The sequence below is a fragment of the Lissotriton helveticus genome, chromosome 9 (genome assembly GCF_964261635.1).
Source record: "Lissotriton helveticus chromosome 9, aLisHel1.1, whole genome shotgun sequence".
Classification (NCBI taxonomy): domain Eukaryota; kingdom Metazoa; phylum Chordata; class Amphibia; order Caudata; family Salamandridae; genus Lissotriton; species Lissotriton helveticus.
Window position 1 is genome coordinate 1054731053 of NC_136070.1, and position 144179 is coordinate 1054875231.

The following is a 144179-nucleotide window of genomic DNA, read 5'->3' on the forward strand; positions in this document are numbered from 1 at the left end:
GTCACCTACTTTGTGGACTTGCAGTTTCCAAGGAACCCTTTGCGGGTCCTCCTTGTGAACCGCTTAAAGCCCCACTTGGAGAGATCCAAAGTGGGCATGCTCCTAGTAACATATGCTAGGATGGAAGAGGAGACTGAGCCTCTTCCTGACCTCCTGTGTGTGAAGGAGCATGATGGATCAGTGGACGGTGTAAACCTCTCCCTTGCCCTGACTCCTGAACAGCAGAGAGACTGTCACCAACTGTTGGGACGGTTGGCTTCTCTGTTCTCCCTTACCCCTGGTGTCACTCAGTGGTGAATCCATGATGTTGACACTTGGGACAGTCGTTCTGTAAAACACTAAATTTACAGAGTGATAGACAGGGTCAAGGCTTGCATCAAGGAGGTCTCCAAGATGTTAGCGCTAGGGGTGATTGAGCCCTCAAACAGCCCTTGGGCCAGCCCAGTGGTCTTGGTCCAAAAGTCTGCCGCATCCGGTGCAACACCAGAACTCCGGTTCTGTGTTGACTACCTAGGGCTCAATTTGGTCACCAGGACTGATGCACACCCCATCCCCAATGCTGATGAGCTCATTGATCGTTTGAAAGATGCCCAGTACCTCAGTACGTTTGACTTAATGTCTGGGTACTGTCAGATTGCCTTAATTGATGGGGTAAAGGAGAGGCCAGCATTCTCAATGTCAGAGGGGCACTACTAATTTTGGATGATGCCCTTTGGGCTGGAGAATGCCCCTGCCACCTTTCAGAAGTTGGTCAACCAGGTGTTGGCTGGGCTGGAGGATTTCAGTGCCGCCTACCTGGATGACATTGAAGTGGTCAGTGCTACTTGGGAGGAGCATCGGCTCCACCTCTGGGAAGTGTTGAAGGCTCTTCAGAGGGCAGACCTCACGATCAAGGCAAGTAAGTGCCAGATCGGGCAGGGTCTGTGGTGTACTTCGGACACCAGGTAGAAATCGGCCAGGTGGGGCCCCCTACAGCCCAAGATTGATACCATTCTGGCTTGGGAACCCCCCAAGACCCAGACAGAGGTGAGAGCCTTTTTAGGACTCACAGGGTATTACTGGAGATTTGTATTACTTGAGGTTACCCTCTATATAACACACCCCTCCCCACTTCCCTCTCCATCCCTAGCAAGTCAATTGCAGATTTTGCTCCAATCTCTCCATACCCTTACATCTGATCAGCCCTCGTTCCCACCCTCTCGCCACACTTCGAATCTCACCGTCCCTCCTCCTACAGCTCACAACAATATCCCATCACGTCCATTCCCTTCTCCCACCTTTCCAGTGATTACCATACTGAAAAACTGCCATACTACGAACCAGATCACGTCTCGGACTAGGACCCGACACAAGCAATAACCCTTGCTCACTTGACTCAGTTCAGGCTGTGAACATGATAACTCTGACACCTAGACTCAATGAGATATTACTATCTCTACAACAAGTCAAAGAGGACATCTAAACTCTTCATGACCTGATTCTGCAACAACCCAAGCCACAAGCGAAACCCACTCATCAGCCACGCACTATATCACCGTCTCAGAAGCTCCCTGAGATGGAAAGCTGTACCTTATCCCAATATCTCATCCCGTCCGAAACAGAAGAAAAAACCCGCTATCATCAAAAGATCTAACTTCCCATCTCCATTCTTATGAGCTCCCAACTCCTCCCACTAATTTTGCGTACACGGATAACACACAGATATTGTCCTTAATCCAATCCATCTATTCCAATGCCTCTAGAGTTGCAAGACACATTCCTAGAGGTATTGTTGCAAACAACCTCAAGAGAGTACCCATCCTATATGACCCCAACACTACTCCTACCAAGCCCCGGCTAAAATATATCCTCCTAAACTGTAGGTCTGCCGCACGTCATGCCGCCGATATAGCTGACCTCATTCTAACCAATTAACCTGACCTCATAATTTTAATTGAAACTTGGCTAAATTAACATCCACGCCCATCCTAGTTATACTAGTTCCCCCAAACTATTACATCACTAGACTATATAGAACTGATAGACCAGGTGGAAGTATTGCCTGCATACATCGGAACAACCTCTCTGTGAACAGCTCCAACTCCCCGGCCCTCTTTCCCTGTGAATACCTATGTTTAGACATCACTAACAGTAACAATCCAATATGCTCACTACATTCATTTTAGCATCCTCCAGGAAACAACCTTACCTTAATTAAACATATAATGGAGAACCTAGCCTCAAATGTCAGACAAAAGAACGTTCGGATCTTCCTGGGGGACCCAGAGGTCAATATCCTCAAAGCTTTCCTATCCAACCTTAACTTGCCCCAAAATTGTGACAGCCCCGCGCATGAAAAAGGCTCAACCCTCGATCTAGTAATTTTCAAAGCGGACTCCACCAAATTGGAATCGATCCTCCCCTGTGACTGGTCTGACCATCACATCATCACTTTCCACATCAATGAAGCAGTTAAACTACTCTCTGTCCAACCCACAAGAACATAAACCTGAAAGAGGAATCTAAATATTGTCAATTCTGTCTCACTCACTACCACTAGTCCTATCTTCATGCCCCCACTGGATGGATTAAATGATGTACATGATGTGACCAATCACTACTTCCATTCTATGAACATGGTACAAGACAATCTAGCTCCCCTACATCTAAAAAGAGTCACCTCAAAAGACTCAAACCCCTGGTATTATGGTGGACTAAATGAAGACAGAAGATCACTAAGAAGGCAATGGGGAGCAGCACCATCCTTTCACCAACTCAAATTACTAAGTAGCATAGAAACTCCTGTTACAGAAAGATTAGCCGATCAAAAGCTGACTTTATCTGTAAACAATTAGACCATGTCAAGAATCATCCCAAAAGCTTATTCGAAATAATCGAATCTCAATCTAAGGGTATCTCTCCCCCCCCCCCCCCCCCCCAAGTTAATTCAGAAACACTCCCCAATTGCAAGGAATTTGCTTCCTTTTTCACAACAAAGACAGAAAACATAAATGCAGACCTACTTAACGATCTATTACCCCATTCCGAGCCACACATGAATTCTTCACAGACCACTCCAGTGACCCTGCTTAGTTGTTGTGCAAAACTGGACCTCAAGAACAATGCCTCCTGAACCTCCTTCAACTTCTACAGCGAAGAAACTATCCTCAAAACGCTCACGGCCTTGAATCCCTCCAATCACTTCACAAACCCTCTCCCAGCAACCTACTTAAAAGACTTCATTCCAATGTTAGTGTCTCTATGGACTAGGATTATAAACACCTCTCTTCTGCAAGGAACCATCCCAGACATCCTCAAAGCTGGTCTGGTATCCCCCATCTTAAAGAAGCCATCGGCAGACCCGCCAGACCTGAATAACTATCGCCCCATTACCAACATCCCTATCCTGGCCAAACCATTCGAAAAATGTGTTCACACGCAGCTTAGCAACCACATAGACCACTTCAACCTGCTCAATCAATTCCAATCAGGTTTTCAAACACAGTACAGTATCAAATCAGCCATTACCCACATAATAGATGATGCATTACAAATATTGGAACAAAACAAAACCTGTTTGCTAATTCTGCTTGACCTATCCTCGGCCTTCGACACCGTCAAACACGACAATTTACTAGACCTCTTAAAACATAGAATGGGACTATCTGGAATGGTTCTAAGCTGGTTCACTTCCTTCCTTCAAAACAGAACACAAAGATTCAAGATCAAACAATCATTATCCAAGCCCACCCCAGTCACTTTAGGAGTACCGCAGGGATCTTCCCTTTCCAAAACACTCTTCAATTTGTTTATGGAACCACTCACTGAGCTTCTCAACTCCGCAAATATCCAATATCACATGTACGCAGACGACACACAACTCTCCATTAAGGTCCACTCTCTTGAGGACTTCAAGTCCCTTAATTCAACGCTCCAAAAAACACAGACCTTGCTAGCAAAAAAACACTTAAAACTAGACACCCTTGAAACAGAATTCCTCTTAATCACTCCCTCCAGCCAAACAACCATCATCCGCGAGTGGATGAAGCCCCTAACAGCACTACACTAGACGGTCAACCTCTCATTATCGAAATCACTAGGAATAACTCTGGATCATAAGCTAAATATGCAGCATCACATCAGTGCTGCAACTAAAGGAGCACATTTTCAGACGAACACCCTGAGAAGACTGAAACCCTTCATACCCGCAAAGGACTTTAAACAGGCAGTCCAGACTCACGAAATCCTCAGAGTGGACTATGGAGTGTCACTCTCTGTGGCCTTCCCAGATCAACGACAGTCCCTCTAAGAGCCTCAATCAACGCAGCCGCTAGACTTATCACAGGCTCCAAAAGAAACTGTCACATCTCCCCTGACCTTCTTGCCCTCAATTGGCTACCTTTTGAGGCCAGAATCCATTTGAAAATCGCCTGTATGACACACAAGGCATTGCATCACAAAACTCCAAGATAACTAGCGGAGAAATTGGTACTATCGGGTGGTAACAGAACCACTAGGAGTTCTGATAATCTTCTACTGAAACCACAACATTTTTCCAATAAGAAAACATACAACCATACCTTCTCATGAATGCCCCCCACGATTTGGAACACCTTGGCCCCAGAAACGAGACTGAACCCGTCCGCAGAATTTTTTTAAAAAGAAGTGAAATCCATTCTCTCATTTTAACTATTTTTTACAGTCTTGTAGATATGTGCTTTACCACTTCTGTATTAAATGTAAATGTGGGATACTTGTAAAGCGCACTGTTACTCTACCCGAGTGTCCTGGTGCTGTAGACCGCTGGGGAACCCGTCCTGGTTTTCCCTGTGAGATGGTCCCTTTCTGGGCATCTCCAGGGTGAAACCAGGCATCCCCGGCGTCTGTGGGGGGCCGTTGTAGAGATGAGGCAAGCTTAATGCCCAGAGTTACCGAGTGTGTCCCCTGGTTAGAGTAGGCACTGAGGCGAGAATTATCGAGTACGTTGACATAACATAACTCATATTATATTTATGTATATGTCCATCACCTATATTTGCCCTGTAAAGTGCTCTGATTCCCTTGAGGGTCTTGTTCGGGCTATACAAAACCTTCAAAATAAATAAATAAATTGTTGCCCCCTTGACAGAGCTAACTTCCAGGATGCAGTCCAGGAAGGTGAACTGGACTGACGCCTGCCAGAAGGCTTTTGATGCCCTGAAATCTGCCATGTGCACAGCACCCGTGCTTAAGGCGCCCAACTTCTCAGAAAAGTTCACTGCACAGACAGATGCTTCAGAGCATGGTATGGGAGCTGTACTCTCACAGCTAAATGAGGAGGGCCTAGACCAACCCATAGCCTTCATTAGTAGGAGGTTACTCCCAGGGAAACAGAGGTGGAGTGCGATTGAGCGCTAGGCATTTGCTGTGGTCTGGGCGCTGAAGAAGCTGAGGCCCTGTCGTTAGGGACTCACTTCTGGGTTCAGACAGACCACAGGCCCCTCAGATCGTTGATTCAGATGAGGAGTGAGAATCCAAAGCTGTTTAGGTGGTCCATTTCCCTACAGGGGATGGACTTTACGGCGGAACACCGCCCTGGTACAGAACACTCCAATGCTGATGGTCTGAACAGATTATTCCGCCTTTGTGAAGAGAACTCCCAAGAGGGTGGGTGGTTCTCCCCACATTTCAGCTGGAGGGTACATGTGTTAGACCTGCCACCATTTGCATAGATCTCTTCTGCATTTTTTACCTTTGCCGCCAGTGTTTTGGCTGTGTGGTGGACTTCGATTTGCTGGTCTAGATGCCTTGGGCACTTTACCACTGCTGTTCAGTGCCAAAGTGCAAGTGCTCCCTTTGTAAATTGTTGTGATGGATTAGTGATTCCATAATTGGCATATTTGATTTACTAGTCAGACCCTAGTACAGTGCACTATGTGTGCCCAGGGCATGTAAATAAAATGCTGCTAGTGGGCTGCGGCAATGATTGTGCCACCCACAGAAGTGGCCTGTAAAATGTAACTCTGCCCTGCCATTGCAGAACCTGGTGCAGCCTGGGACTGCCATGTCGACTTGGCAAGTGCACACACTTGCCAGTCCCTAAACCTTTCCTTTTCTACATATTAGTCATACCTAATGTAGGCTCAAGGTACCCCTGTGGGCAGGGCGCAGTGTATGTGAAAGGTAGGACATGCCCTTGTGTGTGGCATGACCTGATAGTGAATTACTGCCAATTTAAGTTTTCACCATTGCAAGGCTACCTATTCCCATAGGACAGAGTGGGGAGTTTGTTTATAACCTCTTATAAACATAACTGGCCCTGGGAACAAGGTAGGAAAATAAAGTTTAGTATACCTGAACTCAGAAAATTAAAAGGCATCTTTTAGTGAGGGTTATTTTTATATTCTGTGTTTGAAAGTGCCACTTATAGAAAGTAGATATTTTCTTGCCTAACCATCCAGTGTGCCTCTGCTAGGTTTGTGCATTGCATGTATGGCTTTTGGATGACAGGGACTGGAGAGGGGCAGTGGCTCCACAGGTCTGATGAGCCGGCACCGAAGTGTTGGTCCCATCAAGAAAGGTATTGTGCCTGAGTCTGTTGACTCTTTAGTGGGCCCGTATCAACGCGGTCGGCTGAAATGATTAGACTCTGTCGTATCCAGTATCGCAGTAGCCCCAGGAGAGCTACTGAGTGAGAAGAACTGTGTTTTATTGATGTTCCCGCATTTTAAAGGTTATGTTGCAAAAGTACTATTTTTCAAGAGTATTCCAAGTTGGATTTTTATCGTATTTGGTCTTGTTGGTTTAGATAAAGATTAACTATTTTTCTAAACTAGTGTAGTGTCCATTTGTAGTGTTTTCATTGTATTACTGTATGTGTTCACAAATGCTTTACACACTGCCTCTGAGATGAGCCTGTCTGCTCGTGCCAAGCTACCAAGGGGGTGAGCAGGGGTATTTTAGAAGTGTATCCCCCTTACCCTGACTAGAAGCAAGGGTCCCTATTTGGGCAAAGGTACCCACCTCTGCCAACTAGATACCCCCATTTCTAACGCCACTCCTTAAGGTAAGGTAAATCTTCAATTTGCGCCCTCAGCAACTGCAACCAGGAGATGTGGAAATACAATATAAAAAATTCCAGACAAAAGCTCATACAAAATGATGATATCTACTAGCCTACTTTGGAACTTCCAGCAGAAGTCCTTCAAAATAATGCATGTGGAACACGGTAAAAGTTTCATTCACAATACACACTTTTTAGGTAAAACAACAATTGATGTCTCACACACACACACACACACACACTGTGGTCTGCAGAAACTGGAGAGACTTGCAGCGGGTATCTGATTGTGGAGGGGAATACGCAGGGGCAGGAGCAGGAGAAACAGAACATCAGAAACTGCATCTATTTCTAATAAAATGGTGTATGACACAAAAAAAGCTAAACTATATTCTAAATACACTTCTTGACCATATACTTTTGCTGTTTCAAGTGCAAAATCATTAGTTCTTCAGTTTCAACCATATGCACCCTCAAAATAGTTGATTTGTTCAATTAATTTACTGCTTAAAATTGCACATAAGAAAATACTTTAACCATGCTATATTATAAATAAATGTGAGAGAGGGGGCTAAAGAGAGATGAGGTGCACCATTGTAGGATGGTAGTGAGGGAATCCATTAAGAAGGAGGTCTTCTGGGGACACCAACAAAGACTGTTGTGCTAGGCACCACCAACGCTAAAGCCGGATCTGTCTCTGTACCTTTTTCTGTTGCCAACATCCTCATACAGAAGTGGACATTTGCATTTCTACCTGTCAACAGGATTTCTCATGTTATTTGATTTGAAAGATCATGACTGACAGCAAAAGCATTCTACCAAGGTTCAGGAGTCTTCCCAAGCCGGGGCTGTGAACCAGACAGTGTGAGACTCTTTAATTTCACGTATTTTGGGTGTTTTCCATGTCGTGCTTTATGCACTAAAATCAACATTTTAAACCAACCTCTCTAGTTTGCAGACAGCTAATGTAGCGCTGTTGTGTACTTGACGTCATCCATCAAGCGTGTACAGAATACTTTTGAGCTTGAAGCTTGATCATAAGACCTTCGCCAAAACCTCTTTTCAGGGCATTGCAATCATCCTGTTTTGCTAAGGTTAGTGGACTTCTTCCCTGTGCTTAGTGTATAATTTTTCAGTTCTGTAAGTAAGAAGAACCCTGTTGGGATAGCCTCATTATTGACACATTTAGGCATGTGCATTTCTGCAAACCAGAATCTTCTAGTAAGTCGGCACAGGAGGGTGCCAACCTATGATAACAGGAGATCAGCATGCTGTAAGTGGGTGGCTCATGGGGGTTTCGAAAGGGTGTTAGATCAGTATGCTGGAAGTGAGTGGGGTACCAGAAAATGAAAGGCATGTTTTGGAGAATCAGGGTGCTAAAGGAGGAGCAGGGAAATCAAGGTGGGTTATCATGTTGCTGCAAGGGTTTGAAGGGCATCGAAGTGGTGAAGGAGATGACATCTATCATGATGGTGAAGGTACTGGGCCATCGGAGAGCTGAACATAGCTAGGGCATCTAGGATAAGAGGGACATAATGTACACCTTGGAAAGCAAGCCAAAGGAGGCAGCGAGTTGAGGAAAATTGGTTTAGGCAAACTGATGCTAAGGAGCATTTTCTAAGAGTTCTGAAGGGAGTGGACTCACAGAAGGGACCTGAAGGTGGGTGCAAATACATGAGGCTTCTGGCGAGGTAGAGACGACAATAAATAGGGATGGAAATAATCCCTGTGCTGAAGGGGATGAAAGCAGGTGTCATTGTGCTTAAAGACAATCATGGGTGTAAGAGTGTAGAACAGCATCATATGTGCCTTTCATCCATCATAAGTGCTCCATACATGTGTCCCGCAAGTCACGTGGGTGTGTGGATGCATGTGGGTGTGATTGCTATTTGTGCATAATCATCTCTGGGAACTGACTGAATTACCCCCCGCATTGATCTTTTTTACAAGCCAAGACCAGGATTTGGCTGAATTACTTTGTAAGCATGTGGGGCCTCATTTATGGGGCCCCTTGCGCCATAGGAACATCACTTTTTGTGATGTTCCGTGATGCAGAAACCTGCGTGATATTTATCAGGCAGCACTAAGCCATTTTTTTGGGCTTAATGCTGCCTGATAAATATCAGTCCCTTTAACGCAGTGTCCTGCGTTAAAGGGGCGTGCAATGGGTGTTCCTGTGGGCGTTTCCAGCAACATCCATGCCCTTTTGACACTGCCCCAGGTTTACGAGAAATTGTAAATCTGAGGCAGGGCCAAAAGCTTACACCTACCCAGAGGAGGGGTAAGAGAGGCGCAACGGGGAGAAATATCTTTATTTCTCCTCGGTTTTCCTTTTTCTATGTGTGCTGCATTCTGCAGCACACATAGAAAGAGGAAAAGCCGCATGTGATTATTTTTGTACAGGGAGGTTTCCCTTCCTGTACAAAAAAAAAATCATCCCCACAACGCAGGCATCCTAACACCCTTGTGCAAAGGTGCCTACGTTGGTGCAAGCAGCAGATTGTGCTCCGGCGCAGGGGAAAATGACAGAAATGCGCCGTATCTTATAGATACGGCGCATTCCTGCCTTTTTCTTTTGCCGTAGAGAAGCGCAGCAGGAAGGCCTGCTGCGCTTCCCTACGGCAAAACCTCATAAATGAGGCCTGTGGTCTTTCTCGCCATTACTCTGCTTTATGTTCTGCGGCAAACAAGCTGTAAGTCTCCACGTCCATCTCTTTCCCCAGCTTTAAATCCACTTATTGGCATAAGGTTAAATTTGTTTTGGTCGTATTGGTTTTCATTTGTAGGGGTGGTTCATAAAATATTGACCCAATAACATCTGACATCTTCTCTTTATTAAACAACTTCAATTAATCTATCCATATTCAAAACACTGGAGTAAATGCATGCGATCGCAAGAACATAAACTTAACAACCTTAACACAACTAATCCTACTAGGAAACCGAAGCATATATTGCTAACCTATTACCTAGATACCTCTAACCTTTGGCTCTGGAGTACCATCGGTGATAGGAGTTGACGCTTCTAGGAGAACGACGAGGGACGCACCTTGAGGCAAGTGTGACTACAGGGGTCCCTCTTACCCTCATCCCATGGGGCAATAAGGACCCTTACTTGGGGTGTCAAGAAACCCCAACTTTAGGTAGAGGATGACACAGGTCACCCTACATAGTGGTAGCATCTAAACCAGAAGGATAGGAGCCCTAAATCCTTCGTCCTGATGAATGCCACGGACTCTTTGGGCCAATATGGCAGGACCATGTTGACGACAATGGTGGTGATGGGGTACTAGTTCCCCATTTCCCCACATTGATTTTTAATATCAAGTAAACACCTAATAAATACATGTATTGTGTTTACATTGGTTTTTAAGATATCACTTGTTCACGGGCCCCCACTTAGATTATCCAAGTGCCTCCCTGTCTCCAGGTGTAGGCTCACTCTGTACCAAATGCAGATTCTCGAAAGTGAGGACGGCCAATGATGAAGCATGACACCTGGTGGTGTGTGAGGACAGTCCTTCACATTTTTTGAGATGCCCAGCACCCCACTAATTAGTGCTGAGTGCTTGTCAGTTTTTGTGAAATCAGAAATGTTTGCAGGGTATCTTCTTTTTTTGTGTGTGTGTACCTTGCTACTTGCCACAAAGCACTTCAGTGCCTTATCTGGGTTCGTAAGTACTATATAATTACACTTTATAGATACAAATACTTTCTCTCTGAGGTATTTCCAAAATGTGACTGAATTATTCGAGTAGAAACCCTATTTTCTCAATAGCTATTTTTACCGAATTATGCAGTCTGCTTGCTCATCTATGGCCGAAAGTATGGCTGCCATCTGTGCAAGCCAATGGCCTGTAAGCGTTTTGCAGCCTCCCACCTGTCAACGTAGATACTCTCCTGCAGGAGCAAATGGCTGCTTCTCTTCCAGACGTGCATCTTAATGGCGCTTGACATGGAGCGCTCTGTATTACTGTTACCCACACATACAGTTTTTTGTTTATCTTCTGTTGCCTTAAATGCTCCTTGGAAGCTACATTTTATACTAAAATTTCGAATCAATTATGCTTCTTGTTCCCTGCAATGCTCCCGCCATTATCATTTAATCTAATCAAACTAGCAATGCTTTATGAGCTGTAAAAGCCTCCATAGCATTTAAAATCTACTTGCTTAAAATGGCTTTCGACTGAATCCTTGCAGAAACAATGCAAACTGTAATGATCTCATTAGCCTAATCTAGTTTACACGATGTTTTTGCAAATTATGTTCATATGGCACTCCAGCAGGTTTGGTTAAAAAAAAGTAACTTTAAAAACCCTCCATAATTACTTTTCCGTAGCCGAAGGGGCATGCATACATACACAATCACGCATTGTATGATCAGTGCCCGCCAAAACAGCAGGATTACCTTGGAAAATTAAATATACATGTCTTTGTTAAGAAGAGCCATAAATGTTAGTCGAAATAAACGTGACCTTCGCCAGTCAGTAATTGTTCTAGTAACATTGATGGCTTCATCTCCACTACTGGTGATTGTTATTATATTTACTGCTGTTGGAGTTTTTGCACGTGTGGCAGTTTAAGAGTAAATTAGACAATATTGCCCTCCTCGTATCCAATATGGAGGTATCAATGTGGGCATCTGGTAAGAAAACCAATCACCCTGGCACTGCTGGGCTATAGAAAATGAATGTGCTCTATCTCCTACAAGCTGATTTTACCAACCTATGTGGAATGCAGTAGGAAGAAACGCATGATGTTGGTTGGTCTGCTAACCAGCTCAGGAAAAGGAGATTTTAGAGAAACACGCATTGTGATTTGTTCTCTAAACTGTCAGTCAGGGCGTGGATCAGCACAGTACAGGAATGGCTGACAAACAATGGGGTGGGGGGTAGTGAGGGGGAAATGTTAATACCCTCCACTTTGAACCAAAGCTTTGAAGGCACAAAGTAAGCAAAGCAAGTGTGCCCATACCTCACAAGAAGAGCATCCTTGTCTCTTCCATCCAAACATCTATCCATTCATATTTCACCCTCCCATCCATCTGTTATCTACCATTTCACCTTTACATCCTGTCATCCATACATCCACACGTCCCTGGTTCCCCTTTACTCTGACATCCTTTCACCTGTCCATCCACCTATCAACTCACTCATCCTTTTACCCACTCATCCATCTACCCACTCATCCAGCCGTTCTATCTTGGAATGCTACCTTTCTTTCACCCTTCCTTCCATTCAATATTTCGTCCTTCTGTCCTCTTTTCTCTATCCATCTTCAGTTATTCCTTACTCCCACTTGCTCTCATTTTGGCAGGTATTCCTTTTTTAGCAATAATAATGAGATTCTGTCTGCTGAGATGCAGACAGAAGAGACCCATAAAGAACCCCACCCCCGCTATGGTTGGTTCACAGCACTCCTGTTGACAAACCAGAACTTGAACAATTATTTATTTCACCAAGAATTAGCTCCATAATGCTTCACAGTGTAAACTTAGAAAGTTCCTCTCCGAATACCTCCAAATAATAAATGATGCATCAGATAATATCCACATCAGTTCCACCTGGGCCTACCAATACAAGTTGGAAAAAACAAGACAGGCGGAGGGGTTCCGCTTGAACTTGCTGCATGAATTAAAACAAATCCCATCTCTACACAGGCTTCCTTGCACAGTCCAGGTGTCATGCAGTGCCCAACCTACCAGCCTCCTCTTCATACTGACAGCGATCAAGACTTCACCCCATGTTTAGTTTTCCTATTTACATTTTCACTTATATACCATCTCTACAGGGAAAGAGCTTTGGCGGGATTAACAACTTTAATTAGCAGTAATCTCTTTGGGCAATTTGGATAAAAATGAAGACTTAAAAAAAATATTCGGTCTTTAAAAACCTGTGTTGAATCATTTTAAACTATATTGTTGTTAAATGTGTACACTTCTTTACCAACAAAATTAGGTTAGCGATGGAGAACTAACCTGGTTGCTAGTATAACGCCCACAAATATGCGGCCTGACCCAGGAAGATTCTCCGACTATAAATGTTAGTTTAACCTCTCACTTGGTGAGGGCCTTTTAGACAAAAAGCATGACGTGAAGATGATCTCTTGTTAGCACTTCCTCTGATTACCTTGTACTGGTCGTACTAACCACTAATGGATTGGTTATTTATACCATCAGTCATTTCTACAAGGGGCCTGGACCATTAAAGGCCAGTTCTTGAAAGTCGATGGCCGTTTTCACTCTCTAGGTTTTTTGAGGTGTAGGGCAGATAGCACAGAAGGGACAAAGAGAAAGAGAGAAAGAGATAAAAGAGAAGAGCGAGAGAGAGAGAGAAGATGGAAAAAAGAGACGGGAAGGGAGGGGGAGTTGGTTTAAACATTTTTGTCAGGGCTTCCTTTGGTTCTCAGACCAGCCCTTACACTCATAGACCTTTATATGAAGGATGGAAAGATATGGGCATTTGGTACAACTGCATTCAGTACTGCTATAGTTTCCTGTGACATGGTTAATTCTTCCTGGAGTAAAACCCTTATAATTTATATTTTAAAAACGGCAAACTCTTGGACACTCCGTACTTTCAAACATCTTTCTTTCTCAGTGGCGAAAACCTTCAATTGTGAGTACAAATTCTACAAAATCTGCTCATACTGTTATGCACTTGTGAGAACTGGTGCTCTCATTCAAGAAGTGTGCTCCACTTGCAATCGTAGGTTCCCCCAGACAGAGCTGTTGTGGCTAATGGGCCATGTGGGGTACACATGTGGTTGAGAGGTACTTGACCTGAGAAATTGAAAGCAGCATGTAAACACCCCCAAAAGTAAAGACTGCATGCTGCTGATGAAAGCCAAATAGCTTGAAACGTATGTTCAATGATGTCTAACACTGGCTGTGTAAGAAATTGGGGGTACCGGTTCCAGGGGGAGAGGGAGTGGCAGGTGAAACCCTACTCAAGCAGAAACCGCAATCCTTTTCAGGGCGAAATCACAAGCATTGTAAATGCTAATTTATAACTATAACGTCCCTGAAACCTGTGGATTTTTCAGTGAAAAAAAATATATATATTACCTACTGGCGATAGCCAGTAGGTATATATAGTTAGGATTGTTTTCCATAGGGAAATCGCAACATTCTATTGGGAATAACTTTGGCGCCGGTTGAGGAATCTTCCTGAAATTTTCCTTAACTTTGCCTCGCTGGGCCCCGCCCCTCCCTGAAAGTTTAGGCGGGATTCGTCAAGTGGGGGGCGAGTTTTCCCCATGTTAATTTCGATAGTGCGGTTGGACTCACTTTTAGCCCGAACGGCTGAATGGTTTTCCACCAAACTTGGCAAAATTGTAGGGACTGGTAGCCCGATGTGCCTTTGCTATGTCTCAAGATATGTGCTCCAGTGGTTTTTACGAAAATTAACTTTGAAAAAATATATATTGGGCTACATTGGGCTATATATATGTTAGAGCCCAAATGTAGCCCAATGTAGCCCAATGTAGCCCAATGTAGCCCAAAGATGGCCACCAGAGACAAAAAAAACAAATGTAGCCCAAATATCAGCCAGATGTAGCCCAACTATAGCCCAATGACAGAATGTCCCAGAGTGTTCTAAAGAACAACTAGAGCGCTAACAGTCTTACTTATGACAAAAGTATGGCACACCTGAAGTCATCTTGATTGGAATAAAGTGGTAACACTTGATACATTTAATTTGAAAAGGAACAAAATGAGGGGTTTCATTTTGCCATAGAAATTTTATATTACCTACTGGCGATAGCCAGTAGGTATATATAGTTAGGATTGTTTTCCATAGGGAAATCGCAACATTCTATTGGGATTAACTTGGGCGCCGGTTGAGGAATCTTCTTGAAATTTTCCTTAACTTTGCCTCGCGGAGCTCCGCTCCTTCCCTGAAAGTTTGGGCAGGATTCGTCAAGCGGGGGCCGAGATAAAAGGGGGGTCCCAAAACGTGTTTTCCCCATGTTAATTTCCATAGGGCGGTTGGACTCACTTTTAGCCCGAACGGCTGAATGGTTTTCCACCAAACTTGGCAAAATTGTAGGGACTGGTAGCCCGATGTGCCTTTGCTATGTCTCAAGATATGTGCTCCAGTGGTTTTTACGAAAATTAACTTTGAAAAAATATATATTGGGCTACATTGGGCTATATATATGTTAGAGCCCAAATGTAGCCCAATGTAGCCCAATGTAGCCCAATGTAGCCCAAAGATGGCAACCAGAGACAAAAAAAACAAATGTAGCCCAAATATCAGCCAGATGTAGCCCAACTACAGCCCAATGACAGAATGTCCCAGAGTGTTCTAAAGAACAACTAGAGCGCTAACAGTCTTACTTATGACAAAAGTATGGCACACCTGAAGTCATCTTGATTGGAATAAAGTGGTAACACTTGATACATTTAATTTGAAAAGGAACAAAATGAGGGGTTTCATTTTGCCATAGAAATTTTATATTACCTACTGGCGATAGCCAGTAGGTATATATAGTTAGGATTGTTTTCCATAGGGAAATCGCAACATTCTATTGGGATTAACTTGGGCGCCGGTTAAGGAATCTTCTTGAAATTGTCCTTAACTTTGCCTCGCGGCGCTCCGCTCCTTCCCTGAAAGTTTGGGCAGGATTCGTCAAGCGGGGGCCGAGATAAAAGGGGTCCCAAAACGTGTTTTCCCCATGTTAATTTCCATAGGGCGGTTGGACTCACTTTTAGCCCGAACGGCTGAATGGTTTTCCACCAAACGTGGCAAAATTGTAGGGACTGGTAGACCGATGTGCCTTTGCTATGCCTCAAGATATGTGCTCCAGTGGTTTTTACGAAAATTAACTTTGAAAAAATATATATTGGGCTACATTGGGCTATATATATGTTAGAGCCCAAATGTAGCCCAATGTAGCCCAATGTAGCCCAAAGATGGCAACCAGAGACAAAAAAAACAAATGTAGCCCAAATATCAGCCAGATGTAGCCCAACTACAGCCCAATGGCAGAATGTCCCAGAGTGTTCTAAAGAACAACTAGAGCGCTAACAGTCTTACTTATGACAAAAGTATGGCACACCTGAAGTCATCTTGATTGGAATAAAGTGGTAACACTTGATACATTTAATTTGAAAAGGAACAAAATGAGGGGTTTCATTTTGCCATAGAAATTTTATATTACCTACTGGCGATAGCCAGTAGGTATATATAGTTAGGATTGTTTTCCATAGGGAAATCGCAACATTCTATTGGGAATAACTTGGGCGCCGGTTGAGGAATCTTCTTGAAATTTTCCCTAACTTTGCCTCGCGGCGCTCCGCTCCTTCCCTGAAAGTTTGGGCCGGATTCATCAAGCGGGGGCCGAGATAAAAGGGGGGTCCCAAAACGTGTTTTCCCCATGTTAATTTCCATAGGGCGGTTGGACTCACTTTTAGCCCGAACGGCTGAATGGTTTTCCACCAAACTTGGCCAAATTGTAGGGACTGGTAGCCCGATGTGCCTTTGCTATGTCTCAAGATATGTGCTCCAGTGGTTTTTACGAAAATTAACTTTGAAAAAATATATATTGGGCTACATTGGGCTATATATATGTTAGAGCCTAAATGTAGCCCAATGTAGCCCAATGTAGCCCAAAGATGGCCACCAGAGACAAAAAAAAACAAATGTAGCCCAAATATCAGCCAGATGTAGCCCAACTATAGCCCAATGACAGAATGTCCCAGAGTGCTCTAAAGAACAACTAGAGCGCTAACAGTCTTACTTATGACAAAAGTATGGCACACCTGAAGTCATCTTGATTGGAATAAAGTGGTAACACTTGATACATTTAATTTGAAAAGGAACAAAATGAGGGGTTTCATTTTGCCATAGAAATTTTATATTACCTACTGGCGATAGCCAGTAGGTATATATAGTTAGGATTGTTTTCCATAGGGAAATCGCAACATTCTATTGGGAATAACTTGGGCGCCGGTTGAGGAATCTTCTTGAAATTTTCCCTAACTTTGCCTCGCGGCGCTCCGCTCCTTCCCTGAAAGGTTGGGCAGGATTCGTCAAGCGGGGGCCGAGATAAAAGGGGGGTCCCAAAACGTGTTTTCCCCATGTTAATTTCCATAGGGCGGTTGGACTCACTTTTAGCCCGATCGGCTGAATGGTTTTCCATCAAACTTGGCCAAATTGTAGGGACTGGTAGCCCGATGTGCCTTTGCTATGTCTCAAGATATGTGCTCCAGTGGTTTTTACGAAAATTAACTTTGAAAAAATATATATTGGGCTACATTGGGCTATATATATGTTAGAGCCTAAATGTAGCCCAATGTAGCCCAATGTAGCCCAAAGATGGCCACCAGAGACAAAAAAAAACAAATGTAGCCCAAATATCAGTCAGATGTAGCCCAACTATAGCCCAATGACAGAATGTCCCAGAGTGCTCTAAAGAACAACTAGAGCGCTAACAGTCTTACTTATGACAAAAGTATGGCACACCTGAAGTCATCTTGATTGGAATAAAGTGTTAACACTTAAAACATTTAATTTGCAAAGGAACAAAATGAGGGGGTTCATTTTGCCATAGAAATTATGATTAGTGCTGAAGAAAGAAAAATTAGGGCACATTTTGAGTGACTTCTCAAATCCTCTTATATTTCATTAAAAAAATTCTGATATGCAGTCTCCCAAGATGGCCACCAGAGACAAAAGAGCCCAAATGTTATAGTTAGCTGGAAATTGTACTCGCATAAAACCATTGAAATTCCCACGTTATAGTTAGTTGGACTCACTATAACTTGCACGTCTGCAATGCACTGCTGATGACGTCACATATTACATCACTCATGCATATATTTAAATATTTAAACATTACTCGCTAATATATGTATTCACTAAGATTCACTTAATAAGACAGTTAACCAATCAATTTTTTTTTTAAAACACTGAAAAAACCACAGGTTTCAGGCCTTATATAGTTAGGAATTAGCATTTAAAAAACCTTTGAAATTCACTGAAAAAACCATAGGTTTCAGGCCTTATATAGTTAGGAATTAGCATTTAAAAAACCTTTGAAATTCACTGAAAAAACCATAGGTTTCAGGACTTATATAGTTAGGAATCAACATTTAAAAAACCCTCGAAATTCACTGAAAAAACCATAGGTTCCAGGCCTTATATAGTTAGGAATTAGCATTTAAAAAAACCTTTGAAATTCACTGAAAAAACCATAGGTTTCAGGAGTTATATAGTTAGGAATTAGTTTTTAAAAAACCTTTGAAATTCACTCAAAAACTATAAGTTTTAGTGGTGTTATAGTTAGCTGGACATTTTACTCATACAAAACCAATGAAATTGCTCCTATATAGTTAGTTGTACTAACTATATTTCGCGCACCCGCAATCCACTGCTGATGATGTTACATATTAGATCATTCATGACATGGTCAGTGACATCACTGATGACATCTCAAATGACATCACTGATGACATCATCCACGTGAAAATCACATACACCTTTTCATACACTATTATAATTTTTCATCACTGTTTGGAAAATACAGCGTATCATATTTAAATCCATTGTCACAGCAATACAAGTATCTAAAAATCCACTCAGTGATTCATAGATGTATACACACATCTAATCACTTACCTATGGATTCACTCATACATGCTGTCAATGAACAATAGAACACTATCAAAAATACTCATACATCTATATCGACATTAAACAACAGCACGCATCCTATTCACATATGAAGTCATCCTACTCACTTATGCAAACAATGGATCATACTTACATATTTACTTAGCAAAACACTTATACAAACACCACTTCTTCTATTCATTTAGATAGTAAGTCATACTTAGTGAATTATAAAATCATTATTACAAGTATACAGTTATCCATACAGTCACTCACACAATCATTGTGTCTTATGTATACTTATTTATATACAACTGACACATACACTGCCTTTTATTTTTCTAGTTTGTTGGACCTGTACCTTTGAGAACTATATTTGCTCATCACCACACCCATAAAGAGATTCCCTCACCCAAACTGTTAGAACATGTAGTTTTAACTTCATATATCTACTGAATCAACTATTCACACATCTTTGGACAGTCACACCCCCCCACCGAACCACACACACTTTCACACTCCCATACAAATACTCAGTTAACTAATCAATAACTAATATAGACTTTCACATAGCTAGTAACCAACTGTAGAATCAGTTTACACAACAACTGACAAAGTGATACAGATATTCACACAGTTTAGTCACTATCCACTATATTTAGTGAAACATTATAAATTGGTCAAGTAAACAGTCAATTACACTGCTACTAAATCCTCCATCCAAATATTTATTTATATATATCCACTCATTCTTCAATGTAAATTGCTATATATATAATGCATATTTAAATAATGAAGCAAACCACATTCACTGGATGATGTCATCAGTGATGTCATTTGAGATGTCATCAGGGATGTCACTGACCATGTCATGAATGATCTAATATGTGACATCATCAGCAGTGGATTGCGGGTGCGCGAAATATAGTTAGTACAACTAACTATATAGGAGCAATTTCATTGGTTTTGTATGAGTAAAATGTCCAGCTAACTATAACACCACTAAAACGTATAGTTTTTGAGTGAATTTCAAAGGTTTTTTAAAAACTAATTCCTAACTATATAACTCCTGAAACCTATGGTTTTTTCAGTGAATATATATATATATATATATATATATATATATATATATGTATATATATATATATTTATATATATATATATATATTCACTGAAAAAAAACATAGGTTTCACACCAGTTATAGTTAGGAATTAGCATTTAAAAAACCTATTAAATTCACTGAAAAAACCATAGGTTTGACACAAGTTATAGTTAGCTGGAAATTTTACTGACATAAAACCATTGAAATTCCCACGTTATAGTTAGTTGGACTCACTATAACTTGCGCGCCTGCAATGCACTGCTGATGACGTCACATATTACATCACTCATGACATGGTCAGTGACATCACTCATGACATCACTGATGACACCATCCAGTGAATGTGTGTCTTTCTGAAAAATAAATATGTTTTATATATGTATATGTAAAGGTCGATGGAAGAATAAATGTTTAACCCCTTCGACGCTCATGACGAGCTGGGCTCGTCATGAGGTAGCCTCCTGCTACGCTGATGACGAGCCCAGCTCGTCATGATACATGCGATACCGCAAATCTCAGCGTACGGGCGGAATTCCGCCCGCACGCATGCGGTTAAATAAGTGTCTAAATGGATGGTTTTTTTTTACAAAATTGATTGGTTAACTGGCTTATTAAGTGTATCTTAGTGAATACATATATTAGCGGGTAATGTTTAAATATTTAAATATATGTATCAGTGTTTCACTTTGTGTATAAGTGGCTGCATGGGTTGGTGAGTAGCAACATGTGTGTGTATATGGGTTATTAGATGTTTTTTTTAGTATCAGTATGAGTGTCTGTATGGTTTGGTGGGGGTATTACTTAGCACATAGATGCATCAATGACTAACTCACTGTTTGTATGTGTTTTGAAGACAGCATATGTGCAGGACTGTATGGGTGGATGAGTGTGTATATGTGTGTGTTAGTGAGTGAATGACTGTCTCACTAGTGTCTTTATCAGTAACTACATATGTTTTAATCTAGTATACGTGAGTATTGATGTATATAAGTGAGTATATGTGAGAGTGAGAGATTGTAAGAGTTTCTGTTTAAATAAGTATGTGTTTATATAAGTGATTGTTTAAGAGAGGAAGTATGTGTAAGTTTCCTTAGAAGTAAGGTGGTAGTGTGTGTATAGCTGTATATGCAAATAAATGGATGTTCAATAGTTTATTTGCATGTGTGAGTATGTGTGTGAGTAACTTTTGGATGACTGTCGGTGTGTAACAGGATGTATAGGTGTATCACTACATATGATGAGTGAGTATATATAAGAGTGACTATATAGAACTGTTGGTGAATGAGTGGATGTGTATATAGATGGTGGAATTACTGAATTGGTTGTTGTAACTGGTATGAGTATCTCCATTTTTATGAAAATTTTAGTTTCTATTTTTGAATATGTGTTTCAAGGGTTACATTACACTGAAAGGAGGTCTGTCACTCTGTCACAAGGATGGTGTCATCAGTGATGTCATGAGTGATGTCACTGACCATGTCATGAGTGATGTAATATGTGACGTCATCAGCAGTGCATTGCAGGCGCGCAAGTTATAGTGAGTACAACTAACTATAACGTGGGAATTTCAATGGTTTTATGTCAGTAAAATTTCCAGCTAACTATAACTGGTGTCAAACCTATGGTTTTTTCAGTGAATTTAATAGGTTTTTTAAATGCTAATTCCTAACTATAACTGGTGTGAAACCTATGGTTTTTTCAGTGAATTTCATAGGTTTTGTAAATGCTAATTCCTAACTATATATAGGGTCTCAAACCTATGTTTTTTTCAGTGAATTTCAAAGGTTTTTTAATAGCAAATTTCTATAGCTATGAAATATAATATTTTTTATAATGAATCCTATATTGTATATTTATGTAATACTAATTTTTTTTATGTATATTGTTCATGTGAGCGCATGTGAGCGCACCGGTAAGTGCAGTCTTGCGGCGTGCCCCGGTGCCCCGGTGCGCGTACCGGTGAGCGTCCCGTTAGCGCTATTGCCGCGAACGAAAACATCATCATGACGTATCGCGTAGCCGCGTCTTATGACGCACGGCGTAAGCGCACCCGGAAGCGCCCGAGCGCATACGATCGCGCTACGTAAGCGCCCCCGGGCGCGCCCCGGGGCACGTAGCGTAAGCGCGTCGGGTCATGTGACCTGAAAATAACACTTTTCATTGGTTCAGAACAGTTTTTTTCCCAAATGATGAAAGCCCCCACCTTTTTTCCTCAATCTCACTTTGTACTTTGACTGAGGAAGACCTGTTTGCAGACCTGTTTGTAGTAAGTGAGAAATGGCTACAGTAGCAGCAGCAGCAGGAGCATCTCAACCACCACCACCACCACCACCACAAGGACCACCACAACACCACAGTGGTGGTAAAGAAGAAGAGGAGGAGGAGAGGCAGTTCCTGCCTGAAGATAATACCCCCTATAAACCCAAGGAGCACTTTGTGTGGGAGTTTTTTAAAATCCCAAGGGGACAAAAGAAAGTAAATGCTCCAAAAGTCACATGTCTCATCTGTGGCACTGTACTTTCCAGGGGGAACCCTGCAAAAAAGTATTCATTTGGCAACAATACAATGATTCGTCATATGCAACGTAAGCACCCAAACAACTATGCTGCGGCAGAGGTCAGAGAACTGACAAGAAACCCTCCCCAATCTTCTCCCAGCACCTCCAAAAGTAAACAACCCACTCCATCGGGTCCAGAGACAAGGGAGATGGTCCCAAATATTCAACCCCAGTTTGGAGATTATAAAATACTTTGTAAATTTTGCGGGACTACAATTTGCTATGGAGAGCAAAGTATCAAACTGATCAACCGTGCTGGAGACAACCACAACTGCAAAAAGAAACCTTAATGTTTTCCTGATTTTTTTTGCTCCAGTTGAGCCGTTTACAATTCCCTGTTTTTTGTTTGTCCCCATAAACATTACAAAAAAATATAAAATTGTTCATAAAAGCCAGAAAAATAAAAAAAATAAAAAAACAATAAAAAAATATAAAACAACAAAAAGAATAAAAAAACAGTTCTTTTTAGAACTACCTCCAATTTATAAAAAAATGCTACATTTTTTAAAAACTCTGTCATTCTTTTTTCCCCATGGTACGCTCCCCGGTACGCTCCCCGGTACGCTCCCCGGTACGCTCCCCGGTGCGCGTACCAGGCGCTCCCCCCGCAAAAATCGAAAAAAAATATATATTTTTTTGCCCCGCGGGGCCCTTTTATGGCCCCCACATCAAACCTAGGGGGTCAGGGGGGTCTACCCTGCCCCCTTTTGGTCATTTCCCCCTTTGTTTTTGCCACCTCTTGTGTCTAGATCCTACAGAGACACAAGATGGCGGCCGCTCCAGACTGTTTGGAATGTTGACAGACACCCGAGAGCCAATCAGCTTTCCGCTCGTGAACTCGTGTAGCGCGCTGGAGCGCGCCCCGGTGCGCGTACCGTGGCGCGCTTATAGATATATATATTTTGTTGAACCTAAATTACTCAAAATCCACTGGAGCACAAATCTTGAGACATAGCAAAGGCACATCGGGCTACCAGTCCCTACAATTTTGCCAAGTTTGATGGAAATCCATTCAGCCGTTCGGGCTAAAAGTGAGTCCAACCGCCCTATGGAAATTAACATGGGGAAAACATGTTTTGGGACTGCCCTTTTATCTCGGCCCCCGCTTAACGAATCCACCCCAAACTTTTAGGGAAGGAGCGGTGCGGAGCTGGCCATTTTCTTGGAGAAATTCAGCCAATTCCGTCCATCAGCGCCAAAGTTATTCCCAATAGAATGTTGCGGATTTCCTATGGAAAACGATCCTAACTATAACTACCTACTGGCAACCGCCAGTAGGTAATATATATATATATATATATATATATATATATATATATATATATATATATATATATTACCTACTGGCGGTCGCCAGTAGGTATATATAGTTAGGATTTTTTCTCTATGGGTTTTTTGAAAATTCTATGTCTAATAACTTTGGCGTTTGTGGACGGAATTGGCTGAAATTTTCAGGAAAATGGCACATTTTGTTTCTGAGCAGCCCTTGAAAATTTGGGGGGGGTTTGTCAAGGGGGGGCCGAGAAAGAAGGGGGGTCCCAAAACGTGTTTTTAACATTGAGTTTTCCATAGGGCGGTTGGCCTCACTTTTAGCCCGAACGGCTGAATGGATTTGCACGAAACTTGGCAAAATTGTAGGGACTGGTAGCCCGATGTGCCTTTTGTAGGTCTCAATATATGTGCTCCAGTGGATTTTGAGAAATTAACGTTTAAAAAAAGATATATATCTGTAACAGCGGACCTGGCAGCGTCCCAGGACGTGTACTTTACGCGCAACGGAGCTTTGTGAAGCGAAGCTGATTGGTTCTCCGGCGTCTGTCAACATTCCAAACAGTCCGTAGCGGCCGCCATCTTGTCTCTCGGTAGGATCGAGAGACAAGAGGAGGCCAAAGCGAAGGGGCAAATGACCATAAGGGGGCATAGTACATTGTCGCTCACCCCCTAGGTTTGATGTGGAGGTTTTAAAAGGGCCCCGCGGGGCAAAAAAAAATAAAAATAATAATAATCGAACAGCTGAATGGATTTGCACGAAACTTGGCAAAATTGTAGGGACTGGTAGCCCGGTGTGCCTTTGCTAGATCTCAATATATGTGCTCCAGTGGATTTTGAGAAATTAACGTTCAAAAAAAGATATATATCTGTAACAGCGCACCGCTTCGCGTACTTTTCGCGTTACGGAGCTTTGCGAAGCGAAGCTGATTGGCTCTCCGGTGTCTGTAAACATTCCAAACAGTCCGTAGCGGCCGCCATCTTGTCTCTCGGTAGGATCGAACAGCTGAATGGATTTGCACGAAACTTGGCAAAATTGTAGGGACTGGTAGCCCGATGTGCCTTTGCTAGGTCTCAATATATGTGCTTCAGTGCATTTTGAGAAATTAACGTTCAGAAACAAGATATATATCTGTAACAGCGCTCCGCTTCGCGGAGATAAAATTATATGTGTATTACCTAGCTGTTGCTAACAAAAGTTAGCGACGGCTAGTAGAATATAGCGACCATCTTGGGCCCCACTTTGCATGTGAGTGATATTTATCACTAATGACATGCAAAGTGGGCATGCCAAGATGTTAGCGACTGGAAACAGTCGCTAACATCGCTATCTCCTATTATCAACTTTTGGAAATATTCGAGATAAGCGCGAATATCTCCAAAAGCTACCACCTGCCCTGAGCAGTTCTTAGCCATGTTATCCAATGGGAGGTGGATAACATGGCTAAGAGCATTAGCTCGGTAATGCATGAATATCGCTGAGTTTTCAGCGATATTAATGCATTGCGGTCGTTTTTTATCGTATTTCCGATAAACCTTGATAATAGCAAGGTTTATCTGCGATAATTTCTGACGGTAAAAAAATCGTTGCTAAGCATCGTTAGGGATAAATATCGCTTAACTTTGGTAATATGCCCCAACGTCTGTTAACGTTCGATTCGAAGGAAATCAGGAAGTGTTGAAAAACATTGTCTGCGCCATCTTGTCTTTTTTCAAATGCCACACTTTTGTCGTGCACGGCAGCCATTTTAGATGCCTTGACCAGACCCACTCTGTGCACGCTGTCGATCCTTAGCATGGCTCCCCACCCTCGCAAGCATCTCCCCCAGGCAGTGGTCACCCCCGCTCTCTGTCTTATGCATGGGTAATAAACCTCCCCCCATCTGCGCTGCTCTTCCCTGAGAATCACACCCTGTGCCCGCCCGACACCTCCCTTTCGCCCTATTCACTACCGCACCCTCTGACACTCCTTTTCCTCTGTGTCCGATTGTCCAGGCTGGTCCTAGGGTATCAGCTAGCCCTGCAGATGTAGTTTATGGCCACAGCTGTAAAGAATCACCCCTCTTCAAAGGAGTTATAGTAGATCAAGGCCCACACTCGATGAGATCCGTCACAGCAGAAGCGTTGCTATTATCTGAAAACCATCCTGTATTGTGATTGGGGAGGGGACCGAGCCTGAAGCGGAAGATTCCAGGGATGACTCTTTGTACATCAAAGTTTTTACAATTATGTGTCACATTAAAAATATATAGCACTCCGACAAAGTAGTAAGATTATAAAACTTTAATAATTTATAAATATATACAAGAAAACAAAAATAGTAATAACATATAAACATTTTTAGGGAAAAACAACGAAGTAGCGGTCGGCTGTGCGAATAGTCCCAACGCAGCAGAACGTCCAGATTTCCGGCGTGGGGCGTCGCGGGGGGTGGGTCATCAGTAGCAAACTGTTGTGCGAATAGTTCCAAGGCAGCAGAACGCGCTGAAATCTAGATGACACGAAAGTGATGTCTAGTAAGTTGCCACCCAGCAAATAACGGCATGGGGCATCGCGGGGGGTGGGTCATCAGTAGCAAACTGTTGCGCGAATAGTTCCAAGGCAGCAGAACGATGGCACCAAGGTGATGTCCAGTAAGTTGCCGCACTGGTTTTGGTATCCTACAATGCTGCTCCGAATAACGGCGCGGGGCGCCCCGGGGGAGGCGGCGTGAACGGGCCTCTCCAGGTGGAGTGTCATCTGTTGTAGTGGGGCGCCCCTTTACCGTTTCAGTTGCCATTCCGTCCGTTTTTGGTCCACTGTGTCAAAAGCCGCAATTCAGCTGAGTTGCGCCCACTCTTGCGGTGCAGCGATAGGCGGCTGTCACAGGACTCTCAAAATGGCGGCAGGCTGTTTCCTTTTTGGGCCTGGTCCACTGAAATGGCCCTGGGACACCTTGGAAATCGGACGCTTGTCTGCTAGGTCTTGGACTCCATTCTCGAAAGCGTCCCCTCCGCCTTGAGAATTCATCAAAAGTTTTGGGGGCTCCGACTCCTGCAGGCTTCTGGTGGGGAGCGGCTGCCATGATTGCTCGCGGAATGACCACGACGGAGCTACGAGATGGTGGTGCTCTCATGCTGACGCCAGCTTCAGTCTGAAACATCCAGAAACAAGGTGGGGCTTTCATCGTTTGGGAAAAAAAAAAAGTTTTCATCCAATGAAAAGTGTTGTTTTTAGGTCACATGATCAAGCCTTCCATCATTAGGAAACCAAAAGTAAAATGAACCAATGAAAAGTTTTATAAACAAGTCACATGACCTGTTATGCGGCATAGGGTGTAAAATGCGGAGAAAATACGTTGGCACGTGAGGCGGCGTCAGTAGCGGACCGATGTGCGAATAGGCCGAAGGCAACACAACGCGCCAAGATCCGGATGGCACCGAGGTGGTGTCCAGCAAGTTGCAGCACTGGTGTGGCCATCCTACAATGCTGAAAGTCGGCGTGGGGCGCCCCGTTGGCACGTGAGGCGGCGTCAGTAGCGGACCGATGTGCGAATAGGCCGAAGGCAACACAATGCGCCAAGATCCGGATGGCACCGAGGTGGTGTCCAGCAAGTTGCAGCACTGGTGTGGCCATCCTACAATGCTGAAAGTCGGCGTGGGGCGCCCCGTTGGCACGTGAGGCGGCGTCAGTAGCGGACCGATGTGTGAATAGGCCGAAGGCAACACAACGCGCCAAGATCCGGATGGCACCGAGGTGGTGTCCAGCAAGTTGCAGCACTGGTGTGGCCATCCTACAATGCTGAAAGTCGGCGTGGGGCGCCCCGTTGGCACGTGAGGCGGCGTCAGTAGCGGACCGATGTGCGAATAGGCCGAAGGCAACACAATGCGCCAAGATCCGGATGACACCAAGGTGGTGTCCAGCAAGTTGCAGCACTGGTGTGGCCATCCTACAATGCTGAAAGTCGGCGTGGGGCGCCCCGTTGGCCTGTGAGTTTGCGTCAGTAGCGGACCGATGTGCGAATAGGCCGAAGGCAGCACAACGCGCCAAGATCCGGATGGCACCGAGGTGGTGTCTAGTAAGTTGCCGCACTGGTGTGGCCATCCAACAATGCTGAAAGTCGGCGTGGGGCGCCCCGTTGGCCTGTGAGTTTGCGTCAGTAGCGGACCGATGTGCGAATAGGCCGAAGGCAGCACAACGCGCCAAGATCCGGATGGCACCGAGGTGGTGTCTAGTAAGTTGCCGCACTGGTGTGGCCATCCAACAATGCTGAAAGTCGGCGTGGGGCGCCCCGTTGGCCTGTGAGTTTGCGTCAGTAGCGGACCGATGTGCGAATAGGCCGAAGGCAGCACAACGCGCCAAGATCCGGATGGCACCGAGGTGGTGTCTAGTAAGTTGCCGCACTGGTGTGGCCATCCTACAATGCTGAAAGTCGGCGTGGGGCGCCCCGTTGGACTGTGAGATGGCGTCAGTAGCGGACCGATGTGTGAATGGGGCCGAAGGCAGCGCAACAATATTTTCGGAATAGAAGACACCACTAGGCGCTGAGATTCCAAGATCCGGATGGCACCGAGGTGGTGTGTAGCAAGTTGCCGCACTGGTGTGGCCATCCTACAATGCTGAAAGTCGGCGTGGGGCGCCCCGTTGGCCTGTGAGTTTGCGTCAGTAGCGGACCGATGTGCGAATAGGCCGAAGGCAGCACAGCGCGCCAAGATCCGGATGGCACCGAGGTGGTGTCTAGTAAGTTGTCGCACTTCTGTGGCCATCCTACAATGTTGAAAGTCGGCGTGGGGCGCCCCGTTGGCCTGTGAGATGGCGTCAGTAGCGGACCGATGTGCGAATGGGGCCAAAGGCAGCGCAACAATATTTTCTGATTTGAAGACACCACAAGGCGCTGAGATGCCAAGATCCGGATGGCACCGAGGTGGTGTCTAGGAAGTTGTGGCACTGGTGTGGCCATCGTACAATGGTAAAAGTCGGCGTGGGGCGCCCTGTTGGCCTGTGAGATGGTGTCAGTAGCGGACTGATGTGTGAATGGGGCCAAAGGCAGCGCAACAATATTTTCTACAATATTTTCGGAGTAGAAGACACCACAAGGCGCTGAGATGCTAAGATCCGGATGGCACCGAGGTGATGTCTAAGTTGCGGACCGATGTGCGAATGGGGCCAAAGGTAGCGTAACAAGATTTTCTGTATGGAAGATACCACTAGGCGTTGAGATGCCAAGATTCGGATGGCACCGAGGTGATGTCTAGCAAGTTGTGCCACTGGTGTGGCCATCGTACAATGGTAAAAGTCGGCGTGGGGCGCCCTATTGGCCTGTGAGATGGTGTCAGTAGCAGACTGATGTGCGAATGGGGCCAAAGGCAGCGCAACAATATTTTCTGACTGACACCACAAGGCGCTGAGATGCCAAGATCCGGATGGCACCGAGGTGATGTCTAAGTTGCGGACTGATGTGCGAATGGGGCCAAAGGCAGCGTAACAATATTTTCTGTATGGAAGATACCACTAGGCGTTGAGATGCCAAGATTCGGATGGCACCGAGGTGATGTCTAGCAAGTTGGTGTGGTCATCCTACAATGCTGAAACTCGGCGTGGGTCACCCCATTAGCCTGTGAGATGGCGTCAGTAGCGGACCGATGTGCGAATAGGCCGAAGGCAGCACAACGCGCCAAGATCCGGATGTCACCGTGGTGGTTTCATAGTTGAGAGGCACTTCATCTGCAGTGGGGCGCCGAGATCCGGATGGCACCGAGGTGATGTCTAGCAAGTTGCTGTACTGGTATGGTCATCCTACAATGCTGAAATGTAGTGGGGCGCCCATTTACCGTTTCAGTTGCCATTCAGCTGAGTTTCGGCTGCTCTTGATGCTACAGCGACAGGCGGCTGCAAGAGGACTCTCAAAATGGCGGCCTGTTCTTTGGATTTGGGCCTGGTCCACTAAAATGGCCCTGGGACACCTTAGAACTTGGACGCTCGATTTTTTTTTCCTTTCCTGTACATGCAAAAAAAGGTAAATGCCCGGTACGTTACACGCTTCATCTGCCACGATGAACTCTCCAGAGGAACCGAAAAAAAATATAGTTGTGGTAACTATACCATGCATCGTCATATGGAGAGGTGGCACCAATTAATTATAGTGCTGCATAAAAGAGAGATTTGGAGGAGAACCCCTGACCTGCTAGTACATTCATCAAAGAAGTGGCACTGAGAGCTTCAGAGGCAAGGGAAACGGTCCCAAATATTTAGAAGAACTTTGGAAAGATTAAAATGACATGTTTAGATTGTGGTAAATTAATTTCATGTGGACAGATGAGTGTTACTCTAATAAATACAGCATATGAACATCATCATAGTCGATGGTTGGTAGAGACATTTTGACTATATCCTGGACCTGCCCGTCCTCGCCCAAAATGGCGCCGGAATAAATGGGACTCGTAACTCCTTGTTGTGTACTGGTTGCAGAACCTTGAAATCACGAGATACGTATGCAGTTTTGAAGCACATGGCGGGCGGGGACGAGAATTGATTGAATATTTCGACATCCCTATTGATATTAAGTTCTGATGTGTTATTGATTACTGTACTGTTGAAAGTTCGAATTAACGTCACCCATGGTACTTGCCCGCAAATGTATATCTAGATAATTTTATTGTAACTGGCCCTGTCGTATTTTAATTATAAAATGTACGTCCACCGATTCCGTAACTGTTAGACACCTTAGTTCTTGCAACCTAATGGCCCGCCCGTTACGTTCCTCTACAGTGTAAATGTCTATTCATCATATACGATTACAGTTTGCTCCGTGGCAGGCCCACGTGGTTATAGGCTCGTATTTGTATAATGACATTTTCACAATAAAGGTTTTTAAAAGAAAACATGGTAGTAGTATATACATTGGTAAAGTTTTTAATAATAGTCACTGTTTTAGAATCATTAAAAGGCAAGTGAAATAAAGCAGACCATTTACATGAAGGGTAAAAGGTATAATACGAAGGAACGCAGTAAAGATAAATGGTCAAGGGCTGTTGTGTTTTCTATTCCTGCAACATAAAGTGATCGATAAGAATCTCATATTCAGGCGTATCGGCGACTAAGACAGCAGGTCGACCCTCTTTTGCTCAACGGCTCCGTCATGGGACGAAGAAACGCTCTTTTTCTCGAAAAAAGAATATATTTTACTTGCAGGACAGTTGTAAAATTTCCGGGAAAGTACATTAGCCTGGAACATTATAACATATATTTAAGAAAAAATAATGTTCGGAAGTAATTAAAAGCGTAATTTTTAGGTGATATGACCAAGGCTTTCATCATTAGAATAAGAAAAGTAAAATGAACCAATGAAAAGTTTTATTAACAAGTCACATGACTTGTTATGCTTACGTTACGCGCTGCGCGCCCCGGATGACTTCCGGATGCGCTAACGCGGCGCGTCATATGACGCATTACGCGACAACGCAGGTCCAGAATATAGTCAAAATGTCTCCACCAACCAGCGGTCGAAACACAACCCCTTTCAGCAGGCTAAATAGTTCTGTTAAATGACAACAGAAGGGACAGGCAACAAGAACCATCAGTCAAAGAGGGGAGGGCTAGTTCTTCTCTACCGGGTTACATTGGGGCGCTACCGGAACTGATCGAATTGGTAGTCTACAGTGTTTCTGGATGTTTCAGACTGAAGCTGGGGTTAGCATGAGAGCAGCACCATTTCGTAGCTCCGTCGTGGCCATTCCGCAACCAATCATGGCAGCCGCTCTTTATCGTTATTTTGGGCGGGGTGGGTGGCGGAGCCGAGCTGTTTTGCAGCCATCATTGTGTGGAGTTCAGTTCATCTCACTAGTTTTGTATTTGTCATGAGGGGTTGTTCCTAATGTTTCTATTTTAGCGAGGTCAAAAAGAGATCCCATTAGTGGCCTACTGATTTTGCTCGATTCCTTTTCTTTTTTTTTACACGATTTTTCGTTATCTGCAAAGACTAAACAGAGTATTGCGACTCTGTGTTTGTTTGTAAATAGAGAATGAACCAAAGAGAACTAATTCTAAAACAGTAAATACTTGGATAACAATCAATCAAATGGAGAGAGAAGCAGGCACGACGGATTACAACGGGGGCAAAGGCCTGCGTTAACTACCTTTCACTATCTGCAAAGAGAGAGTACTCCTAATAGAAATGAGGGGGGGGGCACCATTCAAAGCAGATCAGTGTGCATAAACACGAAAATGTTTTCACTTACCACGTACTTGACATTCGACAGCTTATGATATTTGCTATTAAAAAAACATTGAAATTCACTGAAAAAACCATAGGTTAAAGACCATATATAGTTAGGAATTAGCATTTACAAAACCTTGAAAATTCACTGAAAAAACCATAGGTTATAGACCATATATAGTTAGGAATTAGCATTTAAAAAACCTTATTTTACTCACACAAAACCATTGAAATTCCATATATAGTTAGTTGCACTAACTATATATCGCGCACCCGCAATCCACTGCTGATCATGTCACATATTACATCATTCATGACATGGTCAGTGACATCACTGATGACATCACTGATGACATCTCAAATGACATCACTGATGACATCACTGATGACATCTCATTTGACATCATTCTTGTGCTAATACGATAAACCTCTTCAGACTCTAATATAACCTTAGATACACTCAGTGTATACAGACACTCACACACTGCCACTCATCCATGGAGTTACTCACACACCCAGTCAGTCATGCAAAGAAACAATCTCACCTCCATTTCTTCAACTATACAGTTAAACACACCTTACTTATTGAAACATATACTAACACATATTTACTCTCTTATACAATCCCTGATACAAGTTCACAATGATCGATACAACCACTCACTCATTCAGTGGCTCTCATGCACAGTTATTTATATATGCCAACTCTCACATGTACTGTGTTTAACATATGTACTTACTATGACATGTAGCATTGAGATATCCATTCACTCATCAATACACTCATGCACACAGTCAACTGCCCATGTAGCTGTTTCCACATGCAGTCTTGAACTCATACACCTAGTGAATAAACTGCTCACACATCTATGCATAGAGTCACACACCTTCCAGCCACCCCCACACAAACTCAATCTGCCATAGAAATACTTGGGCAACCAATTAATAACACATATAGCCTCTCGTATAGCTAATGATCAACACATGCAGCAGTTTACAGAACAACAGACATAATGATGCACAAATTAAGACAGTTTAGTCACTAACCCATGCACTCAGTGAGACACATTTAATCACTCACTCATACATTCAGTCATGCACCTACTAAATCCTTTGTCCAGACACTTATACATCTACTCATTCTTCAATATGTAAAACATATTTAAACTTTACAGAAACACACAGTCACTGGATGACGTCATCAGTGATGTCATCAGTGATGTCATTTGAGATGTCATCAGTGATGTCATCAGTGATGTCACTGACCATGTCATGAATGATGTAATATGTGACATGATCAGCAGTGGATTGCGGGTGCGCGATATATAGTTAGTGCAACTAACTATATATGGAATTTCAATGGTTTTGTGTGAGTAAAATAAGGTTTTTTAAATGCTAATTCCTAACTATATATGGTCTATAACCTATGGTTTTTTCAGTGAATATATATATATATATATATATATATGTGTGTGTGTGTGTGTGTATGAGTGTATATATATATATATATTTATTTATTCACTGAGAAAAATAAGGATTACAGTAACGTTATAGTTAGGCTCAGGTTTCACTCATATGAAACCAGTGAACTTCAGCTATTGTAGGTAGTTAAGTTAACCATAAATCACACCCCCACAATGCCTTGCTTATGACCTCACATATTACATCACTCATGACATGGTTAGTGACATCATTGATGACATCACTAATGACGTGACTGATGACATCTCAAATGACAGCACTGATGAAATCATGCAGTGACTGAGTGTTTTGAAAGGTTTATGAGTGTTAAATATATATACCAAGGTATATTCATGAATCAGTGGGTGTATGAATGTATGTGCGGATGATTCAGTGGGTGCTTAACTGACTGTATAAGGGAGTGATTATGAGTCTTTGTGAATATATGGGTGAGTGACTGGCTGTGTGACTGTCTATCAGTATCTCAGTTAGTGTCTTAGTGGCTGTAAGGGTGTGTGAGTTGGTATGTGAGTGGCGGTATGAGTGAGTGATTGGTTGTCTGAGTACCTGTATGGGTGTCTTAGTGTCTGTATGGGTGGGTGAAAGGGTGTGTTACTGCCTGCATGGATGAGCCGGTGGGTGAGTCAGTGGCTGTATGGATTAGTGAATGCATATGTGTGTGTAGCTGTATGGGTGAGTAAGTGTATGTGTGATTGATGGTATCAGTGAGTGAGTGTGTGTGTAGCTCTATGGATGACTGACCCAGTGTGTGAGTGGCTGTATGGGTGTATGATTGGATATTTCAGTGGCTGTATTAGTGAGTAAGTGGCTGTATGAGTGGCTGTATTAATCAGTGCATGGATGTGTAAGTACTGGTATGGGTCTGTGAATGGGTTTGTGAATGGTTGTGTGGAATGGATGTATGAAAGGTTCTATGGGGGTGTGCATTGGCGTGTTAATGATTCAGTGGATGATGTCATCAGTGATATCTTTTGAGATGTCATCAGTGATGTCACTGACCATGTCATGAGTGATGTAATATGTGTGGTCATAAGCAAAGCATTGCGGGGCTGCAAGTTATTGATAGATCAGCTGACTATAACTGTTGAATTTCACTGGTTTCGTATGAATGAAATTTGAGCCTAACTATAACGTCCCTGTAACCTTTGATTTTGAGTGAATTTCTAAGGCATTTTAAATTCTATTTCCTAACTATATCATCCATATAACCTTTGGTTTCTTCAGTGAATTTCTAAGGTCTTTTAAATGCGTATTCCTAACTATAACATCCCTGTAACCTTTGGTCTCATGGTGATCTACCCCCACAAAGTTGGTCCATCCTGTCCCGTCAAGCTAGTAAAGGGGCAAGATCTTCCTGGAGGGTAAGTTTGACCTTTTCAAGGATATCTCCTATTAAAATAGCAGCCTATGGCGGATAGATGGCGTCCCCACTTTCTCTGCCAATACTTGTAGAGTCTGTATCATCAGGTGTACAATAAGAGCTGGTCACTTCTCCTGTGCATTTCCTGCCTTTGGCCAGGTCCCCTGGACCATGCTTGCTCTTAAAAACAATGGTGGATTTTACTCCTCCCCCCCTTCGGTCATGGCAGTCATTAAATAGATCCCAAAGTAAATCACTGTCTCCTTGTTGATTTGGGCTACTTTGATCCCATTAGCAAGCTGGTGAAAGGGCAAGATGAAATAGGTAATAAACTCATCGGGGGACAATGTGGATCAGAAGATAAAGAGAGCCATCTGTTAATTCAGTTCCAGTAGCCACTACCCCTATGACTCTCTGCAGCATTCTATTGCTTGAAGTGGGCTGTAGGGAAGGTGCTAAGGTATGTGCCTTCCCTTCACAGATCCACTTACCCATGATTGATTATGCAGTACCAGACCTAAGTCACTAGTGGGAGGCCGAAAGTCAGACAAGATAAATGTCAATGGAAAAAAAATCATGTAGATATTACTCCACTCACCCCTGAGAGGCCATGATCGAATATGGACCAGCAAAAAGTTGGGACGAAAGAGCTGGGGCCCAACTCAGCCTTGGCCAGCCGCGGACGGGTGCAGACAGGCCCGCCCTTGGCCTGGTGCTTCGGCTGGGCACGGCACACACGTATCCTGCGCCCCAGTATATAGCAGGCACACTTGTTGCACAAAGCGGATGGTGACATCAGTGGCCCCTCCTCCTTGAATGTGATGGCGGCTGGGAAAGCGAGTCCCGCAGCAGCCGCAATCCTGATTTTGGTCCCGCACTGCAGGAGATGGCAGGTGCAGTTGTAGCATGTCATGGGTGATGACGTCAGTGACTTTTCCTGTCTTGGTGTCAGGACCGTGGTGGTGAGTGCTTGTATGTGTGGATGTGACAAGAAAGTGAGTAAGCATTTTCAGGCATCAGTTAAATATCCAAACTGGAAAAGGCAACATGCTTTGAGCAGAAGACTGTTAACCAGAGTAATCAAGAAATTACAAATGGCGGCTGAGACAGTCAAAGGATCGGATATCACAGTCCTGGGTCAGCGCTCTAGTGTTTCCCAGTGCCCGAGAGCCAGGGCATTCAAATGCGCTTGTTTAAGCAAGAAACAGCGCACTTCAACTGTAGCGTGAGACGCGCCGCGTCTTACATTCTAATTGGCTTCTGAGGAAGATTTAGTGAGGCGCTTAGAGAGTGTCTTAATTCGGAATCCGGCAGAGCAATATTTTTTGTTTCCTCGAGTACCAGTGTAAGCGGTTGAGGCTAAATGAATGCGCAACGAGGACTGTAACATCCTTAGCGCTTATGCGCTGTTGAAAGAGTTACATGGCTGTCTCCCAGCAAACACATAACAACTTTTCTTTTCCTATCTTCTGAAGTTTATTTTGACAAGAGAGTTAACTCATATCCTGTGTTAAGGTTCCTCACAAGAAAGAGTCCGCAATATAAGAAGAAGACATTATTTTGGGTAAGCCTGCATTAGTGAATTCCAGCAGGAAGATAAGGTACAGTTAATTTGAATTTCACAAGGACTTAGTTATTATTTTGTGGACTCTGTAGCAAGAAGCTAGAAAACTATTCTTTGGTGTTTCAAGAATTTCACAAGATATTCGTGCAAGATCTATATCTCTACAAAGACGGAAATTGTGTATTAAAATAGCAAACTGCATAAGAGATATTCCAAGAGACTTAAATAGAGAATATCTCTTCAACAAAGAGAGAAGCAAAAGCATTTGGACAATGGGTAGGAATGTGTCATGTTTTGTAATAAGCATATAGAAGGAATTTGGTAGTATGTTTGTTGCTTGACTCTGTTTCTTCCCAATGCAGATGCATTAAATCTAGTCCCGTACAGTAAAGCTGAGGCGCAGGAGGTGACCAGTGAACATATCTTCCAAGGCAGTTTCTCTTTCTTTTCACTTCCCCTTTCCCCCCCTGCTGTTGCCGTCACCAAGGTTTGTCTTGCTGGTGGGGGTACTAGTGGAGGGGCGTTGGGACCATTGTCGACTCCTGTGGAAGTTGTTTGGTCTTCTGATACATGGCGGCAGGGACAGCGGTACACCGCAGTGGCAGGAATCCCAGTTTTGGTCCCTGTAGTCGTGTCTAAAGGACCGAAGGGAACTAACATGAGGAAAACTTGTTTTGAGAACCCCCCTTTTTCTTGGCCCCGCTTGACGAATCACTCTAAAACTTTCTATACCTCAGCTGAAGTAATGAACACATTTGTTTGGAAAATTTCATGAAGATTCATCACCCAACACCAAAGCTATAGGTCACTGAAAATCACTTTTTCGATAGAAGCAAGGTCCAAACTATAACTACCTACTGGTGACCACCAGTTGGTAATATATATATACATATGCATATATACATATATACATATGGTGCAAAGTTTCATGGTGATTGGTCAAGGGGATGCAAAGATAAAATGAGGGTCCCAAACTGCATTTTTTCACCAATGCCTTTTCCCTTACTCTTTTGAATTGGATGTAGCACGGGACTGCAAAATACTTTGAGGCAAGATGGCGGCCGCCTGAGACTGCTGTGCACACGGAGCCAAGAGAGTCAGAGAAAACCAACCTAAGATGCTGTATTAAGAAACTTGAATGAGAAATGAACACGGAGACATGCGAGGAAGAGCTAAAAACGGCTAGGAGATATTTACATCTACTTGGAACCGTCATCGGACTGGCCGTACTGCGATACTTTGGCAGAACAATCTCCAAGACCGACGGAAACCAGCAGAGGAAGTCTTAGCTATCGGTTGAAATCGGGGGTGAAGCGGAGTGTGCCAGGTGCTCTGGAACCGCTGAATCTGTCGTGATGGGTCCCAAGACGGCTACGGCAGCTGCCAAGGCTAGTTTGGCCAGGCTGGCACTACAGGGGATGTCGGAATCGGGAGATGCCGGAGTGGAGAAGTCTGCAGCTCCGGTAGCACTGGGGTCGCCCACACAGACTCCTAAACACAGAAGAGGCGGGGCTGTGAAGAAGGGACGCCCAGCCAGCCCTACTGTGGCTGATCTGCTGTGAGGGTCAGCCGGGAAAACAGCTCCGGGCCAGGAAGGGAAGAGCAATGTAGGTCCCAAAGTGAGCACGAACGCCGCGAGTGCTGTGGTTGCATGTGAGGTCCCGAGTGTTCTCCAGGCTACACCAGTGGCACGGAGCGAGGCAGAGGATTCTCCTAATATGGAGATATGTGGTCAGGACAGGGGACCCACTGATTATGAAGGTATGCCCGGTTCTCCACCTCTGCATGTGACTTTGAGTTCGACGGGTGCTGGGGGAGTAGAAAACTTGTTGAGACTCGGTCTGGACGAAAACATAATGATGGAGAACTCCACTAGTATCAATAACTCAGCTGACCCACTGGGTATGATTGTGGGAGCAGGGGGGCATAACATCTGCTCCACCTCAGCTACAATTGTCTATAATAGATCTTGCTATAGCTCGCCAATCCCAGTCAGCCCTTAAAGCTAGCAAAACCAACATTGGTAATACGGAGCTTGAGAAAGAACCTAGTGACTTTTTTTCCCTATCTGACGGGGGTGAGTGGTCAGATGACCTGTCATCTACTAAGGATGAGAGCTGCAGTGATCAGAGAGAGGATGTGGGCTCTAAATTAAAAACTATTCTAAAGAAAAAGAAAAAAGACAGGGGGGAAGGATCTGGCCTGGGACTATACCCCCACAAATCATCTCACTAATCCTTTAACCCTTGACCCTCCAAGTTCAGATCACCCTGGATCAACCCTCCCAATGCTAGAGGCTATTTTCCAGGCCATCTCAATGCACTGGGAAGAGATGCGCCAGGATGGGCGCAAGGCCCAAGCTGCCATGCGGAAGATGCAAGGGATTTTCCGAAACCTAACCAAGACATGTAGTGCATTTGGGGAGCGGCTGACTGATTTGGAGTCTAGGATTGTCTCTAATGAATCTGAGCTGGCCTCGAACCAAACGCAAGTGGATTCCCATGAGGCACAACTAGTCGATGTCAAATGGAAGCTAGAGGAATTCGAGAATCGTCAGCGGAGGAACAATCTACGGGTGTTGGGAGTTCCCAAAGGGGTCGAGGAAGGAGATGTTCGCTCATATGTGGTAGACTTGTTTCAAGACTCCTTGCCAGAACTCACTGAGTGGAATTGGGCTTTGGAAGTGCAATGTGCTCACTGTGTACCCTTTTTTCAGAAACAGCCTGCAAGGCTGGGGCTTTTCCCTGTGCCATTTTGGTGTATTTTGGTAATTTCCTAATACGCCAAGCGATCTCTTACTTTGTTCGCCCAGATTTTTGTCACTCCACCGTCAAAAGGCGGTGAAGGTTGCACCAGCTTATTAAGCCATTCCAAGATAAAAATGCCCAAGCTTATCTAAATTATCCAGCTCGGCTTAAAGTGATCTGTGGGGCAAACCAAATTCTTCTTGTCCGAAATAAAGGCTAGAGAATATCTGGATGGTCTGTCTGGCTAGGATTAGACTTAGATAGATGTGCTAAGTAAGCTGAAGGATATACTCATCACAAGGGGAAATTAAACCAAATATGAACGGACAAGGTAGCACTAGATATTCCGATGTTTTTTTTTTTTTACTTTTTGTGTTTTGGGTATAATTGGTATATTTGAAATGTAGCTAAAATACTATGAAATTAAATGCATGTTTGAAGAACAACCGCATGAGGTGGGATTCTATGAGCAGCATCTACTAAGTACTAGTGGAAGGTCTCAGCATTAGGGCTCTGGCCACGTGTCGCACATTCATCATGAACAGACTCTAGATTGAGTCTGTACGCCTCATGAGGGGAGGTGGTGGTGCTGGGGTGGTGAGAAGGGGAAGGGGGTGGGGAGTGTGGGGGGTAAAAAGCAAGATAAAAAAAGCATTTTCGGAATTAGTAACGAAATGAAGAAGCAGTCAAAAGAGATCAATGAAAGACAGAAGGAAAGCCATAACGTGGAGGAACATGAGGGCATCAGGGTGTTAATAAAAGGATTCCTGGAACTTGGAAATAATTTTCAATGGGGAAGATAACTATATGTTCATGGAACGTGGTGGGATTTAATGATAGGGCTAAGAGGGTTCGCTGTGCTGCAATTATCAGGTTAAATACTGTGGACGTAGTCTGTTTACAGGAGACACATATTCCCTGGGGGAAAAGAGAATTACTAAGGGTCGGTGGTTATATTACTCTTGCCTATACAACTCAGACTTCTAATATTCGTGGGATAGCCATCCTAGCTAAAACATCATTAGGACTAGCCAAACGCAAGGCAGTGGACGCTCTGGGGAGGTGGGTCATAGTAGAACTTACAACAGGAGTTACAGTATGCTCGGTTTACGGGTCAAACCAAGATGACCCTCAAATCTTTGAAGACCTAGAAATAGAGCTTGGCGTTTGGCCAAACTCCCTGATTTTCTGCGGAGATCTAAATATTTCTTTAGATATAGAGACTGGGAAACAAAGGCTGGACGGATATTCTGGTCAGAAGCCTAGATTTTACAGGGCTCTAAATTACCTTAAAAATAACCATGGTCTGGTGGATATCTGGGATTTAAAAAATCCAACAAACCCTGGCTACATGTAACTCTCCTGCCTGCACAATAAATGTGTCAGGATTGATTACTTCTTTGGAACAAGAGATTTGCTAGTACGGGCTGAGATCATGAAACTCCCTAAATGAATATCTGATCACAATCCTCTGATTTTAAAAATTGAATTAACTAATTTTTAAAGACGGACGTTTGATAGAAAGTTGCTAGTGAATAAAGATTATATTGAATTTATTAAGGATTGGGCACAAAAATATTTTGATATGAATCACTTCGCTTAGAGGGGAAGCCATTAGCTATACGGCCAGAGCTAAGAAGGAGCGGGAAAATAAGAATCAGCAAACATCATGGGAGTTGGCCAGAGCTGAAGAAGAACATGTTCTGGCAGTAATACAGGGACAAGATGGGGTCCACATTCAACATCGAACAATTGCTTTAAAAGCAGAATTGAATAATTGGCTAATGCAGAGATCAGCAGAAGAATTTCAATCACATCGGAATAGCTCATATGAAAATGGTGAGCTGGTAGGTAAGAGATTAGCCCTACACACTCGGCAGAAGATTTTTCTTAATGCAATACCCTCTATTAAAATAGATGGACAAGAATATACAGATCCGCAAGATATTATTAAAGGGTTTCAACGGTATTATCACATTTTGTACCAAGATGATATCAAGAAAGACACAACTGAAGTTAGGCAAGCCCTAGCAGAATTGACTGCAGGCATCGAACTTGGAGAGGGTTTGGATCGATTAATAAGAGATGAACTAGAAGAAGAAATTACTTTAGAGGAAGTTCATCTAGCCCTGTTAGGAACAGCTTTGGGGAAAGCTGCAGGACCCGACAAAATCCCGCTAGAGATTTATAAAATCTTAGGAACAATAATAATACCTCTCTTTCTAGACTTGTTTAAGGGAGTGCAATATAGTGGAATCCCCCCATAGTCTTGGAAAGAGACCAACATAATAATATTTCCTAAAAAAGGTAAGCTCGTTAACAATCCATCTTCGTAACAACCGATCTCCTTGATTAATTCAGACTCTAAATTATACTCCAAAATCTTGGCCAACTGGCTTGGGAGGGTCATTGAACATCTGGTCTCCCCCTGGAAACATGGTTTTATCCCGGGCAAAAGAAACAACTGACCATACCCGCAGAGTTATCTCTCTTTTTGATATCATGTCTGGGACGGGGGGCCAGATGGCTATGAGCCTCCTCAATGCTGAGAAACCTTTTGATCGGGTGTCCTAGAAGTTTTTATGGGGGATACTCAAAATAAATACATTTGGGCCCCAATTTATAAAAGCAATTAAAGCCATGTACTGTCAACCAAGGGCCCGATTGCAACTTATGGGCAAGGAGTCTCATATTATTAATATATCAAGAGGGACGAGGCAGGGTTGTCCTTGCTCCCTGATTTTATTTGCTCTATATATCAACCCTTTGGTGGTTAAACTCCTATAGAGTCGGAATATTAAGCCAATTGTTACTGGTGGTTATGAGACCAAATTACTGGCTTATGCCGATGATGTGGCAGTATTAACCCCAAACCCAGCTGAGGCAATTATAGAAATAAAATCACTGAGAGCTATGGGCTGTTTTCTGGGTATGCTTTGAATAAGGGGAAAACTATTGTCCTATGCACAGATAATATTAATTACAATGACCCAAAGAAAGCAAACACAGCTACCTATTTGGGGGTCTGTATAAGTGCTAAAATAGAGGAAATTAATAAAGGCAATTTCAAACCCTCGATTAAAACTATAGGAAATGATCTAAGGAGAGTCAATGGTTTACACTTGTCCATTATTGGGAGGGGAAATTTCTTTAAAATGACCATGCTTCCAAAGCTATTCTACTTGTTTTGGACTGTACCGCTGGCTGTAGAAGATAGTATTTTGAAAACATTGGAATCAACTTTACATGACAATATGGGAAAGTTAGGAGAGCAATGAAATACTTAGCTCTACCACTAGACAGGGGCGGCTTAGCAATCCCTATTATCACCCTATATTATTGGGCGGCTCTTCTCTACCAAATGGCTACTCTGTTTATCATAGATAATGATACTGGAATAGAGCAAGGTTCAAAAATACCCACTATATACGAACTCTCTATCGGGAAGAAAACTCCAGGGCTCTTACTGAAACAATTGGAGCCAAGCTATTATAAAAAGTTTAAATTTAAAGTGATCCATAGTGCATGGAAAGTTTGGAAGCAGGTCTCCAGATTTATGGTAATTCTGATAATTAATAGATATACTCCCCTGTGGCGTTCATCACTATTATCATCCAAGGTCAACGATGTCAACGATAAGATGAGAAAGAAATGGGAAAGTATGGGTGTAAGAACAATTGGGGATTTCTGTGGGGGAGAGCAATATTTTTACTACAGAGGGTTTTTGATATCCTGAATAACCATTATTTTAAATTTGTTCAGATCAAAAACACCCTCACCTTAAATACTCCTAAGATCAAGCTTTATAAGATTCCACTTTTAGATACTATAATTAGGAAATCCACTAGAATTTGGAACTTGTATAGCCTACTCCTTGATAAGATCCCAGATGATTTGGAAAAAAGGGATAATCTTGGTCATTGAAGCTTGCAAATCCCAATGTTGACATTTATATGAGCCTCTCTTTAACAGCTAAAATACTTTTATCCTCAAACCTAAAAGCTCAATTGTATAAAACTATTGGGGGGACGCGGATTTTCGGGACAACGCCGTGAGGGCAATGGCCAGTTCCACTTACCTGTCCTGGGCAGCAGACCATCTACAGACCATCTACAGACCGGCAGTGTTTCCCCTTCTGTGCCATGAGGGCAACGGCGGCAGCTCCCTCCACGCCGGACCGGGCGACAGCGGGAACCTACACCTCCCAGCTGCCCCGGGGTCCGGCGCTCCAGCAGTGATGTCAGCTTGGCGCCCGGAGGCGCTACAAAGCGCAAGGAGCCCCAAGAGTGCTTGGGGGACGCGGATTATTGGGACAATGCCGTGAGGGCAACGGCCAGTTCCACTTACCTTTCCTGGGCAGCAGACCATCTACAGACCATCTACAGACCGGCAGTGACTCCCCTTCTGTGCCGTGAGGGCAACGGCGGCAGCTCCCTCCACGCCGGACCAGGCGACAGCGGGAAACTACACCTCCCAGCTGCCGCAGTGACGTCAGCTTGGCGCCCGGAGGCGCTACAAAGCGCAAGGAGCCCCGAGAGTGCTTGGGGGAAACGGATAATCGGGACAACGCCGTGATGGCAACGGCCAGTTCCACTTACCTGTCCTGGGCAGCAGACTATCTACAGACCATCTACAGACCGGCAGTGACTCCCTTCTGTGCCGTGAGGGCAACGGCGGCAGCTCCCTCCACGCCGGACCGGCGACAGCGGGAAACTACACCTCCCAGCTGCCCCGGGGTCCGGTGCTCCAGCAGTGACGTCAGCTTGGCGCCCGGAGGCGCTACAAAGCGCAAGGAGCCCCGAGAGTGCTTGGGGGACGCGGATTATCGGGACAACGCCATGAGGGCAACAGCCTGTTCCACTTACCTGTCCTGGGCAGCAGACCATCTACAGACCTCAGTGACTCCCCTTCTGTGCCGTGAGGGCAACGGCGGCAGTTCCCTGAACGCCAGACCAGGCGACAGCAGGAAACTACACCTCCCAGCTGCCCCGGGGTCCGGCGCTCCAGCAGTGACGTTAGCTTGGCGCCCGGAGGCGCTACAAAGCGCAAGGAGCCCCTCCCACCCGCGGGACGCGCCGGGCTGAGCCCGGGCAGAGGGCAGGCCATCTGTGGCCATCCGGGGCCAGAAGAGGCCGGGCAGGGCCTATCCTCCTTCACCTGTGATGGGTAAGAGAAAGCAACAGATGTGCGGGGTACAGGAGGGGAAAAAAGCTAAAGTCCCCAGGAGAACTGATTCTATAATATCCTATTTGACTTCTGCTGTTGGGATTCTCAGTAAAGAAATAGCTAATGCCGAATTCGAACTTGGATTGGGTTCCGCTGATAGTGATTGAGATAAAAATGTTTCAGTACAGACTCCTGGACCACCATTGGAGCCAAACATTGTTATCGTTAAACCACCGTCAGTTCCTGCTTCCAATCCTACCCCCCCCTGTTGCTGAGGTTGTACCGAAGGAGCATAGGATACACATTTGCAAACGCAAGCGCATAAGAGTAGGCGGGTTAAGAAACCCCACAAAAGACTATTTAAAAGCACTACATCTGTACGCCCAGACACTATTAGCAGGCACCTTGTGGCTCAAGTGGTGGAGGAATTGTTTACTGCAAGGTTGGAGCCTGCCTTAATTGCTATTGGCAAATATATCGTAGACACACTAAATAAGTGTGTAGTGGGTTTGCTAAAAAAATGTGAAAATATTGATCAATTTATCACTCAGCAGAGAACTAATAATTGTAGCCCCATCCAGACAAAGGTTTCCCAAGGAGTTACTCTGAGGGCGGCAAATCCACAAAAGGCCTCACATGTTCCAAGGGTAGCCAAGGGAGTTACTCTTAATCATACAGTATGTGGCCAATCTGGCTCGGCAAATAATGTAAAAGAAGGAATTACACATCGTGGAGCAAATAACATTAAGACCATAGTTCCGCCTCACGCAAGACAGGGGAACACGCATGGTCCTATCTTGGACTTACCACCAGCAGCGGCACCATTCGTAGCTGTCTTCATAGGGGTCCCCCCAGTGGAGGAAGACGCTTACGAATCAACACATAACCTTATGAGGATAGCTGGGCGTTGGTGTGCAGAGCACAGTAGTGGGGGCTTAGATGTCTCTAAAGCCATAATTATGGCAAGAAGAGTTGCATGGATTGGGCGTCGCCCGAAACACATTACTGGGGATTGCGTGGTGGTGAATTTTAATTCACGCTCAGTAGCGGATAGATTATTCTGGGACGCCTCAGATTTAGATAATACAGGCATAAGACCGGTCCCTCTAGGTTATTTTTACCCGCCATCTAGGCCTTCCCTATAGTCCCCCGAAAGTAATCCCCTCGTGGACTCTCAATACGGTTACCCCCACACAGACCCACCAGAAGTAATTCCTATATCCGGCACAGGGAAGTGCGAGGGACGATACAAAGGTCGAATATAGTTCCCCCAGCCCTATTGGTTGCTGGTTCTCCCCCGCCTCAGGTAGATATGGATATAGGGCTCTCAAATCGTTTTTCCCCACTGTCACAACTGGATCAAAATGATTGACATAAAGTGTCGATGCAATGCCAGGGGGATAAGGGGAGGGTGTTAAATCCATGGCATCCGGCAAATTCCTTAGCTGGAACGTGGCGGGGGTCAGATCTAAGATACAAGATGAGCTCTGGGTGAAGTTTGTAAAGCTTCACAGTATCATAGCCCTTCAGGAAACGTGGGATGTTAGCACTAGCTTTAATATGGATGGGTACTTAAGCTTTGCCGTTCCGGCGGTGGGAGGGCAACCAGCAGACCGAAGGGAGATTTACTTTTCTTAATCGCACTGAATCTTAAAGGTGTGTTCAGAAAGTTGGAATTAGAGTCCCCCAATATTTTGATACTTGAGTGGAATTGTTTAAACTCACAAAAGTATCTTTTAATACATTTTTATAATTCCATAGCCGGTTCATATTGTAATGAACATATAGGCATCTTGGATACATTTTTGTCAGTATATAGTCTTAATCAAAACACCGCTTTCGAGTTGATTCTAATGGGAGATTTTAATATACACCCATGCAACTGGGAGTGTAATATGAGTGAGCCCTGTGGTCCACCTAGGGCAGTGGTTCCCCACTTTGAGCACAGTTCCCAGGGTGAGGCCCTCGAAGAATTTTTCGCAAATATGAACTTATTTGAACCAGGTGGCCAGGTAGGGCTGGAAAGAGTCCCCACATTTGTAGGAAGAGGGTCCTCCACAATCATTGATTATATTTTCATTTCATCTGGGTTATTAGGCAAGGTCCGAGTGTACAGGACAGACCTCTCAACCTTTAGTGATCACAACCCAATTATATTGGAGTTGGATGTGGGGGACTGGAGTAGCCCAAATGAGTTGGTGGGGGGGGATGGAAATGTTGGTTACATCAGATCAAGGAAGAAGGATCAAATGGGACAGAGTGGTACCGGCGATTTTCCTGGAGGAACTGGCTATAGAGGCCGATATAAATTTGGAAATCTGCCTAGATAGCACGGCTCCCAGCTCAGAGATCATTGGGGCATATGAAGAAATCTGTGGACAGATTGCTAAGAAGTTAAAGTTAGAGTCCAAAAGAAACCAGAAAAAGGAGTATAAATGGTTTGACAGCAGCTGTACAAAGGCACATGGAGCCCTGATACATGCCTTAAAATCTAAACCTAGGGATAGGATCTTGGTTGCAAATGCCCGTAAATCATACAAACTAGCCATAGCTGCGCGGAAAAATCACCTCAAGGAGGAAGCGTGGGAGAATCTCCTCGCTACCGAGGTGCTGCGTGACAGCAAGAAATTTTGGACCATTATAAACCAACCCTTCCTCTCTGGTCAAGATAACGCTGATATGGACTGCGTCATCCCCGATGAAGGGTGGGTTAGCCTAGAGAAGGTCAGTGTACCAATCATTTTAATTCCAGAAGGGGAGTTAGACAGGGTTGTATCCTGGCCCCTCTTCTGTTTACGATATACATTAACGCCCTGGAGAAATCACTGGGGGTGGTTACATCAGATGTGCCGCGTATAGGGGATTCGGTTATCCTGGTCCTCCTATACGCGGACGATGCGGTCTTACTCTCACGTACCGGTATAGGTCTTCAGAGGCTGCTGGAAAATTTTGACGGCTTTATGGACACTTTAGATTTAAAAGTAAATGCTAAAAAATCGCATGGTATAGTGGCAGGGTCCAGCAGGAGGAAGGTCAAGACAAAATCCTTTACCTGTAATGGTTCTGTACTATCAAGAGTCCCAGTTTTTACTTATCTTGGGGTCCTTTTTGATGAAAAAGGTACCTGGGGACCCCAACATGAGTTGAAAAGCAATACTGTAGCTAGGTCAACAGCGGCTCTTTTGGGTTTTTGTAAGCGGCTTGGAGGGAGACCAATGGAGGCAATATTAAAGATATATAAATCCAAATGTTTGGCCATTGCGTCCTATGGTGCTTCTTTATGGGGCTACACGCCAACATCCAAGATACAAGTGGTGGAAAATAGGTTCCTCAGATCTCTACTGTCAGTTCCCCAATCGACCCCTACCTATTCCCTACATACTGAACTTGGCCTGGGGTATATTTCAGATTCTCTAAAATTGGCACCATTGATCGCTTGGGCAAATATATGGCTTAATGATGAACTTACTTTAAATCACCTAATACTGGGGATTGTCTTAAATTGGATATGGTAAGCAGGATTCCCTGGCTGATACACGTTAGAGCGGTGTGCATCAAACTAGGACGTCCTGAATTGTTCTTATCTCCTGACCGTATAACTAAAAAAGACATAAGTTGGCTCAAGCATAGGTATCGGAACATGTTAGAAGTGGAGCGGGAAAACCTGGAGTAAGAAAAGCCATGTGTCGAAGCCAATTATCTGCTGATAACTTCACCAAACATGGAACCATACCTAAAAATTGTTACAAAGCCATTTCACCGCTATTTGTTGGTTAGGTTCCGGCTTAATTTGATACACTTAACTCTGGGGGATTACCCCTCTTGGGGAAAACCAGAATTGGTAAAACCATGTGCTTGTGATAACTTTTCACAACAAGACTCCATGCACTTCGTAATGTTCTATGACTTTTATTCTGAGCCACGCAAGACATTTTTAATCCCCATGCTGAGAGAGAAAGGCTTTGTTCAAGTTAGGCCGGCCCTGATGTATCTACAAATGCTTAGGAGTACGCGAGATATTTATAGCGTGGCCAGCTTTCTGGTGGCCGCTGCCAGGCTTAAAAACAGAAGGGGTGTACATGTAACCTAACTGTGACTGTTTATATTAAATTGATGTTAATGCCTTTTTCTATCACGGATAAGATTGCACATGGATTTTAACTTTTGTGTCTGTAGGGATTTTAGGTAAATCTGTTTTTAGTGTGATATAGAGTGTTTTAAAAATTGTTTTAAAATGTTTTATAAATGTCTTATATTGTCTTTTATGATTTTAATCAATCGAATAAAGTGTTTTGACTGACTGACTGTACAAAACTATTTTTAATCTACATTTTACACCAGCTAAATTGTTTACATAGGGGAAAAGGATAGATGATAATTGCCGTAGATGTGGGTTAGGGCCAGCCACCCTGACTCATAAGTTTTATGATTGTGACAAACTAACTTTGTTAAAAAAAGGTTTATCAGGGTATTAGGAGGAAGTATTTGTTCATAGAGTAGAATTATCCCCATCTCTGTGGATTCTTGGCTATGATGGCTCATTGGGTCTAAGTGTAGAGGAGGAATACTGTCTCTTTTTGGGGACAGCGGTATATAGGATACTACTAGCAGCGAGATGGAAAGATACTGAACCACCAACCTTCCATATGTGGCTTGCCAGGCTCCTGGGAATCTGTAATCAAGAAAGGGCTATGTCATGGGAGGAGCTAGGCTAGCAAGCAAGATGGCCGCGTAAGCTCCCGGGTCCGCCGACCTACGCCAGCAGCTCGTATATCCTGCAATTTATCCTTATCTCGCACCAGACTCCCGTGCACATGAAGTGTTCCTGATTCTTACGGTGCAATCCCGAAATTTCCATCTTATCGGGTGACGAAGATACGCCGTGTTCCATTCTCGGCCTAACTCAGTGTGGAAGCTGGGGCCTCGATTTCTAGCCCATCCGGGTTAGAGTTGATCAACATCGGCCGCGGGACCTGGGCTGAGTCCGGTCTCCCGAACTAGGACACAATTTGCTTTTTTGAATGGCTACTCTGTGAACTGTTTACATCGAGGACAAAGCAGAGTGACGCACTGGTTGCTGTAGTCGGGGGTCCGACGCCCGGAGACTCCGATAGCCTCCCGGGGTGGACGGGCTCGGCCCTCGCTAGTGGCTAAAGTGTCGATATTGCAAGGCGTAGAGCGCCCACTGTTGTCATCGGCTTCGTGTGTGCCTGTTACCCCGGAGTAGTCAACCTCCGGGGTTCAAGTCCTGCCTTGTCGCTTCGAGAGAGGGAATGGGGGGGATGGAAGGCACACCATCGCTGCAGACCGTACTGGCCGCCATTGGGGCGCTCCACTCGCAGATCACCGTCATGTGCCAGAAACTGTCTGTAAAAATGGACAATATCTGTCTGAGACCAGACAACGACGCTTTGGCATGTTTTCAGCCAGCTGTGGTACCCGTGGAGCAGTGTACGCTTGAGTGTGAGGTCCCCGTGCGGAAGCCTGATTTCATATGCTTCGTTGATTCTCGCATAACAGATCGCACACCTGTTATCATCGTCGGCTTCCCCTGCTCGATCCCTATTCCGCCAAACATCGCCATGGACAGTCTTAATTGCCGCAACTAGTTCCGCAATGACTATTGGAGAGTTTCGCTATCCTTCCTCACCTTTCCTCGCCTGATTTGTGGATATCGTGAACTTTTATCCTGTTTTCGATCCGATTCCATTGACTTGAACTTTTATGAACGCTCTGATTTCTCCATTGTGATTGTGGTTTGGGTGATAAGGGCTCTTATAAAGAACCGTACTGGCAAGGGTTTAATCTGACTATTAGGGCTTGATAGAATATCTTGATCTGATGCCGGGATTGTGACCTATAACTTAACGGGAGTTGGGTAGTGTTTACTGTACTCCCCCGGTTTGATTACTTACTTTGCCTCATATTGTATTGGATATGTTTCGGGGTGGTCGCTTCTGGCGGGGGGTAAGGGAGACCGGGAGTGTGTTTTAATTCTCCTCCTACGCTTCTTTCCTTCTTTTAGGGCAAGTTTCTGGGCGACAGGCACGCTGCTAGTGGGGGAGGCCGTAGCCATTGCAGGGGTGCAGGGTGGGGGGTTAGGGGGGGTTTATTATTTTGCCTTCGTTTTGTTCTATGGTCCCTTTTTTCTTTCCTTTTTCTCCCTTTGGGAGGCGGGCTGTTTATCCTTCACTGATTTTTACCCGTATAGGTGTCTACACTGGCTCTGATTCTCCTGTATCCTGATGGGTGGGCCTCGTGGATGGTACTCGCTCTAGATCGCCTACAAGTTGTTTATCCTTTTTTGTATGCGTAACTAATGCGTAATTATGATGGCGTCGTATGCTCCTTTATAACCGATTGTATGCGAAGTTACATCCCCCCACCTATTCTCGTACTGTATTTTATAGTGTGACACCTGATATTTGTAATGCCACTCTCGTTTCTTTAATAAAAAGAGTTAAAAAAAAAAGAAAGGGCTATCTATACCAGCAGGGGTAGACAGGCTAGAATCCGGGGCCAGAAGGCTTGGGCATTTATCGCCGGTTGGATCAGAAATGTAAGGCGGACATAGGAGGGAACTAACAGAAATGATGGTTAGCACTATCAGGGATAGGCTTCAATGAACTGATCCGCTCGCAAATATAAACCCAAAAATTACCGTGTATTAGTGGTTAACTGCCCGCTTATTGGATCTAGCTATTTTAATAGCTGATGAACTGTATTATTCTTAAAACTGCTTTTTGTGTAAAACAACTGCCTTTTATTATTAATCGTTGTAATGTATTGCTGGTTTTATCACTGATCGTTATTTCATATGTATGTATCTTCTGGAACTACTTGATAAAAAAATTTAAAAAATGAATTGGATGTAGCGCAAAAATGGCTGAAAGAATTTTTATGAGATTTTATTGCAAGTACTACAGGTAAGTAGGGTATGCATTTTCTTTGTTAAATGTCATGGTATTTCATGAGATGTACTGTAGTTCATAGCAATTACAAGTCATTAGGTGATGGGATAATGACTGACTTTACAAAAGCTAAAGGCAGGCACGTTGTTTTTAGGTATAGTTTGGCTGGGTTCGGCGTTGCACTGTCAGATCTGGGTAAGTATTAGCCCCTATACTCTATGCTACATCACCGTAGGCTATTTGACTGCTTGCAACTCCACTCTACAGCACTGCACTCTATATTATTGTACTCTATGCCACTCCACTGTATGCAACTTCACTGTATGCCACTTCATTGTACATTTCACTGTACACCACTGTACAACTCTCCATTATATGCCACTCCACTGTATGACACTGTACTATACAAAACTCGCTATATGACAATCCTGTTTATTATATTAAACTGTACAAGACTACATTTTACTTCACTTTATGTTACTACACTCTATGCTATCTATTTCACTGTGTCCCACTGCAATCTATACCACTCTACTCTATGGTACTCCACTATATGCCAATCCACTATACATCACCACACTGTATGCCACAAAACTTTACTATATGCTACTCCATAATATGCCAATCCACCCTATGCAACTCTTCTCAATACCACTACACTCAATGTTATTGTACTATACATCACTACACTCTACACCACTCTCCAGTATGCTATTACACTGTACTCCACTGCAGTCTTCCTGGCTACACTGTATCACACTCCACTCTGTAGTAGTCTGCTCTTCAACACTCTACTGTAGGCTGCTCCACTGTATGCCAGTACACTGTATGCCACTCTAGTCCATGCCATAGTCCACTGTACATTGCTACACTGTACCTCACTGTACTCTACACCACTTTCATGTATGTGATTTGACTGTACGCCACTCCACTCTGCCAACTCCAGTGTATGATATTCAGCTGTATGCCACTCAACTGTACCCCACCACACTCTACGCCATTCCACGTTATGCTACTTGAGTCTACGCTATTCAGCTGTACTCTTCTACATGGCACCTTACTCCACTCTACACCAGTCCACTCCACACTATGCCTCTATATGCCTCCCCACTCAATGGCACTCCACTCCATGCTATTCCACTGTATGCTAGTCCACTCTATCACACTTGACTCTACATCATTGCACTGTACACCACTCCACTGTACGCTATTCAGCTGAATACCACTCCACTGTATGACACTCACATCTCCGCCACTCCACTGTATGCCACTTTGCTGTACACCAATTCACTCCACACTATTACAATATACGCAACTCCTCTGTAGGGCACCCAACTCTATGCTATTCCACTGTATGGAATCCCACTGCACACCACTCCGCTGTATGCCACTCTAATATATGGTATTCCATGTTTATCATGCCACTGTTTGCCACTGCACTCGATGCCACTCTAGTGTACCTCACTCCACTCTACCCCACTCTATCTATGCCACTCCACTTTATGCCACTTGATTCTATAGCACTTCAGTCTACGCCCCTGCACTTTACTTTACTCCTCTCAACGCTACTAAATGTTATGCTATTCCACTGTATGTTATTCCACTGTACGCAACTCAGCTCTCCCAACTGCACTTTACGCTACTCCCCTCCAAGCCATGCCACTGCATTGCACACCACTCCACTCTATGAGACTTCACTCAATGCCACCATATTATACGATATTCCACTCTACTCCACTCTAATGTAAGCCAATCCACTCTACGCCACTACACTTGAAGCTATTCCACTGTACACACTTCCATTCTATGCCACTCTGCTGTATGATATTCCACTCTACCCCACTCCAGTGTATACCACTCTGGTGTATACCACCCCAGTAAATGCCACTCTACTCTACGCCACTCCACTCTACTCAATCACACTGCATGCATCTCCATTTTGTAGCACTCCACTGTATGGTATTCCACTTTATCCCATTCTGCTGTATACCACTCCACTGTATGCCACTCCACTGTACTACACCCTAAGCTATATCACTCTACCCCACTCTACTCAAGGCTATTACATTGTGCGCAACTCCAACTCTACGCCACTCTACTGTATGTTATTCCACTTGACCCCTATCCACTGTACGCCGCTCCATGTAGAACTTATCTACATGTTTTAAAGGCTGTTCTGGTTTGTTCAGTAAATTGAACAACTGCATGGTTGGGTTTCCCCCATGGACCCCAAGGATGTAAATGTTGTGGGTGCCACGGGTGGGCACCAGAGCACCTGATAATAAAATATATTAAGTCAAGAAAAGAATATTAAATAAGCTGCCGGAGCTCCTCATCCCCAATCTAGCGAGGCGCAATACAAGCATGTTTAAAAAGTTTTGCGGGGCCAGCAACGAGTGCAGTAGCCCCACAGAAATCACTTTTAAAAAGTAACCCTTTATTTCTCGTGTCAGAAACAACATAACCCAAGGAAAAGTTGGTGACATTTCAAAGCCTTTCCAGAGTTGGAGCTTTTTCTCTTCAGCTCAGATTTGCAGGGCCATCTTGTGGTTGGTTTTATGGCTATATTATGTGGTCCAAGAAGAGAAAAAGAATATTGTGGCATTGTTTACTACAATTGTCAAAGCCAATAGGCTTGCCTTTAATGTACTGATGTGAGGAGCCCTTGTCAGAGCCTATAGGGTTGTCTTCAGTATATTGATGGGGAACCTCCTTAACAAAATCAATAGGCTTGTCTTATGTACTGATGTGGCTACCTCCTGACAAACAAAATAGACTCGCTTTTTTTATATTGATGTGGTCATCCCTTGACAAAGCTAGTGGGCCTTTCTTTTTTAAAATTGTATTTTATACTGTGGTGTTGCATCTGATATAGGTGGTATTAATAAACACAGCCCTCCCCCTGTTTAGACCAAATGCTACTACATACAGATTTTGCCCTGTGAACAGTCCAGTCTCCCACCAAACCCTACTATACACAGCCTTTGCCCTCCACAGAGGTGTTAGTGAAGAGGCTAGTTCACACTGAGTCCTACTACATACAGATCTTTCCCTGTACAGATGTCTTTGTGGACAGGATAGTCTCTCATCAAACCCCACTATGTATAGCCTTACCTCTGCATACAAGTCAATTGTATGATGCACAGACATTGCCAGGTACTGAGGTTGTTGCGGAGAGACCAGTCCCTCAACAAACCCTTATACACACAGTCTTAGCCCTGTACAGAGGTTGGTATGGAGACGCCAGTCCCTCACCAAAGCCTACTATGCACAGACTTTGCCCTGTACAGAGATCGTCATCGAGAGGCCAGTTCCTGACTAAACCCTACTAATCACAGCATGCACCTTGTATTGACATTGGCACGGAGCGGCAAAGCCCTCGCCAAATGCTCCTAACCACAGCCTCTACCCTTCACAGAGGTCTTCATAATAAGCCAAGTCCCTCACCAAACCCTTTTATGCACAGCCTTTGCTCTCTCCAGAGGTCATTGAGTCCAGGCCCTCACTAAACCCTGCTAAGGACAGATTTCACTCTGTACAGTGTTCTTTGCAAAGAGGCCTGTACCTCAGCAAACCTTACTCCGCAAAGATTTCAACTTGTAGAGAGTTCTTGGCAGAGATGCCAGTCCCTCACCTAACCCTACTGTGCACAGATTTTGCCCTCTACAGAGGTCTTTGTGGAGAGGCCATCAACATACACAAGCATTCTTGAGTAGCCAAGTCCAGTGTTCAGACAGTTAGGTATTGTAATAATAGCATACTTTACATTGAAAAGAAACCTGAAATTTAGTGAAAAAAACAAAGGTTAAAGTGATGTTATACTAAGTTATGGTACTCATATCTGACTTTGCAATTCAAACACCTTACAAATTGATTAAAATAACACAAAGGTTAACATGACATTATAGTTAGGTGAAAATGTCACTTAAAACATACCATAAACTAAAGAAAACACAGATGTATGTGAGCTAACTATAGTTGTGCCCCCAGAATGCACTGTTTATGATCTCAAATATTACATCATTCATGACATGTTCAATGACACAATTGATGACTTCACTGATGACCTCACTGGTGGCACCATCGACCATACAATTGTTCAATTTACTTAACAAACCAGAAAAGCCTTTAAAACATGTAAATAAGTTCTACGTGGAACAGAATCATGTAAAGCATAAATTGCATAACGACATGTGCTCATATTGAATAATTTGACTGTAATCCAGTACCTCTAGATGCACAAGCCCCATTAGGTTGTCAAGCCCTACTATGCATATTGTTTTCGATTTCCACAACATTTCACAGAGAGTTCACTAACTCCAGACACCCAAGCCCGATTAGGTAGCCAAGCCCCTATTATGCAGTCTTTAGCCTATGCACAACACGTTACATGCATTACCAATACAAAAGGAATACAAAATGTGCGCAGATGTACCTTACTAAATACATTTCAGTGCGATAAATATAGCAAATTGTCACACTAATTGGATGATGTGATCACTGATGTCATCAATAATGTCATTTGGGATGTCATCAGTGATGTCATGAATGATGTCATTGAACATGTTATGAGTGATGTAAGATGTGTGTTCAGAAGAAATGCATGGGGGCCCAAGTTATACTTATAACTGGTGGTTATAGTTATAGTTAGCTCAGATAATTATAACCAATCAGAATCCCAGAAGACCGTTTTGCTAGCCAAACTGCAAACTGCAGGAGCTACTATTATAGCCAAGAAAACAAGAAGTGTGATTCCTGCGGACTATCAAAACAAGAAGCAAAACCTATCTTGGACCGCATTGGTGCAAACATGCTTTTCCAAGATGGCGGCTTATTAGAGTCAGCATTCTAGTTGTTTCGCGAGGAGCTGTGTGAAGTTGAGGGTGCCTTACGCTCTGCGCACTTCACTGAAGTTTCTACCGCATATGGTTGTGCTTCAGCCTTGTTCGTCGAGTGTTTAGTTAGGGTAGTTTAGGAGCGTTTTTGAGTTCATTCTGATGGTAGTTAGGTTCTCCTGCCTACGCGCCGGCTCCAGTATACTTTCAGAAGAATTTCCAGAATTCTTGTCAGAATACCTACGTTGTGGCAACCGGAAAGAACAACACTACTGGACTCTTCACAGTAGCGGTTCATGCAAGTACCAAGGAGAAGTAATAGACATTCAATTGAAATATAATTTGTTAAAAGGAAAGAAAGAGTCTATAGGCTACAGTTCAATTGTAGATATACTTGTACATTTATGTTAATATATCGTTTATAAGATATTAGAGGATACTTACCAGCCCAAGAAGCTCACAGAATTTAATGAATCCTTAAAATCTGACAAAGAAGAGAAGTTAGTGAGTATGTTTTCCTTAGAAGTAATACATTAAACGTAGTTAAAATTGAATTATTTTGACTACGTTTTCTCCCCAAATGTCTTCAAGTTTTAAATAAATTGACTTTTCTTGAGAGACACTACCCAACAGGTTGAGAAACCATAGTTAACAACAAAAGAGAAGAGAGCCAAGAGTCTAGTCAGAAAAGGGTATGTAAGAGTTAGGGAAGAAAGAGAGGAAATCATTAATAGTAGTTTAGTGGAGGTTTTGGCTTAAGTAATTGTTGTTTTATTTTGCAGTGCACACTACTACGACTGTGAAGGAAGGTTGGGAGCAGCAGTTCCTTAGCAGGCACTCAGAAGGCAAGACTGTCTCTTCACTGTCCCATTCCCCTTTCCCCCCCGAAGGTTCCTTCATGCCCTCATAGAAATAATTTGGGGGTTTGGAGGGGCCTTTGGAGAGGCGTTGGGTAAAGGTTTCGTGAAGAATCTGGGAACACTTCAAGCAAGGCTCTGACACACAGATAAGTTGATATTCAGTAGCTATGCTGCTCCTCCTGTGATTTTTCTCTGTTAGCCATCAATCAATCAAACAGGGTTTGTATAGTGTGGCCACTCACCCGTGAGGGTCTCAAGGTGCAAGGGAGGGGTAAGGAAGTGGCTGCTGATCCATCTGGGCGCTGGGGTTCAGTTGAAGAGCCAGATCTTGAGATCTTCCTGAACTGAGTCAGCCATCAATGTTTTTGCACAATTGATCAAATTGTGCTATTTGTGCTATTTCACGCTGACCAATGTCAGACAAAATTTACCTTACATCCTGTCTGCTATTCAGCATTGCTCTACATTACTTGCCATATTTTTTCGAATAGACATTAAAAATAATCATAAAGTATGTAAGGGAAATCAATAGCTTAATGCAGCGTAATGATAGGTTGCTCAGTAGTCTGAGACACTGGATGCACAGCAAGTTTACTCTGCCATTGAGACTGGTACCTGGCCATTGCTTAAAGCCGCAGAAACTCTAATCAACTCCTGTTCACATAGGGCCAGATGGACTAACATTTTCTGCGGGCGCAATTGGATGTTTAGACCTGTTTGCGACTACAAAAAACGAGAGTGCCATGTAATAATCCTATTTTGCGAGTCGCAAATCAATTTGCGAATCACAAAATAGTATTAGTGACTTGCTATTATGAAGGGCGTCCCTTCCTAATAGCGACTCCTGCTGCTATGTATGACTGTTTTGCAAGGGCAACAGCTGTCACAAAACAGTTGCGGTTTACCACCCTTCACAGAAGGGTGGTAAACCACTCGCAAACGAGAAGGTGTCCCCAGGGGAACCCCTTCCCCTTTGTGAGTGGCTCTGGGAATATTTTTTAAGGGCAGGCATGGGTTCCAGGGACCACAGCCTGCCCTAAAAAAAATAACTGAAAAGTGTATTTTTTATTTTTTAAATGCATCCCGTTTTCCTTTAAGGAAACGGGCTGCATTTAAAAAGAAAAGCAGCTTTATTTAAAAGCAATGTGCTGACCCCAGCAGACCACCATCCTTGGGAGTGCCAGCCATTCCCAAAAGTGTTGCAAATTGTGACAGCCTCAATAATATGCATGAGGCATGCAATTTGCGACCCCAATGGGAAAATCAAACAGTGTCTCAGACACTGTAGTTCATCCCAATTTGTGAGTCACAAACGCAACGCAATTTGCGACTCGTAAATTGGTGGGTCATACATCTGGCCCATTGTCACTTATCTTCAGTTCGAGTCAAAATGATTGCCCATGTCTTTGACAAAGGGACTGAGTCCTTTTCTCTCCCCACAGCAGTTCCCGTTCATCGCTGGACTGAATATTTCAACATTATAGGTAAGTGGATTAGCCTGCCCTAAGGATAATGGTGGAGCACATCGGAAAACTATTCTTTTGAGTTTGAAAATGCTTTATTGAGAATAAAAATAAAATGAACACTGTGCACAGTAAGACAATACAAGTAACTGTAGAAGAAGTAGAATATACAATGTAACGACCTAATAACTAGGAAAAGATAATAGACTGTTCAGAAATTAACAATGAAGCTTAACTGCTATTATGAGAATGCATGCCTAAACTTGGATTGTAATATGAAATAAATTACTTAAAAAGTACATTTTAATCTTTTAGAGATAAGAGAAGAAGGAAAGAAGCTGAAAAAGTCAGAGGATAAGGAAAAAGAGAAGAAAAGAGAGGGGAAATTAATGCACTAACAGATTGAAGAAGCAAGTCTTATAGACTATATAATAAAATTAACACTTGTAATTAAAAACAGTTATAATTTAAGGAGGTTCCAAATTACAAACTTTAGAAATTTATCTGTCCATATTCCTAGAAAAAAAGAAGTAAGATGTAACCACAACAAATCGTTTTTAATTTTTAACGGAATAGATGTAGCATGAGCACGGTCCAATGGATGATGATGACATAATAGGTTCCACTATGCCATACATGAGATTTTTCCTGTATTCTTCCAATTAGATGTGATAATTTGAAAAAGCCAAAGCTATCATTTAGTCTAGGAGTTAACCAGTCAAATGTTGCAAAGCCGAACAAGGGGAAAGCACTGCCCAAAAATATATATTGAAAATCAAAAGGAAGGGACACCGATAGGATGCCATTCATTTTGTGCCAAATTTGTAACCAAAACTTATTAACAAGAGTGCAGTCAAAAAACATATGAAAAAGATCACTTTTATCATGAGCAAATGATCAACATTTAGCATTAGAGGATACTTTAAATTTATATAAACTTATGGGTGTAATAAATAATCTGTTGTAAAACTAATACAATATTTGTGTAGTGCTTGCTGAAGAGGACGAAGTATGAATCTTGGCCCATATTGAGTTCCAAGTGTGAGCTGATTCCCATAAAAGTACTATTTTGTGTTTTGATACAGATTTAGAAGGGCAAATCAGTAACTTATATATGGTTGAAGCCTTCAGTTGAGTAACAAAATCAATAGAGGAGGAAGGAGGGTGTGTATCTGTAGCTGGGAAAGACTTTTGAGAAATAAATATATTGAGGAGGGGCTAAAGAAGTTCTTGTATCTCAGAAAAAGACAATAAAGTATTATTTGAAACAAGTTGTCTGATTGTGATAATGCCATTTTGGATCCATTCTTTCCACACGAGGATTCTGTTTTTTTTAATTTAAGGTTAGTATTATACCATATCAGGGTATGTAAAACAGTGTCAGAGATACTGTCAGAAGAAGCAAGTAAGGACTTACTAATGGCAATTGAGTGGGTAAGTATGGGGCAAATTATACCTCCTGGGGGTTGAGATATATGAATCACATCTTTAAAAGTAAAAGGAGAACACTGCACATGCTCTAATTGACCCCATACCGTGGATGGTTTCGAATAGTTGTCTGAAAGTGAAATCCAAATATGTTTCAGCATGGAAGCAGAATGATATGTTCTGATATCATGAAAATTGACCTCACCAAGGTCCTTGGGTCGCTGTAAGCGAACTAAAGCAATGCAGGGTTTGCGCTTGTATCACAAAAAATGTAACATAAGATCGGTTAATAACTTGAAAAAAATTGAGTGGGAGAGAAATAGGGAGAATGATGAAAGGAAAATCACAATAGGTAATAACATAATTTTAATTGTGGCTAATCTGCCCCACCAAAAAGTAAAAAGGGGAGACCAACCCTCTATTAAAGCATTAATTTTAGACATAATTTCATTCCCATTAATTTTGATAGTGTCCTTAGTACTCCATTTGAAACCAGAGTTCTTTAACATATAGGGAAGGCAGTATTTATTTAGTGGTAAAACTTCTGATTTATTGATATTCAATTTATAACCTGAGACAATTGAGTATTTAGCCAGTAAAGAAAAGAATTCCGGTAATTAGGTGGTGGGGTTAGAAACATACAATAAAATATAATCTGCGTACGCCATGTATTTTATATTTAGGTTTTTGAACTGAAGATCTGTAAAGGTGGAGAGTCTTTGAATTATTTCCAAAAAGGGTTCCAGCGCGAGGATGAATAATAGGGTAGATAAGGGGCACACTTGCCTAGTACGTCTATGCAGAAAGAAAGTAATTTGACTGCTTACCATTTACCCAGATAGAAGTAGAAGGATTGGAATTTAAAAGTTTAATATATTGGATAAATTGGGGACTGAAAGCATGCCATTTCAGAGCAGCGAAACTGAAATCCCAGTTGAAACAATCAAAGGCCTTCTCGGCATCTAATGTAATGACAGCTATTGGAGGACTAAGTATAGCCACTAAATGTATAATATTAAGGAAGGTGCTTGAGTTATCTGAGATGGACCTACCCTTTACAAATCCAAACTGGTGTAGGCTTATTAAATTAGGAATGACAGAGTTAACCCGGATAGCCAGCAATTTAGCAAAGATTTTGCAATCCGTATTGATTAATGAAATAGGCCTATAATTGCCGCATTGAGACAAATCGTTATCTTTTTTAGGAATTAGGCAGAGCATGGCCTTATCAAAAGAACCTTGCATACAATTGGCACTCATAAAATGGTTAACGAGCAATATAAGTTTGGAAATTAAAAGGTGTTTGAAATGTAGATAAAAGTGCACAGTAAAGCCGTCGGTCCCAGGTGTTTTATCTTTCGGAATATATATTTATGGCAATTTAAATCCTTGTTTGGATAAAGGTGTATCAAGGGAGGATAGGTCGGTATTTTGATTAGGGTCTTTGGGAATCAACTGAAAAAAATATTCGATTTGTTCAGCGGGAGGGGATGATTCTGGAGTTTATATAGGTTTTCATAGTAATCAGTAAAGCATTCTAAAATGTTGGAGTCACTGATATGTCGTACAACAGAAGAATCTGTGATGGCAACAATTTTACATTTTTGTTTTTGAATTTTCAAGTAATTTACCAAAGATTTACCCACTTTATGACGCCTGCCGTACATTTTCAAATTAAATCTAAGTAATGTACCACGGACATCAACAAGGGATTGCTTATTATACTGCAATTTACATTTGATGAGCGTAGACAAAGTATCTTCCTTATTGGAGGAAAAATACTTGTGTTCCAAGGACTTGATCTGATTTAGGAGTTGTTTGGATTCCTGAAGTGTTTTTTTTCCTCCTCCTGGCTACATAGTCAATTATAAAGCCTCAAGCAGTTACTTTGAACGCATTCCAAACAAAATTCATTTGCATATCAGAAGGGAGGTTATGAGTGAAATACTCTTGTGCAAATATTGTAAATTGATCCGTAAACTGCTGATCTAGTAAGAGGGAGTTATTAAATCTCCATCTACGGGTGAATGAAATGGGGTTGGAATATTCAAAATCTACAATAACAGGTGCGTGATCAGAAACTAAAATAGATCCTATATCCTCATGTGTAAGAAATTGGAGTGTTTGCTGCATGAAAAATACATAGTAAATTCTAGAAAAGGACGTATGAACCAGGGAAAAAAGGTGTATTCTATATTCTAAATCATTAGGGCGGAGTACTCTCCATTCATCGATGAGTCCTCTATCCAAAATAGTTTTGTTGAAAGCCGTATGCATTGGCGATGGAACAAATCTAGCTTGTGACTTACGATCTAAAAAAGGGGGCAAGAGGTTGGTGGCAATCTCCTCCAACTATTACATTTTCAGACGCATTAGAGGATAACAAGGAAGAAATATCCTCCCAGAAAGTATGATCTACTCCATTCGGTCCATATATATTAGAAATCATTACATTTGTATTATTAATGGCCACTTCAAGGAGAAGCCATCTTCCAGGATCGTCCTTGAACTCATTTATCAATTGAACATTTAACGATCTATGGAACAATATAAGAACATCATTTTTGTTTTGTACAGCAGGGGAGCTGAAAACACTACCAACCCACTGTTTCCTAAAATATTTAATGTCTTGTTCCTTATGATGTGTTTCCTGCAGCAGAGCTATTTGACAATTCAATTTGGATTTGTGAGACAAAACTCTTTGTTTTTTAACTGGGTTATGTATTCCTTTAAAATTCCATAACACCAGACGTAAATTACTCACTGGACTGATGACAAGAAAGTGTATAAAAACACAATTATTAGCCTTATAACATGGAATAAATAAGTGACCAAATAGATGCGTGAACTAATCAAGCAATATAAACTTGATAATTGTCAAAAAAATTCCAAACAGAAGAAGAGACTGACACAAAAAAGAAACAGGGTTAAGCCAAGGTGTTGAGAAAAAAGGAGGAAAAGAGTGGAGAAAGGAAAATGAGTTCCACAATATTTACCAAAAGGCAGCTGGCCAAATAAGGAAAAGAAAAAGACATCATGAGTCACCTTGGGGACGAAAAAAATTGCAATAAAACTGTGGGAAGAGAAAACAGAAAGACGGGAAAAAGGAAGAAAAACAGGAGATAAATGAGAAAAGCAAAAGGGGAGCAGTCGCCCTGTGAGTGTAAAAAGAGAAGTGATGACAGAAAGCCAGAAGACTTTAGTCATAATGAACACGAACAAGAAGAACATTACTAAAGGAGGGGGAGGGGGCGAAGAGAGCAACAGCCACTCCAAAGAGGGACACAGAGAAAGGACAAGTTTACTGGTAAAAGAAAAAAATAAAGACAATAAGGGTAAACATAAGCAACAAGGTGGAAGGGAACTTAGAAAACAATGGGGAAGACAATAGGACGGAGTGGTTCATACATAGCAAGACACATGGACAACATGATCAATTAGGATTTGCTCATTTCCATAGCTTCTCCTTTATAAACTTGAATGAATTTCTGATGTTCGCCAGGGTCTTCTAAAGTGAAAGTTCTGTCTTTATAAGTTACTTTAAAGAAGCACGGATGACCATAACGGGCATTCATGGATCTCAGCGTTGATCTAAGATCTAGAAATTCCTTTCAACGATTGGCAGTTGGCTTAGAGAAATCTTGACTGAAGAACATTTTGTGGCAGGACCAGAGCATCTGTTTATGTTGTGTGGTGGAATTGAGGATTGCCATGAGATCAAAATATAGTAGAAAATAAGCAATGATACCTCTTGGTTTAGTTGAGGAAGAAGCGTTCTGGTGGCCTATCCTATGCGCCCTTTGAATATTTAGATCAATGGATTTCGATAGACCAACGATCTGCAGAACTTGAACCTTCAAGAAGGAGATCATGTCCGAGCCTTCAGAACCTTCCGGAATGCCATAAATGCGTAGGTTGTAGCACCTAATTTGATTTTCCAAATCCTCTGTAGCTTTCTTCAGTTGCATAACTTCTATAGTGAGAATATCAACTTTGGCGACAATATCTTGGGCATCACTGATTTTTTGTTCTACCTCAAAAAGTCTTGACTCCAGACTGGACCACTTTTCCTCAATTCTCTGAAGTGTTGCAGTAGTGTCCATCATGAAGGATCTAATACGCCGCAATTCATCCATGATGTCCTCCAACGTCAAAGGAAGAGGGGATTTCGTTGGGGAGGATGGATCTTTTTTGGGACGCTTGTTGGTGTTACAAGCTGAGTCTTTGCTTCCTCCAGTGTTAGGACCAGCAACCACATGGAGCTTGTTTGAGTGTGAAGAGTCCATAACTGTAACACAATGCACGATGCAACTAATAAAAATAAAAAAGTAGTTTTTCCACTCAGTAGAAGCTAGTGAGTGGATGTGCCAACAAGCCCTATAGAGAGCCTCACTGGAGAATGCTACGTGACCTTAGTGCCTCAATAAAAGGAATGAATGAATAAATAAATGTCTGTTGATAAATATGACCCTCTCACCATTAAGTTGCAAAAAGCATATTAAAATGGCCCAAAATTAATGGAAAAAAGAAAGAAAATTCAGTCAAGGGAGCCTTGCAGCATCGTTGTCCGCTGAGGTAAATGCGAGTGCTGAATAAACAAAATGGCAGTCGCAGTGCAAGGCTGAGTGAGGCAGGAGACAGAAGGGAAAACATTTGTCAAAAAGACCTTTAAAGGTCTAAGAAAACTTACCCCAGCACCCAGGGCGACTTCCGAGGCAAGAATCCATCATTTGTTTTCCGCGCCGTGCAGAAAGGAAAGCCTTCCAAAATGAAACGTTTCTCCGTGTCACGGAGCTGGTTTAGGGAGCGGCCATTTTCTTTGCCACTGCCACGTGCCTCTTGGAAAACTATTCTGACTGTACAATCCAGGAAGTGAACTATCCAAACTGTCACTCATTTTTTAGGACCAACCGCTATTTTTGGGAACCAGCACTTATTTTTGAATCAGACATTTACTTAGTGCAAGAAAGGGCAAAGCCTAAGGTCGAAGTAAGAGAAAGACGGAAAAATCGACAGAACGGAAGGAAGTTGGAACCTGCAAGAGGCAGGGGTTGTCTGGTATTGGTTTTAATTGGCATGAGGAGGGTTCAAAACCAAACATCCTTGTTATTGAGCACATAGACATAGGACTGGCTGCGCAGAGCTTTGGGCACTGCCACTTATTCTTTTACAAATTAAGCACTGCCTATGGCTGGAGGCTGGCATTGTCGATTCCCTGATGCAGCTGTTGGGCTGGCATTATGAGCATCGTCTCATATCTTCAGTCGGCTACAAGCTACTAGGGTAATATTAAGTGTGAAGGGGTGCTAGAGCACAGCGTTGAAAGCACCTAGCCTAGCCAAAATATTTAAAAAACGGAGTTTAGACAAATATTCACTAAAACCTATTGTACATTTAATTTACACAATTTTGTTAGGGTTGTTTTTGGTTCCCATTTGAGTCTTGGCTGTGAGACAGCTTGTTGGCACTCTACTCTTAAATTAATAATAAAATCAGTGAAATAATTATTGAACGATGTTTTTTTTACAGACATCACACTTTGTCATTCATCATATTCAGTCCACTGAATCATGTTAAAAACTGTTATTAGAGAGCCACTACACATGGATTGCTAGCACATGCTAAGTGCAAGTAATATTGCCCATTTAATCAGTCATTTCTAATAGTATAATTGTAGAAGTGAGCTTCAACGGAAATGTTTAAAGTAACATGTAATTATATATGTAAATGCATTCCATCAAAATTTTGAAAAGCGATTGTTCAACCGAATGAAAACATTCAAGAGGAATGCTGTGAATCGAGGAAATTACAAAAACATAAACCAAGGCAACAAGTGCCCCTATGGACTCGCAACAGCGTCATTGTAAATACGTGTAGATATATTCGTTGTCGATTTACTAAATGTATTTTTTATCTTTGTTATTTTATTTATTCAGATATCAATGGACTAAGAGGCCTGCTGAACCTGGATCATTATTGACATTTGCGTCCGATTGTACCCTTCCCACCCACTAATAAGGGACAGCAAACAGTTCCCATTTAAAATACATATCATAAAAGTGAATTACAGGCAGAGGCAGCCTTTGCTAAGCTAGCACCCTAGACAAAGAGAAATTTGGCGACCTTGCTGGGACTCTCTTGAAGGCAGCAGGGGCTAACGTTTGTGTTCTCTGGATGACCAGGGACTAGCCTCTGATCACAAACATACCCAAAGCCCCCCCCAGCTCACTCACTTAATTCACTGATAGCTTAGCTGCCTCCACTTGGACAATGTTATGCAAATTGAATGACGGAGGAGTATCATTCTTCTGTGAACAATTCACTAAGGACAAGATGCATGAAGCATTTTTACTGTAGCAAACATTTCTGCTGTAGCAAAAATTCCTTTTGTTATGTATGAACCTCAAATTGTGATTCAATAACACGTTACCAAATCACAATTTGGGGTTGCTACCAAATACCTATTTAGTATTTGGAAGGGGATTGTTTAGGATGTCCCTTCCAATTACTGAATTGTAGTTGTATGCATTAATGTTTTGCGACTGAATTCTGGTCCCATAACATTAATATTTTACCACCAATTCAAAACTGGTGGTAACCCATTAGGAAATGGGTCACTGGACCCTTTCCTCTTTGAGAATGTAAAAAAACATATTTTTTTAAGAGCAGACAGTCATCCCACAGACCACTGCCTAACCTTAAAAAATTGAAGTTAAAAGTTCAATTATTTGAGGGGGATGCATCCCGTTTTTTGTTAAGGAAAATGGGCTGCAGTTAAAAAAAAGATTGATGCATTTAAAAGCAATCACAGACATGGTGGTTGCTGACCCCAGCAGACCACTATTACTGTGAGGGCTATCACTTCTAATGGGCCGCAAATTGTGATCTCCCTCATTATTATTTATGAGGTAGTTTGATTTCCAACCCACTAGGAATCAGTAATTTAAAAATAAAATGTTATTACATTAGGAGTAGCGATTTTCTAGTTGCAATTCAGAGACAATCACAATTTAGAAATCTCTATTCCCAGAGTTAGTATATCTGGCCATAATCATTTGCCTAATTGGCTAGTGACATTTCAAAACAGGATTGTGAATCAATTGCAATATGTTCTCACATCAGACCAATCTAAAATTGGAACCATATAGAAATTTAACATCGTGCATAGATACCTGGACAGTTCTTGACAGATTTTGACAGGTGTAAAACATGAAATGTAAAAAAGATATAAAGTTATACTTTTATGTAAGTATCACATTTGCCAAAACCATAGAAAAACAAGATAAACGATATGTCTCCATCTCCAAAGAAGACATTGTACATGTCTAGATTTCCTTTCTTTGTTCAATGTACTGTAAAAAAATGTCTAACCTTTTGAAATAAATGTGTTGTCTTTGATAGGCAGAGAAATATCAACCAGATCTAAATATTCATATATCAGATGCAGCTAAAGTCACTTTAAAGAAATCTAGATATTGGAAAGATATATTACACTCAAATAGCCTTTCCCCACCCAAAAATACATGGCTTCCCCATCACAATGTGGTAATAATATACCAGCAGAGCAGGAAGCGCATCATTTGTTCACACAGTGTTTTAAAAATATGCAATGTATTTTAAATGAAAGGAGAATTTACGCATTATATTAATTGAAAAACAACCTATTTTACAATAATCGGACCTCGCAGCATGAGAGCATTAAAAGACTGAATAATGAAACACTATCACAGTATTAGAAAAACTGGCTTGAACAGTCATTCATTTGCAGCTGACTTTAATGTTTTTACCCAAGATCATTTGCATCTCTTTTCTAAATGATTGAAAATAGATCTTGAAGTATACAAAGGCCTATTGAAGTCACAAAGGCTTTGATTTGCAAATATACAGGCTTAGTGACCATAAAAAAACATTTTTACAACGTACAAAAGCCCTTGTGCAAGCAAGGTTCAATGGTGTCAGAACGCAGCTGCAGTTGCAAATCTTTGATCAGTTACCAACGAGTTAGGGTGTAACCAAGTCGCAAGGGGAAACTTTCATTTTGCCAATATTCCTAGGTGACATCCCTGGAGCAGACAGTGGACGACGGATAGTGGCATCCAGTCACTATCAAGATGTGAAGATTTCTTTATTTTTAAAAGTAACACTTGTCACTTTAAAAATCACAAAGCTTTACAAAACATTGCTCACATTCAGTGAATGTGAACACATGGACAAAGGTCTGCTGCCTCTTGCAAACCTCCACCCTTGTGTTCTCAACCAATCATAGAAGCTCCAAGTATTTTAACTCATTAGTATAAAAGAGCAAGGAGGTTTTTAACCACATATGAACATCCATTCTACAATGCGATTGATTAGTGAGCCAATCGCATTGCGAAATGTTTCGCATGTAGAAAAATGTTGGTGTGGAGTTAGCAATCAATATGCAACCAATATGTGTGACCTGCCCAATATTACACAAAAAAAGGATGCGAGGATGCATTTTGCACTAAAAAAATAGTGCAACCAAATACCACTCTGCTCCCTTACATAGTCTGCAGTGATTACAACTTTTAATTACTGCAGAATACGTGCGCTGAGTGGTATACAGTGGTTTCTAAATTTTAGAAACCACTGCACATCCACCCAGCACCCATTTTACATACTTTGCAGTTATTAAAATTAGTAATCAGTGCAGACTATGGGTTCCAATTGGTATGCATTGGTTTTTACACCTTAGAAACCACTGCATAATTTGTTATTCCGTGGGCAAAACAGCAGAATTTTAATTTACCAGTAACTTCATATTACAAGAGTAACGCAGGATTACAAAAATCCCTTGAATCCACCAGCAGAATTGAGAATTTTGTCCAGGCGCAAAAACAAATATAAACTACAGATAGGTTCTAATGAGCAGGTGCCAGGATCTTTTTGTGTGGGAAGAATACAAGAAGTTTTTAAAAGTTAGATACGGTGTTCTGGGGCAAAGTGGCTGACCTCATTAATTTCTGCAGTTATCACTCCATTGTCCAACTTCCGAACTAGTCTACCCTTCTAGAGCTGTTGAGCTAAAATGTACAAGGTAAAACATGGCCAAATAAAATGGCAGTGCATTTAAAATATGTGTAATGTGCAATAATGCTAAGGCTTTAGTGAGCTTTCAGTAGCTATAAAAGGGAAATGATCACAATTATTATAGAGTGGTATATGAAATGTTATATCCTCAATAGAAAATAGCTTTCAGCAGTAATCAGTGTATGTTTTTATTACTACGATTATACATCCTTTGTGTTTGATTAAGAGGATCTAGCATATATTTTGATTGTGAGAAACTAGTCCATTTCAACTTTCATGTAGTTCTCCCTAAACTGTAGGATCTGCACGTTTCTTGGACAACATAAACTTTGGGTGAGGTGCCCAGACTGATTCCAAGCACCCCACAGCATATGTTGGCCTAGAGACCAGCTAGCTCACAGTGCCACTATACGCCCCCTAACCCAAACAGGGAGCTAATGGTTTTTGGCAACCACTGAACATGACAACCCTGACACATCAGGGATCATGGTAACATATCAGGACCTTTCCCTTCAGTCACTCGTACTCCTAGCTCTCAGAGAGGTGACAACAAAACTAAGAGGGAAGAAAAGACCTAAATGTGAATTACAAAAGGGGGCTAATAAAAAACTGTGATTTACGGACGGGGCAGCTATTCCACAAAGGTCAGAATTGTTGACCCAAAATCATCAATAATCTCTCTGGTGGCGGATCCACCATATGCAACTTCAAGCTCGCCGAGTGAGAGGAACGCAGTGGAGCAAATGGTAGCATATTCCGCTGCTCAAACATTCTCCATTTCTTCCTCCCCAAATCCATTGCCTGTTCCGTTCGTGGATTCAAAAAAGATCTCTCTGTATTGTTCAACCCAGAAGATAAATATCTTCCTTGTTGTGATGTTGATGTTTGCATATTAGATTTTTTTCCACTCTTTGATTCCGACATCATTTTGGATCGTTCTTCTCTACTTGCCTGTTTTATGGCCATCAAGACTCTGAATTTAATCAAAAGAAGGGACATTTCGATGGTTACTTTACTACACCCTGGGTTAGGGGCCAAATCAAGGGTAACCTTTTATTAAAAAATATTGTGAATACAATATTAGAAAATTGTGAAGGTTTGCAATGCAGAGGTATTGATGTTTTCCCAGTTTCTGGAAAGGGGCGGACTGGATGTAGGCATAGATTCATGCCAAAGTAGTGAGAAGGGTAGGGAGCTGACCTCTTCCTTCCTACCCAATGGCAAACCAATGATAGACCCTCAGGGACTGAAAGTCCATTTTGGAATAAATGGTAGACAGGTGTCTCTTGGGGAACCCAAAAAAGTAATTGACAAATATGCAAATGATGAAATTCAAAGGTGGAATTGGTTGCCTGGTGTTTTAAACAGTGCATGTATGTGTAGTCATCTTATGCTGCTTCGCAACTAGCAATGAGATAAATGTTGCCTCCTGGAATGTAGTGGGAATAAAGAATAGCAGGGAGAAGTTGCAATTCTTAAGCTCGCTAAAGACGGATATGATTTACCTCCAGGAGACTTGGTGTGATGGGGGAGTTTTAGTGTAAAGACTTTTTTGTCTTAGATCGTAAAACTTGCCCCTTACAGAGGGAACACGCAAAAATGGGAGTAGTATTTCTCCTGACCAACAGGTTTAAGTGGACGTATGTTTGCCATAGAGAGCCCTCAAATCTAGTTATGGCGGTAACTTTGTCCAATCCTGGAGAGGAGCTGGGGTACTAGCGTTCTTATTTGTAAATGCCTATATCCCACCCGATGCATCATATGGTGAACTCTTGCATAAGGTTTTTTTTTATTTTATCAATAATTCTCTAGACAAAGAACAGGTCCCAAATGTAATATTGGTAGGGGATGTAAATTGCAAACTATCCGATCATGCTGTGTACCAATTACGTGATGTGGAAAAAGAGGAGTCTCTACGCATCCCCTTAATTGGTTTTTTTGCGAAGATAAGAACTGACAAGAGAGGGAAGCTCTTATTTGACCAACTGAGAAGCAATGACTGTATTCTTACAAATGGGAGATTACCTTTGGACTCTCCTGCACAAAATTTGCACAAATCTTCAACGGAAGGCGTTATCCTGGATTATGGGGTGGTTATGTTATGTTAACTGAAGTTTGTATAGCGCATTATCACCAGCAGGTCTCTTAACGATTTGATAGAGAGGCCAAAGTCCACCAACAGTTGCAGATACAACACTTGGCGGATGTTTTTAGACTGTGTCCAGAGCCTCCATAAACAGAAGAGTCTTGAGCTGTTTCCTAAAAGGGAGGAGTGTAGATTCCTTATGAAGGTTCTCAGGAAGTTGATTCCAAAGTTGGGGAATTAAGACAGAGAAAGCCCTGCCGCCTTTGGATGCGGTTTTGACCCGTGAGTAGGCCAAAAGGCATGCCTCGGATGACTGGAGTGAACGTCTCGGAACTTAGTTTCCTGGGCGCTCCTTGATGTAAACTGGGGCATGCCCATAGATGGCTTTGTGGGCAATACAGAGACCCTTGAACTTTGATCTCTGTTTGATGGGGAGCCAGTGCAACTCGCACAGCAAAGGGGTAGCATGAGCCCTTCTAGGAAGCCTTAAGATCAGCCTTTCAGCATCATTCATGGTCACCTGTAGTTTGCTGATGAGTTTCTCAGGGAGGCCAATATATAAAGCATTACTATAGTCCAATCTAGACACGATCGTGTCCGACACAATCATTTGTAATGTGGAAGATGAGAGAAGGGGGGCAAGTTTCCGCAACTGTCTCAATAAACCCATACAGGTGCCGACCACGGAAGCAACTTGAGTAGTCATGGAGAGATTGGCATCAATCTTAATGCTCAAATTTTATATGACAGGAACTAACGTAGGGATGGTGCCTAGCTCTTGTGGCCAGAAACGGTCATTCCAAGGGTTGTTTTTAGAGGAGATGACAAGGACCTCGGTTTTATCGGGGTTGACTTTTAGCAAATTAGCTGTCATCCAGTTCACTGTGTATCTGAGGATGGTTTTCACATGAGTGTGGGCATGAGGGGAGTTATCAATCTGGAGAATTAGTTGAGTATCATCCGCGTAGGTAAAGACTTGACAGTCCATGCGAGTCAAAGCCGCCACCAGTGGTTGGAGATACATGTTGAAAAGGAGCGGGGACAGTGCTGAGCCCTGGGGGATGCCACAGGTGAGTGTGCCAATATTCGACACCTTCTCACCCAGTTGGACCCTTTGGGACTGCCCTGACAGAAAGGACTCGAGCCACTGGTTTGCCAACCCACAAATGCCAAAGTCGGAGATCCGAGCCAGGAGCTGTGCGTGATTGACTGTATCAAACGCCGCTAACAAATCTAACAGAAACAGGGCGCTCGTTTTATTTATTATCGGCCATAACACTGAGCTCGTCCAGCACGGACAACATCACCAGTTCAATACTATGGTGGGCCCTGAAACCAGCCTGCCAAGCCTGGAGTAGGTGATGTTGCTCCATGGAAGATGAGAGTGTTTTGATGTGATGTGATGTGAGATGGTGAAGTGTTTGCGCAAGTACAGTGTAGAGGGTCGTCAAGAGTGATGTGATTGAATTTTTCCCATCTGGGTTGATGGGGCTTGAGAACAGTTTCACTCTCAAGTTCTATTGTTAGGAATTGGGGAAAGTCGATGATGAGCGTTTCTATTTTTTGGGTGAAGTAAGAGGCTATATCGTTACATAAATTCTGGGACGGGGGATCTATTGGGTAACAATATTAGGTTTAGTGAAACTTTTAACGATTTTAAAAATTTCTTTTTGATTGTTACTTGCTGCTTCAATACGGGAAGTAAAATAGTTAGTTTTTGCATCCTTGATGGAAGAATGATATGATCTCCTCGCTGTCTTATATATTACTTTAGCATGATTGTCATAGTTCCGTCGCCATTTGCGTTCCAAGAGTTTAATTCCCACTAATTGCTTTTTTAGGGTGTCTGAAAACCAGGGGGCCAACATTTTTCTTTTTCCTATGGGATCTCTAGTTCTTTTTGGGTTTCTGATGTTGTTACCAATGTCAGTCATCCAATTTTCAAATTTTTGATAGTCTGTGATGGTGTTTCCCGAAAGAGTAGGTTTGCTTTCCTTGGCCCAGCTCGTAAATCGGGATGATTCATAATATTTCCCCAATTGGGTAACGCGTTTCCTTTTTCAGTTGCCTCTTTGGGCTTCAATTGGCTTCCTGTGAGTTCAATATGAAATTCAATGAAGAAGTGATCGGTCCAGGTCTGGGGTATGGGATCCTTAACCATCATTTTGTCCAAATTGGAGCTAATGCAGTCAAGGGAATGTCCCGCCTTGTGAGTGGTTTTGAGAGTCTAGAGGGTTAGTCCTAGGATCTGTAATGTTTCTTTAAAGTTGGAGGCGTGATTATCATTAGGGTCGTCTAGATGGAGGTTTAGATCACCTACTATAGTGAAATTGGAGTATTTGAGAGTCAGCTCGCTAAACACTTCGCCCACGCTTTCGAGAAACTGCGTGGGATTACGGGAAGGGCGATAGAGCAGTGCTCCCAAAAAGGAGAAAGTGTCATGCACCTGAATACAAAAGTATAAGCTCTCAGCTTCTTCAATGTCCGGAAGCCCTCTAATTGAACATTTATATGTGTCTTTATAAATGATAGCTAAGCCACCCCCACGCTGTTCTACTCGATCTTGTCTACAAATAGAGTAGCCAGGTGGGACATGTTGAGGACATGTTGTTCCACTACTAGCGGAGTGAGCTAAAGAATGATGATGGATTAAACCCAGATCAGTTGACTGGGGGTGAGGGCTTGCAATGTTCAACACTCCGTCCATCATCCCCTTTGGTCTTGCTTTGTTCACCCTAAATTGGCAGGGTATGCCCAGATGTGGGTCCCTTGCTTACTTTGCCACTGTATTCAAGCTAGCCTGGCTGATGACGGCTGATTAGCCAGAAACCGGTCCCAGGATGCTTGATTCCGGTCCAGGGAAGGCATGGCTTGGCAGTTCGGGCTGGACTGTTCCCATGAGGCACAGGATCAGACTGATTTGCATATGGCCATGTCTGAACTGGGGTTGCGGAGAGAGCTAAAGAATGATGACTTGGGCTGAGTGCTTGCAATCTTCAAAACTTCATCCATCATCCCCTTTGGTTTTGGTTTGCGCAAGTACAGTGGGCCGTGGTGATGAAAGGCTCTGTAAGTAATGGTGAGAACTTTAAAAAGTATGCGCTTGTGTAAAGGGAGCCAATGTAATATATCCAGAGCTGTAGAGGCCGAAGATTTCCTAGGCAGTCTGAGGACCAGTCTGGCAGCTGCATGTTGGACCATTTGGAGTTTATGCAGGGCTGATTTATTAAGTCCTGCATAAAGACTATTCCAATAGTCCAGCCTAGATGTTATTAAGGCAAAAACATTTCTAAGACTCCTTATGATGCCAAAACATACCCCTGCTACGTGCTTGGCTTGTTGGTTAAAGGTCAGAGTGTTGTCGAACTTTATGCCTAGGTTTCGGGCTGCATTGATAGTGTTAGGGGGGGCTTCTGCCTGTTCAGGCCACCAGTCTTGTGGCGAGAAGGAATTAGTAGGTCCGAAAGGAATGATTTCAGTTTTGGACGAGTTACACTTCAAATGGTTGTGTGACATCCATTTAAAGGTTGCTGACAGACATTCTTTTAGTGTTTGTTCTGCGTTAGATTGATTTTTGTCAAGGGTCAGAACAAGCTGAGTGCCGTCAGCGTAGGCGACAGTACTAATGTTAAAGGAGGAAATTAGGTTTAGTAGGGGAGTCATATACAGGTTTAATAAGGTAGGGCTTAAACTAGAGCCCTGCGGAACCCCTGTTTTAATGGTTTTTTCTTCTGAAGAAAAGTCACCTAGCCTTATGATTTGGTGCCTGTGTGCTAGATAGTTTTTAAACCATTCGAACACGTTCCTGCTATGCCTGCATTGGTAAGGCGATGTAAAAGGATAGCATGGGATACCGTGTCGAAAGCTGCCGAGAGATCTAGTAGGATCAGGACGGCATGTTTGCCCTGATCCAGGGCAGGACGAATGGTTTCAGTGGAGGACACGAGTGCAGATTCAGTGGAGTGATGGGTCCTGAAACCTGCTTGACAAGGATTTAATATGTCATTTTCTTCAAGAAATGCCATTAATTGTTTATTAGCAAAAGATTCTGCAATTTTACAGATAGCAGGAAGAAGAGAGATGGGACGTAGATTAGAAAGTGTAGTAGGGTCTTGTGAAACCTTTTTCTGTAGTGGTTTCACTATTGCTTCCTTCCATTGAGGAGGAATCTCCCCAGATTGGAGGGAAGACTTTATGATAGCGTTTATGTAGGGGTTAGCCTCCTGAGATATGGATTTAAGAAATGAGGGGGGACAGGGATCAGAAGGGGATCCTGATTTAAGAGTAGAAATTCCCTGTAGAGGGTCGTCAAGAGTGATGTGATTGAATTTTTCCCATCTGGGTTGATGGGGCTTGAGAACAGTTTCACTCTCAAGTTCTATTGTTAGGAATTGGGGAAAGTCGATGATGAGCGTTTCTATTTTTTGGGTGAAGTAAGAGGCTATATCGTTACATAAATTCTGGGACGGGGGATCTATTGGGTAACAATATTAGGTTTAGTGAAACTTTTAACGATTTTAAAAATTTCTTTTTGATTGTTACTTGCTGCTTCAATACGGGAAGTAAAATAGTTAGTTTTTGCATCCTTGATGGAAGAATGATATGATCTCCTCGCTGTCTTATATATTACTTTAGCATGATTGTCATAGTTCCGTCGCCATTTGCGTTCCAAGAGTTTAATTCCCACTAATTGCTTTTTTAGGGTGTCTGAAAACCAGGGGGCCAACATTTTTCTTTTTCCTATGGGATCTCTAGTTCTTTTTGGGTTTCTGATGTTGTTACCAATGTCAGTCATCCAATTTTCAAATTTTTGATAGTCTGTGATGGTGTTTCCCGAAAGAGTAGGTTTGCTTTCCTTGGCCCAGCTCGTAAATCGGGATGATTCATAATATTTCCCCAATTGGGTAACGCGTTTCCTTTTTCAGTTGCCTCTTTGGGCTTCAATTGGCTTCCTGTGAGTTCAATATGAAATTCAATGAAGAAGTGATCGGTCCAGGTCTGGGGTATGGGATCCTTAACCATCATTTTGTCCAAATTGGAGCTAATGCAGTCAAGGGAATGTCCCGCCTTGTGAGTGGTTTTGAGAGTCTAGAGGGTTAGTCCTAGGATCTGTAATGTTTCTTTAAAGTTGGAGGCGTGATTATCATTAGGGTCGTCTAGATGGAGGTTTAGATCACCTACTATAGTGAAATTGGAGTATTTGAGAGTCAGCTCGCTAAACACTTCGCCCACGCTTTCGAGAAACTGCGTGGGATTACGGGAAGGGCGATAGAGCAGTGCTCCCAAAAAGGAGAAAGTGTCATGCACCTGAATACAAAAGTATAAGCTCTCAGCTTCTTCAATGTCCGGAAGCCCTCTAATTGAACATTTATATGTGTCTTTATAAATGATAGCTAAGCCACCCCCACGCTGTTCTACTCGATCTTGTCTACAAATAGAGTAGCCAGGTGGGACATGTTGAGGACATGTTGTTCCACTACTAGCGGAGTGAGCTAAAGAATGATGATGGATTAAACCCAGATCAGTTGACTGGGGGTGAGGGCTTGCAATGTTCAACACTCCGTCCATCATCCCCTTTGGTCTTGCTTTGTTCACCCTAAATTGGCAGGGTATGCCCAGATGTGGGTCCCTTGCTTACTTTGCCACTGTATTCAAGCTAGCCTGGCTGATGACGGCTGATTAGCCAGAAACCGGTCCCAGGATGCTTGATTCCGGTCCAGGGAAGGCATGGCTTGGCAGTTCGGGCTGGACTGTTCCCATGAGGCACAGGATCAGACTGATTTGCATATGGCCATGTCTGAACTGGGGTTGCGGAGAGAGCTAAAGAATGATGACTTGGGCTGAGTGCTTGCAATCTTCAAAACTTCATCCATCATCCCCTTTGGTTTTGCTTTGTTCCACTACTTTTGCCAGGAACGGGAGATGGGAAAGGGGCCTATAGTTTTTGAGATTGGCCACATCTGCTCCTGGTTTCTTCAGCAGGGCGATAATTCTGGCTTCCTTCAGGCAGATGGGCAAGTAACCTGTCACCGGGGAGTGATTAAGTAGAGCTAGGATCTCCCTCTCTAGCCTGGGAAAGGCCATTCGAGAGATCCCTGGAGGACAAGAGTCTGCTGGGGAGCCTGATTTGACGCGATTCATCAGGCGTGACAGGCAAGCTAGATCTAAATTAAGAAGGAGGTGAGTTGCTCACCGGGGGTAAGGAAGCCTGGATTCCGGTCTAGGGGTCGCTGATTGATTGGAGTGTTGTCAATCTCTACTGAAATGTCCCTGACTTTTTGAAGAAAGTAGTCTGCTGGTTTGGGTGCAGATTTCTGTTCTGACATTTGGCTGAGTTCTTTTAAAATTCTGAATGTTTCTTTCTGTTTGTTTGTAGCATCTGAGATTCTTGTCTCATAGTATTCCACCTTCCTAAGGATAATGGCTTTTTTATATAAAGCTAGCATAGATTTTTTAACTTGCTAGCGCGGCTGGGTAGTATGATTTGCACCATAGCCTCTCAAATTGGTGGAGGATTTGCTTCCTTCCCCTCAGGTACTCATTGAACCAGGGGGCCCCCTTGCCCTTATCTCTAACTGTCTCCTTCTGGGCAGGTGCCACCTGATCTATGGCCCCTCTTAAGTTGACAATAAGGTCCCCGCTCTCCTGGTCGAGGTTACCTTTCATGAATTTTTGGGGGCAAATGCTGGGCAAAGTGCCCATAAGATTGTCTGCCTCAATTTTGTTCCAACTTCGCACCACTCTCCACTCTGGAGGTGGGTGCGACAGTTGGCTGGCCAGCAGAACCCATCAGCTGATTAATGAATGGTCTGACCAGGCGCAGGGACTGATGTCTATTAGGCTGGCCCACGGCTGAGTAGTCCAAATTAGGTCAAGGATATAACCCTTGATGTGAGTGGGGTAGTCAACCAGCCCGTAGAGCCCCATCGAGGTCATAGCTGGAATAAATTTGACTGGCAAGCTGCTCTCTTGGTGCTTTATCCCAGTGGTATTTGAAATCTCCTACCACTAGGAGTCATTGGGTCCGTGAGCAGAGATCACTAACAGTCTCCGAAAAGAACTCATTAAACCTGGGGGTTTGTCGCGGGGGTGGTACGCCACTGTGAGTATCAAGCAGGAGGATTTAGATGAGATTTTTACCCCTAAAATGTCCGCACTGTCAATGCTCTCTGCCACTATCTTAGTTACCACTAGCCATTTATTATAGAAGATGGCTACGCCTCCTCCTCTACTCTTCTCTTGTCTATTATGCCATAGGATATCAAAGTCCCCAGGAAGGGCTGCTACAACATCTGGGACTGAGGGGTCCCCAAGCCAGGTTTCTGTGACCGCCGGGATATCTATATCTCCAGCTTGGAGGAGCGAAAAAAATTCTAAGCTGTGTTTCTGTAGTGAGCACATATTAAGAACTGTCACACTTAAGCCCTTGCGGTTTACCAGGTACGGTGTTTGTGTGGGGGGCTAGTCAGGAAGTCATAGACCTGCCACCCCGTTATTTTCCAGTAAGTTTTCCTCCCTCAGCGTACCTTCTAAGCTTTTGTCCATCGTGTGGTTCCCTGCTGCTAAAGCCTGTAGCTCTTACGCTGAGTAGGACAGCGAACGACCAGGGGTCCCAGCCCCTGGACCCGGTCGGGCGCGGACGGGTGCAGATGGGCTTGCCTTACGCACGCAGGCTTTGCGCGTCCTCTCCAGTGCGGTAGTTATGCCGTTCACTTCTGCCCACCAACCAACCAGCTCTGCGAAGCAGCATCTGATCTCCCTCTTACGCACTGGACAGCATTTGCAGAGCAGAAGTTCTGGTGACCTCGGAGGGTATTATCAGTAGCGGAGGGAGAAAAGTGCTCCACAGGTAAACCCCTAGACTCAAATTCTATTTCAGTTTAGCAGCAAAATTCAGATTTCACTTTTAAAACCCAGTAAAACCAAGGAAAACCCCACAGATTTAGATTCAGTTTCAACTTAGCAGCAATTTCAAACTTCACTTTTTTATAACCAAGTAAAAACGATTAAGGACATTTAACAGCCTATAACATTACTGTGCATTGAGAGACCATTTAGTGAGTTTTGGTGTGTCTCTCTCTCTCGCTGCACACCCGCTCCAGTGCAGCTGTTATGGTGTTCCCTTCCGCTCACCAACCAATCAGCTCTACGAGGCAGCAGCTGATCTCCCCCTTACGCACTAGACCGAGTTTGCAGAGCGTAAGTGCTGGTGACCTCGGAGGGTGCTATCGGCAGCGTAAGCTGTACCTCATTTCTTTTGTTAAACGATTTAAAGGTAGTGGATACCCACAATAGTGAACATTGTCTGCTGGTCCTTTCCCTGAAATTAAACATGTATCCCATTTGCTCACGTTGGTTTCATGGGTCCTCCTCTATATATATATTTTTTTTTAAACAGGGAGAACCCAGTGGGACCACATACAGATTACTGGCCTAAAGAGTAAATTAGAAATTGCTCTCAAATATTCAGATGCCCAGGCAGGTGATGCATTGAAGGGTTTTAGCATGTTCATGAAGCACGTAGTAGCAAGTGCCGAGGGTCAGATGAGGTCCTTTTGGGCTTTAGTAGCAGAGGGTTGTGGGGCAAGAATCAGATCTCCTTCCTCGGCCATTGAGGAAGTTAGTTAGATTGACTTTATTTCCAACCTTAATGCGGCAAATGGAGAGGCGGATAATCTTCACAACCTAGAAGGGGGTAAATACACCCATAACTTTTTAAGAATGGAGTTCGTACATTTCCAGGGAATTATGCAGCATTTTTAGACTTCTCCAATAAGGTCGATTGATCACTGCTGTGGAGAAAGCTCCCAGGATTGGGGGTTCAGGGTACTCTTCTAAATCTAGTAATCACACTCCACTCCTCTAACTAGGGTGGAGTATTGCTAGGCAGGCGACCAGGGCCTTTCTAAGAAAATAGCAACCCAAAATGGTCTAAAACAAGGGTGCCCACTTAACACGGAGTGAGGGTATAGCCCCGACAATGGGTGGAAGAGCAATAGCCTGTTTACTATATGCCGATGACATAATAATTTTGGACCATACTCCCAAAGGTCTAAATAGTCGCCTGGAGGCATTGCTATAATTTGCTGATGCACATCACCTGAAGATCAACATTCCTAAAAGTAAAATAATATGTTTTCATGGTAAGAAGAAACCAAAATAAACTCATTTCTTTTGGCTCCTAAAAGATAGAAATAGTAAAGTCCTATACCTTTCTGGGGAAGATAATGTGTGGTAAACTTAGTAATAAAGTCCATATCATGAATAACATTAGTCTAGCACAGTTTTAGGCTAAAGGTTTGGGTGCTCTTTATATAGCGACTGTCAAAAGGCATTTCTCTAATCTCTGAGAGGTTTGCTGAGTGAAAATCCTCTGCTTGTTGCTTTATGCATTAGAGCCGATTGGTGGGCCCGATTCACAGAACTAACTTAAGAAAAAATCCTAAACTTACTACTTTTGGTATTCACAGAAGTTAGGATTTTGTCTTAAATTTGTCTTAAGACAGACTTAAGACTGACTTAAGACAGACTTAAGTTAGGATTATGTCTTAAGTCTGTCTTAAGTCTGTTTTAAGACAAACTTAAGACAAAATCCTAACTTCTGTGAATACCAAAAGTAGTAAGTTTAGGGTTTTGTCTTAAGTTAGTTCTGTGAATCGGGCCCGGTGTAGCTAAATGGGGCTTTCTAACTATTATGGAAGGGCGAGTATTAAAAAACACTACCTCTGTTAACTATGCAATTTCAGTGACAGCTGTAAGGTTGTAAATTGGCTTAAGAAGAGCTGTGATACAGAGCCTGGCGGGTGTGATCTTCTGGAATGTCTGCCTAGAGAGGAGTAAAAAATGCACAGTAAGGTCTCTTATGAGGAAAGATATTTTATTAGACAAAAAAGAAAAGACATTAGTCTACAGAAATGTCTCCTATGCTGCAGATTGGCTTCAATTAGATCCCAATGTGGGTCTTACGTTTATGTGTCACAGTTAAAGGCTAGCCTAAAACAGGCCACTTAGGTGTTAAGTTCTGCCTTGATAAGGTGGCATGCCTTAAAAACGGGATTCCAAAACATTATAGATTCTATCCCAGTGAAGAGAGCACAACCTTATATAAATTGGAATTTGTCGCACGGAGTGAGAGGATTCTGGATTCTGTTGAGGTTGGGTATGATGCACCTAACCCCCCTTAGGGCTAAATGGTATGGGATCGCAGCTGATTGCAATTTATGTCAAAATGGAACTGAAGATCTGAATCCCGTCCTTTTTGTTTGTCTTGCACTCTTATTATATTGTCGAAAATGGTGGAGGCCTATATATTTGCAGTTATCTATACAATCTGACTCAGAAGCACTAAAGTCACTTATGACCCTCCAAATTTGATATTTTGCTCCAGAATTTGTAGCTATTTTAAGTGTTTTTAAATTTGTATTGATCTTATTGCACTTGTCAAACTTTTGTTTTAATGTTCTATGGTATTTTAATGAATTCCTAGAAATTTGAATGTTTAGAGAACCTGTACTTTGTCTGATCAGTTGCAAGAATGTGTGTGTTTTATGTGGATCTCAGTAGAGTTCCGTAACATAATTGAATAAAAACGCGAAACTTGTGTATGTTTAGGATTGTGGACCCTGCCTGGACAGGGTGCATACCTCTGCCAACTAGAGACCCAGGGGCAGATTTATGAAGGCCTTACGCCGCAGGTGCGTCACTTTTTCCCATGTTAAAAATGACGCACCGGCGGCGCAAGGGCTTCATAAATCAGCCCCCAGTTTCTAACAGCACATATTTATTATGAGTTCTATTTTTTTAATCAAGTGGTTCCCTCACTGATAATATATGACCATGCTTAGATTCAAAAGTGTAGATTGTTCAACACAGTGATCTGAATTCTGATTTTTCTACTATGTTACAAATAGGAAAGTGCATGGAGAGAACTTAAAGCTGAAAATTCAGAAATCTATTTCAACAAGTTATTGGTTGTGAAGTGGGACTGTGTGTTGTATCAGTAGACTGTTAGTCAGAGAGTGCCAGGCCTCAAGGTGGCCTCTGACAGCCAACTATGTCCTGTTGCTGTGCTAGGCAAACAATGCTGCACAGTCTTGCTGCCTTGCTCAAACAAGTAATTCTGAGGGCCTGTCCTCAGCACCTTGATTTATGTTCTATCTCCCAGCTCATTCTCCCCCATTGCTTCTCTGGATAAGTTAAGGATTAGGACCGTGTTAAGAGGAGAAGCGGTTGTGTGGTCTACTCTTCTCCACAGAGGAGTACTTCTGAAAGGCTGAGTCATCTGTGCACGCTGTATAGGTGCAGGCACACACTTTGTCTAATTTAAAGAAACAGATGTCCTTTAAGTACTGCCCCTTTACCTTTCTCAATGAATGGCTAGGGTATAGGATGAAGTGTATCCGGTAGTTCAAAGCCTTACAATAGCTTTTTGCTGATGATGCAGCATTATATCCTGGCCTTCCTGCTCTCCCTGCTGTCTTACTGCTGAGTCATATTTTCTCCTGCCTTCTCCATAGATTTGTCCAACATTGCTGCTCATGAGGACTCTCAGGGGCCGATTCACAGAACTAACTTAAGACAAAATCCTAAATGTACTACTTTTGGTATTCACAGAAGTTAGGATTTTGTCTTAAGTTTGTCTTAAGACAAACTTAAGACAGACTTAAGACAAAATCCTAATTTAAGTCTGTCTTAAGTCTGTCTTAATACAAACTTAAGACAAAATCTTAACTTCTGTGAATACCAAAAGTAGTAAGTTTAGGATTTTGTCTTAAGTTAGTTCTGTGAATCGCGCCCTCAGTGTTTTATATTCCATTCACTTTTTCTGTCATTAATAGTTATTCTATTCTGCCAGTCACTGCAAGGATTAGAGAAATAGATGTAACTTTTTTCTGGGATCCATTGATGCTTAACCTATATGGCACGTAACCTTCTGGATTAGTTAGGGCAAGTCAGGTTTAGTTAGCTTTTTGAAACGTATTCACCTTTTTTGTTTATGCTCCTTTCTGTACACTTGGAAGACGCAGAAACATTAACAAAACAAAGACCTGCCCAAGACTGGAAAACACCACACAGAGCACTGCCGACGTCCAGGGAGCCATACTGGTTCCCCCCACAGTTACAGGTCCAGTAAACAACCAGTAACTGTTTTTGTATCCAGGGCAAAGTGTGCTCTAGGAAGAAGATGGATGAGTGACTGATCTCACCTACATTTATGCACGCTATTGAAATAACCTAAACTATAGGGTTTCAACATTCATGGTCCTGATAAAAGCCACAAGATCCGTATGGGCTCATATTGGCAGAAACATGTCGACTTGACTAACAGGTGCTGTGGACTACTAAATTGCCTTTTTCACCAATTTGTAACCTTCTCCTCATCCAGTTTTCGTTAAACTCAATCACACCGGATAAGAGATCATTTTAAGCAAGAGTCACTGTTGTTACCCAGACAGTCTCCCTCCTGGTGGAGGATGTGGTATCATTTGGAGAACGGGACACTCAAGTGATAGAGACCCAAGGATGACACTATTAACCAGATCACACAAGCAGAGTCAAAACACACACTGCAAGTCGTGACAGCGTAGCTGAAGGTCTCAAGAATTTTTTTCCAGAGACACAAGCAAGACAAAGATTCAAGTGGTTCATCCCCCTCATAATATTTTCATCTTTTTTGTTACCTAGGAGGCTTCTGTGAATCGATAGAAGGAGTGTCACCTTCATCTGAGCTGTTTCCTGGAACACATTCTAAGACATGCGTAACCCAGATTGTAAAGGCTATTTACTTTTTTCCTGGCTTGAATCCTCTCTGGATCTTGTGCCTTTGAGTGCCTCTCTGGTTGGTCAATATGTTTTGAACCCATAATGTGACTGGGTGTCTTTTGAAGTAATCCTACATAGCTAAAGTTTTCTAAAAAGTGAGCTCTATGGGTATATTGATTGGGACTAAAAAGTGATGAGAAAATGTTTAATCTTCTGTCTTTCAGTGGTGTGATATACTGTTTGCAAATATATACCACAAAACTCCTATGGAACAATCATATCTTTGAAATACCAGAAGGAAAGTGGTGTTAAAACCCTGAACTCCGGTATGTTTTAAAAAATACTGGTAACTTTGTTGTTAAAACCCTGAACTCCGGTGTGTTTTAAAAAATAGATGCTGGCTTCATTACTCTGTGAGTATTTCTCAGACTATGATTGATGGATTCTCTCAGCTGGACTGGTAGACATTTTTCCATTCTGAGGCTTCATGCTTGCTCTATTTCTTTTAGCAGGGAACTGCTGTATGTTACCCTTGATTTAAAGGCAGAGGTTGAGGTATAGCTTGTCAGCAATGAGAGTAAGCAAAAACATGGCCATCTAACTAGCCTAATCATGGAAATCATTGAGTCCTTAATTTACAGTTTTAAGTCTTGCAATCCATTTGAATTCCCTCATTACTATGTCAGTTGCTCAGAAGTGGTAATCTGGCAGCCGATCAAGGAACAAGAAGATACATTTTGATGAAAATCGAAAGTCTTCTTCTACATATTAAGTTAGCACAAAGTGCAATTGAGTCTTGTGCAATGATGTTTGCTTCAACTGTAACAATATTTACGTGCAAACTTTTTAAATATGGTTTTGTATATGATCTTGTAATGCATTGTCAATGTTTTTGTGCTCTCCAAAGGAAGAATGTTCTACAAATATGTACTGTCCTACATCACAATCTAGTTATGAATATAGTCAGTAAGACAATACGGATAGCTGTTTTTACTCTTGTTTACGTTCACAATAAGGGTGGCCTCACTAATGGACATAAGAGGGCTTGTATATGGGATAACATAATGATACCTTACAATTGTGCTACATATAAATGTGTTTTATTAGACATGTAGGGGCTTAGTACTATGTCGGTCGGAGGACCGTGGCGGAAATGGGACCGTCCAACCTATGGTCAGCGGTCCCGACCGCCTAATTGCGAGGTGACCGCATATGGTGCTGTCGCATTACCACATTTCCCTATTGAAGCATGTGTTATGGGCGTAAACCGGCTGTAACACAAGCTCTCATAGAAAAATGGGAGCTTGTGTTGTCCCCCAACCGGAGGCCGCAAGGAAAAGGGGGCCCTGTTAGGAGCCCCCGAAACACGCTTTCTGACAGGATTTCCATGTCGGAAAGCCCGTCATAGAAAGCATGCCGGAAACTGTGCATCGTGATCTCGATGGCGTAAAACGCAATCCATATTGATTACTGGCCGGTTCCAACTGGCCGACGGGCTCCTTGAGCCCGCTGGAAGCCAACCGGAATGACTGGCTGGTTTCAACTCCAACCGGCTGTATTGTAATCAGCCGGTCGGAAGAGAAACCGACGATCTCGGTTGTTATGCCTCCGACCTAAGGTCGGAGGCTTTACGACCGAGAGCGTAATAGGCCCCTTAGTGATAAATTAACTATGCAATGTATTAACTGAACTTCCATTGTACCCATCACACTTTAGAGCATCTCAGTTAGAAAAGTGATGAGTGGAATGCCTAAATAAATCTCATCTACAGGTACTCTGGACTTCACTCCAGGCCAACATATTTTTGCCCACTTTGTCAATCTAGAAAGAGACCAGCTGCATGTACATCTTTCTTGGTCCTACTCAAATGGGAACAGTCCACTCCACATTGCAATGCCACTGCCCCTCCAGATGGGAACAAAAGCAATGCCAGACAAAATAATGGTATAGAATGCAACCTGAGTGATTGCCAGTGGTGGGCTTAATTCTAGCATTCCTTCCATCACTGTGCTGTTGTTCTTGTATTAGACCCCTAAGTGTGGTAGGTATACCTAGCTCTGGGTTCCATGCTTACCCCAAATGCAAATTGCATGACCTCAACCTAGATGTAACAGATACAATTACAATTGCCATACATTGTCTTACAGGTCAGATTACATGCCGCATGTGTGTTGTTATTTACTGACATTGTGCTTTCAGGTCTTCTTATTTAGTGGTATAAATGTTTTGAGATCATAAGCTTTTCATTCAGTGTGTATTATTGTTTTGGATGACTTAAAGAGCTAACACGATTTAATCTACAATGTTTGACCTTTTCTGGCAGGATATCTTGCAGTCCAAAAGATGAGCCTAAATATGCAAGGCTAGTCCAAGCGCTTAAGGACAACAAGGAGAAAAACAAATTGAATGTTCAATGTGCACAATGTTTGAAGGCGTCAGAGTCTATTTCTATCCTTGTTAACATAAAAGGGAATTAGCAGAATAATTTGAAGACCAGAATAGCAATGTATGAATACTTAATTGAAACGTGCTGATTATCTTGTGTAGGAAATAATTGCGTATGAAAGACATTGGAAAAGCTGTGCTTTCATTATAGAACTCTCCTTTTTGACTAGATGTGTTTAGAAGAGAAATTAAGGAATGTTAGATACTGCACATTCATAATAAAGTGAAACAAATTCATTCAAAGTAGTGGTCTGTAAGCTCTTTGTTGCAACTCTAGAACAAGTAGTATGGTAGAACAAATTTACAAAAACTCTCACTTCTACTTCTGGGAGAGCAGAGCGTTCATATATCTTGAAAGCATATGAAGCTTAGTCAGAACTACACCCTGTGTCTTAGTTCCACTCTTCCTCTTATGAACTTTATCTCCTTAGGAGTTACTCTTAAGCATCTGTTTACATGTTGTACATTAATGAAACTAAGAGAGGGAGAGGCAATCCTTATGCTAATCCTACGACCTTGAATGTTTCAGTTGCTTATCAATTGTGTACATAACTCCTCAGCTTCGTTTAGTATTAACAATCATTGCTAGTTTGAGGCGAGACTCCCTTGATTGGCAGGCAGCTGATGCTATAACTTGCATGGCCCTGTGTGGCTTGATAAATCTAGAGTAACGCAACACAGTGCAAATCACTGCGTTTCTTTACGTTACGTTACTCTGCCCCAAGGTAGCATTCCATGGGTGGAGCGTAGGTATTGCCATGCATCCTCCGACGGATTTTGGTGCTTTCCGAGATTTGCCATTACAGGTTGAACTGGGAAAGCATAAAATGCTACTCCACTCAGGTGACGGGTAACGAGGAGAAATATCTTTTTTTCGCCTCGATTTTCCTCTTTCTATATATGCTGCATTCTGCAGCACACATAGAAAGAGGAAAATGCCTCAGAGGATTTGTTTTTGTGCAGGAAGATATCCCTTCCTCCACAAAAACAATCCTGTCTGCAACGCAGACACCCTTGTACCACAGCACAAGGGTACCTCTGTTGGTGCTAGGCAGCACATTATGCACCAGTGCAAGGAAAGGACAGGAATGAGCCATATTATGTTAAACACTGTGCATTCGTGCTCTTTTCCTTTCACGCAGCGCAGCAAGGTGGCTTGCTGTGCTGCGCGAAATGATAATAAATCTGTCCCCGGCTGTTGTCACAAAGCTGCTATCAATGGATCTAAATCGCGACACATGCCTTATTACTCTAATGAGGAAGTTAGACTAGGAGTAAAGGATATAGCTGGTATTTAGTGTCATGCCCCTTCCTACTAGTTCCAGTCCTTCAGTGGCTGCTCGCAGTGGGAGTACTGCAGGCCGGTGGGGGGGTGGGGGAGGGGCAGGGTGGGGGGTAGTGGAGTCCGACATATTACGGACAGGAGTAAGGTAAGTAATTAAATAAATAAATCAATTTAACTTGCACGCGCTGCATCACCAACTCGGCGGTGCAGCGTGTGTAAGGTAAATTGTTTTATTTATTTAATGCCTTACCTTACTCCTGTCCATCGTATATCGGACTCCACTACCCCCCCACACTGCCCCTCTCCCGCTCCGCCCCTCCGCCTGCAGCACTCCCACGGTGAGCCGCCACTGCACTCCTTACCGGTTTGAACAGAACTCAGTCAATACTGTTGTGTAGAGGTCTAACTGAACCATTTTCACAGAAAAAAATGCTACAGAAAAGATTGTTACAGCAAGTGAATGCACCACCAGAGTAGTTTACTAAAAGTGAATAACTGAGCTTTTGATGTGGAGTATGTACAACAAATAGCATCATGATGCCCTACTTCCCTACAAAACTTGGGAAGAGGGACTTTAAGCTGTTTTTGCCAGATAAATTGGAAACCTGCAGTGGACTTACCTGTATCAAATGGGTTGTAATCAGCAGTGATGGTGCTGCTAATGTCCCTACACTCAAATACTTGGATGAGGATTACTATGGGTCATAGGGGTCACAAGGTCAAAACAAATTGAGACCAACAACCCAAGTCTATTTTCTTGCCCCAATGTCATTCAGTTTCTATTTGGAAAGTCTAGAGAATCGCCAAGTACAGTAAAACAAATAAACTTTTCCCCCAATTTAGCGGGGGTGCATGCCCTTTACATAGTTAATGTGATCTAGAACTAGAATATCATGGAAAATATTGCAGGAAAAATATCAACTAGCAAAATATTGTAATGGCAATAATATGGGCAAGAGGATATGGCAAAACGGCTAGGGCAGTCAACCTCAAATCTGGGGAACCAGGGGCCTGATTACAATGCCTGTTGGACCGCCACCGACAGCCCATTTGTGGTGGTCTCACCACCATCGTAACCATGTTTTCCGTCCGTCATATTACAATGGCGGGAGGATGGTTGGCGGTTGGAAAGACTGTCTGCCACACATCTGACGGGCTCCTTGAGACCCCCAGTGCATCAGAGGGAGGTGCCTGCCAGGCACCGTCGCAGGGATTAAAATTACCTTTTCCTCCGCCCCTTCATGGCGGTTAACCCACCATGATAAGGCAGTTGGAAAGGGACTTTGGAGGCCCATAAGGGCTGCCCTTCCTCCTGGCCCTCAGCTGTGGGTTTTGGGGAGCACCTACGGTGCCTCCCTACATATGCTTGCACCATGTGGCAGGCACCGCATGGTGCCTGCCACAAAGTGCAGGGATATGTGAAGTGTCCGCTTTTTGTACTGTGACTTGTGTTGCAGCCAGCACCACCCACAGCAATACAAAACATAGGCATTGCATTTCCTGTGGTGATGGTCGCATCCTAATACCTATGGCGGGTCCACCTACAGCCTGTCGTGCAGTCCCATCTGAAACCCCTTCTGTTTTACAAATATTTAACATTACCAGCCAGTTCACAATACAGCTGATCAATATAAATGTACTTGATCATTCAGTCTAGCTGATAGAATTTCCACCAGGAAGAATGTAAAAGATTGTGCAAAGGAACAAGGTCCATCTGAAGGGTGACAGACAGAATATCGAGTAAAAATATCCAGTTGCACAACTATTGAGTAATAAATATCGTGATTCAGAAATATCGACAGCAAGAATATTGTGGTTACAAATATTGACTTAAGGTAAGTAATATCAATTTTAAAAATATTGAAGTGTTTAATATCGATTGCAAAAATATGGTTGTTAAAAATATTGTTGTTTTAATTGTTATGTATTTTAGTATATATTGTATATGTATGTGATGTATTTTTTTTGTATAAGAATTGTTTATATTTTTAATATATGTGTTAAATTGTTAGTAGTTATTAACTTTATTTTATTTGAATTTTGCATTTTTAGTTCCGTAGCGGGTTGTGGGTTTATAGGGGAAAAGGGTGGGAAGTAATTTAATTATATTAAATTAATTGGTTCATTTTCTATTATTAGTATTTGCTTAGTTGATATTTTATAGTTTTAAATGTGTAAAGTAATTTATTATTAATCAACTACTAATTAGCTGTTAATTATTTTAATGAATTAATTTATAATTAATTATGGTAATTGTGTAATTAATTTTAGATCTGCGTCGTGGTGTTTATAGGTGTAAATGGTGGGAAGTAATTTATTTTTAATTTATGAATTAATAATTGGTTGTTAATTAATTGTAATTAATTAGTTGGTAATTCATTATGGTAATTGTGTAATTAATTGTAGCTCTGTGTTGTGGTGTTTATAGGTGTAAAGTGCAGGGATATGTGAAGTGTCCGCCTTTTGTACTGTGGCTTGTGTTGCAGCCAGCACCACCCACAGCAATACAAAACATAGGCATTTCATTTGCTGTGGTGATGGTCGCATCCTAATACCTATGGCGGGGCCACCTACAGCCTGTCGTGCAGTCCCACCTGAAACCCCTTCTGTTTTACAAATATTTAACATTACCATCCACTTCACAATATGGCTGATCAATAGAAATGTACTTGATCATTCAGTGTAGCTGATAGAATTTCCACCAGGAAGAATGTAAAAGATTGTGCAAAGGAACAAGGTCCGTCTGAAGGGTGACAGACAGAATATCGAGTAAAAATATCCAGTTGCACAAATATTGAGTAATAAATATCGTGATTAAGAAATATCGACAGCAAGAATATTGTGGTTACAAATATTGAAATAAGGTAAATAATATCAATTTTAAAAATATTGAAGTGTTTAATATCGATTGCAAAAATATGGTTGTTAAAAATATTGTTGTTTTAATTGTTATGTATTTTAGTATATATTGTATATGTATGTGATGTATTTTTTTTGTATAAGAATTGTTTATATTTTTAATATATGTGTTAAATTGTTAGTAGTTATTAACTTTATTTTATTTGAATTTTGCATTTTTAGTTCCGTAGAGGGTTGTGGATTTATAGGGGAAAAGGGTGGGAAGTAATTTAATTATATTACATTAATTGGCTCATTTTCTATTATTAGTATTTGCGTAGTTGATATTTTAGATCTGTGTCGTGGTGTATATAGGTGTAAAGGGTGGGAAGTAATTTATTTTTAATTTATGAATTAATAATTGGTTGTTAATTAATTGTAATTAATTAGTTGGTAATTCATTATGGTAATTGTGTAATTAATTGTAGCTCTGTGTTGTGGTGTTTATAGGTGTAAATGGTAGGAAGTATTTTCTTTTTAATTGATGAATTATTAGTTGGTTGATAATTAATTTTAAATAATTAATTGGTAATTAATTATGATATTTGTGTAATTAATTTTAGGTGTGTGTGTTGGGATTTATAGGGGTAAAGGGTGTTAAGTAGTTTATCTATTATACATTTTTTGTTAATTGATATGAATTAAATTAATTAAAATGTTATTATGTAATTGTGCAATTAGTTTTAGGTGTGTGTTGTGGTGTTTATATGAGTAAAGGGTGGGAAGTAATTTGTGTTCAATTAATTAATATATAGTTTTTAATAAATGTTAATAATCTGATATGTATTTTGGGTAATGATTTATGTTTTTGTGTATTGTTTTTACTTTTAAAGGGATAAAGGGTGGGTATTAAATACATTTTAATTACTTTATTATTAGTTGTTACTAGTAATAGTTTTTAATTTAAAAATAAGTTTTAATTGTGTTTTCTTCTTTTATAGTTTAATTTAGGTGTGTGTTGTGAATATTTTAGTGTTAAATTGTGTGTAATTAATTCATGTTTATTAGATTTTATATTATTTAATATGTATTTTTTATTGATTATTATGTTAATTATTAAGTACATTTAATTTAAAATGTTGGAGTGGTTTTTTTGGTGTAGTGTTATAGGGTAGAAAATAAAATAAATATATTTATGTATTAATACATTTTTTTGTTTGTCAATATTATCTAGTTTAAAAAAAATATTGTTTTACAGGTATTCAATGTTTCATTTTATATAATATGTGTAGGTTTTTAATATATGTAATTAATATTAAAATGTGTTTTCTTTTTATATATTTAATATATTTGGTTTTTCATTTTATAAATATTGTTTATTTATTTTTATGATTTTATTTAATTTTTAACAAAGTTACTGTGAGAAGAGGGCATACAACTTTGTAGGGACCTCCCTGCGGAGCCGTGGGTGCTTTATTTGTGTTACTTTAATAATTTTGCATAGCTTTCTTGCACCACAGAGATTATAGGGTCCTTTACTGAGTACTTATTTGCCTCACATCACAAAAGCATAATAGGTTAATTAACATTGCACAAATACCTTACCTACTTTAGAGTGTGAATCTGGCGAGCTGTAACCCATGAAGCACCTACTCATTACTTGAGGATGGTACATTCCAAGCAATAATCACTTTGTGAGGCCACAGAATTATTGGTTGTATTATTGAGTTCTGAAACTCTTTTTACCTTGGATGGCCACACACAAGAAATCCACAGTATATATTTTCAAGACTTCATTAAAATTGGTGCCCTAATCTACTACAGAATATATTATCTACCTCTAACTATAAAAATAAACACAGCAGTGCAATAATAAAGTGATTAATAAACAAAATATTAATAGGAATTGCAGCAATGTGATGTTTTTCAATAATACATTGGATTAAAAAAAAAATGATTCTTTGGTAAATAACCCCTCCTAGCCCCTGGCTGAATTTTCTTTTACACTAAAAGTGGTTTTCTAAGTTTCTTAGATGGCCTAACCCCCATACCTTAGCGGAACAACAAACTGGTTAAACTGGTTAAACGTTAGCATCTAACCATCCTTTTTTGTGTTACCAGTGCCCTTGGAATTTTTAAACAAAAAAGTTCTAACCACCTCAGTAATATTTTTAAACGCAAGTAAAACTTCCTCATGGGTTGGACTATCACTTAGGCATTAGTATTGGATCTAATTCTTTAGCTATTAATTCATTATTTGATTTTAAGCTATCCCTGCTTCCCCAATGGATAGCATAGCCATTCTTTTTCCCTAGCGTTATGTCTCGCACCCATGCTATCTTGTTGACGGTGTTACTACGTTCTCCATTTTGTGTTTTTATATTTACACTGATTGGCCGGTGGTCGCTCATAACATTATGGTGGGTAGAGAAGGCCTTCACATGGCTCCCATAACGATTTGGAATGGTAATAAATTCAATTAATGACTTGACTCCTCTCCCCATAAATGTATAGTCAAACTCGACCATGGGCATACTTATACAATTAGAAAATCCCAGGTCGTGTTTAAACATGACCTCATTTAACTGATCTCCTTTTATAGTATGTGTAAAATGAAAGGAAGGATCGAAGTTATCCAAAGTTAGGCCACACCTTCCTCCACCCGCCAATGGACACAGTCTCGTGTTAAAATCACCTCCCCAAATGGGGATGGTTTCAACATTAGGATTTAATTCGGATTTGGCAATGCCGTGACTTAGCTTTCCTAAAGCAGAACCTAAGTGATTTGTTTCAACATTATTATAAAAGTTTACAAGAAACAAAGCCTTATTGTTATCCAGCTGAATAAGGATTGTTTGGTAGTAAATTTCAGAACTAACCAGGGCACTCGTATAGGTGACCAGTGTATTCGAAATGTATACGCACAAACTCCCTTTCGACCAGCCACTGTAAGATTGAATTGCTGGTGTGTGGTATGTCTTAAATCCATTTATGTGTATACTTTCTACAGCCCAAGTCTCTTGAACGCAGACAACATCATAGTTGTCAATAAAAGTTAGCCATGCCTGGTCATTCACCTTGTTATTTAAACCCGCCACGATCCAGAACAGGATTCTACATATCCCTACTAGATTTTCTTCTAGGAACTGGGCGCCACTAATATTAACTGGAGTACTTTCAGTTCTCGCCACCAAATCCGTTTTCTGCTTGATCTTAATAGCAGGATTAGCGGATTCCAATGTGGGTCCAGAGGGGCTGCTACCCATTGTGGTTGGCTGTCAGTCAATCCCATCCAGGGAACTAAGGGGGTTGAATCTATTTGACACAGATATAGAGTATGCTATTGCCTCCTGTTTCCCGTCTAATCTAACACAATTAGTCAGGGTGTTAAAATTATGGGGCGGGTAGAAAAACCCCAGGGGTCGCACTAAAAGGCTGCTATCAAAAAGATTTGACCTATGTAGTCTCATTAGGACTTCCCTAACTAAAGCCGGTACACCCAGCGAGAGCACTATACAGCCCCCATCATAGATTTTATCATGTTTGCCCACCCATGCCACCCTCCTCACCATCTTAAATTCTTTGAAGAGGTCATTTGTTAGGCCTGTCCTTTTACCCAACCAGTTGATTGTTTTATTTCTCAGTGCGGGCCAGTCTTCTTTGATGTCTAGGGGCAGTTTAGGGACATCGGCTAGGATGATAGTATAAGGTGTTGCCGCTGTGGGAAGATTCAATGTTTGTGTTCTATCAGACTCTTCGTTCACCCTTTTCCCCCCTCTATTGACATTTATTCCTACCCTTTGTTGGGCCCATATTTCTGATCCTCCCCTCCTGAGACTTTATGTTGAGATCTTTCTACTGCTGGTGGTGGGATATTCACACAAGGGGGAGAAGTAATTATACATTGGTCATGACACACACCCCGTGTATCGGCCTCAGAGGTTTTCTTATTCCTTGAGCTAGTCGTGTCAATAATAGTATGCCTTCCTGGTTGCCCCGTAATTCCCAGCGGTTTTTGTTTTAAGGCTCCAGTCCCTATTACATTCTTCTGATGGTCCCCAAGGAGTTTCTGTATGCTGATTTCTATCTTGTCCAGCCTAGAGCTAATAGAGTTGATTGAGTCCAACATGGACAATTCGAGCGTGTTTATGGCTAAAAGTATCTCTGCTGCATCACAGGGGACTATAGTTGCTGTGTTTCCTCCATTTGGTGTATCCAAATCCCTCTGTGTTTTGCTCTGGCCCCCACGTGTTTTCACATACGTCCTATTAAGCTGGGACGTAGTGGGTTTTGAGATCTTAATTGGCGCGGGATGGATTAGAACAGTATCTCCAGAGTTGGTGTTTACTACCCTTCCTTCTGACAAATTACCGCCTATTTTCTCTAAGATTACCTGTTCTGTTGCCACGTTTTTCAGCTACAATGTCATCATCAATTTCCTGTACACACCCATTGTTAGCTTTGGCGGGCTATTTGGGTCTAATATTTCAATCCTCACTATTTCTGTAGGAATTACTTCACATGACTTTTTATTGACCATAACCTGTCGCTGTTGTGGGGGCGAGATGACAGAGTCGTTGATTATTTTTTCCTCCACAGAAATAATTTGTCTCTCGATATCTCCCACTGCCCCTGTTAGATAATTCAATAGGGACATGTTAACTTTCCTATGTTCACTGGGGACTTTTGATATATGGCTGGCTGCTTGCTTTCTTTTTCCCATATTTATCTTACCGCTCAAGAATGCAGATCGCGCAAAGTTAGCTCAATTCAATGTAGCCCCTTATATTCCTGTTATCGCCAAGTGTACCTAATGGGAAAATACTCCCCAAATTGGAAGTACGGGACCCCTTACAAAACTAATATTTGAAACCTATCAGTTAAAATTTATATAAAACTAGGAAAGAAGCAAAGTGCAAATTAGCAATATCCAATTTATCTAGCAGCCTAAGGGCTCTTAAGTGCCTCCGTACAATGTGCAAATTAGCAGTGACCAATTTGGCTAGCAGGCTAAGTACTCTAAAAAACGCCTCCGAATAGTACAAAGTGCAAAATTAGCAATAGTCACATTATCTAACAGCCTAAGAGCTCTTGAGTACCCCCGTACCAAGTGCAAATTAGCAATGTCCCGGTTAGCTAGCAGTCTAAATACTCTAAAGTGCCTCCGTGCAGTAGAAAGTGCAAATTAGCAAGATCCAATTTATCTAGCAGCATAAGGACTCGTTAGCATTTCAATACGATATCGTAGTATAACAGGGGTCCAAATGTCAATGGATTTCCAAATCACGGCAAGATTACAGTACCTTGTTTGTTTTTCAATTGTCTGTCCCGTGTCTAAACGTTAAAGGGGTGGCCCAGCCTGGCCTCTTCCGGGCTAAGATGGGCGCGGACGGGCCCGCCCTTAGCCCGGGCTTTGACCGGGCAGCGCCCCGGCACGCCCGTGCGCGTCCCACGTCCTCCGGCGCCCTCTGGTGACGAAATCCACAAGCGCCTAGCGCAGCCCCCTGGGAGTTGTAGGCTTGGGGGCTGCGAGCGCGATTAGGTGCTGGCCGCTCCCCTGATGGCGGCGAAGAAGCTGCGGGAGACTGGGGCTGGTGAAAAAGGAGTGCTGTGGATGGCCGTTCCCCTCACGGCTTTGGTCTAAGGTATCAGTGTGTCCCGTGCTGCGTGAGGGCCGGGCCGGCTATGAATGCCTCCGGCGCCCTCTGGTGACGAAATCCACAAGCGCCTAGCGCAGCCCCCTGGGAGTTGTAGGCTCGGGGGCAGCGAGCGCGATTAGGTGATGGCCGTTCCCCTCACGGCGGCGAAGAAGCTGCGGGAGACTGGGCCTGGTGAAAAAGGAGTGCTGTGGATGGCCGTTCCCCTCACGGCTTTGGTCTAAGGTATCAGCGCGTCCCTGAGGGGGTCATTAGGATGACGGGTGGACTTAGTCCGCCCGCCATCCCATCGGGGGATGTGCCCACCACAGTGGCGGGCGCATCATGCATGTTTAACATTGCGGCGTGTGGTGTTTACACCAGCATCTGCCGCAATCTTAAAAATGCATGTTTTGCATTTGCATACACAAAGCGGCAGGCACCGCGCGGTGCCTGCCGCATTGTGTATGCAAATGCAGGGGGGTACCACAGGTACCCCCCCATGTGCACCCCCCACCTCGCCTTCACCATGGAGGCCTGCAACGGGCCCCCAAAGTAAAGACCGCATGCATGCCGCCATGGAAAGGCATTGCAAAATGCCCATCCTGATATGGCTGGCGGTGTCTGATAAACACCACTACCATATCAACCCTTTTCCGCCCCGGTTGCAAGGCGACCGGGCCGTAAAAGCAGCGGACGGTCTTTCCGTCCGCCACGGACCCCCCAGCCATGTTAATATGGCGGGGGGTCATTGCAGCAAGGATGGCGGGCGGACCGCCCCTGCCAGGCCGGCGGTGGCTACCGCCAGCCTGGTGGGGGCGATCCGCCCGCCATCCTAATGGGCCCCTGAGTGTTTTGACATATTAATCGTATGGGCACGTGTGATCCACGTGTACCCACGGGGCTTAGGCCGCATGCCGCATACGTACTGGTGGAGTCTTTTATATATATATATATTCACTGAAAAAACCATAGGTTTCACACCAGTTATAGTTAGGAATTAGCATTTAAAAAACCTATTAAATTCACTGAAAAAAACATAGGTTTTTCACCAGTTATAGTTAGCTGCAAGTTTTACTCGCATAAAACCATTGAAATTCCCACGTTATAGTTAGTTGGACTCACTATAACTTGCGCGTGCAATGCACTGCTGATGACGTCACATATTACATCACTCATGACATGGTCAGTGACATCACTCATTACATCACTGATGACACCATCCAGTGAATGTGTGTCTTTTTGAAAAATAAATATTAGTGAGTAATGTTTAAATATTTAAATATATGTATTAGTGTTTCACTTTGTGTATAAGTGGCTGCATGGGTTGGTGAGTAGGTACATGTGTATGTATATAGGTTATTAGATATTTTTCTTAGTATCAGTATGAGTGTTTGTATGGTTTGGTGGGGATATTACTTAGCACATAGATGCATGAATGACTGACTCTCTTTGTATGTGTTTTGAAGACAGCATATGTGCAGGACTGTATGGGTGGATGAGTGTGTATATGTGTGTGTTAGTGAGTGAATGACTGTCTCACTAGTGTCTTTATCAGTAACTACATATGTTTTAATCTAGTATATGTGAATATTGATGTATATAAGTGAGTATATGTGAGAGTAAGAGATTGTAAGAGTTCCTGTTTAAATAAGTATGTGTTTCTATAAGTGATTGTTTAAGAGAGTACGTATGTGTAAGTTTCATTAGAAGTAAGGTGGTAGTGTGTGTATAGCTGTATATGCAAATAAATGGATGCTCAATATTTACTTGCATGTGTGAGTATGTGTGAGAGTTACTTTTGGATGACTGTCGGTGTGTAACAGGATGTATAAGTGTATCACTACATATGATGAGTCAGTATATGTATGACTGACTATATTGAACTGTTGGTGAATGAGAGCATGTGTATATAGATAGTGGAATTATTGAATTGGTTGTTGTAAGTGGTATGGCTATCTCCATTTTTTTATAAATTTTAGTTTCTATTTTTTAATATTTGTTTCAAGGATTACATTACAGTGAAAGCAGGTCTGTCACTCTGTCACAAGGATGGTGTCATCAGTGATGTCATGAGTGATGTCACTGACCATGTCATGAGTGATGTAATATGTGACGTCATCAGCAGTGCATTGCACGCGCAAGTTATAGTGAGTCCAACTAACTAGAACGTGGGAATTTCAATGGTTTTATGCGAAACGTCCTGACGCGCTTACGCTACGCACCCGCGGGAGCGCGACTACGGGCGGGCCCCGGGGCGCGCAGCGTAAGCACGTCGGGTCATGTGACCTGAAAATAACACTTTCTATTGGTGCAGAACAGTTTTGGCTTCCAAATGAGTATAGCCTTGGTCTTGTGACCAGCCTGGGTCTTGTGACCTGAAAATAACACTTTCTATTAGTGCAGAACAGTTTTGGTTTCCAAATGAGTAAAGCCTGGGTCTTGTGACCTGAAAATAACACTTCGGATTGGTTCAGCACATTTTTTTTTCCAAATGATAAAAAAACACACCTTTCTTCCTTACTCTGACTTTGTCCTTTGACTGAGGAAGACCTGTTTCATCTACAGAGACAATTCTTTTGAACTTTGAAATGGCTACTGTAGCAGCAACAGCTGGAGCATCTGCACCACCACCACCACCACCACCACCAAGAGGACCACCACAACAATACATTGGTGGTGAAGAAGAGGAGGAGGAGGAAGAGGAAGAGGAGGAGGGGATAAGGTGGCTGCCTGAAGAAAATACCCCATACAAGCCAAAAGAACACATTGTATGGGAGTTTTTTTCTCTTCCAGAGGGCAAGAAAAAAGTTAACATGTTGAATCTGTGGTGCAGAACTCTCAAGGGGCAATCCAGATAAAAAATATTCATTTGGTAATCATACCATGATTCGGCATATGACCCGGAAGCATCCTGCTAACTATTCTCGTGCAGAGATCAGGGAACTGGCCAGTCACCTCCCCCAGTGTTCAACGACCAGGTCCATAAAAAGCAACCCAGTCAATCGGTACCAGAAACAACGGAGACGATGCCTTGCATTCAGCAACAATTTGGTACTTTTAGAATCACTTGTACTGAATGTGGCAAGCTCATCGCCTATGGTGAAAAGAGCGTAAAGCTGATCGTCCTTGCTGGTCAGAATCACATTTGCCCCAAAAAAAAGAAGTAATGTTTTCCGTTTTTTGTTTTTTGCTCCAGTTGAGCAATTTTCAATTCCCTTTCTCTTTGTTTCTTCCCATAAAAAATACAAAAAAATATAAAACTGTTTTGAAAAGCCAAAAAAAGTACAAAATGTTCAAAAAACATTAAAAAAAATATAAAACAACAAAAAGAATAAAAAACAGTTCTTTTCAGAACTACCTTTCATTTATAAAATTAAACCTATATTTTTAAAGGATCTCTGTCAATTTTTTGTCCTTAGGGTACGCGTACCGGGGCGCGCCCCCCCAAAAAAAGATTTTTTTTTTAATGAAGCAGTTAGCATGAGGGAAGGACACAAAGAGAGTTATGTTAAGAGAAAAAGAGCTACAAGATGACCACAGAGGGATTGTTTATTACATAGTAAAAAATAGAGAAGGTGTAATTGGATGAAAGTAAGAAAAGTAAAATGACTAAAGGAGCGAAAGAAAGGAAGAGAGAGGAAGAACACTAAAGTAGAGATAGTGTGAGACTGTGATTGGCTGTTAAAAGAAAAAGAAAGGACAGTAAAAAATGGAGAATGAAGGGTAGTGGCGGAACCACGATAAATGAAGAACGATGAGGGAAAGTGAGAAAGGACCAGGTAGTATAAGTAAAGAGGGGTGAAAGAGGGAGAAAAATTGAATTAGGATAACACATGGGGAGTGACAAAGGGAGAGGACAAAGAGAGTAAAGGAAACAGTACCTGAATGGGCTTGAGTAAAACAGCAAAGAAAGATAAGTAATGCAGTGTGTGTGACTTATAGGGAGTCAGTGGGTGTAGGTCAGGCTGTGGGTGTGTAAGGTGTGTCTGTGGGTGTGGTTGTGTGGAGTGTTTCGGTGTGGGTGGAGGTGAGGGTGTGTGAAATATGAGTGAGAAGTGTATGAGTTTGGGGTGTATATGTGTTCGATGTATGTGTGTGTATGGAATGTGTGTGTGTGTGTGAGGAGTGTGTGTGGGAGGATTTTTTGTGTGTATGAGGTGTGTGTGTGGTGTGTGTGTGGGGTGTATGTTACAGGTGTGTGTATGTGTTGGGAGGGGGATGAGGTGTATGTGTAGGAGTAAGGTAAATAATAAGAAAAAGAGAATGAGTGAAGAAGCAAAGGAAGGGAACAGAGGGTAAGTGAAGTAAAGAATAGGGATTGAAAGAAGTTGAATATGAGAGGGGAAATAGGGAAAGGGGAGTAAACATGTAGAATAAGAATAAGTGAGGGAAGCAGAGTAAAGACACAGGAGTGAGGTAGATTGAGAAAATGTTAGTGACCTTAAAGCAAAGGGTGATGAGACAAACTACATTTTTTTAGTCATACTTACCATATAATAAATGTAACTTTAATTAATTTTTTACTACAGTTTGTATCTGTGAAAGAGAGAAGAAAAAATAAGTTATAATTAGTAAAATATGTATTTTAAATTAAAAGATACAAATGAAGAGGTTAAAAATCATAACGCTCTATTTAGAAATAAAGTTAGAGTGAAGGACACAGAAAGGGAAATAAACTAAGGTAGAAGGACAAAAAGAGAGAAAAAGAAATAGAAGGAGAGCAAATTACAAAGAGTAAGGCATATAGATTCACTGACAAAAAGAGAGAGAAGAACAGAGAAATGAACTGAAGGTAAGAAAGATACTAAAACAATGTGAGTTAGCAAAACTAAATCAGGAAACAGAAGTAAGTAAAAAGATAATGACTGAGACAGAAAACAGTCTAATTAAGGATGCATTTAGAAGAATGAGGAATAGAAGATAACTGAGAGTAAGTGAAGACAGTCATAGAGTGAAAGGATGAAGGGAGACAGGATAATATACAACGATTGAGGGAAATGGACTGAGGAACTTATAAGGTAGACACACTAAGAGAACAACTGAGTGAGGTGGAGTACAATGAGTGAGAAAAGGAAATGAGTAAGTGAGCAAAAAGAAGGAAAAAGAGGAGAAGACGACTAAAACAGTGGTACTGAGAGAAAAAAATTTGGTGATGAAAGTAAATAGAAGGACATTGAAAGAAAGGAAATGAGGAATAGTAATCGAACCAGAGTAAAAGAAATGGGATGAAGAACGATGAGAGAGGAGCAGTGAAGTTGTTGTAAAAGAAGTGATAGAAGCTAGATAAACACAAGTGAACATAACACAAGTAGAGTGAGGCACTGAGGACAAAGAAGTAGTGAACGAAAAATAGAGAGAAGAGGTCAAAAGTAAGGAGCAAACAAAGATAAGCGAGGGAGAGTGGGTGATTTATAGTGATAGAGTGCAATATTACTGCTGAGTGAGTAAACAGGAATTACTAAAAGAGCAAAGGAGGAAAATACGGAAAAGAGAAGTAAAGCAGAGAGACTGAAAGCTGAAAAGTTATGCAAGGGAGAGACGGGATGCACACAGTTGAAATGAGAATGAGGGGTTGTCAAAGAAATGGAGTAAGGGAACGGGGGTTACAGAGAGTGAGAGAAAGACATTATAAGTGAGTAAAAAGAGCTGAAAGAGGATGGAAAAAGGAAAGTAAGTGTCAGAGAATGGGAATACAATTTAATTTACACAATCCAAAGTATAAAATAACTTGTACAACATGTTACATAGTTTATTTTTGCTGTTCTCAGAATATATTGAATTTCACTTAAAACAGTGAGTTCAAATTACTCATCATATGACAGCGGGAAAAAAACACAATCTAAAAGATTGTGTTTTAAAAAATCCCTTAAATACTGACAAATGACAAATGTACGCTAATCTTAGATTGACTTACTTTACCTTGAGTCCAAATACTGTATCATGGTGGTCCTTTTCTCGTTGGAAAGTACTTTGCTGTTCATTTAAAAATACATTTCATCGACTTTCTATAAGAAAAGCTCCAAGAACATCTGACATATTTTCAATATTTTCATATACTCCTTTTTTCAGTCATGACTCTTTACTCATTCCTGCACCTTTCCATTTGGCCAAATAGTGTCAGATGTATGAGTATATGTTCAAATTAATTCTAAGGCACTCTGAAATGACCTTTTTCCCGACGTTCTGAAAGAAAGGCTCTACAACATTTTCACAATATTTAAGTATTTGTAAAACCATCTCTGACTCACTCATGTTCATCATTTTGTATAATACTAATATCACTTACTATGAGATCCACTTGCAGTACCTATATGACAAGTCAATTTTTAATATTGCCTGGATCACTTTTACTCAGAATATATTTTTAAACAGCAAAATAACCTTTATTAACTGCTCCCGTCTTCATTGGCCAATTACTTTTACCTAAATTTTGGCTGTAAAAACACTAGGTATGAATTTATAAAGCCAAAAGGCAAACGTTGTTTGAAAGTCAAATGAGTGTCGTTACATTGGGTCCAACCTTTAGAAGTTTTTAAATAGCATGTGTAATGCCCTGATGTTGTAGAAGGACCATCATGAAAAATAATAGCTACAGTTGCAAAGGTTCTTCCTGATATCGATAACTGAGAAGCCACGAAATTTTTAATAGAAGTTGTCAATTTAGTTCCATCAGGTCTACATCGTTGGAACATTAAAATGACATAGTGACCATAATTTTGTAGAAATAATGTGGACAGCATTGTAGACTTACATTGGGTACACACCATATTGTGATCCACTGCTTTAACTAGATTATTAAAAGGCACCGATTTGCAGTCTGGTTAAGTCAAATATATAAATCTTTCAGAGTCTGTTCTAGTAGTACTTGATGAAGCACAGATTTTTTATATCTACTCCTTCATCTTCCAATACATCAAACATATACATTAAAAATTCCTGACAATCCTGCTGAATTATCTGTAAAAATTGATTTTGACCTGAACATATGTCTACAACATTTCTAATTTTTGAAACACTTTCTATTTTTCCTCTATCACTACTACATTTCTCTAACACAGAATTCAATAAATAGCACAATGTTTGTTCCCGATTTTCGACAATCTGTTTTTGTAAATTTTGAAGAAAAAAAACAACATTAACTACTACATTAGCATAGCAGTTGACACCAGAACTGTTTTCAAACTGAAATCCAACATCTTCAACAGAATCCTTTTTCTTTCTCTTTACAATTACACTTTTATCTACTTTTTGCCTTTTTGCTGATACCTCACTGCAATTAATCTCATTTCTTCTTTTTCGGCCTACCACACGTTTTTCAAACAGAGGATATTGAGGCAAATGTGGAGCATACTCTCTTCTTAACCTATTGTATTCTTTAACACAATCTAGATCAGCACAAATCTTTGTTTCATCACACTCAATCAAATACAATCCTGATAAAGTTCTGACTCGTGATAATGCCACATATGCCATACCCTCTTTAAACACAGAACTTCCAATGTTCACCAAAGCACTATCTACACTTAAACCTTGAGATTTATGAATTGTCACTGCATATGCCAAACAAATAGGAAACTGTTTTCGGCGAACATATAAGTCTTTCACGAGCAAAAATCTAGCTGAACAACGACAAATTTGTTCTATTTCGTCAATGCCATCAAATTTAATTTTTAAAATTTCAATTTCATGTCTATTTTTGTAATTCACAAAACCAACAACATGACCCATTGCTCCATTTACCAGACCTCTTTCAACATTTAAATTCCTTCTCCAAATGATACGACAATTCAAACACACATTCAGAGTCTTTTCAAAACCAGCAGTTTTAGATATAGTCTTCTCTAATGAATCCAATTTTGATTTCAAATTTTCAAACAAAATAATTGTTGCTCCCATATGCTCTATTTTATCTGTAGCTTCCAGTTTCACTATCTCTTCATTTTCTAAGTTTAACATTTTGTTGTTGAACATGGAACATTCTTTCTTTCAGAGTTGGCATCAAACATATGCCAGATTTCTTCTCGTTAATTTTCATAAAAATATTCTCTGGAAGAATGTTTTCATTTGGGTACAAATTTGAAATTAACCGTCCATGTAAAGCTTCTTCCCCTTGCTGACTTATTTTTCCGACTCTTACATCTTGTAAAATATTTTTATAATCTTCGTCCTTTGCCTGCCGCATATTTTGAAGCAGTTCTGCATATTTGAAGTTTAACCATATATTAATGTTTACAATGCTTCCTAGGCACTTTCTGGTATCTTCATGCGTGAGCATTTTGAACACAGGTTGTCCTTTCACTGAAGTCAACTGCAGAAGATCTCCAAAAACAATAATATGTTTTCCTCCAAATAAGACATCATAGTCTGTTCTAAGAATTTCTTGCATACTCAAATGCACAAAAGCAAGCATTATGTTTGACACCATGCTTACTTCATCAATGATAAGAAGTTTCATTTTCTTCAGGACTCTCGAAACTTCGGAACACGCATCTCCAGATAGCTTGTGATATTGCAATTTGTTATCATGCTCCACTGGCAGCATCAGTAAACGATGTAAAGTAATCCCTTTAATATTATGTGCTGCCAGCCCAGTTGGAGCGGTAACAACACAAGACAGCGGTGATTCAGTCCTTTTCTGCAGATAAGATGCAATTGCTTTAATCAGAAAACTTTTTCCAGTTCCCGCTTCTCCACTCACGTACAGTCGGACAGGCTTAAATGATGTACATGAGCACTCTTTCTTCTCATGACTCAATCCATGTTCAACCTGTTCTGTGACTTCGTCATATATCTGTTTCTGCTCAAGGTTTAATTGTTTCACCAAATCTTCTAAATTAATTACATCCTCTTGAGCTTGCTCCATAGCTCTTTCCACCTCATCCATGGCAGTGGCAGCTTCATTTTGGATAATTGGTCCTCCTAGTGGATCCTGACTCAATGAAGCAGAACTCTGACTGCCTTGAGAACTGTCTCTCGCAATCTCTGCAGCAATTGTTGCTTCTTGCTCTATTTCTTCATTCCACATTTGCAGATAATTTGGAAAAACAGGACATTCTATGGTATCCTTCGTTGCATTAAAAGAGTCTTCATAACAGAGAAAATCTCCAAGTAGTTCCTCTTCTTTACGCCATGGTTTAAAGAGTTGCAAAAGAGCTAAATAATAAAATTCTCTTTTATCTGGATTATCACAACTCAATTTTCGATGATTAATCAAATGACCTTTTTTCTGTTTCACTAGACATCCTTCACATCCAATGATAGCATATATTCCATTATTGATATCTTCTCTGATGTTCCTCTTATAAATATATCTTTGCAGAACTTCATAGAGACAAGCGTTCTCAAGGTGAGGACTTCTATTTGGATAGTATGTATCCAACATGTTTGTCTTCAAAATATCTGTACTTTCTGGTTCTTTCTCCGCCAAATACTCTATCTCTTGTACAGATTTCAAAACTCGATTTCGTGTTGCAGCAAGACCTAGACTCACCCAAATGATGGTTCTAGATTTGGCATAGAGACTTGCTGACGACAATCGATCAGAACATTCATATGCTCCAATTTCTCGATGCGACAACATCTTCAGACTATAACTGTATAATTTCTTGCTTAGGCTCTTTTCATGTGAAATGTCCTCCCACATTTCCTTCAGTTCTGTCTTTTCTTTTTTTGTGATGTAAGACGTCACATATCGAGCCACAGCAATAGAGTTGTCAGCAACTAATTGAATATCCATGTTAGCATTTCACATGGACAAAATCACTGGGTTGTAGTCGTTGATGTACTTGGACTCTTTGTTTCTTTTTAAATTGTATGTATTTTTTTGTGATTTCCTCGTCACAGTATGTCGCAGAGAAGACATCAAATTATTTACTCTTCCTTTAGAAATCACTGGTCGTGGAAAGCCGAAACGACATTTTGTGTAGAACTTGTCCTTGTTTCTGAATTTTCGACGACAGTACTTTCCACAACAATGGGATTGAAAGCGTAAAACTTGTTGCCTTAAACTGTTTTCTTCGGTAGTTTTCGGAACAGCACATGTTGAATACTCTTCAATGAAGCTCATCACTGTCTCATCCGAATCTGTTCCAAATTTGGGTGCATCTTTAATCCATAACAACATATGTATGTGAGGAGCACCTCTCGCTTGATACTCCTTTCTCCAAAAGAAATCCAAAACCTCTCCAAGGGGAGGATTTTTTTTGTTGGTAATAAAAGACATCATAGCTTCCAATCTATGATTGAAATAGCTGCATACATTCACTGGATCCAAAGAACACAGTTCTCCAGGTGTTTTGAATTCTATATTTTGTATATTTGCATTTGCCTCTCCTAGAAATTGAAGTAAGTCCTCCCATGCATACTCGGCACAGCTAAGAGTGAGGAACCATGTAGGACTTCCTATGTTTCTTAGCATACATTTCAATTCCCCATGACGACGGTACCAATACTCGTTTGTACCACGCTGACATGCCATGAGATTGATTAGATGAGATTCTAAAATATTATCTTGCAGATTCACTTTCTCCATAAAGTCCCTCGCCGAAACATTTTGCAGATGTGCTCCACTTTTCAGTATATGTTTACTGTATAAGAAAGCCCAGACAAGTCACTTTCATACAGTAGATGAAACAAATAGTGAATGCATTGACGAAACCTTGAATCTTCAGCATATAATCTTACAGTTCGATGTTCAGATGCAGGAATTTGAAGTGGACGATCGTCATATCGTCCACCTCGACCTGTTGGAAATAGCTGTGGAAAACAACGAGCTTCCAAACTTTGTTCCCATACACTAATGGGACTTCCTTTTGCTGCTTTCATTTGACACAATTCAATTGCATTCCCCATTACTTCTTTGGAATGCAAAGGATGAACAGTATAATGTTTATATATTTCTTCACTTCTAGACACATCAACTTTTTCAATTTGGCCGCCTGAACAATCACTGTCTTCATCTGCAGCTGTTTCCTCTGCTGCAACACATACATCTTTGTAATACTCATTGTTTTTGACTAAATAAAACGTTGCCTTTTTGACTTTCCTAACATCCACTAAATCTTGCCAGATTTTTTTACTCTTTGTCGGAACCCCATTAACTAGAATAACTAAAGGTTCCTCTTCTACTTTTTCTATACCAATTGTATCAATATTTTTTTTTAAATCTAGGGGCAAATAAACAACTCTTCCCTTTAATCCTCTCTGCAAATCTGTAGGAGGCAATTTCCCTATCTTAGGCTCCATGCGAACAATTGCCTGAAAAGGATGGACACATTGAATCAAAATAGACTCATATGTATTTAAATCCATCAATTCACGGGGAATGTCTACCAACTCCAGATTATTATCAACAGCTCTAGCAGGCATTCTGTTTTGATTTAATTTATCATAACAATATTTACAAATACGCTGATCAGAACTCAAATCAAAACAATTCTCCACCCACAAATAAGTTGCAAAATCTTTCCACTCATAATTATTCATCTTTTCACTTTTTACATATAAATCAACTAATCTAGTTTGATGCTTATAATGAATTCGTCGACAACACACACAAGTAAAATTCGGCCTTTCACTTGATTTCACCTTAAACCTGGTAATTTCCTGCTCAAACTTTTCTGTATTTGAAATCTGTACATTGTCTTCCACATTACCTTGAATTGCTGTGTCAATTTCTACACTGTCCTCTTTTTCACCAAAATGACAAATCTCAATTTCTTCATAAAATCTTCTTCACATCTAATTCAGTTCCATGCAAAATAGCACTGTTTAATTGTTTAAGCTTAGGTGCTGGACTTTTTACATAATACAACATTCTCACTAATTTCCTCATTTTGGTATGATGCACTGCTAACATCTTAAAATGATGAAAAACACTCTGTCAAACTTTTCTAGAAAGACAAGCCAGTGAATGCCCTTGCAAACCTGTGGTTTCTCTCACTCTGCAAGGATCTAAGTCTTGCAACAACTTCACTTTCTGCTTTAGACTTTTCTTACTATATGTACGTAAGAAATTACAAAACAAATCAATTGATTCCTGTTGCACACTACAAATACGACTACACTTCCAAGTGTACACTGGACCCTTAGTACGTCTCCCTAAAACTTCATCAGTTAACACCTCTTCTGGTTCTCTAGGCACAAGTTTCTCTTTTTCAATCGGACAACCATCTTTCACTTCATACGCTCGACCACTGGTGTCAACTGCATGCACTAAATCATTATCCTGGAAGTAACTCCCTTCATTAACAAATGGCTCACAACTTGAACTGTGCATCCATTCTCCCGAAAAAACTTTACAAAAATGAGTCCGATTAATTACTCTTTTCCATCTACTGTTTGATTTGAAAACATCAATTGTCTTGTTAAGTGTCCTAATTCTATTGATTATTAAAATAAATAATTTTTTCTTAACTTCAAAAGCCTGATCAACAATCTTCTCTACACTTTTCTTTTTCTTATAAAAAGCAGCTCTCTGTTTACCTTTCCTACTGTTTTTTAACAAATTTAAAACCACCGTATTGCGAAACATTCGTTTACGAATGTCTCTAAACTGATTCTGCCTTCTATTCCTATACATATTATTCTCTCCTGCTCCAGTTGTAGAATTCCTTGAGGTTCTCTCCTTCCTTTTCAAATTTACTCTCTCATTCTCTTTTTCTACATGCTGTCCATCATTTTTTTGCGATGTACATATGTTACGTATGAAAGACTTAGTTCTCTTACCAGGAGCTTTGTTCCTGTTTTTTGAAGTATTTGTTGTGGAAGAGTTCTGTAATTCCGTTGCTCTTTTTGTTTTTTGACGGTTATGTTCTTTTCTTCGCCTTTCCCTTGAAGGCATTTTGTCTTACTCTTGAAAACTTGATTTCAATCTGTGTTACAGAAAAAAATAGCACATTATAAATCACTATTACCAAACAACAAAGCAATCACAAAAACCAAACAGTCTATTCAGGGTTACAGATCAAGTCAGGATTCTCCAGGGGTGCAGAAGAGGTGAGGCCTGTATTGAAGACTGTAGTGGAACACAGCTTTGTCCACAGGTACAAAGTAGGTGAGACCTGTGTCTAAGAGTCCAGTAGGGGATAGACTTCATGAAGTCTAGTCCACTGCACTCTTATACAAAGGCTTCACCACCTATGCTTCCCAGGAAAGGCCTCTCTCCCACTACAGTCTTGAACATAGATCTCACCTCCTCTGTCCCTCTGGACATGCCTCACCTCATCTCCACAATCTACTTCCTAATCTCAGGTAAAACAGATGACATGATTGTGAAAAGATCAAATTTTTTTATGTAATCATGCACACACAATTTATTTTTTCTCAAAAATATAAAACACATTACTTTGCCCTATAAATGTTTCAGTAGTGTAATGAAAAGCTTATACATATCACTTTATCTCTGTTTTTCAAATTTTCTTCTAAAAAAAGATTCTGAAGCCTAAGTAGGACTGCTCATGTGATGAAGACTGTCCAGGGGAGCACAAAATGTGAGGCTTCTGTCCAAGACTGCAGTGGACAGGACTAAACTGGAGTAGTGTGCAAAAAAAAGATGAGCCTCATTTATTAAACCCTGTGTCAGTTTTGCACTACTGATGCGTCATTTTTTGTGACGCATTGGCGACATAAAACATGTTCTTTGTTGCACCATATTTAAAAAGTGACGCATGTAGGTAGATGCGTCATTTTTTAAACCTCTGCGCCGCATTATACCTCTGTCAGGTGTAATGTACACAGAGGGGTCATTTCTACACAAAAAGCCTCGTAATAGTGACGCAGTGAAATCTATGACATTTCACTGCGACACTTTTGGGACACTGTTACATCAAAATCTTGCACCTGCCTCACAGCAGGCATAAGACTGAAGCAAACGCTTTCACATGGGGCTTTCCCTATGTGATAGGATTCTGACACCTAAGCAGCAGTGCAGATCAGATGAACCCTGTCCAGGAGAGCACAAAAGGTAAGGCTTGTATCCAAGAGTGCAGTGGACAGGACTAAACTGGAGTAGTGTCCCAAAAAAGATGAACCTCATTCATGAGGCCCTGCGTTAGTTTTACACTGCTGATGCATCACTTTTTGTGACGCATCGGCAGCATAAAACATGTATCTTTTTGCGCCATATTTAAAAAGTGATGCATGTAGGTAGATGGGTCACTTTTTAAACCTCTGCGCCACAATATACCTCTGTCAGGTGTAATGTACACAGAGAAAGTGCATTCCCCCGCAAAATGCCTCGTAATAGTGACGCAGTGAAATCTATGAGATTTCACTACATCACTTTTAGGACACTATTACATCAAAATATTGCACCTGCCTCACAGCAGGCATAAGACTGAAGCAAATGCTTTCACATGGGGCTTTCCCCATGTGATACGATTCTGACACCTAAGCAGCAGTGCAGATGAGATGAACCCTGTCCAGGGGAACACAAAAGGTGAGGCTTGTGTCCAAGATGAACCTAATTTATGTGGCCCTGCATCACTTTTGCACTGCTGATGCGTCACTTTTTGTGACGCATCGGCGGCATAAAACATGTACCTTTTTGCGCCATATTTAAAAAGTGACGCATGTAAGTAGATGTGTCACTTTTTAAACCTCTGCGCCACAATATACCTCTGTCAGGTGTAATGTACACAGAGAAGGCATTCCCCCACAAAAAGCCTCGTAATAGTGACGCAGTGAAATCTATGACATTCCACTGCGTTACTTTTACGACACTGTTACATCAAAATCTTGCACCTGCCTCACAGCAGGCATAAGACTGAAGCAAACGCTTTCACATGGGGCTTTCCCTATGTGATAGGATTCTGACACCTAAGCAGCAGTGCAGATCAGATGAACCCTGTCCTGGAGAGCACAAAAGGTAAGGCTTGTATCCAAGAGTGCAGTGGACAGGACTAAACTGGAGTAGTGTCCCAAAAAAGATGAACCTCATTCATGAGGCCCTGCGTTAGTTTTACACTGCTGATGCGTCACTTTTTGTTACGCATCGGCAGCATAAAACATGTATCTTTTTGCACCATATTTAAACAGTGACGCATGTAGGTAGATACGTCACTTTTTAAACCTCTGCGCCACAATATACCTCTGTCAGGTGTAATGTACACAGAGAAAGTGCATTCCCCCGCAAAATGCCTCGTAATAGTGACGCAGTGAAATCTATGAGATTTCACTACATCACTTTTAGGACACTATTACATCAAAATATTGCACCTGCCTCACAGCAGGCATAAGACTGAAGCAAATGCTTTCACATGGGGCTTTCCCATGTGATACGATTCTGACACCTAAGCAGCAGTGCAGATGAGATGAACCCTATCCAGGGGAACACAAAAGGTGAGGCTTGTGTCCAAGATGAACCTCATTTATATGGCCCGGCATCACTTTTTAACTGCTAATGCGTCACTTTTTGTGACGCATCGGCGGCATAAAAAATGTACCTTTTTGCGCCATATTTAAAAAGTGACGCATGTAGGTAGATGCGTCACTTTTTAAACCTCTGCGCCACATTATACTCAAAAATGTAAAAGCCATTCATTTTCCCCAAAATCGTTTTTGACATCACATTTAGGAAACACAGCACAGGTCCTATGTACAAGCATTCCATGTCATTACTGAAACCTCACTATTTTACAAAATACAATTCCTCTATGCAAACAAACTCAATATGCTTCCTACACTGAGTTAACACAGGTAACATCATTGTAAAGAGTCAAATTGACGCTTGTGTCTAAGAGTGCAGTCGGGGATAGGCTTCATGAAGCCTAGTCCACTGCACTCTTAGACACAAGCCTCACCACCTACGCTCCCCAGGAAAGCCCAAACATGTACCTTTTTGCGCCATATTTAAAAAGTGACGCATGTAGGTAGATGCGTCACTTTTTAAACCTCTGCGCCACATTATACTCAAAAATGTAAAAGCCATTCATTTTCCCCAAAATCGTTTTTGACATCACATTTAGGAAACACAGCACAGGTCCTATGTACAAGCATTCCATGTCATTACTGAAACCTCACTATTTTACAAAATACAATTCCTCTATGCAAACAAACTCAATATGCTTCCTACACTGAGTTAACACAGGTAACATCATTGTAAAGAGTCAAATTGACGCCTGTGTCTAAGAGTGCAGTCGGGGATAGGCTTCATGAAGCCTAGTCCACTGCACTCTTAGACACAAGCCTCACCACCTACGCTCCCCAGGAAAGCCCAAACATGTACCTTTTTGCGCCATATTTAAAAAGTGACGCATGTAGGTAGATGCGTCACTTTTTAAACCTCTGTGCCACATTATACTCAAAAATGTAAAAGCCATTCATTTTCCCCAAAATCGTTTTTGACAACACATTTAGGAAACACAGCACAGGTCCTATGTACAAGCATTCCATGTCATTACTGAAACCTCACTATTTTACAAAATACAATTCCTCTATGCAAACAAACTCAATATGCTTCCTACACTGAGTTAACACAGGTAACATCATTGTAAAGAGTCAAATTTATTTCTTTAAACATGCACACATTCTTTATTCCTTTTAAAAAATGTAAAAGCCATTCATTTTTCCCAAAATCGTTTTTGACATCACATTTAAGAAACACAGCACATGTTCTATGTACAAGCATTCCATGTTACTACTAAAACCTCACAATTTTACAAAATACAATTCCTCTATGCAGTAAAAACTTTTTACCAAGCATTATCAAAAAGCATGACACAAAGCAACATTAAAAAACCACAATTTGCTTCCAAATCTTCTCCATAGAGTATACAAGCCTCTATGTATATTAAATGAATCATAACTCACCTTTACAAATGCTCTAGGAGATTCACAACAGTGTCAGATACACACACAATAATATTTCTTTAGCAGAGCAAAAGGTATGTTCTCCAGGCACTGCAAACCTTAATGGCACAGAAAACCTCTAATTCTACACACATATTGCTCATGGTAACCAATCAAAACTCTTCCCTCTGTATTTTCAAACCAACACCCTTCCCCCCCTCAGCCCTTTCTACCTGTTACCATAGCAACTCCCTCCTCACTGAGCTCTCAGGTTTAAAAGTTTATTCTACAATGTTGCAAATCACCTCAGCAAGGATTTTTGACCTGCCAATACACCAACTTATCTGGTGCAATGTTTCTTTAAATGACTTTTTTTTAACCATTCAAATTACTTCTTACACAGAACACGACCATGCACCCTAACTTACAGTTTTCAACTATCTCAATCTACCAATCATTGCTTGTGATTCAAGAGCATTGAAAGTCCACAGTTTTTTTTTGCAAACTCCTATTGTTCCAACTGCCATTTCATTCCCACAATTCATCTAACTGCACCAGAACCTCCTCTCACCATGTATTCTGTCTGGATTATTGGACATAGCTACATTCACTGGGCTCAAAGGTATGCAGCTACCAGAAATTTTCACAACCTTGATTTACCAAATGTGAACATTAAATGGATTGACCAGAGAGGATTGAGATGTCACCAATTGATACCATTGGTGAAAACCTTTTTGCATTTGCCACACCCTAACCTCATAAATCTGCACTGTGGTAGAAATGACTTCGGCACTTTGACTGGGGTAGGTCTGGAAATGCTTTTAAAGGACACCTTTGAACAATTGATGGCACTTTTTCCTCAAACTGCCTTGGTATTTTCCAATATATGCCAAAGACAGAAATGGAAGTGGTCCAACCAATTTTGTCCACAATTTGAGAAAGCACGGAAACATGTGAATAAATCTGTTTCTGCTTACATGAGAGACTATGGAATGGGTTCAATATACAACAACAACTTGCGTTACAACATGCAAGATATCTATAGAGGAGATGGTGTCCACTTCTCAGATGAGGGGAATAGAATATTCCTCCTGAATTTAAGACTGTGCATTGGTACCTACTTGTAGGTACCTAAATCAGCCACAGAACTCAAAAGCTCTTTTCAGGGCTACCCTACCTCTGATCACTCCAAATGATTATCTTTTTCTAACTTTTTTCACTATTTTTCCAAAGTACGCTCCCCGGTACGCTCCCCGGTGCGCGTACCGGGCGCTCCCCCCGTGAAAATTAATTCGCCATTTTCTGACTCAAATCTACCGAAACACAAAATGGAGGACTCCCGTTGCGCTTACCGGTACGCGTACCGGGGCGCTCACCAGTAAGCGCTCCCAAAAAATGTTAAAAATGAATTTACATAAAACCACTGGAGACGCTTTCACCAAATACAGAATAGCTCATACTACATATCAGTCCCTATCATTTTCCCAAATTAGGTGGAATTCCAATGAGCCATTTAGCATGTAGACCTCTCCAAATATCCTGAGGTAAATTACTTCACAAAAACACATCTGAAGTGTTAGAATTGACAACCAATTAAAATGTTACTTTCATTTTCTATTTTTTTTTCCTGACATTTGATTGGTTATGTACATGAATATATATAAACAAAGAGAGGGAAACCCAGCCATTTTGACTACTACCTCCTGAAGTAGATTTCAAGAAAAGTTTCACTGAGAACTTAAACTGCTTTTTGAAACGTAAGTTGTTATTTTGAAAACTGAAGTATGTTGTGCACTTTAAGTTAAATTTGGAAAACTTTTTCTGATAGTTTTATACTATCCCTCTGTAATAGTTATAGATTTAGATAGACTTCTCTGTTATAGTTATGGATGGATTTAGGCTTGTCTTGTATAATTATGAATTTACTTAGGCTTCATCACATACACTTTTTTATATTTCTACTTCCTGTCTGATACCATACACTACCCAAAGATAAATTCACTGTTAAAAAATCCAAACTACCTGTCTGAACTTAAACCCAACAGTGCCCTATCTCTACTGATTTTTTTTAATGCAAATTTCAGCACGAAAATGGAAGGAGAACAAAACGTTTCCTTTGAAATTGTCCTAGAGACGAACAATGAAGAAATCATTGAACCCAATGACTTGGAATTCATGGATGAATCACGGGACCATGAACTTCTACAATGTGTAGAATCTGTGGATTTGCTCATTCAAAATGAGGACATTTCTGACAGTCAAATGATAGAAGTTATGTTTAATTTAGAAAAAGAATCTGAAAAATAAATGTATATTTAATAATTCTAAAATTGTTTGTGACATTATTCATTTTTATATGTAATTCTTAAACTAGTACCAAATTGATTATAATGTAAAGTCAGACTTATAGTATACTGTGCAACTTTTTTGTGTTACATAGTAATTTTGCTCATAGATACTTCCTTTCTCCCACTATATTATCTCCAATGTGTATTTGACATCTCTTTTTCATCTCCTGCCTCCATATTCTTTCTGCTTTCCTGACAGACTATGGTATGGATTCCATATACCACAATAACTTCTATAACAACATGCTAGATATCTACATAAAAAAAGGTGTACATTGAATTTAAGACTCTGCATTGGTACCTACATGTTGGTACTTAAATCACCCACACAACACAACAACTCTATTCAGAGCTACCTTACCTCTAAGCACTTTAAATTATTATTTTACTGTTTCACTAGGTTTTCCCCATGGTACGCTCCCCGGTGCGCGTACCGGGCGCTCCCCCGGCAAAAATCGATTTTTTTTTTTTTTTAAATTGTCCCGCGGGACCCTTTTATGACCCCCACATCAAACCTAGGGGGTCAGGGGGGTCTACCCTGTCTCCTTTTGGTCATTTCCCCCTTTGTTTTTTACCACCTCTTATGTTTCAATCCTACCGCGACACAAGATGGCGGCCGCTGCGGACTGTTTCGAATGTTTACAGACACCCGAGAGCCAATCAGCTTCCCGTGCGCAAGTCGCGTGGCGCGCCCGGAGCGCGCTTATAGATATATACATTTTTTTTAACCTAAATTACTCAAAATCCTCTGGAGCACATATCTTGAGACATAGCAAAGGCACATCGGGCTACCAGTCCCTACAATTTTGCCAAGTTTGGTGAAAATCTATTCATCCGTTCGAGCTAAAAGTGCGACCGACCGCCCTATGGAAATTAACATGGGGAAAACACGTTTTGGGACCCCCCTTTTATCTCGGCCCCCGCTTGACGAATCCCCCCCAAACTTTCAGGGAGAGCCGCGAGGCAAAGTTGCTGATTCCTCAACCGGCGCCAAAGTTATTCCAAATAGAATGTTGCGATTTCCCTATGGAAATCAATCCTAACTATAACTACCTACTGGCGACCGCCAGTAGGTAATATATAGATAGATATAATGGATGCACTATCAAACTATAATACAGCAAATGATATATGTTGTACATATGCAATCAGTACTAATTTACAGCACATGATTATTAATGAAAGCTGTGTATCCAAATACATAAATATATGAAATGCATTTAGGTACATAAACAGAAATCGCAAATATAATCTCACATCTAGATGGGGAATCCGCTTGACCCATAAATCAGTGATACATTTTCTAATTTCAAAAAAGTCACAATTGAAAAAAGGTGCCTATTCCTCCTGAGCACAAAAATGTTAACCTTCTACCTTTCATTCTGACAGAACAATATTATATTGTCAATAATCCGCACGAAATGCAATATGCTTTTTAAAAAAATGCAAAAAGCTGTATAATTACCCGTGGCTGAACCTCAATTTTATTCTTTTGTTCCAGTCTTGCCAAATGTTTGAATGCACATTGGTTTGAGTGCTTCATAAATTTTTATAAAAATAAGAAAATAAATACATAAATACATAAACAATAGTCGTGTCGTTTAGGTATACCTGGTTCCGTGTTTTTAGCAGATTTGTTCTGGTCAAAGCTTAAACAATATATTTGAGGACTGGGGACACATGAAACAGCACAATACATTTCTAATCAGCCAAAGAGCTAAGAAATTAATGTTGTGAAGGATAAAATTCGAACACTATAATAAAATATAATAATATTACTACTAACTGGCATAAGGATCCATTTACCATAATTGGGAAATGCAGTACAATATTAGGATTAATATTTTCGAAAAGAAATGTACTCTGATAATCTATTACTATCCATGTATTAATACATATTTTGAGTAGAAACATTCTGAATAACGACTAAGGATTTGATGTAGAATTGGATGGTTATTGAAAACATCTGACGTCTGAAGGAAAAATAAATCCGCAGGTGAATCCAATGATACACTGTTGCTTACAAGTGCATTGTCCTCTAGATGTATCACTTTTCATCAAGGACCAAGTGCCAATAATAGCATTTAGAGGATCTGGCACAGAGTAAAGAATTGGAGGATACAATGTACCTAATAGTAAAAGTTGGACTCATGGCACAAAGTTGCATTAAGATCTAATTATTGATTAGGAGCTTAGGGGCCAGCTACGATAGTGGGCAGACTTGAGTCTGCCCTCCATCGTAGCTGGATCGGTACCGCCCGCCTGTAATGCGGCAGTCCCGCACCTCTAATTACGATGCGACCACCACCGTGGTGGTCGCATCTGGTAATTTAACATTGCGGAGGGGGCTGCCACCGCAATGTTAAATTGCCACCTTGTGCATGGAGATGTCTGGCGTACCATGGGTACCCCCAGTTCACAACTGGCCCCCCCACCACAGAGGGGGTCCGTAATGGGCCCCCCGAAGCCAGCCTCCGCCAACCTTTACATGGCGTTTCCACTGCCATGGAAAGACTGGCTGACGCCAGCATTGTGATCGGGCAGCAGTGTCTACTAGGCACCGCCACCATATCCCCGGTCTGATCCGCTCCGCCAGGCAATCGCAACGATTGCCTGTGGCAGAAGCGTGGCAGGCACTCTTTGCGCCCACCTTGCTTGCGGAACGATTACCCCCACCATCCTGATGTGGTGGGGGAAATGGACATTTAGATGACAGATGGACCGCCACCGCAAGGCTGGCGGTGGCGATCCCTCTGCCATCATATTCAGCCCCTTAGTTCTTATTTTGGAACACGTTGCTAGTATTAGATCAGTGGGTGCTCCTGGGGTAATTAAAACTTGAAAGACCTAGGTGGACACAGAATTTCTCTGCGGTTTTGTCTGGTTGCTACTTGTGAAGATATAAACCACCTTAATAGCACACCATGCTACATATGGGGCAATAGGTACAACAAAATGTTGGAGTGCCACACTCCGACATTTTCGAAAGCATAGATGCGCCATATTTACTATAATACCGCGCAACCCTGTGTTTTCCTAGCTGCCTAGCGCCAACGCAGGCACCTTTGCACCATAGTGCGAGGGTGTCTATATTGCAGGGAGTGATTGTTATGTGCAGGAAGGTGTCCCTTCCTGCACAATAACAATCCATAATGGCTATTTGTTGTGTCTATGTGTGCTGCATTGTGCAGCACATATAGAAGTACCAAATCATAATTGTATTAAGGTGTCCCTTCCTGCACATAAACAATCATTAATAGCTTTTTGCTCTTTTTATGTATGCTGCAAAATGCAGCACACATAGTAAAAGGCAAAAAAAGGAGAAATAAAAGCATTTCTCCTTGTACGCCACTCTAACGCCTGGTCTTGCATGGCGTTAGATTTTGGTGCTGCCACAGATTAACACCTCCTTCTAAATCTGGGACAGCGTCAAAAACTCAATGGGTGTTGATGTGAAATGCCCAAGGCAACACCCATTGCACTCCCCTTTAACCCAGATACCTGCACAAAAGGGTTCCATATTTACAAAGCAGCGTTAAACAACAAAATGTGGCTTAGCGCCATTTTGTAAACATGGTCCATGGCATACAGCCACTGGAGTGTCAAAAAAAGGTGGCGCTAGAGACATGTAAACATGCCCCATGGTGTTTAGTAGAAATATGACCTTGCCGGTGAATAGATCTCAGAAACACTTTGGGCTTGAATTTAAACCTTGGAATGCATTCTCAAAATGTCTAATGGGCTTATTCAGTTTGGGGGCTGTACTGCTTCCTCCCTGATCACCAGAATGACTATATTTAGATTTTTATATTTAGAGATCTCTGCCAAGCACAAAGGGATCGATTCCGATTCGGGAAAAAAAACGTCCGTAAGATTTGTATAAGGAGCCCTCTCCGTACAAATCATACCGTCCGTCCGAGTCGCGTAGTACGATCCGTATTCCGTGAATCCGTCTGAATCGTCGCGATCCGTACGTCTCGCAAGGCTGAAACCGTGAACCGTACGACTCGTACACATGGCGTACGATTCGTACACATGCCGTACGAGCCGACGAGTATGATCCGGACCGGGGTATCAGGACGCGATTCGTACGGTCCACGTCAGATAAGGGTGAGTCGTACGGAAAAGCACACAAACACATACAAACCGTACGGTCCATACCCCCCATGATCGCAGGGGTACGATGCGTACCCCTGCGATCATTGGGTGTTCGCACCGTACCCCATGTACAATGGGTGTACGCACCGTACCCCATGTACGATGGGTGTACGCATCGTACATGGGGTTCGGTGCGTACACCCCATGATCGTAGGGGTACGCACTGTCCCCCTGCGATCATGGGGGGTACGCACCATACCCGGGGGGGGCGTTCCGTACCTGTTTTGGCACGAACTCTGCTTTTACGGCTGTTTTCAGCTCCCGTAGAAAAAGGGTCGTACAGTGCGTCCCCGACACGTATCGTACTTGCTGGGTCGTAAAAACCAGCCATAAACCGTACAGATGTCTCGTACAGCGGGTTCTGAGGGAGAATCGTACAGAGATTAGAGTCGTACGGTCTCTGTACGACTCGTACGGAGTACGGCTCCTGGTACGAATCGTACTTCGTCGTACGTACGGGGGACATTGCAGGGTACGATTCGTATGGGAAAAACGATCCGAATGGCTATTCAGAACGGTTTTTCCCGAATCGGAATCGGCCCCAAAATGTTCATTGCACCAGCACTGTAAGTTTTTTGCTTTTCAAAAAAACTCCCCCAGCAGAGTTCGTTATTGCAATAAAAAAATTCCCCTGTCCTAAATGTCCTTTTTGGGACCAGTAGTCTTTCCCTGGTGGTACCAAACTGGAACAATATCATCATCCAACTTACTGGACTTCAATAGGGCAAAAGAAGTACTTTGACTGACAGCCCAATATCCAAACGGCGATCAGTCAAAGGTTTCCAGTTAGAAGCTCAGGTTGTTTCACCAAAGAAACATAGTGGCACCCCTGATTTTAAATTGAGCAACAGAACTGTGTGTTTGAACTACACAGAACTCTACCAGGTTTTTAGTGATGTACTCTATCTGATGAACTCCAAATAAGCCCATAGATCTCTATCATGTGACAATGATTTTCAAGGCATGATAATCTTTTTACTCAAATCCATACTGATGAATGGCTATTCTGGTTAATGGCCAGGACATGAAAAATTAGACGTGTGATTTTTAAAAGAAGATTAATTGATGAAGCAAAAACTCACAGAACAGGCCAATGGGAATTTAGAACCCAAATAAGTTTCCTGGAGCTGTGTGGATGAACATAGAGAAACTGGAGTAAGTAAGTGATCATGTGCAAAAAGAGAGAAAGAGTACAGAGGAAGTCGAAAAGAGGGGCAGGAGAGCCAAAGGAGGTATGAAAGTGAGCATTAGTTGAATAGAAATTCAGCGTGACAGGACCATCCCTTAGAACTTTGATGGATTTTAATCTGAAAATCAGAAATGATTGGCAATCCAACATGACAATCATAAACCCATTGTTCTTTGGGTCGGATTTGTCAGAATCAATCCTTCGGGTGGTTAAGAATCAAACATATAAAATAAAACGTATTATTTGGGCTAAGTTATGCAAGTTCTTTTCTCTCAGACTTTCTTTAAATTGTTAATAAAATGTCTACAACAATGATCTACTCTTAGACATTTCCATGAAACTCTTGGCAGATTAGGCAACACCTTAGACCTAACTTGGAGTTGTTCTTGAGCAAGTAACAGTAAAAACCCATGTTGTATGTCTTCCATTCTACCCAATGTTTTAGCTTCTGACATCAGGGCTACAAAAATGTTCAGAGCGTGTTATGTAAGATCAACCTAAATCTTAACTTTGCACACATTTTCCCTCTGCAGTGGAACAGTATGCACTAATTTAGTTATAGTAAGTTACAGTAACATAAACAGTGGTACATCCACAAATTACAATAAGGATTGTTTCCATGAGTTTGGAGATACCGGGTAATTTGGTATGTGTCCCATGAGCAAATAAATTGGCAAGTGGCATAAGTATAGCTTAATAAATAGACATTATGGCCAATCAGAACATCGAACAAGTATTTTTGTCGATCAGTGTTTAAACTAAATATTAATGTATAAGTGTCAGTCAGTCAGTCAAGATACTTTTATTCGATTAATAAAAATAAAAAAAAGGTACATAAATATAAATACATCACAGGGAGTGAACAACAGCAATTCATTGGGTATACAAACAGTATGTATATAAATTACACATAGATTAAAACACAATTAAAATATTTCTCGATGAGACATTTAAAAACAGCCAATATACAATTAATTCATGTGCTGGGAGGGAATACACTGTGACATGCGGCGACCTTTGTTAATAAGGACACACGCTACCAGGTAACTTGCTACGTGGAAGATGACTCGTGTGCTAGATAAAAGTTGCAAAAACAGGAGAGGGGCCTCACCTGGAGGAAACCCGCCTTCCTCAAAATTGGAAGTAAATATTTTTTCCTCAAATCTGCGTAATGGTCGCAAAACATCATAAAATGTAGTGTGTCCTGTATTGAAAAATTGTCACAGTCACAGGGTTTAGCCTTTTCTGGTTTGTCCCAGGTAGAGAAAGAACCAAGCATAAAATGTATTAAATTAAAACGAAATCTAATTAAAACAAACCGATGAAATGGTCTCGTTACCACAAGAAGATAAGGTTCAAGTCCGGGGGCAGTTATCAATCCATAATTCCTTCTTACAAGTAGTTTCTCCATCTCCTTTGCCTCCCACTCAACAGTAAATAGGCAATAGAAATTTTAATCTCCCTCACCTCTTTTTATACCACCGGGGGAATGAAAAAGCTCAGGTCTGCCTAATTTCGTAAACATAGCTTTAATATAGACCAACCATGGAATCTTGCAGGCTTTATCCAAAACCAGGCAATCCTTGAGAATCAGATGATTCAGGGAGATTTCCTGGTTGAGCCAGGTTTTGATCCAACAAATTACAGGGGCGGATTTCAATAAGTCTGTAACAAATTCCAGCCCCAACTCCGAACGAGTTGAGAAGGTCGGGGTTGACTGTGGAACGGAGAGAAGGGATCTAATAAATTTGTTCTCCACCTTCTGGGTGTCATCCTGATTTGTGTATCCCCAAGTGGCGGAGCCATAGGTGGCTATTGCCAGGCATTTTGCTTTGTATACCTTAAGTATAGACTCCATTGGTCTGGCTCCCAACCGTTTGGCGAATCCCAACACTGCCGCAGACGACCTGGCAACTGCGTTACATTTAGACTTCTGTTGGGGGCCCCAAGTTCCTTTCTCATCGAAGATGACACCCAGATAAGAAAAGATGGGAACCCTTTTAACCTCTTCCCCCGTGCAAAAGAAAGAACTACATTTCCTTTTCATTTTCCTACCACAGGCTCCCACCACCATAACCTGGCATTTAGAGGTGTTGATTTTCAAATCTAATGATGTCATAAAGTCACCAAAGGATGCTAATAGTCTATTTAGGGCTACGCCAGATCGGGCTAGAAGAACCTCATCGTCCGCGTATAGGAGGACCGGAATATTGGTGTCTCCTACACGCGGTACGTCTACAGTTGCCTCTGCTAATGAAGGCTCTAAGGCATTTATATAAAGTGTAAAGAGAAGGGGGCCAGGATGCAACCTTGCCTGACCCCCCTCTCCGACTTAAAGTGACTTGTGCACCTCTCCGCTTGAGTGACTCTGACTGAGGCTAGGAGACCGCAATGGAGATCAGCCAAAAATCCGACTAAGGCGGGATCAATACCTATTCCTAAAAGGGCCTTCCACAGCTTCGACCTATTGACTAGGTTGAAGGCTGAGGAGAGGTCCATAAAAGCCATGTATAGGGACCCCTCCTTAGCGACCATATATTTGCTGGTTAAAAGTTGAAGATTAAGACACTGATCCAGAGTGCTTCTCCTGGCTCTAAAGGCGTACTGGGCGTTCGACATGATTCCACTGTCCTCTAGCCAGTCTGTGAGCCTACCTAGTATGACTCTGCCTAAATATTAATGTATAAGTGAAATAATTGAGTGTTGGTACATGTAGAGCAATGACTATGTTGTAGCGTTAGTATGTTGGGCCTCATGGACTATTTTATGTAATTTAATTTTAGTTTCCCTTGTCTCAGAATAACCTCAGCTACCATATCAAATCTCCTAGGTCCTCTGATGGATCTTTTTCTGTGCTGAAAAGGACTGGAAAATTTAGGGGATGAACGATTATTCTGTGAGGACCTGGAATAGATAATCACTAAGCATTCAAAATATGAAAGCATTCTCTCATGTTATAATAATAATAATCCACATTTGTAAAGCACACAATCACCCATGAGGGTCTCTAGGAGCTGGGGGCCGTTGGGAAAATTAAGCAAGCTATTGCCCAGAGTCACATAGTGCTGGGCTAACCTGCCGCCGGAGCCGGGGATCGAACCGTGATCCCCAGATTCCGGAGTCAGTCACCCTAGCCGCAGTTTTGATCATCAATCCAATTTTGAATCCTGCCACAACCAAATAAATGAAGCAGAATCAGCAAAATGTTTTATCATAATATATTTCTATTCAATTATCAAAGAATTAACATACAGACTTAATTTCAAATTAGATAAGGTTTAATAAGCATTCACAAATTCTGTAAGGTTCAGAATTGAGAAAGCTATCTTTCTCAGCCTAGCGAGATTTTTATTGTTTCTAGAATAGTGAATTAGCAGGAAATCAGTTGAATCTCATGCCAACCCTTTAGGAAAGTTCAGCAAATATTAAATGATCAGTTTCAGTTCATAGACATATTCATCTGCCTCTGTCTGCACTGTGGTGTCAATGGCACAGCTGCTCTGTTATAAACCCTTTCAGCCGAAAAGGTTCAGCTACGATCTCATACCAGCCTGCAGCAAATACAGTATTTTGTCACAGTTCACGTTGTTTTTGGAAGTCCAAATCGTCGGTCTCTGTACCGAAAGATGGTTAGAGGGGAGAAACCCTGTAGTTCAAAATTGTAGGCAATTATACGCCAACAATTCCAGGCTTACACCCCTTGACATCACCAAATCTGTTGAACCACTCTGTCCCATTAGTTGCTCTCGATAGGATGAGATGATGTAGTAAGTAAAATGTATACAAATCCAGACGAATTGAGTAATTCATTACTCACAATTTTCTTAGGACCACTGTAGTATTGCCATTTGATCGTTTGTTGCAGTAAGAAAGTAGTCGAGTTCATGCTCTCATCTCTTTTCAGTACTTTCTCAAGCACTGCTTTAAGAAGTAACACTTTTGTTGCAAGTCTAGTCAAGTAAGCTACAAACGTGAATGAAGACGATTGAATGTTAGAACGCAAGTGGAAACTTCACGAAAATGTTCCTTAGGGTTCAGACTATTCAACTCATAAGTTCATACTGGGAAAAGAAGCAAAGTTTGCAACACAGCTTAGGCGCAATGAATCTGGGCTAAAATATGAATCTCACATTACATAGAACAGTGCGTTAATTCCTCAATTAAGCATATTAATATCGCTTCAATATAATTTGCAATTAATTCATGTAAGTACAGGGTACTCATAAAATGTTAATACTCACTATCATTTTGTAATAATTTTGTAAGTCTCTTTTGCACGTTATATATTAAAACATCAAACAACACACCTGAAATTAACTTTCACGAAGTGCAAATCAAAATATAACACCTACTTTCCTTGTCAATGTCAGGGCTCACATTACACATTCTAGTGTTATTATCTGTTTTTCCTAACACTTGAAGCAGCTTTAATCTTACATAGACATTTTCTGTTTTATCGTTTATTTACCACATTCATCTATGCATTAGAACACTTGTCATTAAAATGTCAAATTTCACATTCAGCTTATAGACTGTTAGGTGTTATCAGAAATCTACTTCTAACATTCCACATGCCTTTACAATGCAAAATCTGAATCTGAACTTCATTTGTGTGTTTCTTGAAACACAGAACTCTAATACATTTTGGGGTTGATTCCGATCCTGGAGAAAATCCGTCCATACGATTCGTATCCGGAGCCCTCTCCGTACGACTCGTACAGACGCCGTACGACCCGACGAGTACGATCTGGACTGGGGTATCAGGACGCGATTCGTACGGTCCTCGTCAGGTAAGTGCGATTCGTACGGAAAAGCACACATTCACATACACACCGTACGGTGCCTACCCCCCATCATCGCAGGGGTATGCACCATACCCCTGCGATCATGGGGGGTATGCACCGTACCCCACGATCATGGGGTGTACGCACCGTACACCCAGTGAACATGGGGTACGGTGCATACACCCCATGCTCGCGGGGTACGTTGCGTACCCCCATGAGCACGGGGGTACAGTGCGTACCCCTGCAATCATGGGGGTACGCACCGTACCCGGGGGGGCCCATTGCGTACCTGTTTTGGCACAAACTCTGCTTTTACGGCTGTTTTCAGCTCCCGTAGAAAAAGGGTCGTACGGTGCGTACCCGACATGTATCGTACTTGCTGGGTCGTAAATGCCAGCCGTGAACCGTATAGATGTCGCGTACAGCGGGTTCCGAGGGAGAATCCTACGGAGATTAGAGTCGTACGGTCTCTGTACAATTCGTACGGAGTCCAGCTCCTGGTACGAATCGTACTTCGTCGTACGTATGGGGGACGTTGCAGGGTACAATTCGTATGGGAAAAATGCTCCGAACGGCTATTCGGAGCGTTTTTTCCCGAATCAGAATAGACCCCCTGGTCATTATCATGTAAAATAGTGTCACAACCCATTTCTATGCAAAATTGTCGTCAATAGATGAATGATAACATCTCTGCTCCATCAACTACAACAGTAACTAATTAATTGAAAAAACTAATCAATGCTTTCAGAGCATTATTAGTCCACTTCTTTGCTGTTGATTATGTGCCGACCCTGGTGGACTAATCAGTGGGTCATCATCTGGACTAGAAAGACTGAGTGAGTTACTGTGCCTTCACCAGTCATATGTTGATGAAAAATTCCTGTTTACATGAGTCCTCTGTTGATAGACAAAATATGCATGCTGTGCCCTGTCCATCGATGTAGATGTCAGTTTTCTCACTAGCCCCTACCACAGTACATGCTGCATAGCAGTAGAATGAGAGATACAATAGATGCACTGATCAAGGAGTGCTGTAAACTACAGGTACAGATATTGCAAGTAGATAGTAAGCATTCTAAAGCATCCCTCTTAGCCTATCTACTACACAAAGCACGGGGGATATTACTTGTACAGAAAGAGAGAAACTCAGAACAGCACAGCGATACCTGTGTCCTCAATTTCAGTATCCAGGGGAAGTGCCTGCTAATGACTAGTGGATTCACTTACTCACTTCTTCACAAACATTCTGCTGCTGCATAGAATTTCACATGTCCTAAAACATAAGAGAATATTTCAGGTTTCTGTTTCATTTACAACATATTCACCATTAACCATGTGTGTACAACCACTGCCTCACAGGTCTCTCTTATCCGCATATCTATGGCATCCTGTAGCCCATTCAACAATTCCCAATTGCAATGTGTGTGTTTGTCGGCTGTCTTTGGCAGGCCCCATAGATCACATTGACATTATTGCACTCAGGGCTCTTTCTATCTGAGAAATCACATTTGAACTCTGCTTAGGCCTGCACACTGTAACCATTTGGGAGGCATCATCACCAACTACATCAGTGCCCTCATTTGTTGGTCCCTTATATCTGCTCTTGAGTCTCTTTTTCATAGGAATTATGTCCTGTGCTAGTGTGTCAGTAGTTTCTGTACCACCACACACTAACCCCTGACTGCATGCCCAGAAGCAGTGTGACATCCCTGTTCGCCCAAATGTCATTAGGGATGTAATTCATTGAACCCTGATCACTCACTGCACTACAGTCAATGTTCTCATAATGACTATAGCCAAGATCCCATGTTGATCCATCATCCAATATTGGTCTCTCCTCACGTCACCTGCTGGTGTTTGGAGGTAGAAGACACACAATTGATGGACGGAATGCAGAACAAATCAAAACAATCACCCCCAGTCAAGAGATTTGCTCACCATGCCACCCCAGTTAAGAGCTGGCCGTATGCAAATCAGTCTTGACCATGTGCCTCAAGGGAACCGTCCCGCCCGAACTGCCAAGCCAGATCCTCCCTGGACCAAAAAACAAGCATCCTAAGACCGGTTTGGAGGTATTGCAACTATTTCTTGTGTGACAGTTACACTTATCTCTACACTGATGTGAGAAGAAGATGACTGTAAATGAGAAATGTTGCGATTGTCTACAACACAATGTATGAATGACAGCAGGACAAGACAAAGATAGACCTTCATGAGAGGTCTGGGGAGCTGATAGAAGTTTATGAAAATGACTGGTTCGTGCTTGGTGCCTATGAACGTACAGTTGTTGGAGGTTAGTCAATGAGAGAGCCTTAGATGTGCATACACATCATAGCATTGGATGGAAGTTGCACAGTGCCAGTGCTGTATGCTTGGTGCAACTGAGTATCTACATGGTTGGCGTTTGACCTGGCCCTCTCTGCAGGTTCACCCCCAGGTTTTTGCCTTTTGCTCTCCACTTTTTTTCTGAATTCATTTTGCTACCGTTAGGATTTTGTGCCCTTTGCCACTGCTAACCAGGGCTTGAGCTCGCACCCCAGAACATGCTTAAATTTGCTTATAGCCATTTGGCATATTTAATTTACTTGTAAGTCCCTTGTAGAGCGGTATACCATATACCTAGTGTCTGTACAATAAAGGCTACTAGCAGGCCTGTAACACTTATTGTTCTACCCACTTAAGTAGCACTTCAAAACATGTCCCAAGTCTGCCACTTCAGCCTAAATGTATTTTTAAATTGCATGTTGACTTGGCACTAAAAAACCCTTGCCAAGCCTTAAACTCCTTTTTTAGTACATATAAGACACCACTAAGGTAGGCCTAGTTGCCATAGGGAAGGGTGCTGTCTAATTAAAAGGTTGGGCATGTGCTTTTAAGTTCTACATGTCCTGATAGGGAAACACTCCTAAATTTGTTTTTCAGTACTGTGAGGTCTACCCCTCTCATGGGATAACATTGGTGATTCCTTATTACATTTAATAGGCTGTAATTTCCAACTGGGAGCAGGCAGCTATATCATGTTTGATGTCAGTTTCCCCGTAGCCTCAGGATAGGGACGAAGCTAGTAATGGTCCATCTCTCAATAGCTTCAAGTCTGAAATGCTATTCTACCACAGACTTTTGAAGTGATTAAGCGGGGGAAGGAAAGGTAGATACCAGCAGGGAGGGAGACCTTGGGAAAATAGCAAATGCACCTAATTCACTAACCTCTTTGTACCGTATTGCAAATATCTACATCTGTAGAACTGGGATTTCAAGTACCCAGCGGCACCAGGGACACGCCCAAAGTCCTCTGTGTTCCCTTGCCTTGGTATATAGAGACATGGAATACTTCTAGGTGGCGTCAGATATCAAATTTATTAGCTGCAGCTAGTAGCAGAAATCCCAGCAATACAACACGGTGTACAACTCAAGAAACTGCTCAATTTTACTAAGGCGAGACAACCCTATTTATACACAAAAAGGTACATTTAAAATGCACGCCCCTGCACCAAAATTCAACCAATAGAAAATACATGACATCACACAGCATCATATAGTAAAGCTCATTTTACCGTGTCCCAACCCACAAGTTAATATTTAGGCATATCTTAATAATAATCTGGAAGGCCCGGACAAACCCTTAATTGAAAGCGTAACCCATGAAATGAAGAAACAGTAAAGAAAAGTAGTTTCAGATAATGTGCAAGATAACAGAAACGTAAAGAAACTTAAAAGTTAACAAATGTCTTGAATGGTGATTGGGAAAGTGGATAACGATCTTGCAGGGAAATTGGCTTGGCAGGGTCAATTCCAGGTGAAAGGCCAGCTTCTGAAATTAACTCCAGCGCACGAAGGAAACCTTAGTTAATGTACACATGACCCACAAAAGGTCAGACTGCTTTGCTCGCAGACTAACTTCTGAGGCCTACGTAAAAGGCAACACCAGATGGCAGTCACGACGCATGGCAAAAACCCATGTTTAGAAAAGAAAGTCGTGCACTTTAAAAGCCCGCAAAATCACAGAACCTCAGCCCCTCCTTTTGCCATTACGTAGGCAATAGCCTTAACTCATGTCAATCTGAATCTAGGTCTATATCTATTCTCATCAGGTCATCAAGGTGTTGCTGTAACATCATCTTATTATCCTTCACTTCTCTCGGGACTGGTCTTCTCACACAGATTGTAGCACAAAGACTACAAATGGCGGGACCACACTGGATGCATAAACAACACGAGAAAAGGATAGCTAACGCCATACCAAGGAACATCAGAATCTTCCATCCCTATTTGGACAACAATTCCCATAACCATCCCATCAATGACCAGTCTCCTTCGTCCACATGAATAGTCTCAGAGATCTTATGTAGTCTAGAGATGGCTTGGTACACTGTCGGGGCATTATCTGGTATGAAAACGCAGCAACTAGATCTAATCAATTTGCATACCCCACCTCTATCTGCAAGTATTATATCTAAAACAAAGCGGTTCTGTAATGTCATAAGGCGATCCGCTTGAAGCTCAGCTGTAATATTGCTAAGGGCACCTGCAGTCTCATTTATAGTGGCCTCAGCCACTCTAGTAAGCTGACGAATATTCCTACTATTAGCCATAGGACCCCAAAAGGGTAGGAAACCCTTAAAGAAGTCTCCAGCTTCTTGTGCGACAGTATCTTTCGCATCAATTACATCTCTACCATATCTTGTCTTATGGTAATCGGAAACAGCAGTGTATGTAGGGGGAAGCTAATAATGCCACGTAACATGTGCCGGAAAAATTAGATGGCAACCATGTGTATGCTCTATCATAACAGACAAAATACGTGCCTTTAGCTGGCACGAACGGAGGAGATTTCTGGGACGTATAAACGTATATGTGAACACACACACTCTTACCAAGCTGAGCTCTCGGATTCTGACCATTACCTTGCAAACAAAGATGACCTCGGTGGGGTATAATCCAAATAGGAGGAGACCTTCACTGTCTTTCTTTCTCCGTCAAGCTAACACTATATCTCGTCTTATTCCAACCGACATATGCTCGTACCTCATCTTTAGGGATAGCATTATACGCGTCAATATCTCTAATCATATCAACTATTCCCCGTATCAAGGCATTATTACTTGCATTGTCTTTGACAGAAAGTACAGAAGAGGCTTCATTCGCATAGATAAACATTGATTGGAGTGCCCAAACTGACCCGTTAGGCGAAAAAAAGGCAAAACCAAATATGGCATTCCCTTATCTGTAGTATGTGGCATAAGGCCACACACCCAACAATTTGTGGTATTTATGACTAGCTGATGCTGATGCAACATCTGTATAAATGAATTATTCACAAATTCTGATCTTCGTGTCTGTTCATGTTCAGGCAACGTATGAAACTCATGTGGAGAAACAGTAGAAAAAGAAAGAGTAGGTTGGGAGGTAGATGTAAGTGGCAATTGTTTGACATAGAAAATCCAACCCACACAAGCTAACGTAATATTCAAAAACCTTAGGAAGCACATTATTAAAAAACATGTGCTACGAATCAGTATACATATTCGGATTTTAGAACACATTTATCAGACTCAAGAAACTCCATCCTCTAACGTGCTGCTCACGTCAATTTTCCTTAAGTGTGCGTCAAGATCGTACTAACGACCCTAAACCACAGTCCTTGTGTCAATACACGGCTCACCCCTTAGGAACTTCCTGCCATGACCCTGCAGCGGAGTCCGGATGGTGACTCGAAAAAAAGAAAAAAGGAAAAAAAGTTTCTTGATCTGCCAAAGTGTAAATTCATTATCTAAAAAAATATTCCAGTTTCACTTTTATTTGTTCATATGTACAGTCTTTCGCGGTCTTAGATCATAACGTTCTTTATCAGGTACAGTCTGGTCCTTGAATAGAAGATCCGGATTGGTGGTGTCAATCTTTAGATGTGGAGACACAGCAGCTTGCAGAACATCATCATCCTCGCGTTCTGACCGTGTCCATGTCAAATGAGCATCACTAAATGGAACAAATCTAGGGACTTGCTCACACTCGGAATCTGCTATACCATCCCTCACCCACTGATCATACGGTAACAGCAAAGGAACTTTTTTCGTATGGGTGGCATGCACCCAGTTCTTTTTACCAGCTACTCGAACAGCAGTTCTACTGACCAGAAGAACTAAGTAGGGATCAGTCTGTCTCGGTTCCAGATTCTTGGTGCGCTGGAAATTCTTAACGAGAACGTAGTGTCCAGGTTCAATGGAATGGCCTGGATCTGTAGTAGCTGTCGGTAAACTGTCATGGACCTGTTGGTGGAAAACACGTAATTTAGCAGTCAAGTCATGTAAGTAATCCACCAACATAGGGTACTCAATACTGCTGTATTCTTTAGGACGAGGCACACCCCAAAAATTCGCAGGACGACCAAACACGATTTCATATTGACTAAGTCCCACTCGAGAATGCACAGTCGTCCTTGTTGACAAAAGAGCCAACGGCAAGGCATCCGGCCATGCAAGACCAGTGCTCGCTTGTACCTTAGCTAATTTCAGCTTCAAGGTACCATTGTAACATTCAACAAGTCCAGCAGACTGGGGGTGATTCGCTGCATGGAACTTTTGATTTATTCCCAATCCAGCACACACTTTCTTCATGATTTGACGCACAAATTCACTCCCATTGTCCGACCATACAATTCTCGGCAAACCATACCTAGGGAAGTACTCTCTCAGCAAAACCTTGGCTGTAGAGAAGGCAGTATTATCTTTTAGGGGTAGGCCTCTATCCACCTGGAAAAGGCGCAAACAACCACAAGGACATACTTCAAATTATTGCATCTCTCCATGTGAATGTAGTCTAACTGTATCACTTCAAACGGATACGTTGGAGGAGCAAAATTACCAGCTGGAGTTAGAGTTCCCTTACCAGGATTATACTTCAGACAAATCATACAATGTTTCACCACGTTCTCCGCACATTTCGGAATTCCAGCATTCTGCCAAACTGGAGCCAACAACTTGCATATTCCCTTCGAACTTATGTGAGCCATTCCATGAGCCATTGTAACCACTGGGAGCACATACGCATCAGGCAACAACCATCGCTGGTGTTCTGACAACTCAACCCAACAACCTGTTGAATCCAAACACTCACTTCTTTCTCAGTCGCTTCAGCCTGAATCGTTTTCACACTTTCTATTGTGTCTTCATACATTCCACCAGCCATAACCCAATTAGCTGGGCCTGCAACATACATACGGCTCATCATGTCTTTCGCCGTTTCCTTCGCAACTTCATCTGCAAACGCATTCCCTCGACCAACATCGTCCACAACTTTCTTATGCGCACTACACTTCACAATTGCAATCTGCTTTGGGAGAGTGAGAGATTCCAAAAGTTCATTCACCAACTGCCATGCTGTATTTTTGTCCCATGCGAAGTAAGGAACCCACGCTCTCTCCACAAACGCCCAAAACTATGGGCAACACCAAACGCATACTGACTATCGGTGTAAACATTCACTCGCTTCCTTCTGACAACACACACGCTCTAGTCAATGCAATCAACTCTGCTGCTTGCGCAGAATTCTGTGGTATGCGTGCTGTCTCAACAACTGTATGTAAAGTTGTAATAGCATACTCTGCAGTCGTTTCACCATTCGGAAGCTTAAAACATGAACCATCTACCCATAGGGTCCCATCAACATCCGTAAGGGGAGTATCCCTTAGATCGACTCTAGCTTTCGTTTCTTCCTCTGTACGAAGAAAACAATCATGCTGTTCCTGAGGATCCGTCTCTGTAGAGATCGGTAACAACGTAGCTGGATTCAGCACATTACATCGTTTAATGTGAACTTGACTAGCCAACAATGTCAACTCGTAACCTGACAGACGTGCACTAGTAAGGTGCTGTGTCTTAGTCCTGTTCAATAAGGAATCCACTGCATGTGGGACCATCACAATCAAAGTATTGTCCAATACTAAACCAGCAGGCTGTCGAATAGAAACAGCCGCTGCAGCTGTAGCTCTCAGACAACTCGGCAACGCCTTAGCAACTGGGTCTAACGTTGCTGAAAAATACGCGCATGGACGCTGCTTGTCCCCAAATGGTTGTGTCAACAATGACAACGCACAACCTTCTCTCTCATGCACGTACAACGTGAAAGGCTTACTATAGTCTGGAGTACCCAACACAGGAGCCGATCACAATGCGTCGCGTAGTTCAGAAAAACTTTTCTGGCATTCGTCAGACCAAGGAAGAGCATGCGGAGTATCTTTCAGAGTCAATGCCAACAGTGGTTTCGCTAGCAAGGAAAAATTGGGGATCCACTGTCTACAATACGATGTAATACCTAAAAAGGCACGCACTTCTCTCTGTGTGGATGGTACATTCATTTGCGCAATTGCTTGAATTCGTTCTGGGGTCAATCTCCTTCCCTCCTTCGACAAGAGATGACCTAAGTAGGTCACTTCTTGGCGGCAATATTGCAACTTTGAAGGTGACACTTTATGATGAAGGTCAGACAAATACCGCAACAAAGAAAGAGTAGCCTCTTTACAAATCTTTTCATCATCACCAGTAATCAACAAATCATCGACGTACTGAATAAGAGTAGCACCAACAGGTAACACAAAACCGTCAAGCTGAGTTTTCAACGCTTGACTATAGATGGAGGGACTTTCACAATAACCTTGGGGAACTCTCTTAAACCGGAAGCTTCTGCCTCCTAATGAGAAGCCAAAAATATCCCTGCTCTCCTCAGCAATAGGAATACTGAAGAAAGCATTCTTCAAATCGATGACAGAAAACCAAGCTGCCAAAGCAGGAATCAAAGTCAACAAATCAGTGATATCAGGTACCACAGGAAACTGTGGCACTACTATCTTATTGACCTCTCGAAGGTCGATCACAAACCGGTACACAGGTGGCTGAGAAGCATCAGTACGTTTAAGAACAGGCAAAACAGGACTGTTATACACATTACCTCTCGTTTCCTCAACTACACTCTTCTCAACCAGATCATAGACAATCGCTAAAAGCGCTCTCTCACCATCACTCGAGATCTTGTATTGGGGAATACGAGGTAGCCTAGCATTTGACTTAAGGGTGACAACATAAGGTGGAATCTGCAAAAGACCAACATCATTTGGACCTGTAGCCCAAAGTGTATCAGAAAGCGAACGCAATTCCAGTGGCAAACAATCCTTAGACAAATACATTGGAGAAATCACTTTCTTACCGAGGGTAAGTTGTACTCCTGAAGGAGAACAATGCAATGTCGCATACAATCTTTTCAGCAAGTCCAAACCCAACAGATTCTCACCACAACCAGTCATTAAAATAAGTGGAGCTTCCAATTCACAAGGGCCAATGGTAAGGGAAAAAGGACTAGAAACCAGATTACGAACTGGGGCACCTGAAAATCCTACTGAAACATTGGTCAAGCCAGACAAAGGTGCGCCAGGAAGTTTAGAGTGCATAATAGAACTCTTCATCGCACCAGTATCCAAAAGAAAATGTTCTACCACACCTGATGTAATCACTTCAACATAAGGTCCACTCTGGTCTACTGGAACTGACACTACTCCCTCTCTTTGTCCTTGGCTGTCCTAGTTATCATTATAACCAGAACACTCACCTTCGACATAGTAATCCTCAACATAATACTGGGCAGACTGACCACTCGGAACATTCTGTCTGTCAAAATAATTCGCAGAATTCTGAAGGGAAGAGGAACGCTCATTCTGAGGGATCACACCACGTCCCCTACCCCTAGGTGCTTGCTGAAAACTACCACGACCTCTCTGACCAGATACACCATTCGCACGCTGTAACAAAGCCGGGCAACTATTCTTGTAATGACCTTCCTCTCTGCAATAAGCACCCTGATTAGGGCCAGGAAAGAATCGCGGAGCATAGGGCTCAGGCTTCTGTAACAATCTCTGAAATTGTGGAGGTTGCTGAAACTGAGGCTGATTCTGACGAGGCGGATAAGCTTGCTGCAAAAGAACTTTCGTCTTTAACTCTTTCGTTTTCTTATCCACTTTATCCTTCCCATCTTTATCCCTATTCTCGTAATATTGTGCAGTAGCCAATATCTGGGCCGACGAAGAGACAGCCCATGAACTCTCAGAGTCCTTTAACTTATTAGAAAGTTCGGGAAGCAAATTGAAGACAAATTTATCCACAAACAACCTTTGACCACCTTCCGTACTCATATCCTGACCACTATGATCAATAAACGTCTCTTCAAACCTAGTGAAGAAATCAGATACACTCTCGTCTTTCTTCTGCTTACATGCTGCTAACTTATCCCAATTTACTCGTAAAGCGGGCATCATCGTTTTCATCAAATTAATAATTCTACCTGGTAATTCTGAAACTAGAGGTTCAGGTTTAGCACCTCCCTCCTGTCTACCATCTGCGGCAACAATATTCGCCCAGGTATCACCTAATTCAGCAGCATGATTCTCATGACGAATCTTCGCCCACAAAGGTTGGGGGACTACATTACCCATCAACATATCGATGTCAGCTAAATTCATAATACACGCTTGAACTGTCAGGGACAACTCCTTGTAATAACCAGCAGGATTCTTACGAGGGTCAGGTAAGGTCTGCTTAAGAGCCAAGACCTCTGCTCTCTTCCAAGGGACATGTACCCATATTCGTTGAAAATGAGCCGGAGCTGCCTGAATACCCTGATTTACACTAGCCTGAACTGCTTCTTTCCATACAGGAGGAACTTCTCTCATAGGGTACTGTCTCGCTTTTCTTGAAACAGAGGAATCAGGTTCGTACAATGTCTGAGGCGAAAGGCTAGATCTAAAAGCCAGTATCGTCTCTACGGCATCTGTAATATCATATTCCACTATCATCCCTTTAGCAAAATCCGACTGAACATCAAGTAGTTCCTGCGGGATCAAACCCAAATCATTATCTTCCCATTCCTGACGCAAAAACATACACATCACATTAAAAACATACCTTTGCTTAGGCGGCTCCCACTGAAAGAAAACATCCATAACCGCTGACAAACTATACCTTGAGGCATATATAATCCATTTACGAGCCAACAAATCCAACACAGCCCGTTCCTCGGAACCAGGAAGCTGACTACGACTCTGCTTATGCTCCGAAACAGGGGTCATATTCAGTGACCCAAACAATGGTGACAACAAATTAGAAACCGTTTCTGTCAATCGTTTTTTAACAGAAGGAGAAGAAGCAGACATAAGAACAGGAGAATAAGTATTTTGAGGCAAAGAAGGTGTAAGGACAAGAACAGTAGAAATCGAAGATGCAGAAGCAGAAGGCAAATGAGTTTGAGGCAAAGCTGGTAGCAAAGCTTGCGACCCTAGAATGGGTTGCGCAGGAGGAGGCAAAACCATCTGTGGAGCACCGGGTGGCTGAACAACAGCAGGAGGTTGAACAACAAAGGGTGGAACAACCGGGGGTAATAGAGGCGCAGTAGCACCCTGCACATAGGGAGGTGGCAATCTCAGTAAATGAGAGATCAAAGGATCTTTTTCAAGGTCTTCAATCACTTCTGGAGGAGAAGACGGCAAGGCCGGATAACATTTATCTATGGCCATACAACGCTGTCTATCTAAAACTTCACTCGCACGCTCTTCTCCATCTTCCTTAAACTGTCTAGCAGCTTGTAGAACTGACATATTCTTATCTTTCCTATCTCTCTTTGCTTGTTTAATTTCTCGCTGTTTGGCTTCATTACGCCAAAGGTGGAAAGAGTCAAACATTGCCGGCCGGGCTTTCTTCTTAAATAGCTTAGCTTTCAGATTGTCTAAAATCTCTGTTTCAAAACTACCATGTGGGGGCCATTGCAAAACACCATCCTTTTTAGTGTAGTGGACCCATACTTTATTATAAGTAATGGGGCCCACTCCGTGTTTAGAATAGAGCTCATAAGTCGGAGTTCCAACCGGAGGTATCAGACATGAATCCTCCAATTGGGAATCCCTGTTCTACCACAAACAAACCAATTACCAAATTTACCAAGACCAGGCATCTTGCTCACTAGTCTGGTTTCAAACTTCAAAGGGAATCAAAAAATGATACACTCGTAAATATACAAGCCCTTCGGCTTTGGGTACTGCAGCAACCAAATCAAAACCAAGGAACCAAACAAAGTCGTGGGAGCGACTCACTTATACTTAATCAAATATATGTCACGCCACCAGAAGACCGTCTCTCGTCTCGCTTTACAAACATCAATCGGAGGGTCCAAGACAAGGCGACAGTCAGGGCAGCAGTCCTTTGTAGCCGTTGGAAAGCGGGAAGCCTCGCAGAAAAGACCTTTGGTCCACGTCGACATGCAGGGGTCGATGAAGTGGGGGCCCTCCTCCAGAGTTTCCTCACGTGGCTCCTCGCAATCTTCGGGCTTGGACCGGTACCACTGAAGTCATCCCACGTTGGCCGCGCCAACTGAAGAACTGGGATTTCAAGTACCCAGCGGCGCCAGGGACACGCCCAAAGTCCTCTGGGTTCCCTTGCCTTGGTATACAGAGACACGGAATACTTCTAGGTGGCGTCAGAGATCAAATGTATTAGCTGCAGCTAGTAGCAGGAATCCCAGCAATACAACACGGTGTAGAACTCAAGAAACTGCTCGATTTTACTAAGGCGAGACAACCCTATTTATATACAAAAAGGTACATTTAAATTGCACGCCCCTGCACCAAAATTCAACCAATAGAAAATACATGACATCACACAGCATCATATAGTAAAGCTCATTTTACAGTGTCCCAACCCACAAGTTAATATTTAGGCATATCTAAATAATTATCTGGAAGGCCCGGAAAAACCCTTAATTGAAAGCGTAACCCATGAAATGAAGAAACAGTAAAGAAAAGTAGTTTCAGATAATGTGCAAGATAACAGAAACGTAAAGAAACTTAATAGTTAACAAATGTCTTGAATGGTGATTGGGAAAGTGGATAACGATCTTGCAGGGAAATTGGCTTGGCAGGGTCAATTCCAGGTGAAAGGCCAGCTTCTGAAATTAACTCCAGCGCACGAAGGAAACCTTAGTTAATGTGCACATGACCCACAAAAGGTTAGACTGCTTTGCTCGCAGACTAACTTCTGAGGCAAAAACCCATGTTTAGAAAAGAAAGCCATGCACTTTAAAAGCACGCAAAATCACAGAACCTCACATCACATGTACATACTGAAGTACATGTAAAGTAAATTATTCAGGCTCCACCTTCTAGGTGGGAACATACTGAGGACACTTTGTTATTTGGTGTCAACTTAAACTATGCTGCAATGGAGGAAAAGACAATTATCAACTTCATCAGCCCTTAACCTTTCTACTCAATATCAATGTTCATGTCGCTGTGCTTTTCCTACAAAGTCTTATACAGATATGCCTTGAATCACAGGGGAGCATGAGAACCGTTTGTCATGGAATTCTTTTAAAAAAAATCTTTTTATTGAAACAATAGGCATGACATTAACAAGAGTGAATTACATATTCATTGGCAGTACAGTTACTATTCATGTTCATCTTAAAACATCACTGCTGCAGCAGATACTCCCCGTACCCCACTGAGGCCTGTTCAGATCTTGTTTATAACATCATCTCTTGTCCTAGGAGGTGTACACAGCCCTCCCCTATAATTGTTCCAGCGTTCCCAGACCTGCGGCCATTTATTGGGGCACCCCTGGCCTCATAGACCGATCTTTCCGTGACCAAGTACCAGTCCATGTCTTTGACCCACTCTTCAAGAGTCGGAGCGGTCGGCGACTTCCACAATCTTGCGATGTTCCGTTTTGCTACCATTAGCCCCAAAGTAACCCAAATCATCATGGAATTCTTACCCAGTCCCCTGTTATTAGGCAAAAATAAAAGACAAACGCAAAGTACCAATTAAATCCTCAGTTGCTTAAGGTATTATTCCTTCATATTATTGTTCCTTAAATATATCCCACATTCCAACTATAATGAGCAGTCATCAATTCTTGCACCAGAAATGTCAAACCACAAAAATAAAAGGAATGTGAACCGTTTTTCAAGAAACCGGGAAGTTGTCAGTTATTCTCTTTATTGCTTTATTTCTGTTCCCAGTGTTTATATGAAGACAGCCTTCCATCTGTTTACAAACAAAGCAAATATATGTCTCCCTTCTACAATGAGTCATGTCCTAAACTCAACAATGGAGGAGACCGAAAATAGTTTCAAAACAGATATTCTCTCCTGCATGAGTTTCAGAAGTGAAACTCTGCAACTGGAGAGATTCTAAACAGTAGGCTGTGGTCCAGGGATTTGAAGTTTTCTTCAACAGAAAGAGAGCGAGGAAGGCTCTCTTGTTCATAAAGAAGAGCAAATACCAATTGAGAAGGTGCAACATGCACCCTTACCGGACCGGACCTTGGTGCTCTTATTCCAGAACATGGAGAATCCAGAATAATTGGCCTCGTCTGCTAACGTGAAGTGAATATAAGGACAACCTGGATAATGCACCTATGCGTGCACTTCTCACCCACTTGCAAGTACTTCTGAGATTTGTTGTCCTTTCATACCTCTTGTCAGCCAAACAATGATTATTTAACTTCTCTAATTTGACTGATGTCTTTTCTGCATATTGACTGTGTTCAAGCATTTTGGGGTGCAAACCACTAATGTATTTTGACATTTGGTGTATTTGGAATAGAGGCAAAGCACCCTACATATGGTAAAGTGGGGTTTTTGATCACCAGTTTAAAAAAGTCGATTTTTTTAAACTTGGCCTTTTTAAGCCCCTAGCACTTTTGTGCCTGTAGCCTTCCTTGGGACACATGACTGGGTGTAGCTGACAAGCTTTGTGAATTCCTACAAGACAGTCACGCAATAGAGGGGCTAGGTGTGCCCAAATGGCTCATCTGCTAGTAGCCCCACCTGCAACTTAATGGCCTGTGCTCTGCCATCACACAATGTAAATGTAAATGTAAATGTGTGGGACTTGTAAAGCGCACAGCTGCCTGTAAGCGTCCCGGCGCTGAAGACCACTGGGGAACCTGTCCTGGCTATCCCTGTGAGATGGTCCCTTCTGGGTATCTCCAAGGTGAAACCAGCCATCCCCGGCGTCTGTGGGGGGCCGTTGTAGAGATGAGGCAACCTTAATGCCCAGAGTTGCCGAGTGTGATCCCTGGTTAGAGTAGGCACCAAGGCGAGAATTGTCGAGTCCGCTGACCCTGGTCCACTACCCTGCCACGTCGGGAATTGAACCCTGGTCCCGGGCCGTTCTCTGCTTCCGGGTCTGCCGCCTCTAACCAGTGAGCCACACCACTCCACACAAAGGGCCACTCCACACATAGGGCCTAACTACTCCAAACTGTCACTGTAGGCAGGTTGAACCCCACCTTCCAGAACTAGGGCACCAGGGTATAAAAGTAAGAACTCTTCAGTACACTACTGGACCTGTGGACACTCTGCCAGGATGAAGGACTGCCATTCTGCTGGGTTGCTGCTCTGAAGGACTGCTACCCTGCTGAATTGCTGCCCTGTTGTCCTGCTGCTCTGCTACCTTCTGCCTGGGCAAAGAGACTGAATCTTCAACTGCCCCAGGGCCTCCAGATTGACTCACAATGGCTAGTTTGCTTGCCTCCTGGTAAGATTTACAGGAACACAAAATGTTTCCCCCATCTTGAACCCACACCTACAGCCAGCCTAAGAGAGTTATGTCTCTTCAAGTGGTGCTCCTACAATCCTGAATCCTTGGAAGTGGTGCTAAAGGTGACCAGAAGGCACAAATCCAAAATTGAAGACTTAGACATATTTTGGCCCAGAAGTGCTCCGAGAACCAGGAGAGGACAGGGACCAACTTCCTCATCTACCTGCCCTTGGTGCATCACCAGTCAGATTGGCTTCACAGCTTCGCTCGCTTCGTTATTCTCCACAGCAGCAAATCCTTTCCAGCAGTTCTGCAATAAAAGGGAATCTGGCCTCATGGAATTGTCTTCGGCTACAGCCTGCAGGAGATTTCAACTCCCATTTCAGAGATCAAGTACAAACATAGAGATCTGCACTGCGGCTTTCACCAAAGGCTATCACATGACTGTGTGCTCTTCCCGTCCACCTTCTACAGCTGAACCTTATTTTTCCAGACACTTTTTCTCAAGATTTCTTCTACGTCAAGGTAAGCGATGACCGGGCACAATACACTTCTTGTATCTGAACTGCGCTACATTGTGGTCGGCCATATTTTTTAACTTTGAGCCAGTTTTGCATGACTAGGTGTTGGAGGTTGGCACTTGGAACAATTAGGTTCTGGTTTTTAGTAAAAACTTTAAAAAATCCATCTCTTAGGTTCTATTGATTGGAATTTTGTTGTTTTGGTCTCAAATAATGTATTAACATTTACAATGTTTCTCTAAATTGGATTGGAATTTTTCTTGTGTTGTGTTTTCACTTTATTTGAGTTTGTGTGCTGCATACATTCTTTACTTGTTGCCTCTAGGTTAAGACTGACTGCTTTTTGTGCCAAACTACCCAGGGTTAAGTACAGGTTAACTTAAATACTTTCTGTGGTTTACCCTTTAAGGGATTATGGCTGTTGCTTGCCCACAGCTCACACCACAGTCAACCAACAACCTAATTTAACACAGTTGGCATGTATCAATGGTCATGACTTATTGAATGTCATTTTGGAGAATACTGTGATGTATGTAGATGACATTACCTGGTTCTAATACTGTTTAAAATTGCTCAGTGTGGCTAGGTGAGTTTCATTCTCAAAGTCATGTATCCAAAAGTAAATTAACATAATGCTTTGCTTTAACGGACAGTTGCATTTTCCATCTTTCTCCACATATGATGTCATGCTGGTTTATATATAACATTCTTGGACACAACGGAGAGCTATCACAAACTAGTGCACAAAAGTCAATGCAGAAGACATGGAGTGTTTATGTACACTAAAATATTGCATTGGACCCAGGGATCTCCCATCGAAGCCCTTGGCCGTACAGCATATTGAATGCCACCAGCATTTAATAGGGACGGCTAAGCTGAGAACATACAAGCTGTGTCCCTTTGAAAAGCCCATAACTATGTGCTTTTACATGTGATTTTAATGTTAGCAGGTGGGAACATCTTCTTTCTCTCCTTTTATGAGCTAAGTATTGTTGTTTTTTCATAAAAAATAGAGCAGCTCCTAAACTTGATTTGAGTAAAATGATGATTTTCCCATCAAGGTCAATCATTGAGTGTGTTCAATAGAGTCAGCTGTTAGTGGGCCACCTGGAATATTAAGAACAGTATCCCAAGTACTAAGACTCAGCAAACTTTAAGAAATCAGTCTTTGGATATATTTTCCTATAAGTGGTAGCAAGCATGAAGTACGTAGCATCTCATCTATAAGACAGTTTTTGGATGGGTGCAGGTAAGGAAGAGTTGCAACTGTTGATCGCTGGTTGGAGTACTTTCCTTGCCAAGCAGCTCTGCTAATTGCACGGTGTAAACATCCACAACATGCAGTGGGATGGTGGATATCTCCCTATGGTAAAATATAGAAAGCTTTTCCTTACGCTTCACCATATGGAGATATCCACCCCAACCATGGAGTCTCCCAATAGAAAAGTATAGGGAAAAGTAATAAAGTTTCCTAAATTTGATAAAAAGTGTGTGAAAATATATTTATGTTAAACATTAATTGAAATGTATTTAATATTTACTTTAAATGTACAATTAAAGAGTAAAATGTATCAGCACAATTAACTACACTGTAAAATCAATATTTAATTAATGGAAATATTTTTAATTACATTATTTTTCTCATGTTTAAAAAAAATAGTCCCCACCTTTCAAAATATCATGCATTCATAATTACTGAAAGTGATGTATACAATCAAAGAAAAGTATATTTAATTAAATGTACTTTTTGATGCAAAATAGTTATTAAAATAGTTTAAAATTAAGTAAAGATATGTGTTATGTTTAGATATTTTTTAAAGATTAAATTATAATTATTTACATTTTAACTGTTATAAACAATGTAATTTAATTTAATTTAATTTACTTTAATATTATTTCCTAAGGGGTTTTATTTTAAGTCCCAATCTCCAGTGATTTTTGTGGGAGGTTGGTATTGTACCAGTGGTCGGCAATGAGTGGTGTTGGACTTACTTCAGCTTTGAGCTGGAAAAATGTACTACTCTTCTGGGTCCCTTTTTAGCTGTAGTAACTTTATAAGTACAGGTTGTGAATAGTAATGAGACTACCCTTTTGTGAGTGGGTACACATCTCTCTGTAACCCCCTCATTGCCCCTCCCTTAACCCCTTCTTAAGTCTCCCTATTCTAAAACCTTTAGTAGTAGGTATTCCTAATGTTCCAACTACTCCCCCATGTCCCTTCCACATTTACTTTTGAAATGTAAAATAAGTATGCAGAGACTCTGCATTCGGGCATAGATCTCTACACATAAAAATATAGGAGAGGTGGAGGCATAAACTCCACACTAAGATTTGTGAATAGAGTTTTGTAGTTTGTGAATAGGCTGAATTATTTTTATCTACCAATTTGACCTGCTTTCATTTCATAATGAAGAACATACATTGTGTATCAGGTATTTCCATTCAGGATCATTGGTTAGATTTATATCTGGGAGCTATCAGAAAATCCCCTGATTCTGGAGGAAGTGGTAAATCCTGTGAATAATCCACCATTGGAATTTCCTCAACCATATGATTCATGTTCTAGAGGAAATCTCACCAGTAGAATTCCCTGTGGATTTAACATTTTCTCCAGAAATCACAGGACTTTCTGTTACCCCCCAAAATCAAAACTATCCAATCCAAAATAAGCCCAGTTGACATGGGCTCAAATGAAGGAAAGATAAATGAGCCACCCAAAGCAGGTAATACACCTTATTCCTCAGGCACCCCAACCATCAAATTTGCACTGCCTAGTAAGACCCAAATGCAACTGGTCACCCACCATTAGTTCCTTGTGCAAAGTGAAAGTGTGCATATCAATTTGTGGATGAGTTCTGGGTGTGAGTTTGATGGCTAACAAGGAAAATACATTATTCTTGCTGAATAAAATCCTGATATTTGGTAAGGGGTAAGAGTGAAGATGCTGTCAGGGGGAGCCTCTGACAATTATATCCACATGGAGATGCCTATTTACACTGAAGTAGCAGCATCCAAATGTTGACAAAATCTGACTTTCTAAAGTGTGAAAGCATAAATCTTAGAATTAACAAGCTGACAATATGTATGTTTGTGATCAGAAAAAAGGACATAGTAGGGGGCGAGGGGGTGATTG